The sequence below is a fragment of the Nothobranchius furzeri genome, chromosome 1 (assembly GCF_043380555.1).
Source record: "Nothobranchius furzeri strain GRZ-AD chromosome 1, NfurGRZ-RIMD1, whole genome shotgun sequence".
Classification (NCBI taxonomy): domain Eukaryota; kingdom Metazoa; phylum Chordata; class Actinopteri; order Cyprinodontiformes; family Nothobranchiidae; genus Nothobranchius; species Nothobranchius furzeri.
Genome location: NC_091741.1, coordinates 98123550 through 98267728, shown reverse-complemented (window position 1 = coordinate 98267728; position 144179 = coordinate 98123550). Strand labels below are relative to the sequence as shown.

Below are 144179 nucleotides of genomic sequence, written 5' to 3'. Positions count from 1 at the left end.
TTGTGAAAAGTTAAATTAGTTTAAATTACTTTGTGACATTAACAATCAGCACGGAAAGGCTAAATTAAAACCTGAATAATGATTTCAGTCATAAAAACGCCCAATAAGCCTGACATCTGTACGATGGGGGCGAGTTAGCTGTAGATGGCAAAAGGATCAAAGAAACACAAAAACCATCTTCAGCTCAATTAAAGTAGTAAAAATGAGACGTGTAAGCATCAGACTTTATTCCTCAGTCTAAAAGGAAACTTTTCTCTGAAAGACGACGTGCAGCCGAGGCCCGGAGTTTAGAGAACCACACAAGCACCGGTTTTCACAAAGTTTCAGTGTTTTTACATGTTTTTGTCACATTATTCTTTTCAGAACAAATTAAAGCGGTTCAGAGGTTTTCAAGGCTTTGTTTTAGATGTGCGGTGTTGGCCCTCATGCCGAGTAAACATCTGTTAAAACAGCATTAATGACATGCTGTGAAAAGTCATAGATGTCCGAGCTGTGAGATGGCAGTAGTCCACTCTGGACATCTCTGTTAGCTTCACTTCCCACTCCAAACTCAAGAGTTACCTGTAAAGTGTCAGAAACCAACCTTTAGGGGAGTGAAGCCCCGCCCCATAACTGGAGGGTTGCTGGTTTGGGTCCCGTCTGTAGCAGTCGTTGTGTCCTTGGGCAAGACACTTCACCCTCCGTGCCTGCTGTTGGTGGTGCCCGTCTTATAGCTCATCACCACCAGCGTGTGAATGTGTGACTGGCTGACTGTAAGGTGCTTTGGGGGGCTGTTGGACACCAGAAGGTGCTATATAAAATACCATAATCCCAGCCATCTCTTTAGTGTTAGTCTGGATTACTATGTGGCTCCTGCATTATACTAACTCTACCTCTGGAGTTTATGAAAATTACCAACTAAAGCCAACAGAGACAAAAAACATTTTAACATTTAAAATTTGAGTCATTCTCAAAACTTTTATCCAGAAGGAAGGAGGGCGTAACAAATCCACCTCCAACATGGCTGAATGTAAGTAAGTAAGTAAGTAAAAGTGTATTTATAGAGCGCCTTTCACAGATATAAATCACAAAGCGCTGTACAACATGATAAAGATCAGGGCAAATACCTCTAACCAATAAAAACATCAGAAAAACAATAGCAGTGATAAAGTAGAAAATAAAATCATGAGTATAAACAAAGTGAAGGTGTGAACCCGAACAAAGCCATCTTTTTGAACATTTAGGGAGGGAACGCCTGGATGAAAAGGTGAGTTTTTAGATGATTTTTAAAGACCTCTACAGTGTTAGAGAGACGGAGATTTGAAGGTAGACTGTTCCAAAGTCTGGGGGCAATAGTCTGAAAGGCCCTGTCCCCTTTGGTTTTCAGTCTGGTTCGAGGAACAGCCAGGAGGTTTTCAGATGTGGATCGGAGGTTCCGAGAGGTGGTGTGTGGGGATAAAAGCTCAGATAGGTAGCTTGGAGCCTGGTTGTTAAGAGCTCTATAGGTCAGGACTAAAACTTTAAACTGTATTCTATATTCTACCGGGAGCCAGTGGAGGGACTGTAAAACTGGAGTGATGTGAGCTCGTCTGCTGGATTTGGTTAGGAGTCTGGCTGCTGCATTTTGGATGGCTGTAAGGTGTGAGAGGGAGGTTTTGCTGAGACCAGTAAAAAGAGCGTTACAGTAGTCTAAGCGTGATGACACAAAGATATGGATGATTAGCTCCTGTGTGTGTGTGTTGTAGGTGTGTTTTCAGCCATTACAATGAGACAGAGTTCATTTTCTGATGTGATTGTGATGAAAAAAAGAGTACAAATAACTCATTCATCATAACGTTTGTGTAACATGAGGGTAAGACCCCTCAGAGAGAAAACAAAACGGACACAGACGTGTGAAGTGGTGAACACATGAAACATCGTAGAACTGCTCATCCTCCCAGAGGTCTCGCCAGTCAGTGCTGGTTATTTCTGTTACTTCATAACCAAACAAATAACTCAAGAACCGACAGCTGGGAGACGTAATAAAACAAAATCACCATTTCTGTTTCTGCATCACTCAGGCAGGACGCCATCTAGATCTCCAAACAGGGAAGACACGTTACTGAGCACTACGGCTTCATTCTAGCTGCTCTGTGGCTGTGTGACTCCAACAAACCAAAACAATTACAACTCTGGGGTTATTTTGTATTTCATGACTAACTTTGCACACATAAAATGTTAAAACACATTCAGTTCAGATACGTGGAGCACGTGCTGTTGTGTCAATTACACAATGACATTTGAATAGAAGCCAGCTCCAGGTGCTTCCAGCAGCGGTTTAAAAGGCTGTAAAATAATAATAAAACCACAGTGTTATCAGCAAATATCTCCTCAGCTTTGTTTACCAGCTTCTAAACAACGAGAGTGATTATTGTCAGGCTTAAGCAGTGATGTTGTCTGTTGAACGAGACCACGATGTTTTCTCTTTAATATTTTAGCCAGAGATGCTTTGGAGACTTCTCATTTCCACATTATTTTTGACGAGCCTTGAATTCAGCTGTCAGCGTTTTACAAACACAAACAATGCTCCATCAGTTGAATTAAAGCGTTGAACAAAGCCGGCTCAGGCTTAGTGATCAGCCTCCGTTGTTATTATCCATTTAATGAAAAGTACATTTGTTTTTATTTTACATTCATGCCATTAATACACCAAAAACAGATCTTTTCATCATGTCTGAGCCTAAAAACCAACAAATGCATCATCACAAAGGTTCGTTTTGACATCATTATTCCAGAAACAGACGATATCTTTCATAAAAAGACAAGGCTTGTGTTCAGAAACACGTATGAAAAATAATAATTGAGTCATTTTGATGAAGCTCCTTCTCTGACGAGTCGTCATGATGCAGAGTGCAGCTGTCCACAACAGCTGGATGTGTTCCTGGTTCAAATCCCCCCTTTTTCCACAGATGTGGAGAGAATTCATTATACTCTTTATCTTTCTTCTCTTTAATTCTCCGATGTGAGGAGATGACTCACACCGGGAGCTCTTCCCTTTCTTAGAATTGTAATTTAAGATTTCTCGTTTCATACCATCAGAGTAAATGCATTCAATATATTCTCCGTATGTTACAATCAGCTGTGTATTCATCTCACTGTGGTTGATGTGAATGAAGTTTATTTATTCATTTTATTCCACAAGAAACCACCGAGATGCACCTGAAGGGTTTAGAAAGTTAGTTTTCTGAAATATCTATAGTTATAGAACAAACTTCGTCTGTTCCGTTATTTTTGAATATAGACGGATTTCACTTTACAAACATTCTAATGAGGTTGGGTTTTCTAACAACCTTTTACAAATGAAACAAAACAACCTGCAGCTTCTGGGTTTTAATAAATCCACAGAACCCAGGAGAAAGGGCCGTGAGAGCCGAATGTTAAATGCTGAAAATTTTGGCTTTGACACTCACCGGGTCTGACAGTCGGTGTGAACTTCCAATAAGATTATGGCAGTTTTAACCTGCACGAGGCCCTCCGTGCATTAACCTCTCTCCACCCGACAGAATAGGCCGTCTGGTCAAACGTATCGGTGCTGACTCCAGAACACTCAGTTTATTCCAAACAGCAGACACGTGAAATAGTGGCTGAAAACAAAATCACAGAAGGATTATTGTAAAAGTATTTAAAAGACGTTTGAATGAGGCAGCACGTGATGCAGGCGTTTAATGACGATTTACAGATTTATTCATTATTTCCTACTCATGCTTTAAAGAATGTCTCTAAAAATAATAGATTTAAGGGTAAAGTAACTTGGTTTGTATAAAATAGTGCACCGTGTTTTTGTAGTATTGTAGACACTTTACATGTATGCTGTTTTTTTCTTTAACGTTGTCTGGTAAGGTGAACTGGTAGCAGCAGATCGGTAACATTTCTGGGGGAGGAGGGTCATCTGCCAAACAACAAATGATCCAGTGGTGAAGAGTGTCAGGCTTCTCCTCTCTGCGCCCACACCTGCTTCTCGTCATCTCATCAACTCCAGAAGCTCTCTCCAGGTCTCTCCACTCACCAATCAGGCCATGAGCATAACATCGAGAGAAGCGATGGGGAAGGAACATTTGGGCTAGATCCAGCTCCTGGTGGTTGGTGTGGTGGCTGATCGGGCTGGGTCGGGTTTGGGGTGCGTTCGGGTGGTCGGCCGATGGCCTGTGCCGGCCCGGTAAGACGGCAGCCCGGCTTTGCTTTAAGTCAGCCTTGTTTGCGTCGTGGCATGTCGGATGGTGATTGGGATGTGTAGGTGAAGCAGCAGAGGCTTGAGGACGGCAGCTACAGTATGTGGTGCGTGTTGGGGTGGTGGATGGTGCACATTTTGCTACCTCTAACCCGTTCGCTGTGTCCAGGGTGCTGAGAGCAGTGATAGGGGATGTGCTTGATGCTGCTGTTGATGGCGGTGTGTCTGAGAAAGGCCCAGTGCCTCAAGGCACTGAGGCAAGAGGAGGTTATGGGGGTGGGTTTTTTTTTCAGTCGCATTCTAGTTGTTGGGCTAAGGGGGTGGATCCACTCCACTGTTGATTATTTTTCACGCGGTGGAGCTCCCCGCTCGTGTCATGTTGGGTTATTTTAGTTTAGTCAGGGCATATGAGAAGTCCCCTTTGAGCGGGGTTAGGTGTCAGGGCTTTGGTCGTGTAGCTGGTGCCAGTGTGGTGGGTGTGAGGTGTCGGCGGTGCGGGGGTGACCATGAGGGCAAACATGTGTAACTGGTGGGAACCATCAAGCAGCTTATAGGGGTTGTGTGGTGTACAGGACGCCGTGGAGGTTGAGAAGTTTTAAATGGAGCATAAGATGTTTTATGCTGAGGAGGTGCATCGTGCGGGGGTTATGGGTGGTGGTACGTCGGGGTCGGGGCCTTGTATTGTGCCATGTCAGCTGGAGGTGCAGATGAGGAGGCAGGTGTGGTGGTTGTGAGGGATATGAGAATATTTTTAGCTTTTCTGGTTGAGGCTTTGTGTAGGGTGAAGCATACAGCATCCAACAAGTCTGATGTGGCTCGCAAGGTGACTCATGCTGCGGAGGCCTTTTGGGGGTTTTTGTGACCTGTCCCTTGAGTGTATTTGGGGGGCTGCGGGTTTGCGGGGGGTCGAGGGATCTGGGTTTGCTGTAGGTCGCGGGACGCCCTTGGTGGTGGATGTTGGTAGTGGGGGAAGGGGAGGGGGGGATTTTTAACCTGGGTCTTTGTCTTTATTCCTCTGGAGCCAAGTTGAGCAATAACCATCCTATCCATCTCATTACCAAAGACATTACTTCAGTTTTGTCTTTGTTTAACTGGAAGAAGTTTGATTGCGTCCAGCCATTATCTACGTTTCCATGGGCGCAAGTGTAACCCACATATAAATGTACCTTAAATATTAGAGGTCAATCTCTATGAAAATAAATAAATAATAATAATAATCAATGGCACGGTCAACTCCTAGATGTCCCATGTTATTGTGGAGATGTTGGAAAACCATTGGCCTTAACCCCTCTGGTAACACGAGTTGAAAGGAGATGTCTGGACCGGTTTGTCTCTTACGATAAAGAACTCCATTTTGAAGTTCAAATCGATTGAGTTCACGTAGTAACAGCGGAAGCTCTGGTAGTTCTGCTCTAAGTCTGGGGGATGGAGTCTGACCAGTCTCTAACTGAGTAATGACAGTATTAAGAGCAGGATCTAATCTCTGTTTCTGTCTCAGCTCGTCCTCTGTTATAGGTGGAACAAGAGGAAAACCACTTAACTGTTCTTCCTCGAAGCTGTCGGGAACAGCCCGAACCTACTGGTCCAAAACTTCGACTATATTTACTTTGACTGTTAAGCGAGGTAAATCTGATAGTTGAGCCACAAGTAACCCTAAAGAGGCTGTTATACAAGTAATCAAAATGAATGCCCTATCAGAGCAGAAATTCTTCATGTAAACATGTCAGTCGGGACATTCTGATCCAATACGGTCCGATCGGAATGAAATTCAATTCCGATTGAGAGAGCTGTTTTTTTTCCAATTGTCATTTCGATTGACATCCATGTGCATGCCCATTCAGATCGTTGCAGTAAAATAATGCCCACTGTGCATGTGTACAACTTCAGTGGACTGAATTAGAACCTTTTTTGTGCTTCTCTTGCATTGGTGAGGAGACACGCAACGCCATTATCCGTTGTTGTGAGGGCTTTCCAACAGGCTTGCAGGGACGGACAGAGTTGAGCCCACTTTTCTAAACATCCATCGAATGAAATGGAGAGCGCAAGCTTGTGAATGGCCAAGATGCCACTTACCCAAGGCCAACCGCACCAGCATTTGGTCTCACAAGGGATCTAAGGATCTCTTCTTGGTGCCATCAGGCCACCTCTGGTGAGCACATGGAGGGCTTTGCAGCCCCCAATGAAGTGCCACCCCACACCATTACTGATCCACTGTCAAACCGGTCATTCTGGTCAGGCAGCAGAATGTTCTTCATAGTATTTCCAGACTGTGTCTGTCACACGTGTTCAGTGTGTACCTGCTTTTATATGTGACTAGCACAGGCTGCCAGTGGTGAATTTGACAATCTTGGTGTTCTCTGGCAAATGCCAAATGTCCTGCACGGTGTTGGGCTGTAAGCACAACCCCCACATGTGGACATCAGACCCTCAAACCACCCTAATGGAGTCTGTTTCTGACCCTTTGAGCAAACATGTGCCCATTTGTGGCCCAAGGTCATGTTGGAGGACTCTGGCCGTGCTTCTCCTGTTCCTCCTCGCACAAAGGTGGAGGTAGCAGTCCTGCTGCTGGGTTGTTGCCCTCCTATGGCCTCCATGTCTACTATGTAGGGCAGCAGTAGCTCAACAGGTTGAGCGGGTTGTCCAGTAATCGGAAGGTTGCAAGTTCGGTCCCGGCTCCAGACACAGAATTCTGCTGTTGTGTCCTTGGGCAAGACACTTAACCCACCTTGCCTGCTGATGGTGGTCTGAGGGACCGGTGGTGCCTGTGCTCGGCAGCAGTACTCTGTCAGTGCGCCCCAGGGCAGCTGTGGCTACATTGTAGCTCATCACCATCAGTGTGTGAATGGATGAGTGATACACTGTAGTGGAGGGGTGCCCAATCCTGGTCCTGGAGGGCCGGTATCCGGCAGGTTTTGTGGTTTTTCTGCTCCAACAGACTTGATTCAGTGGTTGAAACGCCTGTGCAGCAGCTTATCAGGCTCTGCAGAAGCCTGTTAATTAGCTGCTGATTGAAATCAGGTGCGTTGAAACAGAGTTCAAACTAAAACATGCAGGATACCGGCCCTCCAGGACCAGGATTGGGCACCCCTGCTGTAGTGTAAAGCACTTTGGAGTCCTTACTCTGAAAGGCGCTATACAAGTGTGGGTCATTTATCATTTATCATTTATCATGATGTTCTGGCCTGTCTCCTGGTAGTCCCACCATGCTCTGGAAACCGCACTGTCTGTCAGACACAGTGTGGTGCCACAGCTTGTATTGATGTGCCATCCTGGATGAGCTGCACTACCTGAGCCACTTGTGTGGGTTGTAGACCAACTACCACTAGAGTGAAAGCACCGCCAGCATTCAACAGTGACCAAAACATCAACCAGAAAGCACAGGAACTGAGAAGTGGTCTGTGGTCACCACCTGCAGAACCACTCCTTTAATAGGGAAGTGTTGCTAAAACCTATCATTTCCACCTGTTGTTTATTCTATTTGCACATCAGCAGGTGGAATTAATTGTCAATCAGTTTCCTAGGTGGACAGTTTGATTTCACAGAAGTGGGAGTGGCTTGGAATTACATTGTGTTGGAAATTGTTCCCTTTATTTTTGAACAGTGTAGATAGTTTCATGAACAGCCTCAGTTTGGAGCAATAGAGATCACGCCCAACAGAACTGAAAAGCTGACGGCTGGTGCTTTCCCAGCACTTTACACTGATGCCCATTTCTAATTACAGGGTTATTTACATGGACTCCTGTGGTTATTTCATTCAGGTTAATCTATTTTGATGATGCCAGTTCCCAAAAAAATATATATAAAAATCAATTCTCAAGGCATTTTGGAAAAAGCAGTTCATATTAAGTCCAGATTCAAGCCAACTGAATTAATTTGTAATGAAGCTACTTTCAAATTAATTCAATTCAAGTTTATTTATATGGCGCCAAATCACAACAAGAGTCATCTCAAGGCACTTCACACAGTAAACATTTCAATACAGGTCAGGTCATTAAGCCAATCAGAAAAAGTTTCTTATATAAGGAACCCAGCAAATTGCATCAAGTCACTGACTAGTGTCAGAGTCTTTACAGCAGTCCTCATACTAAGCAAGCATTTAGCGACAGTGGAGAGGAAAACTCCCTTTTAACAGGAAGAAACCTCTTGAGGATCCTGGCTCAGTATAAGCAGCCATCCTCCACGACTCACTGGGGGTCGAGATAACAGAGCAGACACACACACACACACACACACACGCACGCGCACACACACACACACACACACACACACACACACACACACACACACACGCACACACACACACACAGACACGCACACACACACACACACACACACACAGCATATATACCAAGTAATGTTTCTATGGTTACATTGTGATTTCTTAGTAAATATTCTATTTAGTGATAGATAAACTTTATTGTATTTATCCTAGTGAATCTATAATTAAATGGGTAAACTAGTAGTAGCACATTCAATGTCAAGGAAAGTAAAGTGTTATTGTCAGGAGAGGGAGAATGTTTAAATGGTTAGCAACAGTGTGCTAGCCGATGGCCCCCTCTATGAGGCTACCACAGCTCAGCAGAACATTGTTGTAGCTTCTTCTGGGGAGAAAAACACTTAAGAGAAAAAATAAAGTTAACAACTGAAATAGCAGGAAATAATGCAGTTAAAGAGCAAATTGTAGAAGAAAGTAGTAGAGTGTGGAAAGTGGTCAGTGTGTCCTCTAGCAGTCTAAGCCTATAGCAGCATAACTACAGAGATAACTCTGGATAACCTAGCCTTTTAGATGGAGGCATATTGGAGGCAGGGCAAGGGAGAGTTGTCTTTACCGACTGTACACTCCACCTCCCTCTACTTATAAAATTATAAAGTTCCCAGGGGTAAAAGTTGTCCTATAATGAACCAGCAGTGGGAGGGAAAATCCCTTTGAAATAAGAAGAAACCTCCAGCTGAACCAGAACCAAGCTCAGAATGAGCGGCCTCCTCCCTTGGCCGTCTGTTGCTGAGAGGACAGGAAAGAGACCGACAGAGCCTGCAGGACTTCCACTGGTCACCTCGAAAAGACAAATCTAGAAGATAAACAGAGAAGTTGAAGATGATGACAGCAATAACTTTAAAAACAAATATAGAAAGTAGAGAGTAAAGACAGCAGAGTGAGGAAAGGTCAGTTTGTCCTCCAGCAGTCTGACCCTGTAACCGCATAACCAAAGGGGTGAGCCAGGAAAACCCAAGCTAACCATGTATAACTAATACTTGCCCCAACTCCTGGCTCACACAGCAGCATTAGGTATGTCTATTTATGACCCAATGCTCCCCTTCCGACAATCTTTAGGATGCCTCAGATTACCATAATGACTCTAAAGATGATCCTATCAGACATTCTTGCGGTGTGTGGTGTGTTAAAAGCATTCTGGTCTGCTTGAAAGGATGACAGGACTGCTTCGATAATAAATCTGGGATATTTAACATTTTGATTGTCTCGGCCTAAAAACACAACGTGTCTTGATGAAAGAAGAGCATACAGCCTGTTGATTGTGACATGTTGCCCATCAGAAGTAGTCCACAGACTATCGCCAATGCCTTCTCCTTCTCTGTCAGGTTTGTTTGCTACAACGTCACATTTGACCTTGAGGGCTTTGGTGAGATTTTTCCTCTGACCTGGGAATGTTCGTGAGTTAAACTGCTCCGTGTGTAGTGTGTAGTTTTTGCAGTTTTGCTGCACGCCAAGCACTGGAGGACTAAAACTTTTTTCCACCTCATGTGGGGTCTCCTGTGTTATGAAAATCATTTGTTGAGGTCTAGCCATGTGAACGGGGCCTGACAGTGCGTCTGAGTCATGGATTGAAACTATAAGCTGGTTCCACCTGCCTCCTGTTCTACTTTTAACAACTTTACTAACCAAACCTGCAGCCTGAGAACCAAGTACTCAGATGGAAACAGCTGGATCATAGGATCTCAAATGTGGGAACAAGCTTGATCTTTGAGAGCTTTTTACATTAGAAGTAACATAACAGGAGAATGCACTCGGACAACTGTTAATTCATCAGGGATGCAGGATGTGAAAGCTGTTTCTCCTAACAGAGGATGTCCCAGAAGCTCTATAAATCTGGTAAGACTGTAATTATTACAGATTTGACACAGAAACACACTTTTAAGTGTCTGAGAAGTCCCCTGAGCTATAAGGGAAACCAAGCTCTTTTAAGGACTTCCATCTGAACAAACAGGGTAAAATACTCAGTCATTTTAACTGTTCAAAAATGTTTTTAAAAAGCCAAAAGACCTTTTCTGGCCTGTGAGGATAAAACACATTCACATTTACATCCAGCCTGTTCCATGCTGCAAATGTTTGACCTGGATCATCTTGGCTCTTCTCAGGGGTTGCATCATCTGCAGCATCCAGAAGACAGAGACTCATGTACCACGCACTCTGTGTTTATTGACTTTAACAAAGCACCCAGCTGTGCATGTGTGTGTGTGTGTGTGTGTGTGTGTGTGTGTGTGTGTGTGTGTGTGTGTGTGTGTGTGTGTGTGTGTGTGTGTGTGTGTGTGTGTGTGTGTGTGTGAATATTCATTCTGGTTTTTGACCAGGAGCGTTGATATAAACTACACAGGGATTAAACACATAAATTTACACTCCCACACAAAACGGTAGAAATAACTACATCTTCTCCGAGGTGGCGATGCATATTTATCAGGGCGTCGACGCCCTTGGCCACATGCTACTTCTATTGTAGTGGGATGGGAGTGAGCTGGCTGTCTGGTGCAGAGGGATCACGAGAGTTATCACGATGAGGGTGAGAGGAAAGGAGAGTGAGGGTGACTTCAGCAAACGCTGAAGTGGGGTCAGCGGGGATTCCACGTGTGTGCCTGAAACCTCCTTATCACCTGTGTGCTCTTTAGCAGCCGTCACGGGAGCAGAGACGCAGCTCTTTGGGCGTGTTGGAGGGATGTGCATAATAAAGCCATCACTGAATCACCATGCAGGAGAATAACACAGACGGAGTGAGATATTACTCTTATTAGTGTATCTGAGGTAGTTTCTTTGAAAACTTCCTCCTTCGGCCAAAGGTTGTGATGCTGCTGCTGTCCCTTAAAATACGTTATTATTATTATCATTATTATTATTATTATTATTATATCATTATTATTATTATTATTATTATTATTATCATTATTATTATTATTATTATTATTATTATTATTATTATCAAAAGCTCTTGTGTGTCTTTCCTTGGGTCTGCAGACTCCTGCATGGTAAACAGCATCTCCTGGAAAACATGCAGACAGCTCACCCTAATCACAAACACAGGAAGGTTACGTGCCGTTGAGCAGTAGATTCTCTGACTCAGTTTTTAAACACAAATAGCCCAGAGAGCAAACACTCTCCCCCGGTGTAAGTCAGGCTCAGATTACTTAGTATCTTGAACACCCGTGTGTAATGTCCTTCACATGCACAAAGAGAAGAGAGGGGTAAAAAAAGGTGCTTTGTGTAACGTCCAAGGCTCTTTCAGAACCACAGCACATCATAGTGAGCCATGTTCTCCGAATAATTAGTGAATAACCTGTTAGGGGCAGCAGCTGAACGTTGCTGCGAGTCACTAATGAATAGTCTCATAATCACTTCCTAATCTGTCTGGACATCTGACGCATGAAAGGAGGCCCATCCAACCATAATCATCCAGTTAGTTTCTTTTTAAGCAGGGTTTTTTATCAAAGTCTACTTTCGTCTATAATGTGTGGCTGACTTCCTCGGGAGGTGGCGGAGGCAGCACAATGCAGCGCAGCGGGGCTTGGGTCTGCCACGGCGTGTCAATGTTTTCGTTATTGTCCGTTTCAATTATAATCCGGCCGAAAGGCCTGGCGCAATGCGTTGTGTGATGTCTGCGGTCCCAGAGGTGGATCCGTGGAGCTGCGGGGGGTTCTCTGGGAAGATCTAATGTTGTTCTGTCCATCAGACAATAAACACAAGGGGAGTGTGTCAGTTTTGTGCTGATGGTTTGATCATTTCAGCCTGGGTGACATATCTAATTCAGTTTAGAGGATACAACTGGAAATTTGAAAGAATGTCCCCTTAATATTGTGTGATGATGACATTATTTTAGTCTTTTTTTACGTGATTTTACTGTAGTTTTCATCTAATGTTGATGTTTCCTTATTCCAACAAGAGAGAGTATTTAAATGACACATAGAGTGCCTGAAATATAGCTACTCTACATGCAATAAATAGGTGAACAGATTTGGATAACTATTTAGCAAGAACAAGACCAGTTTAGTCTCGTTCTTGACCCTAATTAATGCATAGTAAACACTTATTAATGATTTATAAAGTCTTACAGATTAATGAATCATATCTATAAATGATTTATTAGCCACTCACAAGGAGAGACTTATTTTAAAGTGGTACTGATGCTAGGAATGAAATGACCTGATATTATTTCCTTGCATTATAATGTTACCCATTTATTAGCTATATTGGCCTAAATGAGTGTTTCTCAATACACTCCAGACATTCTCCGTCAGCGAATCTCCAGGAAGGGTGTGTATGTGTGTGTGTGTGTGTGTGTGGAGGGGATTGGCTGGCTTAAAATGGGTCCACCGAACACATTAGATCAACCCCAGGTGATCCATAAAAAATGCCTCTTCCTGTCCCAATATGTTTGTTCGTTGGACCACCACTTCATGGCTCATGGACTCTTGGGGGTCCAGGGACCCCAGTTTGAGTGGTGCTGCATTAAAGGGTTCGAGTTATTATTGGATGTTTGTCTGATAAACTTTTGGAGTCAACTCCATTCAAGATTGCCATGACAGCTACACAGCTGAGCCAGGATCCTCTGAAGGTTTTCTTCCTGCTAAAAGGAAGTTTTCCTCTCCACTCTCGCTGCATGCTTGCTTAGTATTAGGATTGCTATAAAGACTCTGACACAAGTCAGTGACTCGATGCAACCAGCTGGGTTCCTCATACAGGAAACTTTTTACTGACTGGCTTAATGAACTGACCTGTTTTAGAAGATTTACTGTGTGAAGTGCCTTTACTCTTGTCGTGATTTGGTGCTACATAAATAAACTGAATTGAACTGAACTGTAGCAAACAAATTAAGTCAGTTTCAACATGTGCTCTGTGAGCTAACAGATTGTGTGACATAATTAATTACTATGTTTTCATATTAAATGACTGCAAATCCATCATTTCTCAACATAAAGTTTCAACTACTCCAGTGTCAGATCTTAAAAAATATGGTTCACTCCTTTAATCAATACAGGTGCTGGCCAGTAAATTAGAATATCATCAAAAGGTTGAAAATATTTCAGTAATTCCATTCAAAACGTGAAACTTGTACATTATATTCATGCAATGCACACAGACCAATGTATTTCCGATGTTTATTACGTTTAATTTTGATATTTATAGGTGACAACCAATGAAAACATCAAATCTGGTATCTCAGAAAATTAGAATATTCTAAAGGCCAATGAAAAAATGTTTGTTTCTCTAATGTTGGCCAACTGAAAAGAATGAACATGAAAAGAATGTGCATGTATAGCACTCAATACTTAGTCGGGGCTCCTTTTGCCTCAATAACTGCAGTAATGCGGCGTGGCATGGACTCGATCAGTCTGTGGCACTGCTCAGGTGTTATGAGAGCCCAGGTTGCTCTGATAGTCGTCTTCAGCTCCTCTGCATTGTTGGGTCTAGCGTATTGCATCCTCCGCTTCACAATACCCCATAGATTTTCTATGGGGTTAAGGTCAGGCGAGTTTGCTGGCCAATCAAGGACAGGGATACCATGGTCCTTGAACCAGGTGCTGGTGGTTTTGGCACTGTGTGCAGGTGCCAAGTCCTGTTGAAAGGTGAAGTCTGCATCCCCCTAAAGTTGGTCAGCAGCAGGAAGCATGAAGTGCTCTAAAACTTCCTGGTAGACGGCTGCATTGACCCTGGACCTCAGGAAACAACACCGGCAGATGACATGGCACCCCACACCATCACTGACGGTGGAAACTTTACACTGGACCTCATGCAACGTGGATTCTGTGCTTCTCCGCTCTTCCTCCAGACTCTGGGTCCTTGATTTCCAAAGGAAATGCAGAACTTGCTTTCATCAGAAAACATAACTTTGGACCACTCAGCATCAGTCCAGTCCTTTTTGTCCTTGGCCCAGGCGAGACGCTTCTTGCGCTGTTTCTTGTTCAAGAGTGGCTTGACACACGGAATGCGACACCTGAATCCCATGTCTTTCATGAGTCTCCTCGTGGTGGTTCTTGAAGCGCTGACTCCAGCTGCAGTCCACTCTTTGTGGATCTCCCCCACATTTTTGAATGGGTTTGTTGTCACAATTCTCTGCAGGGTGCGGTTATCCCTAGAGCTTGTACACTTTTTTCTACCACATTTTTTCCGTCCCTTCGCCTGTCTGTTAATGTGCTTGGACACAGAGCTCTGCGAACAGCCAGCTTCTTTAGCAATCACCTTTTGTGTCTTGCCCTCCTTGTGCAAGGTGTCAATGATTGTCTTTTGGACAGCTGTTAAGTCAGAAGTCTTCCCCATGATTGTGGTGCCTTCAAAACAAGACTGAGGGACCTTTTAAAGGCCTTTGCAGGTGTTTTGAGTAAATCAGCTGATTAGAGTGGCAGCAGGTGTCTTCTATATTCAGCCTTTTCAGAATATTCTAATTTTTTGAGATACCAAATTTGGAGTTTTCATTAGTTGTCACTTATGAATATCAAATTTAAATGTAATGAACATTGGAAATACATTGGTCTGTGTGCATTGCATGAATATAATGTACAAGTTTCACGTTTTGAATGGAATTACTGAAATATTTTCAACCTTTTGATGATATTCTAATTTACTGGCCAGCACCTGTATATTTGCAGTGGTCTCTATAGTAACGAATGCTTTGTGAGTCATACTCTTGGGGGAAAAAGCACCGGTACGCCTATTTCAGGAAGTAGAAGTGAGCCACGTCAGAGGAGAACTTCACACTACAGGATTTGGAGTCTTATTTCTGTCATGGTCTGTGTCTGCCCCTTTCTTCATTTGCCTCCTGGTGTCCTCCATCCCTCTCTAGATTCCCTTTTGTGTCTCTTAGCGCCCTCATGTGTCCTTTGTCTGTGTTTCAGTTAGGTGTCTTATCTTGTAAAGTCAATTCCTCCCAGGTCCTGTGCCATTCCCCTGCTCAGTGTTTGTGTATATGTGTTTCTGTGAGTCCTTCCCTCAGTTTTAGGTTCAGTTTTGGGCTTAAGGTTATCTGCCCTCCATTGGTTCTGTTTCCCCCATTTAGATAATTGGTGTCACTTGCATTCCCTCCAGCCCTCACTCCACACACCTGTTTCCTGTTTCCTTAATTGTTCTCCCTGTGTATTTAAGCCCTGTCTTGTCTCTGTTTGGTGTCGGTCCATTGTTTGTATTTGTCAACGTTGTTACTCATGTGAGCCTTTGGTCTCCAGGTTTTTGGTGCTCTAGGAGAGTTTTCGTTTGTCCTGTGGTCAGGACTTTTGGATTTTTGGCTCGCTGTCTTTGGGATTTACTTTTGTTTTTCATCCTGCAAATAAATTATTTATTTAAATTATTTATTTACTTCATTTTCTGCTTCGTGTCATCCTGGTTACTGCATTTTGGGTTCAAACATCCCCAAATCGTGACAATTTCCTGATATTTGGACATCTCACCTCAAATTGGATAACAGCAACGCAACTCTGACTCTGTTTGATCTGCAACGTTGATGTTTTATCTTCACAAACACAAGCCTGAAGGAGTTCTGCCATGTGGTGGAGCTGCTAATGCTAACAGTTAGCTTCTACTAGCCAAGACATTCTCTGCTGTTTCCTGGACGCTAAACCAACAACAGCCCCTCCCGTCACAAGTCAAGATGGGTGAGTCCATGAGTGTGATGTAGATCTATCAGAATTTTCAAATCCAAATGTTTCACCATCTGTTTTCTTTTTAATATACTTTTTCACAATATATATTTGAAGACAACAAACAACACAGAACACTCCGCACCCCACCCCCTCCCATGCAGCCCGCTATATTGGATCAAAAGAATAAAGAAAACAAACACAAAACAGGTTTCAGTGAAACACTCAACCAAAACACAAAAACAGTCCCTGAAAAGAAATAAAAGAAACAGAGACACCATTAAAAGATGACACAAATGATAAAAACACAGAATTAAACTGTGCAAATGGTCCCCTCAGAGTGTTCTTGATCTTCTCCTGGTGTACATGAGACATTGCCTCCGCGACCCAGTGGCCATATGATGGCGGGAAGGAAAATTTCCACTTGGAACTACTGAGTCTTTAAGCCAGTAAGCAAGAAAAGGCAACCATACATAATTGATAAGTGTCGAAAGAAACGACTACAGCAAACACAGCTGTCAACAGGTCAGGGTACACAGTGGTCCCACAAATCTTGGCGAGGGCATCAGAAATAGACCTCCAGTACCTCTCTAGCTTTGGGCATGTCCAGAAAATGTAGAGAAGTATATCTGGTGAAAATGTTCACACACATTGGGTCCAAGTCTGGCTTAATTTTAGAAAGTCTGCCTTTGCAAACGATGCACCACTTTGAACTGTGTCTCACGGAGATCAAGGATTTATGAATATGCTGTTGAATCGTGTGCCAAACCTCCTCTAACAGTCCAACGCCCAGGTCCAGCTCCCATTTCTGTTTCAAAACAACCAGACCGGTCCAAAGGTGTGAGCTGAGCTGGGTGTAAGTTTACCCAAAACTCTCCTAGTAGATGTCCAACAGTCTAAAATGTCATCTAGAAGAGTCTGAGATGGACACAGCGGAAAGCATTCAGAGGTGGATGTCACAAAGTATCTCAGCTGAAAATACCTAAAGAATTGTTATTTGTGGATACATAATTTGGTCACCAGTTGTTCAAAGGAGGCAAATGTACCATCAACATACAGGTAATGGAAAGTATGCCTTTAGTAGCCCATCCATTAAAGGTTTCATCAGACACAGATGGAAGAAATGTGCACAGGGGCGGCGAACCAACTACAGGAATCTTCCCTGATTTAATGAAAATTGCTAAGGTGGCTCATTAATTTAAGAGTGGTGATGAACACAGTTTCACTAATTATAGGCCAGTGTCACTGCTTCCACAGTTTTTCAAGATATTAGAAAAAGTGTTTGCATCAAGGTTGGATAAAATCATCGAAAAATATAAAAATGTCAACCATGAACAGTATGGATTTAGGACCAAACATTCAACAGCAATGGCAGTAATGGATTTAGCAGATACAATATCATCAGCAATAGACAATAAAAAACTATTTCATTTGTATTTTTACTGATTTAAAGAAAGCATTTGATGTCATTCATCATTCAAGGTTACTTCAGAAATTACATCGGTATGGAATAAGAGGTGTGGCTCATCGATGGGTTAATAGTTGTTTAGACGATAGGAAACAGTTTGTTCAAATAAATGATGCCAGATCTGAATCGAGTGATATTCATTATGGAGTGCCACAAGGGTCGGTCCTCTGACCTGAACTGTTAATATTGTTTATTGATGACCTTATACATGTATGCAATCTACTTGATACAGTTTTATTTGCAGATGATACCACAGTATCTTATTCAGGATTAAATATACATGAAGTAACTCAAGTGATTGACAGTGAACTGATAACAGTTACAAAATGGTTTGATACAAATAGACTGTCCCTGAACCTGAACAAACCTAACTTTATACTGTTTAATAACAAAAAAGCTGGAATGTATCTTTAAGAATAGATGGAATGGAAATTCTGAGTAAAATAAACCAAATTTCTAGCAGTTATGTTCGATGAGGATCTCACTTAGAAATCATATATCAGTTATACATGAAGGGGAAAGTTGCCAAAGCCATAACATAAAGTCAAGTTTCTTCTAAATTGTTCAGGATACACTGCTATGTTTACTGTGTAGAAATTTGGGGAGCAACATGTAAAACCTCTACACAACTTTTGATAATTCTACAAAAAAGAGCATTGAGGATCATTAATAACAGTAACTATAGAGATCACTCTAATCCATTATTCATTAGATATAAAATACTGACATTCCCTGACCTGGTAAGAGTGGAAAATATTGCAAATAGTGTACAGAGCAAATACAAGTACTTTACCAACTAATATTCAGAAAATGTTTCACCAGAGAGTGAGTACCGGTAGATACATGAACTGATGTCTTTAAAAAAACCTAATTTCTGAACCAAAAGGAAGGAATGTAATATTTCTGTAAACGGTGTAAGATTATGGAATGTCCTTAACAGCAAAATTAAAGAATCAAGTTCACTTGCTAAATTAAAAAAAAAGTATAAAATCTAACGTATTAAGTAATTATGAAAAGGTTAATAAAATGTCAACGATTATATATAAAAATTTGAACGTGATAGAGGTTATAATATTGTGTATGTTTGACATGTAGCGATAAACATTGATTTACGTCTATATTTCAAATGTGGTGTAGATTTAGCTTGTTAGTTGTTTATAATCTTATATTAATTAATTGGGGCACCACCAGTTTAGTGGAACAGGACCATTGGATTTAATATCTATATCGGCTTAAATTAATCAGTCTCATAGTTAACACCACAAATTAATCTGAAAGTGGAATTCTTGTGAGAATGTGTCGCCTATTCTCGAGATCGCTAGACAATGATCAGGCATAATTTGAAGTTTTGTGGATTTATTACAAACATCAGTTGAGACATGACAAAAAGTACCAAACACAGCTTATCGTTTCATGCATGGAAATAAGACAACTGTTAACCCGAAGCTTTATGGCAGTGATATGGAATAACTGGTTCGTAATAAAGGTGGAAATTTGGTGAAACACTAGATTATAATAAATTGGAAGTGATTTCTACAGGGTAAACAAGTGAATTTTCATGGTGTGTGTGTGTGTGTGTGTGTGTGTGTGTGTGTGTGTGTGTGTGTGTGTGTGTGTGTGTGTGTGTGTGTGTGTGTGTGTGTGTGTGTGTGTGTGTGTGTGTGTGTGTGTGTGTGTGTGGACTAGGAGTCGTTGCGGCAGAAAGGAGAAAGGGAATTCTTGAGGCTAAACGTGAATTTGGATCGAAATAAAATTCTCCATAAAAGAATTGGACTAATCTGAATTCACGAATTGTGGTTTAGCAGAAAAATCAGCCAGAGGGAATGTTCACAGACCTGTTTCCATTGCCAGAGGGTCGCCAGCGGTTAGTAGTCTTTGGTCCTGGCTGAGCCAAGATCCCTGGTACTGGATGGTTCTGGCTCCCTGAATCGGTCAACGTCATTTGTGACACAAGGATGCTGTTCCTCTATTCGCTGCTCGATTCTAGGTTCTGCCAGCTGCACAAAACGTGGAATTCAGATCACAGGTCCGGGTTACCCAAACGGAGTCGACTCCAACACATTCTCACACCCAAAGCATCAAAATATGACGCATGTGACCAAACCTCAATATATGACAATTCAGGATGCCCCAGCGCGTCAGGAGACGATGATCAGGGACAAGTGGCTCTGCTGGCGTCAGTGTTTGACGCCCACGGCCACACGGACATTATTCGACTATTTAACCTTCCCCTCACCCCAATCCTAACCTTAAGGTCAGTAACTGTTATCTTAAGGTTAGGATTGGGGTGAGGGGAAGGTTAAGTAGTTTACAAGTCATTCTAATATCCGTCTCACCACCGGCGTCGAAAACCGACGCTCTGGGACGCTGCGCCATCAGTGTGTCCCTGATCGTTGTCTCCTGACATGCTGGGGCATCCCAAATCGTCATATATTGAGGTTTGGTCACGCGCGTCATATTTTGACGCTTTGGGTGTGAGAATGTGTTGTTGAATCAGGAAACTGTTCCAAACTGGTTTAACTCTTAATATGAAAACGACCGCCATGCAGACTTCCGGTTTCACGCAGAAACTCAAAACAAACAAACGGGGTTGCTTCTGATTTTTACTGTAACTTTGAGAGCTAATGGCTTCACAAATTTATGAGTGTCGGGTTATCTGTTGCTGGGCCCAGATGGAAAAGCCCAGCAGAGGTTCACTTAAGGCATCTTTCTTTTTTTGTTCTGTCACACGAGGTCTGAACTTCTGGTTTTATAAATGACCTTCACAAGAATTTTAGAATCTACATTCAAAAGACTGTAAGAGCCGCAGCACAAAGGGTTTTAGCACAGAAATAACAGCTAGATGAATATTTGGCTAAAACAAAGACTGGCAGCAGCAATGGTAAGAATAGTCCAAATTTTTCTTAAAAACTCGGCTGAAAAGCCATCCATTCTGGGAAATTTGTTGCTCTACATGTTGCTGATTGCAGCTGCAATCTCGGCCATTCAAATATCCTTTTCCAGATCCTCAGCCAGATCTACAGAGGGAGCATGCATAAGTCAGAATATTCGTGCATTGTTGATAATGTTAACTTCATGTGGTCATGAAGTCATTTGAGCACCTGGTTCTCCCTCACCTCAGTCCCCCTCCTGGACCCCCTGCAGTTTGCCTACAGAGCCAACAGGTCTGTAGATGACGCCACCAACATAGCTCTACATTTCATCCTGCAGCATCTGGACTCCCTAGGTACCTCCGCCAGGATCTTGTTTGTGGACTTCAGCTCTGCCTTCTAGTGATGTGTAGGTCACGAACGAACCGGCTCTAAGAGCCGGCTCTTTGAAGTGAACGGCGGGAGCCGGCTTGTCATTGGGAGCCGTCCCCTCCCCTCCCCCCTCCCCCCTGCCTTGGTGAAAGCTACAGGCGATTGGTCAACATGTGTAACTGCGTGTCCAGACTGTCCACACACAGAGCAGTAAGGGCGGGGAAGAGGGAGGATCATACTCAGACAGACACAGCAGAGCACATGCGGGTGGAGGTAGACGAGAGGGAATGAGGAGGAAGAAAAAGGCGAGCGAGGGGGAGGAGAGTGCGACGAAGACGGTGAGAAAATGAGCGCCAGTAGTCGGAAAGTGGAGATTTCTTGAAGTGTTCAGTTATTAAATCCATAGAAATGATAAATATTTGATATATTGCTTGTTTTTTACATTAGTAAATTATTTTACATATAGTTTAGCATTATTTTGGTTATAAATGTACTCTACGCAACAGAAAATCTGAGGAGCCACTTGGGAGCCAAAAGAGCCGGCTCTTCTTGGTGAGCTGAGCCTAAAGAACAGGCTCTCTAAAAAGAGCCAGAATTCCCATCACTACTGCCTTCAACACAATCCTCCCAGACCTCCTACAAGCAAACTGTCCCAGATGAACATGCCTGACCCCATCTGCAGGTGGATCACTGACCTTCTGACAGACAGGAATCAACAAGTGAGGCTGAGGAAGAATGTCTAGGACCTGCAGACTACCAGCACCGGTTCCCCTCAGGGTTGTGTTCTCTCCCCTCTGCTCTTCTTCCTGAACACCGGCTGCACCTCCAACCACAAGTCTGTCAAGCTTATCAAGTTTGTCTTGGACTCCCATCATGATGCTGGACTTGTGTTGCTTCCTGGACACCATCATCACCCCTCAAGTGGGAGTCCACCATCACCTCCCTCATAAAAAAGGTCAAACAGAGGAGTTTAAGATATTCAACCAGCCAGCACAGTTGATGAGACAGTTCTACACCGCAGTCATTAAGTCCATCCGCACCTCTTCAATCACTGTGTGGTATGCTGGAGCTACAACCAGAGTCAAGAAGAAGCTGCAATGTGTCATGGGCTCTGCTGAGAAGGTCACTGGTGGCAAAATTCCCTCCATACAGGACCTGTACGCTTCCAGGACATTGAGGCGTGCAGGTTGGATCACAGCAGACCCGTCTCACCCTGAACGCAGTCTTTTTGACTCACTCCCATCTTGCAGGAGGTTGCAATTCATTCAGACCAGAACCTATTCATTCAGACCAGAACCTATTGCCACAAGAGCAGTTTCTTCCCCTCTACAGTTGGTCTCATGAAGGACAATCCTAGGGCTGCCGGCTTCAGCCACTTGGTTTCAGTTGCATGTGTTGTGTTTGTACCTGAACTGATCAGTACCTACTCTGTCTTGTATATAGTATATCCATTTCCCTAATTGTTACCACTTTATATTATTATTTTATCATGAGTAAATTCTTACTTTCTATATTTGCTTATCTTTTATTTTAATCTTTTTTTGCACCAAGTACCGCAGCAATTTCCTAATGTTGTGATTTCTTGCATATATGGCTATATGATTAGCAACAATGGCTCGAGGTTTGTTATATTCAAATAAAAACAGTACATAGTCTAAAATGATGACATTTCCTCTAAGTTTCTCGTCTCAACCAAAGAAAGGTAAATAAAGCAGATTATAAACAAGAGAAACATTTGAAGTTTATGTCATCTTAAAGTTATTCATGATTTCACTGTTATTTTATAGTGATTATTTACAGTTTTTTTTAATGTTATAAACTCCAAGAATGACACTTTCTTAGTTCTTATCTTTGTCTAAACATTAACTTCTTAGACTATGTATTTGTTTTCCATCTGGAATCTTTTTGGGACAGAAAACGATGTTTTCTAACCATAAATATTATTTGGGGATCCTGATGATTATTATGTGAAGGAATTTTACCAATGAGTAAATGATCAGTAGGGGGACTAGTGCTTCCGTTTCAATGTAGGCATTTCTCCTCTGACCAGTATGACCTGTTTGACCAGTATGATCAGACCAGTCTGTCAGATTCTTTCTGCTACTGTTTATCATGAGTAAATTCTTACTTTCTATATTTGCTTATCTTTTATTTTAATCTTTTTTTGCACCAAGTACCGCAGCAATTTCCTAATGTTGTGATTTCTTGCATATATGGCTATATGATTAGCAACAATGGCTCGAGGTTTGTTATTCGCCTGTTGGATCGGTTCACTTTTGGCTTTGACTCCCATTGCGGCATTTATTTCAGCATCCTAGCCACATTTGTTGTCGAGCTAGACTCTAGGCCCTCAGGAATTCCAAGAATCCTAATTTTACATGTTCTCGGCAGACCTTCAAAAACCTCTTATTTAGCTTGAACCTCTGTAACGTCCTTCTTCAGCTCCTCTACTGCCACTGATTTCCATGTACTCCATCTCTTGTATTGCATCATTATTTTCTTTTTAGTAACAATGCTTGCAGTTCTGAGAGATGATGTTGTTGCTTTCCAAGTGAAAATCTTTGCTGGTAATTTAGAGTCTGTGTCTTTATTTTTGGCTGTCGAGCCCGTATTGTATTCTCCATCTACCGAACAAACGACGTGACAGACAACGCTCATGGGCTTTCCCTCAGCATTTTGTATGTGTACGTACTAATCAGTCCAGTCGTCATTACATTTTCTATTTTTGCTGTTAATCGTGCCTCTCTTCTCTTTTGGATGCAACTTGTTTACCCAAGAAACTGCTGTTGTAAACTATGTTAGCATTGACTGCCATTCTATTAACTTAGTCAGGAACCACAACGAATGTCAAAGCTAAAATTAAGCGTTAGGCGTCAAACGTTTCCCAAATTTCTGGCTAGAAACCACTTTTAAAATGACATCTGGTCAAGAGCTCCGCCACCCGTGTTGAGCGCAGGCTGCCATCGTGGAAACTCTCAGGAACCTCACCGTCTATTTTCTGTCAGAGGCTAATTACTTTAGTCAATCTAAAGCTTATTTATTTAGTAATTTATGTCATTAATTTTCACTCTATTTAAAGTTAGGAAGCATAATTTTTTTAGATTATCAACCAATACACAATTATCCAGTAATAACCAATAATAAACTTAATATTTAACCAATAATAAACTTAATTGGTCCTGAGGCCCAGAGAGAGAAGCTTATACTGAAATTACAATCTCTGTCTTTTAATCCATCTGAACAAGTGAAGAACCTGGGTGTGATTTTTGACTCTGAGCTGACTTTTATCCCACACATTAAAAATATCACAAAAATAGGTTTTTATCATCTAAAGAACATCGCCAGAGTCCGCCCCATTCTCTCTCGGGCCAATACGGAGACGTTGATGCATGCTTTTATCACCAGTAGGATAGATTACTGCAATGCCCTGCTTTCTGGTCTTCCTAAAAAGAGGATTTCAGGCTTAAAACTTCTACAATATTCGGCAGCACGTGCCCTGATGAAGACCAGGAGGCGGGAGCACATGACACCAGTTTTAGAATCATTGAATTGGCTCCCTGTATGTTTCAGGATCAATTTTAAGGTTCTTCTAATGATTTTTAAGTGTCTTAACGGTCTTGGGCCTTCTTATCTCTCAGAACTGCTTTTACAATATGAACCCTCGCGGCCTCTGTGTTCCTCTGGCAGGCGTCTCCTGGTCATCCCTAAAGTCAGGACACAAACTCACGGCGAGGCGTCCTTCCAGTGTTATGGCCCTTGCCTCTGGAACGAGCTGCCAGAGGACCTCAGGGCCGCAGAGAACGTTCATGTGTTTAAGTCCAGGCTCAAGACCCATCTTTTTAGGTTAGCTTTTATCTAAATATTTACTACAGTTTTATGTCTCGTTTTAAATGATTATATTTTATTACTTGCTTTGCATGTTCTATATGATTATATTTTAGCACAGTTTTATTATTTAAATTATTATTTTACTGTCTATATGATTTTATTTATTACTTATTTTCTAACTTTTGTCCCTTATATTAGATATTTGATTATATTTTTACTCATTTTAATCCAGTGTTTCCTCTGTGGGGGCCCTCTGCCCTGGGAGCGGTGGTTGACTGTAGCTTCCTGGGCGCTCTATAGGTGGGGGTCTATGCTCCCCCTCCACTGAGCGCCCTGACTTAGTGTGGAAGACTTGATGCTGCCGGGGTAGACGGCTCCTCTGATGGCGTTTCCTGCGTTAACCTTACTTGGCTCATCTGGACTCAGCCAAATATAATTTTTACCTGTGTGTGTGTGTGTGTGTGTGTGTGTGTGTGTGTGTGTGTGTGTGTGTGTGTGTGTGTGTGTGTGTGTGTCTGTTAATGTTTTTAACCTGTTATGGGAATCTGGGGTCATTTTGTAAAGCACTTTGAGTAACACTTTGTTTGAAAAGTGCTTTATAAATAAATCTGATTGATTGAATAAACTTAATATCTTACATGTGCATAAACAGCATTTTTTGGATCCCTAAAATGTTGCATTATATTCAAATAAAAACAGTACATAGTCTAAAATGATGACATTTCCTCTAAGTTTCTCGTCTCAACCAAAGAAAGGTAAATAAAGCAGATTATAAACAAGAGAAACATTTGAAGTTTATGTCATCTTAAAGTTATTCATGATTTCACTGTTATTTTATAGTGATTATTTACAGTTTTTTTTTAATGTTATAAACTCCAAGAATGACACTTTCTTAGTTCTTATCTTTGTCTAAACATTAACTTCTTAGACTATGTATTTGTTTTCCATCTGGAATCTTTTTGGGACAGAAAACGATGTTTTCTAACCATAAATATTATTTGGGGATCCTGATGATTATTATGTGAAGGAATTTTACCAATGAGTAAATGATCAGTAGGGGGACTAGTGCTTCCGTTTCAATGTAGGCATTTCTCCTCTGACCAGTATGACCTGTTTGACCAGTATGATCAGACCAGTCTGTCAGATTCTTTCTGCTACTGTTGTTTCATTTGTCTAAACAGTTGCTGTTCTGTTGTCGACATAAAAAGTTCTCTTCTCTCTAATGTCCAAACTGACTCAGGCTGAGGGGTTTAATCTTTATACCGTTACTTCTTATTAGCCTTGCAGCCGCTCATAGACAATGTTACACTTTTGTAAGACTAATTTATTGTCTGGAATAGCTGGTCGTCTATTAATCATTTCCTGTCCTGATGAATGTGGCCGTGCCGTTCCTATAACACTCACTTTCAGCTCACTTTAATCTCAGCAAAATTGCAGCACATTAGTTTTATGTTACACGTTGTTCTCCGGGAGGGAATCTCCACTTCGTCTATTATGAAGCCAACACTAATTTTCTCACCAGTGGTGCATGATGGCAGTTATTTTCCTCTTCCTGAGCAGCCTTAGTGCAGAAAAATAGCTTTTATGGACTGACCACTAACGTAAATGGATAGTCTTAAAACTGCTTTAATCTCTAGGATTTCAGTGATTCACAATATTTTATAACTTTTTTTTTTACATTTTAATTATTATGTACATTAACCATTAGTTTTTTTGATGAAACAATTTTTTAATAAAACTCCATTAACCACTATTAAATTCTGTAGATTGGAGCCAAAAATACAAAAATGTTTTGCTTATTTTACAGAACCTGCAGTGAAATGTGACCCCCAGCGGCCCATAGACTACAACGTTCAATACAATTTAGTCTTTACTGCATTCAAACTAGCAGTTAGCTTATCAGTCTTGAGTAACTCATGCTGTTCCTCCAGAGAGTAATTATTTAGTCCCTAAACACAGAAGCAGAAATGTCCTTTACTCTTTAACTAATAACCATAATAACTTTTTGTGGTTTTGTTGTTCTTTAACTGCGTAAAAGCCACTGAATGAAAGTGTCCACCTGTCTAAGCAAAATCTCCTTTAACGAACCAAGTCATCCAAACACACCCAGATCACCCCGCTTCTCCTCCATCTTCACTGGCTACCAGTCAACTTCAGGGTTCGTTTCACGATCCTGGTTCTGGTCTATAGGGCCTTACATGGATAAGCCCCATCTTACATGGGTGATCTCCTTAGTCCCTACACCCCCAGCAGGTCACTGAGGTCCAGTGATCAATCAATCAATCAGATTTATTTATAAAGCGCTTTTCAAACAAAGTGCTACTCAAAGTGCTTTACAAAATGACCCCAGATTCCCATAACAGGTTAAAAACATTAACAGACACACGCACGCACGCACGCACGCACGCACGCACACACACACACACACACACACACACACACAAGTAAATATTATATTTGGCTGAGTCCAGATGAGCCAAGTAAGGTTAACGCAGGAAACGCCATCAGAGGAGCCGTCTACCCCGGCAGCATCAGGTCTTCCACACTAAGTCAGGGCGCTCAGTGGAGGGGGAGCATAGACCCCCACCTATAGAGCGCCCAGGAAGGTACAGTCAACCACCGCTCCCGGGGCAGAGGGCCCCTACAGAGGAAACAATGGATTAAAATGAGTAAAAATATAATAAAAGAGCTAATATAAATGACAAAAGTTAGAAAATAAGTAATAAATAAAATCATATAGACAGTAAAATAATAATATTAAATAATGAAAACAATGCTAAAATATAATCATATAGAACATGCAAAGCAAGCAATAAAATATAATCATGTAAAACAAGAAATAAAACTGTAGTAAATATTTAGATAAAAGCTAACCTAAAAAGATGGGTCTTGAGCCTGGACTTAAAAACATGAACGTTCTCTACGGCCCTGAGGTCCTCTGGCAGCTCGTTCCAGAGGCAAGGGCCATAACACTGGAAGGACGCCTCGCCGTGAGTTTGTGTCCTGACTTTAGGGATGACCAGGAGACGCCTGCCAGAGGAGCTAAGACACTTAAAAACCATTAGAAGAACCTTAAAATTGATCTTGAAACATACAGGGGGCCAATGCAATGATTCTAAAACCGGTGTAATGTGCTCCCGCCTCCTGGTCTTCATCAGGACACGTACCGCCGAATATTGTAGAAGTTGTAAGCCTGAGATGCTCTTTTTGGGAAGACCAAAAAGCAGGGTATTACAGTAGTCTAGTCTACTAGTGATAAAAGCATCAACGTCTCCGTATTGGCCCGAGAGAGAATGGGGCGGACTCTGGCGATGTTCTTTAGATGATAAAAACCTATTTTTGTGATATTTTTAATGTGTGGGATAAAAGTCAGCTCCGAGTCAAAGATGACACCCAGGTTCTTCACTTGTTCAGAAGGATTAAAAGACAGAGATTGTAATTTCGGTAAAAGCTTCTCTCTCTGGGCCTCAGGACCAATGACTAAAACTTCAGTTTTGTCCTGGTTGAGCTGGAGAAAGTTCTCTGCCATCCAGGATTTAATGTCTAAAATACAGTTAAAAAGTGCATCCACTGACCGAGAGTCATCAGGAGACATGGAGATGTACAACTGTGTATCATCAGCATAACTGTGGAAGTTAACCCCGTGTCTCCTAATGACTCCGCCAAGAGGGACCATATAAAGATTAAAAAGCACTGATCAAAGCCTACTGGTTGAGCAGCACACCAGACTAAAGACCAAAGGTGACAGATCATTTGCTACTGTGGACCCCAGACTCTGGAACTTTCTCCCCCTGAGCCTGAGGTCAGTGGACTCAGTGGTCTCCTTTAAAAAAAAAAGCCGAAAAGTCACTTGTTCAGGCTGGTTTTGGTGTGATCTTCATCATCTCCCATCTCCTTATTCTGCTCTTTCTACCAAGTCTGCATTTCCCAGGATCCACTGATTTCCCTCTATAATTAATTTCTTCTCATTTTAACCATATTTCCTAATCATTTTTTAAGGTAACTTTTTGTATTTTTAATTGTTAGTTTTTGTGAAGCACCTTGTGATTTTAATCTTGAGAGGCACTACTGTATATGTTTCTTCTTTACTGAATGTTACAATCTGTTTATTTCTCCTCACAAAATTGTCAAGTGATTTAAATATATGTAGAAAAATATTTGAAGAAAAAATTCCATCCATCACTCCAAGCATTTTTATCCACTTATCCGGAGTCGGGTCGCAGGGGCAGTAGCCTAAGGTGAGAGGCCCAGACTTCCCTCTCCCCAGCCACTTGGGCCAGCTCCTCTGGGGAATTCCAAGGCGTTCCCTGGCCAGGTGAGAGACATAGTCCCTCCACCATGTCCTGGGTCTACCTTTAGGTCTCCTCCCGGTTGGATGTGCCCGGAAAACCTCACCAGGGAGGCATCCTGACCAGATGCCCGAGCCACCTCAACTGGCTCCTCTCGATGTGGAGGAGCAGCGGGTCTACTCCGAGCCCCTCCTGGATGATCGAGCTTCTCACCCTATCTCTAAGGGAGAGCCCAGCCACTCTTCGGAGAAAACTCATTTCGGCCGCTTGTGTCCGCAATCTTTTTCTTTCAGTCACCACCCAAAGCTCATGACCATAGGTGAGGGTAGGAACGTAGATCGACTGGTAAATCAAGAGCTTCGCCTTCTGACTCAGCTCTCTCTTCATCACGACAGACCGGTACAACGCCCACATCACTGCAGATGCAGCACTAATCCGCCTATCGACCTCACGCTCCAGTTTTCCCTCACACATGAACAAGACCCCAAAATACTTAAACTCCTCCACTTGGGGCAGGACCTCATCCCTGACCCGGAGAAGGCATTCTACCCTTTTCTGAATCAAGACCATGGTCTCAGATTTAAAGGAGCTGATTCTCATCCCAGCTGCTTCATACTCGGCTGCGAACCGCTCCAACGAAAGCTGAAGATCACGTTCTGATGAAGCCAACAGGACCACATCATCTGCAAAAAGCAGAGGTCTGATCCTCAGGCCACCAAAGCAGTTGCCCTCCACACCTTGGCTGCATCTAGAAATCCTGTCTATAAAGGTTATGAACAGAATCGGTGACAAAGGGCAGCCTTGGTGGAGTCCAACTCTCACTGGGAACGAGCCCGACTTACTGCCGGCAATGCGGACCAAGCTCTGACACCGGTCATGCAGGGACCTAACAGCCCGTATCAGAGGGCCTGGTACCCCATACCCCCGGACTACCCCCCACCGGGGCCCCCCCGAGAGACGCAGTCAAACGCCGTCTCCAAATCCACAAAACACATGTAGACTGGTTGGGCAAATTCCCACGCACCCTTCAGGACCCCCCTAAGGGTATAGAGCTGGTCCAGTGTTGAAGAAAAAAATTTATTTTTTAAATCAAAATCCAAACAGAAGATCAGAAAACCATCACAAACCAGCAGATTTACACTATTATAAGTGCTGAACTAGGTTAGAAATATGTTTAACATGTAAAATAGAAGAAAATAGTTAATCTACAAATAATAAAGTATGAATTTAGAAGATAAGGAAATCCCTGTTGTGTGTTTGTGCTATTAAACAAGTCCTTGAATCAAAAACAACAGCAGCAATAATAATGTTAGGGAATCATTGCTCTACTACAGACAGTGAACGATTAAAAAAAATAGACACAGCATAATTAATAATGAGCTCAAATGAGCTTTGAAAAACTTTATTTAGTAAATGAACAATATATTTATTCTTGTAAATGAAAGTAACTCACACATGAGCACAGAGCAGAATATCTAACTTGTCAAAAGGCCTCAGCATGTTTTACACAACTCCCAATTAGCACTTCTCCCTTGATAAAGATTCCTATGAAAATGCACATCTTACATCCCTGCAAAAAATCAGGACATACATGTTTTTATTTTACACTTTTACACAAAACCTTCTAGAGGAAGACTCACACTTTGGTCTTTCAATCTAAAAAACCTTCAACTTAAATGGACTTTTATCAGAATATAATCAGATTTTATTTCAGATTTTTTAAAAACAACGGGAAGGAGAGTAGCTCAGAGATAAAACGGATCTACGGAACATGTTTGTTTCTCCAAAACTGCAAACCCAATCAGTGCAACTCATCTCAGCTGATTATCCGTCAAACCAAAAAGTTAAATAAAAGATGACTTCCCAGGGCAGTTGCTGTTCTTTATAAAAAGATAGAGTTGAAGCAGATTTATGGTCACTGCGATCCACTGCAGAACAAACTGTAATACGTACACAACCTCCACACACAAACTGTAAACTCAGTTTCGTATTTGAATAATTTAAAACATTTAATTGATACAAAACGATGTGTCAACGGGAAGGCATATGTGATCATTACATGTTTCCAGTGCGGTGAGAGATGTCAACCAACCAGATGTCAAAAACGAAGAGAAGAGAGCGGCCATGTTGACTAACAGATGTCTGAAACACGCGTGCGTGACACACCGGGTCTCCTCTGCTTTGCTTCGGCTCGGACGACTGGCTGATGCATGAGCTCCGTCCCTGGCCACCAGCCAGAGCTAAAAACACTTGCTCCTTGTTCTGCTCCTCCTTCATAGTTGCCTTGATTCACATGAAGAGGAGAAGAGATAGTCACACTGATGGGGGGTCTAACCCCCCCCTGTCTTGTTCTCTCCTAACTGCACAGACTGAAGGATTCCAGCGTAGGCCATCTGTGAGGGATGAGAAAACATGGCGGTCTCAGCAGGAGCAGTTCCCACAGCCCTTCACACTGTTCAGGATCTCCTCCTGGAGCTTTTTCCTCTCCTCCTCCTTCTGGGACAGTCGCTCGGCCGGCGGCTCGGCCGAGCTCTTGGCGCTGTTCAGGATTTTGCTGTTCTGGGCGTTCCAGAGTTCTGCGTATAAGCTGCCCGGGGTGCTGAGGAGGGTGCGGTGGCTGCCACGCTCCGCCACTTTGCCCTGGCACAACAAAGAAGGAACCATCAGCAGCACAAAACTAAAAAAACCTTTCAGATCAAATCAAAAGGGTGAACACAGAGTCCTAGCATCTCTTCGTGACCACAGAACACTGACCACACGGCAGAGTCCGCCCCCTCCCTCCTCATGACGCCTCCCCAACAACTGTTGCTTTCCTCTCACAGAAACAGACACAACGACAAACGCTTCCCTCCCACACAGTCAAAGCACAAATGAGGGCATCCCCTTCCCCCCACCTCCACCGAGCATGCAGAGGTGTTGGCGTCGTCTTTAGTGCGCCCAGGATGAACATGTGACTGTATCCGCTCGTTATTTTAATGAGCACCCCAGGCAGTCCTCTGCTGGTGACACTAGCAAACGCTTTGGCGACATCACACGCAAACGTGCCTCCTCATCCCCAACCCTCTGATCCCTGCCATCTGACTCTGGAAACATGGAACACAACGCACTCGGCTCGCCGCCACGCAGAGAAATCTCTCCTCGTTTTAGCCTCTCGCCTGAGCGATGGAGGAAAATGTCACCTCACCTGCGTTACACTCCACATTAACTCTCACTTTCTAGATAATAACCGACTTCGCTCCCGTCTCTTTTGTGTCTTACAGCGTCTCAAAGTCCACCCCCCAACGCCCCGCCCTGCACCCTGCTGCTTTTTCTACCCACAAGGACATTCTCTGTGATGATAAAGCAGAGAAAAACAGTCACTTCTGCCACGGTTTAATGCAATCCTGACCGTGCCTTAGTAACACAGAACCAAACCGCACAGAACACCAATCTCAGTCTATTCAAAGAGTGCACGCGCACTGCCGTGCACGCACACACACAAACTCTGAGATACGGCCTCATCAGTGTCTGGGAAGCTGGCCCATACATTATTAGACACAGAGACAAACAAGACGAGCCATCTGACCAAACCAGCCAGTGGAGTCTGACTGCTTTAATGAGCCCTTATGGAGAAAATAATACGTTCTCTTCTACCAACACCGTGTCCTGTTGTTGTTTAAGTTAATGAGAAAAGCTAAACAAAGCGTGTTTTTATCACACATGTTGAGGCAAAGGTAACGGGGAAATAAATGAGTGCCAACTTGCTGTATCCTAGTTGCTGGCAGATCCAGTGAGCTGAAGGTTAAGCAGCGAGCGGCCGATTGTCCTTCTCATCAATGCAAATTCATCTAATTGGACCGGCAATTAACACTGTGCATGTTTATGCTCACGAACCCCGCCGTGATCTAATGTGTGAAACTTACAAATGAAATTGTTAATAAGCAAAGGGCGTGTGATTCAGCCAGAACCAAGCAGGTGAGCCGTTTACCTGACTGAGCACTATGATCTCATCTGCATCTACGATGGTGGAGAGTCTGTGAGCGATGAAGAGGGACGTCCTGTCCTTTACCATCTCCCTCATGGAGCTCAGGATGTTCTGGAAGCACACACACACACAGGAGCATAATGTCATCGCCTATACCGCCTAGAGCTACAATAGCATCCCTTAATACAAAAGAAAACAGTTCTTCGTTTGCAGTAACGACTAAAATAAGTGCATGAATGACAGAATATATATGAAACATATTCCCAAACTTTGATTTGACAATAAAACTAAGTCAACAGAATGTTGCCCGGCAACATCCACCCTTCGTATGCTTTTCTTTCCAATGTTTACACAAGATAATTTAAAAACATCCTTGTGATGAAAAGCAATAGAAAAATCTCAATTAACATTCTCGTCGACTGCCCCACTCTTCTCCCTGAAGTTCAGAAAGAGCGCGCTGAACTTTCTCATTAGATGTAACATTTACAAAGACTGTGTGGTTTAAGCTGAGCTGGGGATTAAGTGGGAGAAAACAGTGGCAGGTGGCAAGGGAGAGCATGGGGGTGGTGTGTGTGCATGTGTGTGTGTGTCGCAGCAGGTATGTGACGCAGGAGTGAGCTGAATTATTGTGTACCTACAGCAGGTGACTGAGTGGGTGATTGTTCTGCTAAATGTGTATGCAGACAGGATGAGGTGTCAGTCTGCATATGTGTGTGTGTGCGTGCGTGTGTGTGAAGATGCAGACAGGCCGACCTCTTCGGTGATGGAGTCCAGGGACGACGTCGCCTCGTCGTACAGAAGGATGGGTGGATTTTTGAGAATGCTGCGGGCGATGGCGACGCGCTGCTTCTCCCCGCCTGAAAACAAAAACCAGAAGAGAACGCGTGTTATTCGAGTGTCAGGCTTTGATTTAAGTGACGTTCCAGCAGGTCTCTGTCTGGCTCTTCTCATCATAATTACCACAAACCGAGAGCTATTACTCAGACAATACAAATGCTACAGGGTTCACTCTGGTAAACCAGACTTTCATTTAATTGTGAAGGAAAAAGTCAGCGGGGCTCAAAGATCTCTCCCACTGAGTCCAACTCAGCCTTTATTACATACGAGCGGCGTGTGGCCCCTTGAAAGCAGGCGGCTTTCAGTGAGTGTAAACATCTCCGGCGGTGGAAGCAAGCTAGGAGTGTTGGAGCTGCAAACTGCCCCCCTCCCCCCCTCACCCCACCCAGCACTCACTGGCAGCTGTCACATAAAGCAGCGGTGAAATTAATGAGAAGTTAGTCATGTCTTTATTTTGTCCGTTCTGCCACTTGCTCAGTCACTCCACATCAAAAATCTGTGCAGTCGGTAATTGCGTCTTGAGCGTTGAGTGAAACGGCTCACACTCTGTTTACAGGGGCTAAATGAGCTGCAGCAATGTTAGGAGCCCAATCCTACACGGCCCTGTGACGATCAAATTAGGAGAACTTCGACAGAAACGAACCATTAAGCAAATATATGATGGCAAACCGAAGACACGATGAAACACTGATAAAAATCTCTGAAAATATGTTGTTGAGGCTATTTATATGAAATAATGGTAAATAAAAAAGATAGAAAAAGGCTTCTTGCCTTAAAAGGAGTTAATACTGTTGAGGGTCTGCCCTCAGGAGAAAATTACTATGCAGTAATTTCTCCAAAAGACTGTGGCAAAAACGCCCTGGAGCGTAAATAAATAAGGCATATTAAAAATCAGCCCCATCACAACTTCATTTCCCATGATTCCCTGCAGCCGGAAGCAACGTGATGACGTCACCGAATTGACGCCGAACCCCGGAAGCTACACAGGTTCCGCCCGCCCGCTGGAGAGAAAAGCGAGGCGCAGAGCGGAAAACTTTCTCTTTTGTCCCAGTTTCAACTGGCGTGAAGAGGAACTCGTTTTGCTACCGCACAGGAGCGTGCGGAGGCCTGACGGCTGAAAAGCAATGGAAAACCATCAAATCTGCTCAACGAGAACACAAAGGGTTAGGACGCCTTCGGGTTCGCTCATGCAAGATTTTCTTTTTTTTAACTTTCTTTCTCTCCTGTTTCTCGAATATAGTTCAGAACAAGCGATCAACCGCGTGATCGTTTCAAATTAAAATACGGTCTCTCCTTCGTACCAAAATACGCCATCAGACCATCTTGAAGTAAGCTACGTTTCTTTATTGTTAATATCTAAGTTTGTTCACGCTGTGGCCAGGCTGGCAGACTGTTGAGATATTTAATCTGTCTTTATGATTGATCTTTTGTTTTTCCTTGAGCTTTATGAAGCGGTTTAAGGTTTGAAGTTTTTGTTTAAGTTACTGTGCATGAAAACTTGCCACATCACTGTTGAAAGTTAAGCCACTGACTGTCTGTGTTTGAGGAAACTTACACACACACACAAACACACACACACGCACACACACACGCACGCACACATTCCACAAGTGGTTTGATCCTTTCCAGCCAGACAAAGGAATCAGCCATTTTGGGGTTTCAAACTACCTCCAGTTTGATATCCCACCTATCAGATTGTCACGTTACATTATTATTTCATAATTACATGTTATTTGTTTGATAAAATAAGTTGGTTGATGTTGATTGGCTAAACACTTTGGGAGAAGCTGAAGTGAATATATTAGTTAATAAATGATTGCCAGTGAAGTTTTGCCTCAAGTGAATTTGTTTGTGTTGATATAAAATACAACTGCAGCTCGTTAAGGACTTTACGGACTTTAGACAGATTGATTAGAGGTTGTGGATTCATTTTCCCCTGTAAAAAGGGGATGGTGCCCCGAGGATACACAAGGATTTCCTAATTACGTAATAAATCAGTAAATATTTCCATATTTACGAATTTATTGATGAATCCAAAAAGTAAGTAAAGCTTACAAATTATTCGTTGACTAATAATCACAACAATACTGACGGGTTTTCACTAGATAATCTCAGATTTCAAGAAAGGGTGTTGAGGTTTTTAAAGGTCAGAGAATTATACTGGAGCTAGACCCTAGCTCTAGCTCTGACCATGTCTAAATTAACTCTAAAATGTACTTGTGAGCAGGATAATGAAAATCAAAATGGATGTAATTATCTGCCTCTTTCTCTTCTATTCATTCAATCATTAACAACATTTTACATTAGTTAGATTCTGACACTACATTACATATATGGGAATGTTTTGGGGTTCTTAGTTCTCGAGAGTGATCCAGACAGAGTAGTCAAAAATAAAACCAAAATTTTGGGTTAGGACAGATAGCCACTGAAGGGTTTCAGCATTCAGGGGCAATAATAAACCATTGTTGTCACTGACCAAGCCTTCGACAAAACAGGTGGACTTGTTATATTCAGTGGCCATGCAAAAACATTGGAGCTGAACCTCATCAGCATTGAATTTGTTTTAAATCAACATATTATAAAACTACCTGTTGTGTGGGGAGCATAAAGGAAACTACATGGTTCCTAAGACTAAACCCTGAAGAACGCCACCAGGCAGGATTTATCAACAGGGCAACATCTCAGCCTGTTTCTGTCACTTTCACAAATTATTTAAACTAAATCTAGTTCAGTTATTTAAACTACTTCAATGACAGACAGACACCTAAGCTACACTAAAATGTAAACATCTAACTGTGTTATAAAGAAAAATGTCAAAGCTGCTGGGGCAGCAGTAGCTCAGGAGGTAGAGCGGGTTGCCTCATGATCGGAGGGTCATGGGTTCAATTCCAGCTCCTGCCAGGGGTATTCTACTGCTGTGTCCTTGGGCAAGACATTTCACCCAACTTGCCTGTGTTGGTGGTGGGCAGGGGGGCTGACGGTGCCAAATGGCAGCCTCGCCCCTGTCAGACCGCCCCAGGGTGGCTGTGGCTACATAGTAGCTTACATCAATAGCAGTGTGTGAATATGCGAGTGCATGGAAGCATCTTTGAGTGTCAAATCAAATCAACTTTATTTATATAGCACTTTTCATACAAAAAATGCAACTCAAAGTGCTTTACAGATTAAAATGGCCCCATAGATCCCACATTCCCATCCCAGCCCCCCTCCCCAAGTAAAAAAACAATTAAAAATTACAGTTCCCCTCCCGCACCCAACTTCCAAAGTGGACATACAATCACCCGCACACTCGTCCATGCACACACACGCACACACACACACACACTTGTGAACACCAGAGGAAACAATAGGCTGAGTTCAGATGGGTCAGGTAATGAACGACACATCATCAGCGGAGCCATCTGCCCTGGCAGCAACAGATCCACGGCAGCAGCCAAGACACCGGCCCATGACGCCCAGTGGCGTAGGGCAGAAACCCCCCACCAGTGCCCGGGCACTACCCGGGGAGCGCCCCCGGCCGCCGCCGCCCCTGACCACCGGCCCCAAGGCAGAGGGTGTCCTAAAAAGGCCAATTAAATGTTATGTTATTATTATTATTTTTATATTTAATTTTCATGGAATATTATCTTGTTTGAAGTCAATGTTTTAGTAAAAATATTTTATAATGATTACACACAGGTACAGTCTTCATACATTTCAAGAAGTTGGACCAATTAGGGTACTCTGATTGTGCTAAAGTAACCCATTTACTCAGCAGAGAAGTTCTGTAACCAAATTAGTTGAAGATAAAAAGGCAGTTTTTCTCTCTTTTTATTTATTAATGTTCTTTTATAGAGCTGGGAAACGATTCAAATTCCAAGAATCAATTTGATTCAGATTCTCATGAGTTACAATCAATTATCACAATCTGATCTAATCCGATATGTTCCAGTTGGATACAGATATTGGCATTTTATTTGATAGGGCCTATGTTTAAAATCTGATGTTAGCCCAGATCTGAACAAGTGGGGGAGTAGAGGGAGGTGGAGTGTACAGTCTGTAAAGACGGCTCTCCCTTGCCCTGCCTTCAGCATGCCTCCATCTAAAAGGCTAGGTTATCCAGAGTTATCTCTGTAGTTATGCTGCTATAGGCTTAGACTGCTGGAGGACACACTGACCACTTTCCACACTCTACTACTTTCTTCTACAATTTGCTCTTTAACTGTATTATTTCCTGCTTTTTCAACAGTTAACTTTATTTTTTCTCAAAGTGTTTTTTGTCCCCCCAGAAGAAGCTACAACGATATTCTGCTGTGCTGTGGTGGCCTCATGGAGGGGGCCATCAGCTTGAACACTGCTGCCAACCACTTAAACATTCTCCCTCTCCTGATAACTTTTTACTTTCTTTGACGTTGGATGTGCTACTACTAGTTTACCCGTTTAATTATAGATCCACTAGTATAAATACAATAAAGTTTATCTCTCACTAAATAGAATATTTACTAAGAAATCACAATGTAACCATAGAAACACTACTTGTTAAATATATTCTGCAGATGTGTAAGTGTGTGTGTGTGTGTGTGTGTGTGTGTGTGTGTGTGTGTGTGTGTGTGTGTGTGTGTGTGTGTGTGTGTGTGTGTGTGTGTGTGTGTGTGTGTGTGTGTGTGCTCTGTCTTCTCGATCCCCAGTGAGTCGTGGTGGATGGCTGCTTATATTAAGCCAGGATCCTCTGGAGGTTTCTTCCTGTTAAAAGGGAGTTTTCCTTTCCACTGTCGCTGCATGCTTGCTTAGTATGAGGATTGCTGTTGTAATGTCCAGAAATGGTCAGTTTTTCATGTACAGTTTGACCCCTTCAGTATCTGGTCATATGGAGACAGGAGTCTACATTTGTGGCCTTTAATCTGCCGGATCCTGCCATTCCATCAGCTGGAGTCCAGGCCTCTCTGCAGCTCGGAACACATGATAACATAGTGTCAACAAACTGTTCCCTTCTCAAGGTCCTTCTGTGCCAAGACTGCCTGGTTATCGAGGCCGGACTGGACTGTCATAAGAGTGACTATTTTCAGCTCATATGTGTTAATCAATCGTGAAATGGAAAGAACAAATGTTATATGAAATGGTCAGTAATGTTTTGATTAGTCTGTGCTTGAACTACTGAAAGTTTGAAATGAAATGAATTATTACATTCTGGGACGTAATTTTTGGGGACGGGTGTGTGTGTGTGGGGGAATGGACATGTCCTCCCCACTTTTTCAAAAGGCAGTTCCTGCACTGTTTTCCGTCCAAAAACAATATTAAGCTCCATTAAATGGATTTGGTTGAGCATTAGGACCGAACTGGAAACCGGTTTCCTATAAGACCCGCCCAAAAGCTAATCTACTGGCTCTGCTGATACTTGCTAACGTATCATTGGCTGTTGCTGCTGTCACTCCAAGTTGTAAACGGTCAGAACGTGCTCACGTTGTTTTGCTAGTTTGCAGCCACTAGGGAACACCGGTACTGAGTCACATCGTCAACTAGACGCTGTATCAGAGCTCAGCTCAGCTTCCACTATATAACATTTGAATAAGTGTTCATTTGTGAGTCTTCGGTAATTAGGCACAGCCAGGCGGCAGCATGTCAAGAAAACGAAAAGTGGATATAAGAGACTTCTTTCCTGAAGGTAGAACTGGTGAACTGGTAGGTGGTTTGTCCACTAGAACTCTGACTTTGGTGATTTTATCAGCTGGAAACCTGTAAAATGTTCCATTACAGTCCTTCTTTCATTTATCTGTGCAGCCTACAGAGCAGCGTGTGTCAAGCATGCTGATAGATTTCATTTAGTCGCTACAGCTCAATTTATTAACAACTGACAGACAGATAATAACAGTGGTGCTCAGCGGGGCTGTACAGTCTTCTTGCCCCCAAGCCAGAAGCGGGGGGGGGGGGGGGGGGGGGGGGGGGACGTGTCAAAGGGTCTTTACCCCCCACCCCAGATGCGCACAAGCCTGCTGTGTCGTCTCCCCCCCCCCCCCCCCCCCCCACACACACACTTCTGAAATCAAAATTTCATCCCTGATCACATTGAATGTTTTGTGTATATGGTAATCAGTAATGCTTGATTTGACAAGGCAATCATCACCTACACTCAGACACAAGGTCCATTAAAGTTAGGTTAAACTCATGACACAGAGATATTTCTTTACCCCTAATCAGAGCATCCGGGATCCGGAAGAAGGCATAATGTTCAGAGATTCTTGGTAATATCCCTTAACATGGCACGTTCTAATTGGATAAAAATTCATGATATGAGAATATTAAAACAGAGCTCATGAGACTGTGACTCGGTTCTAGAGAAAGCTACGGAACGGCCATCCGGAGCGAAACCTCTTTAACCCAGAGCATTTTTGACAAGCTGTCAAAACCCTGCTAAAAGCTGCCAACCGCTGACACAGCAAACGGTTCCTGCAGAACAAAGCTGATACTGTTCCGACTCCCTAAGAGTCCCTCTAGATGCAAACTAGTTCCAACCTGTCGTGACCTGGAGACGACTCTGGACTGACCTGGTCGTACTGCAGTTTTCCTACGGACTTTGGTACCTTGGGGTCACCCGACCCACCGACATCTCGGATCCAAAAGAGAGTCTCCACTTGGGGTACGTAGACATGACAGATTGCGTCTGATGCCTTTTTGATAAGACCCAACTTCATAGTTTAATGCAAACCAATTCTTTAGACACCCAGAACTCAGTTCTTCTAGAGACGAAAGTTCTGATAACCTCACATTAACATATAGTCAACATACATCACATTCCACCCTCTTAGATCCATCCATCACAGTAATATTAGTTAACTTGTCATGTTTTTAATTGTTTGGAAAATAAATTCTTACTTTTTATAAACCTGACTCTCTTCTTGAATGAATACGAAGTGTTCTACAATCCCTGACTAAACAAAGAATTCTAAATCTTCTGGTTAAACATTAAAGACCAATCAGACTTGATTTCCATATTTATATGGAAATTCACATCACATTGGTCAAAGTGTAGAGTAGTATATTAAGCTTTAAAAGCACCCAAATACATACAATATTTACTTCTACGCTGTAACGACTCTGACACTAGTCAGTGACTCGATGCAAATCTGCTGGGGTCCTTATATAGCAAACTTTTTTCCTGATTGGCTTAATGAACTGAACTGTATTGGAGTGCTTACTTTGTGAAGTGCCTTGAGACGATTTGTCGTGATTTGGCGCTATATAAATAAATTAGAATTGAATATTGATCATATGTGCTTTGATCAACAATGCAATGCAAATGCACTCCTTGTAGGTACTCATGTTTTGGCCCTGAACTTGCTGCAGGTCGTCCAGAACGCTGATGTTAGGTTAACAAACACAAACCGACGCAGCCATATCACCCCGGTCCTGGCACATCACCACTGGCTCCCTATTACTTTCTGCATACGGAAAAGTTATTGACTTTTGTGTTTAAAGCCTTACATGACTTGGCACCTCCTTATAGGAAACTCATGATTTTTATTTTGAGAGGCGCTATAGAAATGATACTTTCTTCTTCTTCTTCTTATCTGTTTGACCTGCTCACCTCTTAGCTGATCTCCTGCTAGATTGCACTCCCCGGATGTCCTACAAATCACAGGGTGAAGAAGATATGCTCTCTCCATACTCTGGAATTCACTTTCCACTACAGTTCGGCAAGCATCCTCTCTGGCTGTTATTAAATCTCGCTTAAAGACCTACTTTTATGGTTTGGCCTTTAGCAAGTGTATTGTTTTTATTGACTTTTTTTTGTTCTTATTTTTTTGCTGCTTTTGTTTGCTTTTACTGCATCAATGGTTTTATTTTTATTGTTTTTTATTTTGTCTTTTTTATGTACTTGCCTGTGCAGCACTTTGGTCAGCTCTCACGCTGTATTTTAATGTGCTATGTAAATAAAGTGGTATGGTATAACAAAATGTCTCAATTACAGGTTCCTGGAAAACTGAGTTATAGTTATTAACCACCTCCAGTAGATGAGAAACAGACACAAAACCAAAAACATCACAAACTAAACTAAAACAGACAAACCCAGTATAGCACCACCCTTTTAACCTAACAGAATCTGGAGATAACCAGCCCTCCAAAAATATATCCACACCTAGAGCCTGGTTTATACTTCTCTGTCAGTAACTTTGCTCTCACATGCTTTGACGGAGACATTTTCCTTTTATACGTCTCAGTTGGTGTTATTGTTGTGAAGCAATTCTTCGTCAGGACAGCAGAGGGCGCAGAGCTCTTCTGGGGTACATCCTACCATTATTGCAATCAGGTCTCTAGTGAGTCTCCATTGTGTATTGTGATTATTTCAGACACTTTTTACATGGACAAATGTGTCCTCCACTTCTTCATGAAGTCACCACATCTAAACTCCCATTTTCTGCAATTTCTGATCACGAGTAAAAAGTTTGCTGTGTATCTTTGCACTTCATTCTGTTTCATATAGTAAAACTTCAACCTTCTCTATTTCTGTCGCTAGATATTTTCAGCTCTTGTTTTTTTTTTTGAGGGGGGGCAGGGGGTGGTGGTGCTGTTGACAAAGTTAAAGGAAGAAGCATCCTGACCAAACACAGGCAAGCGGTCTCCATTGCTTTCAAATATTGGGCTCATTGGAAACACCCAAAGAACTCCAAATTTACAACAGTATGTAATGATACAACCTGCTCATCATGAGCAATGTGGCAACATTCGATACAAAGTTCTCAATTGTTTGTCTTGGTGACAATTTTTTTCTTCACATAAGCGATAGCTGCTTCCGTGAATATTTTATCCTGTCATGTATAACAAGTAGTGGTGCAACAGATCAAAAAATTCACGGTTCAGATCAGATCACGGTTTTCAGTTATGGTCAGCAGAAAGAAATAGCTTTAATCACTATTTTGTAGAAGACTTAGTGCAACATTTTTCTGCTCAATTTGCAATTTGGTATAAAATTAAATATTACAGAGAGGTCAGACTGCTGACTAAATTTTATTTCAAATTGCCATAAATAGCTCACTTCCTGTGTGCCCTGCTTTCACTCATGTCCTCGCCTTTATGTCCATAAGCATATGTTCTTCTTTCCTCCACTTTCACAAATTTTTCCCCAACAATATTTCAGGTTCCACCACATCAATGTAATAATTGTTCCAGGAAATTTGCTTGCGTCCCCTCCCTCCCTCCTTTTACAGTGATCGGAGGTACATGTGAGCGGCACTGCGCCACCAGGCTGGAGGCACGAACGTGTATGATTTGCTTTTTGCAGTTTGCATCATCATTGTATTTTACAGGGAAGCCAAAATGCTCCAATACACACAACTTAAATGATGCAGCTGGTTTTTCAAGCTCTTTTCCTCCTCTGCCATAACCACTGCTGTGCTTTACTCATTTAGATTGAACAGGTGACGCCTCAGCCTTTCATGTGACCAATCCACAGACCATGTGCATGCCAAACCGTAGAGGGAGATCCATGTGGATCACAGATCAATGATGATCTGTTGCACCCCTAGTGACAAGTAGCCAAGCCAGAAAAAGCATGCTGTTCCATACGCTCTGCCAGTTTCAAAGGAGCTTCCTCACATCTGTAAATGCAGCGCTGGTCCTGGCCACCATCGCTTGGCCACTAGTTTGAAGCTACAAAGCTTGGAGATCCAGCAGCAAAATGATTGGCATCAAGTTATGAAAAAAGCAACAATCAAAAAGCACTTTAATAAAAACACTAAAGCCCCAACAAACCCGCCCTACTGCATCGTGGCCATATTTTTCCCCTTAAAATTTTGAGAACGTTTTACAAGAATTTAACAAGAATCGATTTCTTGATTTCTTTTGACAGAGCAATATCTTTTTGCTCGACTTATTTATGTTCTCCTTAGGCTGCTACTACCTTACCGTGGTGGAGGGTAGGGGTTTGAGTGTCCAAATAATCCTAGTAGCCAAGTTATTTGGTGCCTCAGGCAAAAAGGTCCAATGAGGGATCAGATATTGTGCAACCCAAAGACCCCTTATAATGAATAATAGTAATGAAAAGTGTGTTCCCTCACCCAGGCACGAGTCAAGGGGACCCCTTTGAACCCAGGCCTGGAGGTGGGGCATCTTGGTGAGCACCTGGTGGTCGGGCTTCACCCATGGAACCCAGCTGGGTACAGCCTCAAGAGGACATGTGGGTAGGGCTGAAATGATTCCTCGAGTACCTCGAATAATTCGAGTACAAAAAATCCCCGAGTCAAATTCTCTGCCTCGAGGATTCGTTTAATTCATATTTAATTAATTCATGGCTTTGCAATCGCCCGGGGTCATGTTTCACCCGGACCGAAATAAGTGACGCACATGCCCACTGGGCTGAATCAATGCACACGCGAGTAGCGAATGTAACTTAACTTTCTCTTAAGCCATGGCGGACAACTTGAACCCCGGTGGAGTGCGAAAAAGACAGAAAATGTCAAAGTTGTGGAACCATTTTTCACGTCGTAAGGCGGGAAACGTAGTCCAGTATAAATACTGTAAAATGGATTTAGCCTACCACAACACCACATCCTGCAGCACCTGTAAATGTCTCTTCTGCAAGCGGACTCGGAGCCTCTACAAGATAATGCGTTTTAGCCTGTATTTCTATATATTCTGCAGATGCTGTGCGACTTTTTCGTTTGTAGCACTCAATTTTCAGCTCACACCGTACGTCTGGTAGCAACACTTCGGACTTAAAATGTGCTAAAAAAATAGCAGTTTTTACACAATATGTCGGACTTTTTATTGTGTTGTTATTGATATTTGTTTTCCCTCGGGATTGCTGCAGGAGGACACAGGTATTTATGAGAGTGGCGGAGGAAAACGAAAGAAAGTAAATAAATGTTTTGTGATCAGTATAATTTGACAAAACCACAGCAAACATGCTTTCGACAATCCTTGTTAGTGTGAGACAAAAAGTGTAGAAATTAAAACGGACGTGTGTTAATAGGGAAACAGCCGGCGAGCTGTTTGTGCCATGAGCGGTTCTGGTTCTGTTTGGGCCGCAGCCGCTCGCAGCGCTACTTCAGCAGTTATCCTACTAGTTTTTGTCTGGCTTGCAGGCTAGCAGATTCTCGCATGAGGGGAAAATCGGCTCAGGTTGTATACTTATTTTTTGCACAGGCATTTGTTTACTGTGAAATAAAGTTGAAGTGCTGAAGTTTTGAAAACTAATTTTGAATAAAACTTGAAGAATAACTGGCAATTGCTTGCTCATTTTAAGAGGTCTTTCATAATTATAACATGCTATTTGATATAATGGTTTACAAACACAAAAGGGTAATTTATTAGAGTACTCGATTAATCGAAAAAAGATTCGATAGAGTACTCGATTACAAAAATATTCGATAGCCGCAGCCCTACATGCGGGTACCAATTCATATGGGCTAACCACTTGTGGAAGGGGCCAAAAGAGGCAGGTGCATTGTGAGATGGAAGGCAACCGATAGCAAGGACAAGTTCTTGGAAAGTGCTTCTTTCAGTGACTCCCTCATTCTCCTGGGGGACTTCAATGCTCATGTGGGCAATGCTAGTTAGCCCTGGAGAGATACGGTAGGGAGGAATGTTCCCCATGATCTGGATGTGAGCAGTGTTTTGTTGTTGGACTTCTGTGCTCATCATGGCTTGTCCTTAATGCACACCTTGTTCAGGCATAAAGGTGTCCATATGTGCTCTTTGCACCAGGATACAGCTCGATGATCAATTTTATTGTTGTCTCATCTGATCTGCGGCCACATGTCTTAGGACACTCAGGTGAAGATAGGGACAGAGCTGTCAACTGACCACTACCTGATGGTGAGTTGGCTTTAATAGTGGAGAAGGATGCAGGTCAGAATTGGCAAGCCCAAATGTATTGTGCGGGTCTGCTGGGTCAGGGATGCGGTCAAGTTAAAGAAAGATCCCTATTGGGGCAGCCGATAGGTACCAGCAGTCCAACTAGAATGCAGCTTGAGTGGTCATGGAGGAAAAAACCCCACCAGGATGTCTTCCGAGGAAGTGGAATTTGGGAACTTTGGGTCAAGCTCTACAATCTTTCGTGCGGAGGTCACTGAGGTTGAATCGGATGTTGCCAGGGCCCCACGGGTGGATGAGATCCACTCAGAGTTTGTTAAGGCTCTGGATGTTGTGGGGCTGTGTTGGTTGATGCATCTATGCAATATTGCATAGATATCAGGGCAGTTCCACTGGATTGGCAGACCAGGGTGGTGATCCCTCTATTTAAAAAGGAGAACTGCAAGGTGTGTTCTAACTACAAGAGGATCTCCGCCTGAGCCTTCCCGGTAAGGGAACATGTCCCTCAGGAAGGATCAATAGGCAGAATGGTGTTGCTTCTACAGTGATGCAGGCTTTGCATTGGGTCTGTTGTGGTGAAGAGAGAGCTGAGCCGGTGTTCTATCTGTGCGTCCTCATCGAATATTCCTACCGCAGTGTATTACGACAGTTTCGCTCTTGTTTACAGCATAATAACACTCTTATTAGTCACATTTTATTTTAAATAGGTGATATTACTCAAAAATACATAACAGTAGTATAATTATTAGCAAAACTATACTGTGTTTGTCATAGGCTGTCATGATTCCATGAATGACGGAAAACAATGGGAGAAATGTCTTGTTTACAGTATAATAACGTCATTTTACAAGCTAACGGTCAGGTAAACATACGACAAGCAGTAATATAACAACTTCCAGAGGTGGCGCATCTCTTCAGGTAAACAGCCTGTGTGCATTTCCCTAAGGTAGCACATATCGACGAGTAGCACGGATAGTTGGAACACCGGAAAGCCAAGCTCTCCATTTACTGGTCGATCTACGTTACAACCTTCATCTACGATCACAAGCTTGGGTAGTGTCAGAAAATATGAGTTTTATCTGCATGTTGTCTAGGCCCCCTCATTAAAGATATGGTGAGAATTTTGGTCATCCAGAAGGGGCTCGGCGTAAATTTGCTGCTTTTCCACATCAAGAGGATCTAGTTTTCCCCTGGACATTTAAACCTGATTAGCAAATGGTTCTATTCCACATGTATAAGCAGTTGTGCGAGTAAAACTATAAAGTCATTTTTCATTTCAGCAGAAGTGTTACAACTACTTAGAGAGATCCAAATGAGAGAAATATGGTGTAAAAATATCCAACTTTGTCATTCATTTACTGGAAAATACAAGACATCTGTGAGAGCCATGAATGTGTAAACCTTGGCTTTCAGTAACGAGAAAAAGGACTCATCTGCTTCAGGTTGATGTCTTGCTGGATGACCCTGTTTCTCTTGAGATTCAGCCCACAGACAGATGTCCTAACGCTCTTGATCAGAATTTGTTAATATAATAAGTAGCTGATGTGTTATTTTTCAACAGAATAAATGGCCCTTTGGGAGCACAGTCCTGCTCCCACACTCCCAACCAATAAACACAAGGACACAGATACAATGAGTAAACTTGGTGGATATTTTGGCTATTCTGCTAACAGGGATAGAATAGAATAGAAAATAATAGAATAGAAATTATTGATCCCACAGTGAGGAAATTCACTTCTTACAGCAGCACCAACACTTAAGAGAATAATTTGAAATAAATAAATAAATAAATAAATAATAATAATAATGGTACATGTATATACACACATAAGCAGTAAGTTATTATTGTAACCTTCGAGCACCAAAAACCACTAATAAAAATGAAAAATGTGAGTTCTAGAACTATGCAGCATACTGTAAGGGACACGATCTTACTACGTAAACCCAATATTATACAGGTATTGAACACATAGAGTATTGCATTGATGTTACTGTGTACCAGGACAATGCCAGTACCAGTTAAACTGAGGAGTTATACACTCTTACTGCAGAGGGGATCATGCCTTGAATGTTTAAGGGTAAACTAGACAGTGAGTCCACCATATTTCCATAACATGTCATAAATTAAGTGATACGTTTCTGTGCCAAAATAATCTGCATATCTGGGTGTCACTGAACAAACCGCAAACATCTCTACAATTTCCTTAATAAATGCCACACAATTTATATTTGCAGCTGACTATTAATTTTTTAAGGATTTTAACTGTTAAAAAAATCTCATACAAAAGCATATCATTTTTTATTTTTGTGTGTGTGTATACTTGAATGGAATAAAGGTTGTGATATCATTTGTTTACGTAATTTGGTTATTTCCGAGACTAAAAAAACCAACCAGATGATGATTTGATCCAACCAGTTAAAAGCTTGAATGGTTTTACTAGTGACCGGCCAGCGTGACACTCTAAAACGTTTTTTTTTTTTTTTTGTCCCGTAATCACATTTAACTAGTGACACATTCAAATCCATCTTTGCATGTGGGACCGGTAATTGCTACAGTTAAAAATAAAACGAGTAAAGTAACAATTAAGTTGCTCTAATGATATAAATATATATTAGTTTAATTCATGCTAATGCTAATATCTGTGTCCAACGTCGAGAGTAAATCTTTCTATTGTTTGTAGATTTCTAGTGAAACAAATGAGAAAATGTGAAATTTGTCAGTTATAGTTCTTAAAGAGAAATCGTAAAACTCTAAAATCCCAACTAAGAAGCTAGAAGTGTACAAAAATCAGTCATCTGAAAGAACCTACAGGGTCTGATTGGTGCTTCTATTGGTTCTTTGGTTGGGATTTCCTCAGCTAACATTAATATTCAGTCATAAAAATAATCTAATTAAATGCCTAGCATCTCCCTCTGCTATTCATGCCAGATGTTGTGATGCAGGGCTGCACGGGGGTGCAATTGGTGGCACTGTTGCCTCGCAGCGAGGCTACATGTTAGACACACGGCTTGGCGTCTTTGCACTGAGTTTTCATGTTCATGTTAATCGGGTGAGTTAAAATTGTCACTAGATGTGAGTGAGTATCAATTTTTGTCTGTCTGGTTCTGGTGACCTGTCCAGGTAAGAGGGTGTCCCATACTGCGGGAGCCAGACAGCTGACTCTGACCCTTTACAAGAGCAAGTGGTCTCAAAAGTTGAATCATTTTCTTCTAACTAGAGAAATCGAGTTACAGCCATTTGGGTTAAATCCTGAAAATGAGACTGCACAATGTTGATTAATACTGGATGATCTTGTGTGCAGTCTGTCAGCCTTCAAAGTCTGTGTTGTAGTCATAACCACATGAAATTATAGCTCTACATCTATAGAAGGTGACTGAGCTGTAGTCACGTTTATGTGATGATGAGCTATAGCAGCCAACTTGAACTGAGGTGACTCTATAAGGTTGCCAGTGCAACAGATTTTCACTGAGTTTCATTAAAATCTGTCCAATAGACCGTGAGAGTTTACTGACACAGAGGCAGGCAAAAACATCATGGCCTGTTGTTGACAAAAAAAAAAAAAACAGGCAGGTGGAGATTTTTTGCCAGCATAACTAACATTCCGAGTCAATAGACAATATCAACACCAAACTGGTTAAATGTTTAAAAATAAATTATATTTTACTGCAAAACCTATATTTTAAGAAAACTGAGGGCTGCTCTAAAATTGTTAATCATTCACCTATCGTTCATTTGTTTATTTATAAGTAAAAGCTTTATTTAGGACTGCATTTAAGAATGCATTAAAACATAAACAGTTCAACATACCCCGTTAAAACAGCAATGAGAAGATTTTTTTACAAGAAGCTTCCAATTGAGCAAACTGAAGAAAAATACTAAACAAAAGAAAACACATGCCTTTCCTAAATGTTCATATAGGATCTAGCTATGAGTGGAGTTTTCAATTTGTCCGTTTAGTATAACATTCATGGAGAAGCTCGGACTTGTAGGGCTGGTAGACCATATCCAGCAGACATAAATGTGCAGCAAACCTGACAGCTTGAGGCCGCGCTCTCCAACCTGAGTGTCATAGCCATGGGGCATCCTGAGGATAGCATCATGGAGACCCGCTAAACGTGCCACTTGGTACACCTCCTCTGGCGTAGCGTGGATGTTGCCGTATTGCAGGTTATAGAAGATGGTGTTGTGAAACAGAACGGCATCCTGACAACAACACAATTAGAGAACAAAATGAGGCTTCAGAGAATATTTTTACTGCAGCAGAGAGAGAACGAGGACTGCAGATACAAACGCAGGAACAGGAGGGGAAAGAGGAGGAGAGCAAACGACAAAAACATGTTCATGAACCATCTGTTCTGATAAGCCTCCCAGCTCTTTAAAATGAAAATAATTGCATTCACCTTATTCTTAACAGTTATTGTTAACAATTACTCTCACAGTGTTCTGCGCTGCTAATTATTGCACAAAATCACCAGTTAAAAGGCAAAGGCATTCTAATTATTACGTACAACAAATATATTTTATTTGTGGTAGAGAAAGGCCAGATGCAGAGGAGTTTTCTACGTGGTATAAGTACTTATTTTTAATGTTTGTTTTATTGTTCTAGTGCAGACCTGAGGTACGACCCCCAAAGCCTTCCTCAGGCTGTCCAGGCTCACGTCTCGGATATTCTGCCCTGCGATGTAAATATTACCCCGCTGGGGCTCATAGAAACGAAACAGCAGCCGCACCACCGTGCTCTTCCTGCAGACAGATACAGAACCAACAGTATGTACTGGGAATGGGTCGGTATGAAGGTGTGGTTACACAATATTAAACAGAATGTATTAAATATACATCACATGATTTCTTTACTCACAATATTATTTATATTAGTGAAAATGATTTTGTTTCAGGTATTACGTACTTTATAAGTTTATTTGTAGTTATTTTACTTGTGACTCACAGATAAGGGGAAAGAAAATGCAAGTTTGTGTTAACAGTTTGTTAAAAGGTAGCAACAGATTATTGTGATGCTAGAATATTACAACAACAATAATAACAATCCAACAACGCAGGTTTTAACCAGTTACACTAACTGTTGATGTTTTAATTTTTATTATAATTAAAAATCCAGGTTGACATTTCCAGGTTCCAGGTTCTCATAGGTTAGATGCCCACCCCAGATGCTGACTGCACTTCATTTTGATGGTTAGCAAATACCTGAGTTAGCTTTGTTCTGCTCTTTCTGCTGATTCTGCTTTTCCTGGGATCCACTGACTGCCTTTTCTTGTTCATCTTCTTTTCCCTTTCCTCACATCGTTTGCTTTTCTCATTTTTATGATTTTTTGGGTCATTGTTTATTTCTTTGTTTTTGATCATTTTTGTTCCTGAGTTAAGTTTCTATTTATCGCAAGTAATATCGTCATTGCAATATTAATCACTGTTATCGCATATAGCAGGTTTTCCTAATACCGCGCAGCCCTACTGTCCACCAACATTCACCATCCAACCTGACAGAACATGAGAGGATCTGCAAAGAGGAATGGCAGAAGATCTCCAAATCCAGGTGTGAAAAACGTGTTCTTTACCAAGAAGACTCATGACTGTATCAGCTCAAAAGGGAGCTTCTACTAAATACTGATGGGACCATGTAATATTTCAGGTTTTTTTTATTAGCTCTGCAGACATTTCTACAATTATGTTCTGTCGATATGGAGTGCTGTATGCACATTAATGAGGAATAAAATGAATTTAGCTGCAATATAACAAAGAGTGTATACAGTATGTTGTGGGTGCTTTTAACGTTGATTTTTCTGACAATAGTAGGGCTGAAACGATTCCTCGAGTACCTCGAATAATTCGAGTACAAAAAATCCTCGAGTCAAATTCTCTGCCTCGAGGATTCGTTTAATTCATATTTAATTAATTCATGGCTTTGCAGTCGCCCGTGGTCATGTTTCACCCGGACTGAAATAAGTGACGCACATGCCCACTGGACTGAATCGCACACGCGAGTAGGGAATGTAACTTAACTTTATCTTAAGCTATGGCGGACAACGTGGATCCCGGTGGAGTGCGAAAAAGACAGAAAATGTCAAGATGTGGGACCATTTTTCACGTCGTAAGGTGGAAAACGTAGTCCAGTGAAAATACTGTAAAATGGATTTAGCCTACCACAACACCTCATCCTCCGTGCTGCAGCACCTGTAAATGTCACTTCTGCAAGCGGACTCGGAGCCTCTACAAGATAATGCTTTTTAGCCTGTATTTCTATATATTCTGCGGACACTGCGACTTTTTCGTTTGTAGCACTCAGTTTCAGCTCACACCGTACGTCTGGTAGCAACACGTCGGACTTAAAATGTGCTAAAAAATAGCATTTTTACACAAAACGTCGGACTTTTTATTGTGTTGTTATTGATATTTGTTGTCCCTCGGGATTGCTGCAGGATTACAGGAATTTATGAGAGGAAAACGAAAGAAAGTAAATAAATGTTTTGTGATCAGTATAATTTGACAAAACCACGGCAAACATGCTTTCTCGACAATCCTTGTTATTGTGTGAGAAAAAAAGTGTTGAAATTAAAACGGACGTGTGTTAATAGGGAAACAGCCGGCGAGCTGTTTGCGCATGCGCCGTGAGCGGTTCTGGTTCTGTTTGGGCCGCAGCCGCCCGCAGCGCTACTTCAACAGTTATCCTCTGGCTTGCAGGCTAGCAGATTCTCGCACGAGGGGAAAATCGGCTCAGGTTGTTTACTTATTTTTTGCACAGGCATTTGTTTACTGTGAAGTAAAGTTGAAGTGCTGAAGTTTTGCAAACTAATTTTGAATAAAACTTGAAGAATAACTGGCAACTGCTTGCTCATTTTAAGAGGTCTTTCATAATTATAACATGCTATTTGATATAATGGTTTACAAACACAAAGGGGTAATTTATTAGAGTACTCGATTAATCGAAAAAAATATTCGATAGAGTACTCGATTACAAAAATATTCGATAGCTGCAGCCCTAGACAATAGTACTCGGTTTGTGAAACATTTAACCCAACCCTGTAATGAGAATAAACTTGTATTGTCAAGCAAAGTGCCAAAGCCAAGTGACAGCTTCACATTTATAAGTGATGCTTGGAACAGTACGTCATGGCTGGATCATTGCATTAGTACAGCTGATGGGCATGCAGCTCTAGAAAACATGATGATTAAAGCTTCTATAGACCCCTTGATACGTGATGTCACTAGCCCCCCCTCCCCCTCCCCCCATAATAAAGAGTGAAAAAGTGACGGGGGTCTGAATACTTTCCGTACACACTGTATAAATATAAAGATGGAACCCCTAAAACTATTAAACACTGAATAAATGTATATAGTCTTTAAGTGTATCTGCTCATTTTGTGCTGATCTGCTGATTTGTAAAGTAAATTTTAAAAGCTTGACAAGCCAACATTAGCTAATTCAAGCCTGCAGAAGACATGCTAGCTTTTTTGGTTTATTACAAACTTTGTTTCTAAAACAGAAACTTCTTTGGTAGAAAACCCACAGCAGACTGTTAAGTTGCACCAATAACAATGTCTTGATTGTTATTGTATTTCTTTTACAGAATAAAAACTCATGTTCAGACAGTTGTACAAACAACCGACAGGGAGATCGGTGTGCCACTCCACTACACACAACCAGAAAAACAAGATCAGCCCTTTTCATTAAAAGACATCTAAACTGCAAGGGACATTAAACAAGATAATTTGACTGGTTTTGACTAAATAACTTTAAAATTGATGTAAACTCTGAAAACAGAGAAAACAACCACATCTATTATAATAATGTCTCTCGTAGCAAATAGGTGGTACACCTGGCTGAAGATCCAACATTCAGAGTATTTTAGGAATGCATGACCTACCCTGATCCGCTGCCACCGACTATAGCCACCTTCTTCCCAGCAGGCACCTCAAAGGACACTCCGTTTAAAACCTTTTGGCCTTCCAGGTATTCAAAGTAGACGTCCTCAAAGCGGATGGTGGCGTCCTGAGGGGTGACTCTCAATGGTGGAGCAAGATTCCTTTCCTAAAGTAAACATCAGAGGTTTAAGAGATGAAAAGGAAGAAAAAGAATAAAGTAACAGAGGTACAGACCAAACCTGGCCTGATGCAACTCATAAGGAGACATAACCCTGCTGCATGACCGCTAAATCAGCTGCATGATGCTGGGACATTCACTGAATATTTCAGCGATCATTACAAAAGGTCACCTGAGTCTGTGTTTCGCCCTTCATGGTGAATACTAAGGGATCAATAGGTATGAAACTCCTTCCTTTATATGGAGCTGAGATGTAGTGTTGAGACAGACGAGTCCTGCAGTGAATAAAACCCTGTTCTTCACCAGAGAGAGACAAAGCGCCTACGGGTGACACGATCACCCAGTCAATTCATACAAATAACTCACAGACCATTAGTATAAACAGAAGATAATTCCACGCCCTTCAGCGGGGGGGGGGAGGGGTCGCACAACATTATTTCTTTTTTATTTAGTGGCACATTTTCAAGTGAGAGGAGTTTTAAATAATTTCACATCTACATAATAGAACAATGTTTTCCCACATTTTTAAAAAGTATTCAGATGGTAATGGCTTTCCAGGCTGCACCATTCCACCAGGAATCACAATGGAGAGGAATATTACTGATGAGAGGAAAAATAAGCGGACAGCCTCATCTCCACCAGTGTAATTATAGGCTGGAGATGGGAACAGCCTTCTTATTGTTGGCCAGCAGACACACATTTGCACTCAAGTGCACTTTTATGGCACGCGATGGGCTGTCATGTTGAGTTCACAAAAGATAAATGGAATTTATTTTAAAACTGCCCTAAAAAACAAGCTTGGCAGCTATTTCAGGAAACATATATGAGACCCATTAGTCTAAAATGACTGAAAGTGTTAAAAAAAAACATTTAAGGTATATGTATTTTTATATTAAAAATAAGAACTGAGCTATGCTTTTTTCAATGAACTCATACGTAAACACACACAATTAATACAATATTGTACAGATTTTCAAGTAATCCTAAGAAAATGGAGAAGCTCAAACCCTGTAAACAATAAGCGCAACAATGAGGAAGCGTATCCAAATGACAAGCATCAGTACACTATGAACGAGACTTTGAAAGAAAACAACAAAACAGAGGCAAAAACAAAAATTGCCACCTGCTTTCTGACAACAAATGACAGTCATCTCATACCATCACTCTCACTAGGAAGTAGGACTGGGTAGTGATTCTTGAATATTTAAAAAAAAATTCTAATGGTAAATATAACTGTTGTTTTAATAAGCCTCAATCTTTTACACTGACACGTGTTTTCTATAAACTAAGTGATTCTGCATCTGTAGATTTCATAGGACAGCATTAAAAAGGTGAAACTACAGCCGCAGGTGAGTCACATCCTCACCACCCACTGCATGGATCTGAATTTTTACAAAACTCTTGTTGTGCTAACACCTTTGAGCTATATTAATTAGCACCATGTGAGTAAAGTAAAGTTTGAAAAGCGTGAATGGCTGGAACTCCATCTTATTCTATGAGTGTTCGAGTCGTTGGTTTGTGGCCGATGAGATCTGAATCTGCATGTCGACATGCTGCTGTCAGATTCTTTAAAGACGTTGAAGAATGTTGGGGCGACGGTGGCACAGGACTTAAGTGCTCGCCCTGTAATCGGAAGGTTGCAGGTTCGAGCCCCACTCAGTCTGCCGCTGCCGTTGTGTCCTTGGGCAAGACACTGAACCCACATTGCCTGCTGGTGGTGGTCAGAGGGACCGGTGGCGCCTGTGCTCGGCAGTCTCGTCTCCATCAGTGTGCCCCAGGGGCAGCTGTCCCCACCAGTGTGTGAATGTGTGTGTGAATGGGTGAATTACTGGTTGTGTTGTAAAGCGCCTTGGGGGGTCCCAGGACTCTAGAAGACGCCATGTCAAATACAGGCCATTTACAAAGATGCATGAGCTACCAGTGTTGGGAACGTTACTTTGAAAAAGTAATTGGTTATGGCTACTATTTACTTCATCAAAAAAATAACTGAGTTACAAGATTATAAAAGTAACTAATTACCAGGAAAAATAACTGTTTCATGACTTTATTTTATAAAAACATGCAAGAAAACTGGCGTCCCCTCTTAATGGAACTACTTCTTTAACTATAAATTACTACAATACCAAAACATAAGTGACTGTCAGTGCGCCCCAGGGCAGCTGTGGCTACATCGTAGCTCATCACCATCAGTGTGTGAATGTGTGTGTGAATGGATGAATGATGCACTGTAGTGTAAAGCGCTTTGGAGTCCTTACTCTGAGAGGCGCTATACAAGTGTGGGTCATTTATCATAATCATTTAAATAGGTTTGAACTAGGGATGGACAATATATCAGCAGCAATATCGGTATCGGTCGATGTTAGCCATTTTTTAACATATCGGTATCGGTTCAATAATAAAACCGGGCCGATATTAACAACCAATATTTTTTCCATCTCGTCTCCATTTGTTTGCCTGTTTTAAAGGGTGAGGGGGGTGGTGTGTAATTGCTTAGTCATGTGAACAGTGAATGAAATCTCAGAACCGTAAATATGTGTGTGTACATAGTAATGTAAATTCAGCTTTAATAATTTTCATTCTATACAAAATCTGCTGATTTTAGAAGCATTAATGTCAGTATATCGGTATCTGCAAATATCGGTCATCGGCCATAACTGTGATCTTAATATCGGATATCGGTATCGGCCCAAAAATTTCATATCGGTGCATCACTAGTTTGAACTAAAATCTGTGTTTATTATAAAACTGAATAATTGAAATAGATGGGAACCTAACAGGAGGAACTACAAGCAAGCATTACACTAATCTAAACTATTTAAACGCCACTGTGATATTAAACAACATCCTAATCTAATAGGATTTATAATTCCAAACCGAAAACACCTGCAAAGAGTTCCTGAATCTTTAAATGGTTTCTCAGTCTAAGCTGAATTACTGAAGGAATTGGCTGTTTGCACCATATTCTATTTGTCAGAGAACGATTTAAAGCCAAAACCTCATCTGGACACAGCAGCTCTACCACCCCACTGAAAACACACTTCTGTGAATCGAGTCAGTTAATCTTCACATCTCTCATCCCTGCAACTTCTCTTCCATCTGAGTAAGGTTTCAGTGGGAGAGCTTCAGGGAAACTTCCTGAAACACATCACTGTTGTGTGTGTCGAAGAAGAGTTTGAGGAAGAAGTTATCTTTCATGTGGCCATGTGAAAGTTAGGAGGGAGGATATATTTTTTAAATAATCCATTCATTACAGGAAAATGACGTTTGCTGGAAATGCCCGTGCCTGTTAGAAAGCATAGAAGGGTTTTATTAAAACGCGTTTAAATAGAAGGACTTAGTTTAACGGAAAGCCACTCAGTCACACTCTGACCCGAGCTCCATATCTCTGACAATACAGTTAAACAAGCGTTGTATTTCTGAGAAGAAACGGTGAATGTTGAGAAACCAGTCCAATAACAGGAAATGCAATCGCACCCACGCCACAAACTTATAAACGCACTCATTAAAACGATGACTAGTTTCAACAGCTTGATAATTAAATAACCCAAACTAATCAGGAGCGTGCAGCCAGTCGCTGTTCTGCAGGAATCTGTGGTTTTATTAACACACAGATGAGACAAATGCAGCCAGTAACGTCAGGCTCCGCAGGGGGAAACAGACGAGGAAGCACCTCAGTCACATCAAGCATGTAATTACCCAGCTTGACTAGTGCCCATCATCTCTTCACACCACATGTTGACAGATTACTCAAGTTCTGCAGTTATGAGAACAGGTTCGTTTAGTGGTGAAACCTTTTACCTCTTAAAAAAAAGGTCTTTTCTGTTTATTCTGTCGGTTCATGATCCATTCTGCAAAAATGCATCTCTTCTATTCTCTGTTGTTAAAAAGATTTAAAAGTAAAAAAAAAAAATAAACACAAGATGATTTTTTGTTTTACAGACACGATGTGGAGAAGTTTGTGTCGGGCTGACAAGTTACCTTGATCTTTGTGTCGACGCTGAGGAGAGTGAACAGCGTGTTCATGTCTATGAGAGCCTGCCGGGTCTCTCGGTACACCGTTCCCAGGAAGTTGAGAGGAAGGGAGAGCTGGAAGAGCAGGCCATTCACCATCACCAGGTCGCCCACCGTCATGGTGCCTACGACACAACCGGCTCCATTACAGCACGTATGTGGATTTAAATGAAGATCTAGTTTTTTCAAATCCACATAAAGCCTTCTGTAGCTGTTGCATCTCTACCCCCCGGATTTCATTTTCTGCATCAAGGCTATTTTACTTCCCATTCAAGCCTCTTATTCATGCTCACTGTGCTTTGTTCTCATTTAGTTTCCATTATCAAGTTCAGTCAGGGCTTTCCTTGGCTGTTTCATCTCTCTGTCTGATTTGGTTCTGAGAGTTTCTTTTGCAGGCGTTCTAATTGCCATACACTGTTTGTTTTTTCCACCGCTGTGCTGTTACTAAAAATCATGGGCAAGAACAGGTCAAATTCAGCTCAGCTGATGGATTTTTCTTCAGCGTTACACCATTTTGCATCTTGGAAGAATTATTAGCCAGGATCGCCACCCTGAAAACCTATGCTACATTTACAAATCCTCACAAAGAGTCGCCTAAAGTGCTCACCTGCTGTGATGCTCTTACTGGCCAGCAGCATGATTGCCGTGAGGCCGACGCTGAAGATGGCATTCTGGCCAAAGTTGAGCATGGCGAGCGTCGACGTGGTCTTTAAAGAGGATGACTCGTAGATCTTCAGGAATTCATCGTACCTTTCAGCTTCGTACCTCTCATTATTGAAGTACTGCAGCCGAGGCGAGGGAGAAAAACGAGGAGAGAATTAGCACAGGCCAGGGAGGCGATGAGGGGATTCATAAAAAGGAAGTTTGGAGAGAAAGAGGGAGAGACACAAATATGGTTGAGGTTAAAGGTTAAGGAAGAGCGGAGAGCGGCGTCGGGCGGATACACACCGGCTCAGCCTGCCTGAAGGCTGCACTTGTTCTCAGTGGCCGCTCCGAGCAGCGACTGTGTCTCAGTTGGCCTACAAAGCACTTTTTCATGTCTGTATCTTCATCTGCTCCCAACAGGTTTTAAAAAGACATGAAGGCAATGGAAGTGAATCCAAAGGCTGCACTGCTGAACTGGCAGCAGATATGAAGCTTTGACGGAGCTCAGTGATGCAGCAAAACAACAGTTTCAAATACTAGGCAGGAAGTAAAGCCCAATCATCACACGTAGGGAAACAAGAGCAGCTAGAGGATTTGTGACTGGACTCATCACCTCTGCCTCTGCGTTCACATTTGTAGCAGCTGACAGACGCCTGCACTACCAACAATGTGCTGCACCACACAAGCACAACCGATTCTGATTAAGACATCCATCATTAAAAGAAAGCACAGCGCACGAATCGGCCGCAGGCACACCTCATAAATGCCGAAAATAAAACAAAAGCATAATCACAACAATCCCCAAATCTGCTGCCAATTACTTAATATTGTTGCAGCGCTGTTGTTTGTGTAGTTTCTGCTATTGTTTCCCTGCTCTGGTGAAGTGGGCGATTTGCCCCTCTAGCTGTGGAGCTGCTCAGCTACAGACTTCGCCGCTGATTTACATACAAGAAAATGCAGCAAAATCCGAGAGGGAAAGGGAAAAGTGGCAGATTGAAGATGAGCCGAAGAAGCAGTGCAAGGCACCAGCACCACGTTCAGGTTTCTCATCCAGCCCTTTGTGAAAGTGGAACGGATTTCTGAGTGGGTGGAGATCTAATTACATATGCACACTCACAGCTCAGAGTGATGCTAAATCTGGCTGCATTGACATAGATGACACAAAATAGCACGGAACAAGATGTTAAGAAAAACAGGACGCTAAATAATGCAGCAAAGGAAATAACATGGTAACTAAAATATATCTGAAAAGGCCACCGCGGTGTCCCAAACCTGATGTCGAGTACAGCACCGTCTCACTGCTTCCTGGTTTCTTTGCATTTTCAACAAAGGGTTAAGGAGAGGGTGCAGTGATTTACTGAATCACACACAAGAGTACAAACACATCCTTTTAACCAAGTCAGGACGTCAGTGTTTAGTGTATCATGTCCTTGAAAAACACGTTTTAATGTCCTGTCTCCTTTCAGAACGTTTCAAAGCTTTTCTTTTGACTTTAGTTGCTTTTGATTTTATTTTCTGTCGAGTCGATTTAGCAGGATATTAATTTGTGGTGGTTTGGGCTTGAGAAACGACCACCAGCAGAGTTCTAGGGTTTTTCTATTAGGTTTAGCTAGAAATGAAGCGCTCCCTCCCATACCATGACAGTTCCTCTACTGTGTTTTACTGCTCTACCACTGACACTTCTCTCTCTTTGACCTTTTTATCTCCATTCTTTCCTCCCTGTTTTGAAGGTTTTTCACATCATTGATGAGCAGCCACTGATCCACTGAGATTATTTCTGTTGAATCTTTAGAAAACAGTCTGTTACGGGACGTCCATCCTTTAGGTTTTATCAAGATACCAAGAAACTCCCAGTTTTCTTTTAGAATCTATATCGTTCATCTGCTCGGGGTGAATTCTTGTCCTTTCACCTGTTTTCCTTTAAACACTGCCCTTAATATGTTAATTGTGCCAAGTCATAGCATATTATTTAAAAACCACATGAAATAATACTATTTTATTCACGACAAACTTTGATTTTTGCCGTTTCCGTTAGATTCAGATAGTGCCTTTGTCATGCTGTCTGTTAATTGTTGACAGCACTGTGTCATTGGTTAAGTTTGGGGCCTTTTCTAAAAGAGACAAATGTCCATAAAGGGGATTTAAATTATTTTTCCAGTAACTCCACCCATTTTTTAAACTACCTGGTGCACGGCGGGCATCTGAAAAACAGTTGAAAGAAAGGCAAGTGTGGTTTAACTCACCTTGACAGTCTCATAGTTGAGCAGGGAGTCAATGGCTGCATTGCCTGCTGCATTGTCAGCTTTGTTCATCTCGATACGGAACTGAGTCCTGCGTGCAGAGACACATGCACGATGACACGAGTGCTTTTATTAGTACGCTTCAACCAGTGTGTGACTGTTTTCACAGGAGGCAAGAGGAGCCACTGAGGTATTTAGAGACCCTGACAAGAAATAACAATCCTGACCTATACACAGAGGTAGAAAAGAAGCACAGAAATCTCCCTACCTCCACTGAGTAACGAGAATCGTGAAGAGAGTGTACGCTGATAAGGTGCCCAAGGCCACTGCTGCAAACTGTCCGCCACACTTGTGATACTGCAGGAGAGAAGAGCAAGGTAGAGCATCTTTCATGTGCAGTAGGTAGAAATGTTGTAATAAAAATGATAGAAAAGACATTGGGTCGCCCCAGACTTAATATAATCCTCACACAATTCTTCAAGAGGGTGTTGTTTTGGAGCATTGTACTGCAAAAGCAGGAATTACAAGTGCAAAGAAATCTATGATAAGAAATGATGATAAATCTTTGAGTTTGGCCTCGCTACAGACAATCAGGCAATGATTTTCAGTTTGGAGCAAAAGCACAAAGCCACAGAAGAGCTATTCTTTCTTTGGTGACCAGAAAGGAGACACATCTGTTAGGGGGGCACTCTGGAGGAGGACATTAAGCTGCAACAAAGCTTTGGGATTCATCACTGACATTAATGGACTGTGTTTCCACCAAAAGTTCAGAGGGATTCAGATTCCATTTACAATGTAAATGAGACAATATCTCCAAAATTAATTTCTGGACAATCTGCGGAGAAGAATGTCAAGGTGATGGAAGGTCCTGAGGTGCTACTGAAGGAACAGGCAACAAGACGTAAAAGCTATCTGTGTTTCTAGGAATTCACTAGAACCCATGGAAAATTATTATCATTTCAGAGTGAAAATAATTACGCACACAACACCAAAACAGTTAAACATAAATCAATCAAACCGATGGAAAAATAGATGAATCATTCAAAGATGGATTCACAACACTTTCAAAGGATATTTCAGCCGTTTTTAAGTGCTTCAGAAACAGCCTCTGTTCAGAGAAGTAGCCTTTTCATGTCCCATAGGACCGATGAGCCAAAAGCTGGTCTGTGACGCTCGTGTCTCCTAGATGTTGTGACGATTTTTCAACCACCATTATTTTAACATTACACTCGTCTAGCTGGCAGTGGTGAAACAACCTGCAATAATTCAGGCATATAGAATCTCAACCCACGATCAGAGCGAAAGAGACCAATTGGATGTTTGTAAAATAAAGCGTCCAGTTACGCCCTGAATGAACGTCCATTAGTAGTGGTGATTCATATCCCTAAACTCCCACATGCACAGACTACCTGATGTCAGGTCTTCCTTCTGCTCATCAGTCTGTGCTCTTACAATGCCTTCATTCGCTCCTCTTTCTTGGATTGAAGGTTTATGTTTTACCTCCACAAATAAAACAAGCTTGAACATGTTCTGGCATGTTGTGGTGTTGCTAATGCTAACTGTTAGCTTCTACTAGCTGAGACACACTCTATACTCCAAGCCACTAAATCAAACCAGCCTTCCGCAGTTGCTTGCCAAGGCGGGCAAGCCCATAAATACAAGCTTTCTCAGTGGACATCTCATAGTGGACATTTGTAGCCCTTTTTGCCCTTCTTTAACTCAGAGACCCACCAAAATAGCACTGACGAGGCCCATCTCAAACACTGTAGGTCCCAGATTGAAGACAAGAGCACTGAGGACAAAAGATATGCCCCGCGTGCCGCGGTCAATTGCTTTGGACAGCGCCCCCGTCTGACGACTGAGGTGGAACCCCAGATCCAGATTATGCAAGTGTAGAAAGACGTTCTTGGCGATGCGTCGAATGGAGCTCTGGGCCACTTTGCCGAACACGGTGTTCCTCAGCTCATTGAAGAGGGCGGAACAGGTCCGCGACACACCATCTGGAGCAGCAGAGGAAAGAAAAAGTTTCAGAACACCTGCTGTGGAAAGCAGGAGGGTTTGAACAGAGGGGCTCCCGCATGGAGCTCTACTGTCATCCTGACAACACAGAAGAGTTTAAATATATTCTGAGGCAGCAGCTTGTAGGCTCTTTGACTGAAAGGCTATGCAGTGTTGGGACATATCTTTCATATCATCTGTGGCCTGAATGTGCTGCAGTGTTACAGCAGCAGTCTCCCACCAGTAATTACATACTATGATGCTCCCTGCAGCCTCGCTATACAACAGACTGAAGGAAAAAACAGAACCTGAATGTTCAGCAAAGTGTTGTTTGTGTGACAGTGGAGTGTGTGTGTGTGTGTGTGTGTGTGTGTGTGTGTGTGTGTGTGTGTGTGTGTTCTGAATTTTCAATTATCAGCTTTAATTTCACTCTGTTCTGACTCTACGCGTTCTCTGATGGATTAAGCCAAATGAAAGAACAGCATCTTTCTTTAATGCATTTCAAATATTGAACACGTTGGATGTTTTTTTTCTCTTAAGAAATGATAATTAATATGCAGCTTAAGCAAAGTGATTTAGTTAAATAAAATCAACAACTTCATTTGATCTCTCATGGCTCACACTTTGTTACCCAATCACATGGCTGGCTCGACTGTCACAAATTAACAAGTGTCTGGGTTTCAAAGAAACATGGTCTTGCCATGGCAAATTCGCTAAAGTCGTGCAAACACGTGACTCGTCTGCCGAGACCAAAGTCGGGGCGGTAATCTCTCTGTCTGCCGGCCTTCAAGGGGCTGTAATGTGGCGTTAAATAGGAATGCTCATCTAATGAACAATGTGTTCGCATCTGACAAGGTAGGATGAGCACTGTGCAACCTTGACAGCCAAATTACACCAGTCAGTGCAGGCTTCAAATACAGGAGCCTGGGTGTCCAAAAGAACGAACACAAATAATACAATTTCACTCTTAAAGATCACTCTACACACACCTCTTAAATGTGCAACACCTAAGTGGACTCATCAAAATAAGAGGCTGGAGTACATACTGCGTCTATAATTGTGTCAACTAGGGCCACGGTTGCTAGCAGAGAGTCAGGTTTGAAATTATTATATATTTTTATTGCTTCCATCAGTGGTTCTGCGAAAAATCTACTTTGATCAGGGAATTTCAAAAGTAAACTTACAGGTCAGTTTTAACAAAGAAGAGGCAAAAAAAAAAATTAGATCTTCACAGATAATAAATTAACAAACCTCCCTGGGTCTACATTTGTTTATTTAACATAGCAAAGTCAACGGTGCTTCCATTAGAAAGTAAACAAGTTAAATGTTTTCATGACGTAAATAATGTAGAGAGGCACTGATGTGAGTGTGGTGGGAGAAGTTAGCCAGCAGGCAGAGGAGAGTCCCACAGACGCCCTCTGATGATGAGCACAGCACCTGCCAGAGTAATACAAGTCTCCGACTTACAGCCAATCAGCATGGCCGTTGCCATGGTAGCCACGGTGCTTGGCGCATCATTCAGGTTCAGCATGTGCCCCGACATCTGGTTAAGCTCGTCCACTGCATACTTAAACATGAAGGGCACTACCACATTGGTGAGCTGGGGGGGGGAGCAAGAGCAAACGTTAGAGGAGAAGGAGGGAAACCAGTGGAAACAGATTCAAACAGCTTGTTTCGTGGATGCGTGCTCACTCATGGGTCAAACGTGACAAACATCTTTATTTTTATTTAGATTTGAGGTCAGCGTAATCACACACATGACAACATGTACCGCAGAAGCTCCACTAAAAATAAACATCTAGTTTTGCAGCCGCCACATTGGCCAGCACAGAGCAGCTGGGATGGACGGGAAGTCAGACGTGTGAATGAAATCCAGACAGCAGACTCAAACCTGTAAAATTATACAACACCAACAGGATGTAGCTACAGCACAGAGGCCCACTGGTCCGGAGAGTTTCGACCATAGAGGAGGAGAAATGATTATAGGGCAACGGTGGCAGAGGAGTTGAGAGCCCGCCCCAAAACCGGAGGGTTGCAGGCTCGAGTCCCACTCATTCTGTCACAGTCGTTGCGTCCTTAGGTAAACATCCGGTTCAGCAGCCTCACTTATGTCAGGGTCTTCTAAGGTCAAACACTGGTTCTGATTTGAGTGGATCTCCCACGTGTCACACCTTATCAAGTGTCCAGCCCTAAACTGGACTTCTACTGTTATCCATCGTCCACCTTCATAGGTACAGTCCTCTTTAGCAGCATCACGTAAAAAGCAGCAACAAATGTTTGGTCTTCTTGGTAAAGTGTCTTTTTGGTTTTCAGGAGCCTATTAAAAGGAGTTTTGAAATTTTATTAACTGGTCTTTCTTAATGATGACAGAGCACACGCCACTGCTGTAAACGTGTCCTGGGACCGCCAAACATGAAAAGTAGGGCTGGGCGACATGGCATAATATAAATATCACAGTATATTGAGGATTTCACCTCGATAAAGATAACTGGACGATAACTACGTGTATGCGTAGAAACAAAAGTTGTCCACTAGATGAGGCTGTCATGTGTATTACGTAGAGTCATGTTGTACGTTGTCACAAATGTTCCTTTTTTTTAATTATCAAATTTTTTGACTTGGGAAAAACAATATTGGTTAAAGTCAGAAATTTCTATAACAATACATTTTTAATTTATTGTCCAGCCCTAATGGAAAGTCTCATATTAAAAACCAAAACAGTACATTAATCTCCTTTATAGACCTTTAAAGTGACGGTGTGTGGTTTCCTGCCACTAGGGGGCAGTACATACATACATTTCAGGGTAGTTTTACACCATATCTTTCTGACTGGCTAGTTTAAAAAAACATTACTGTAAATGTTACCTGAGGAGCAGAAAGCACGCAACCTCAGCGTGACATCTCAGACATTGATGGTCCTTCAGGTAATTTCATCGAGAGAATGCAATGCCGATTGCAGTTTTCTGGTGCTGTAGTTTCCAGATCTGCTCGGGGTCTTGTGTCTGCCGATACTACAGCAATACAGCTTGGCCAAAGTATATTGCATCTCTTTTCAATTCGGTTCCGTCACATTTGGAAAGAGTTTAGAAGTTTTGTTATTAAATTCATGTTTTCATTTTTATGTTGACGACTGTCAAATCTACCTCCCCCTTCAGCGGGGGTCAATGGGTCAATATCAAATCTTGTAGATGCCTTAGAGGATGTGCGCTCCTGGATGGCTACAAACTTTTTACATCTGAATGACGCTAAGACTGAAGTAATTGTACTTAGCCCTGTCATGTCTACACGCCCATGCAATGCTGTGAATCTGGGCCCTTTAGCGTCCAACAAGAAGACCACCATCCAAAATTTAGGATTGCAACTGGACTCAGCCCTAAAATTCGACACGCAAATCAACCAGGTTGTGCGATGGTGTTTTTTTAACTTACACCGACTAGCCTGAATTAAGCCCCTGCTGTCCAGAGTACATTTAGAGACCGTCACCTTTCAAGGCTCGACTACTGCAATGTGCTGTATGCCGGCCTTAGTCAGGGTGCGGTAGCACGCTTGCAGTTAGTACAAAACTCAGCCGCTAGACTCGTGGCAGGCACTAGGCGCAGGGAACACATATCACCCCTGTGTTGGCATCACTTCATTGGCTGCCTGTGCAATACAGGGCAAAATTAAAGGTCTTGGTACTGGCCAAGCCCCCACAATGCGGGTGAAAAATTGAAGCAAACGCGGAAGTGAAATAAATTGCAGTTCCACCCTCGTCCACTGGGGGCTGGTGTCAGAAGCGAGCAAATCCTCATTGACTCCCATGTTAAAAATACCAATTTCACAGCAGAAATAAACATGTTTACAGCCTGGTACCAAAACATGTTTTAGGTTTAAATGATCTAGTTTACACTCATGACAACTCTGAGAGGGGTGAATTTTTTCTCTCACTCTTCTGTTTAAGTGTATTAAAAGCCTAAAATTCTGTATAATTAATGAACATCAGACCCACGTGACCGCAGAGCTAGCTCTGGGGAAAGGCCTCAGTCTGATCCTCGGCCTCACCTGAAAACTGTTCGGTCATTTTCTGTCTCTCAACTTAGACCATTAGTTGTAGCATTTGTGTGTTCTTGTTTGGATATTATTTGTGCAATTGTTGGACAAAATGACTTGCTGTGGCATTAATTGCACTAATAGAGCGTCCAAGGAGTCTCCACTTCATTTTTTTCGGTAAGCAAAATTATATTTATGTATTTTAGGTCACTGCCGAGCTGAGCTTAGATGTTAACATGTACTGTTTAACCATGAAATTTAAATGTAATAGGGTAAAACCCAGTGCATTTAACATAATGCTGCACTTAAGAAAATGGGTTGATATATAACATGTTGGTGGAGCTGGGTTCCGACTATCGGCTTGTGGAGCTCTCGGGAGACCTCTGTTTTCCACCCGGTTCTCCCCTCCCTACAGCTCGGCGCATCTCTGTCTGATCGCGGCTTCTGTCTGCTGCGCGGGCTGCTGGCTTGTGGAGCTCTGGGATGGAAACCTTTCCACCCGGTTCTCCCCAGCGGCAGCTCTGCGCATCTCAGATCGCAGTGGCGCTTTTCTGCTGTGCGGCTGCCGGCTTGTGGAGCTCTCGGGAGACCTCTGTGTTCCACCCGGTTTTACCCAGCGGTCAGCCCGGCGTATCTCTGACTCAGAAGCTCTGGTGTTGTGCACAGTTAACTCCCGATGTAGCTAGGTTGCTACCTCCGTTAGCTTAGCTCCCACCTCTGCATTAGCTTCAGGTTAGCTTGCAGCTAGTTCGACCGGGTGTCGTCAGTTGATCCCAGCCTTACAGCCCCACCCTCAGCTCCACCTCTCTTCCCTTTTGTGGAATTGTCTGGGCTTGACGGAACCTGTGACACGGTCAAAATGGAGGTGGTGGCCACCTCCCATTTGACCTCAAAAACGTGTTATTGGAGCCTATGGAAACCCATTGTCCAATATTTATGTCGATGGTACTGGCATACAAGGCCTTAGAAGGAACTGCTCCAGCATATCTTGGCAACCTTTGGCATAGGCATGCCCCCTCGTGGGCCCCTCGCTCAGCCGGCAGGCAGCTGTTGATCGTTCCACGCACTAAGGCCTAGTCCACACGTAGCCGGGGTTTTTTTTTTAAAACGAATATCCGCCCCTCCAAAAACTTGCATCCACACCACCTCATTTAAAAAAAAAACTTTGTCCACACGTACCCGGATAAATACGTTGTTAAGGACATGCCAGACCTGTAGGCGGCAGTACTTCCCCCGTTCTTAACCTCGTCCTTCGTCTGTGGTCTTCCGCAAGGAGCAGTAATTCCACTTGCAAAAACAAACAAGCAGAAAGCGCTTGGACAATTGATAAAGCGAGCGCAGCTCTGAGGGCATCCATGCTGTCGGCTAGTGTAAACACAGGTCGCACACGTGATGTCAGCATTTTTTTGTCGCGGAAAGTGACGTTGCGGACCTTAAAACTCCGGTTTTGTCTGTCCACACGCAGACACCCAAAACGGAGAAAACGCAGATCTTCACTTTGGCCGGAGTTTTTAAAAAGATCCGTTTTCGTGTGAAAAAACTCCGTTTTCGTGTGGATGACAGGCCAAAACGTAGAAAAATATCTACGTTTTGGCAGATCCCCGGCTACGTGTGGACAGGGCCTAAGTGCAGGTCACGGGGGGACCGTGCATTCTCTGTATTGGCACCTGCACTTTGGAACCAGTTGCCTTTGGTGGTGCGTCAGTCACCCTCATTGGGGATTTTAAAGACTCGCCTTAAGACCCATTTTTTTGTCAAGGCATTCCAGGATTAGCAAATTTTACCCGGTTTCAATGCCCCCGGCTTCTTAATCTTTTTCAGGATTTTATTTTTTGCTTTTACTCTCCTCTTTTGATTGATTTTATGTTGGTTTTACGATTATTATAGTTTATGCTGATGGTTTTATGTTTTTATTGTGTTGTGTTCAGCACCTTGGGCATCTGCATTGGTCGCAGAAGGGGCTTTATAAATAAATGAAATGACAATGTTTTGATGGATATTTCCAGAAATTAATGGTAAAAACTACACATCATCTCTTTTAGGAATGTAAACTGTATAACTTTCAAACATTAACTCCTTCATGGTCAGGTCACTCTTTTAAAAAAATACTTATCTAGTTCAATTAATTATTTAATTAAAAAAATGAGACATTTCATATTCACTTATTTTCTTGGAATAATCCAACATTTTCCCTTATTTCTTGGTGTATTTCTAGGCATTAATGCTCTCAAAAGATGAATTTCCACTCTAAAAAATTAAACCCAGTCCATTCAGGTGACTTGTGTTATGAGTTAGATGTGATGTGTAATTGCTGATGTATTCTGTTGGACTGGCACTACTGGTGCTTGGAGAGGGCTGGTGCTTCCTGCTAATGGAATTGAAATGGTTATTAGGGCTAATTAAAAGCACAGGGACAGCTGTGCGACTCAGTCTGGGTGGTCTGCTGCACATTAGGACACACGAAGAAAGAACACTGCGTCACACAGCAAAGCGCTTTTAAACCCACTTCATTTGAACCCGTGAAAGCCTTACATGAGGGCAGATTTTTGGGTCCTTTGCTGTCAAATTCTGCATGACACATTCTTGATAAATTAAGAAAAAAAGGGAAGAGAAGAAAATAAATCCTCATGTGGACTTGTAAACGTAAAAGCACACCTATGAAGCTCTATTTATCCTGCCAAAAGCCACCTCCCCAGGGTTCGTGCTTCATACACTTGGGTATTACTCTCAGACAATAGAAGTCCTCTTGAGTCCCTAAAGGAAAAAACAATATCTGCCACTTTGCTACCAAGACAACAGAACATGACACAAAAATAGCCAAAGCCTATTATCACAGAGCCAAAACATATCCTCAAGTTTACCTCTAATACATGATGAGGTTGGATGCACTCTTTTAATCCATTAAAGACAACCACTGGAGATTAAACTGACACTGTGTCAATCTGTACCTGGCGAAATGACATCCCATAATAGAGATCCAGTGTCAAATAGCGGGGAAAAGGCTTCAGGCTATGGGGAATTAGCTTTACCTTATACCACAGAGCACTGACAGGCAGAGAGACAAAGAGGGCTCCATTTGAGGCCAACTTGTATATAATCACTTATTTGAAATGAAAATGTCACTGATAATGTTGCTTGCAGAGGTGAGAAGCCCTGTAACCACGTAATTATTCCGCTGATTTAAAAATTGCATCCACACAGCTGGTGGTTTCAGTTCAAACAGACAAATTGGTAAAATGGGAGGTTAACTCCAACCACACAGGAAAACACAAGGAGCCAATTGGATAGTGCGTGCGTGTTCTCGGCTCCTTCGTGCACACTAGAGGGAGCCGTGCTGAGCAGCAGCAGGACACGTTAACTCGGGAGCTTTGAATTTTTGATTATTTGCCAAGGTGTAAATTAGAGACTATCAACAAATGAAGAGAAAATGTATCACACACTGATTGATGCATGCAATTAATAATATAAAAATCAGGTTTTAAATGCAACATTGTTTTTAGTTTACTGTGGGTTCCTTGCCGAATGCAACCACTTATGAAGAGTGGTCATGGTGTTAGAGCACACGGTAGGTGATGCAGAGATAATATTTGATTAAAGAAGAAGGAAATAAATAATGTCATAAAGAACGAGACCAGTGGTTACGGGGATCTGTTACAGCATATAACACTGAAATGTACAGGATGATTTGGGATATTTATATCCTAAATATCTCATTTACTCATTTTTTAACAAATTATGCTTTGTTAATATGAATGAATGCGTTGAGTCTTTTACTGTGTAAAAAAGCTCTGGTGCTCCTAATTTGGGTGGTAAAAGTTTGGTGGAGAAGGAGGAGGTGGAAAACAGCAGAATTAAGAGTTTTGCTCATTAACATTCATGATATGAGAAAGTGTCTCGTCTCTCATTGGCCAACAGCAACACGACTCTTCCACTGCCTTCAGTAACAAAACTCAGAATACCGTAAAATATATTTTTTGGGTGAAAAATGAGATATCCAAAAATAACACATGTCTGAATGTGTTCCGCCATGTTGTAGACTTGCTATTGCTAACAGTTAGCTTCTACTTGTCGAGACACGCTTTACTTTCTCCTGGCTGCTAAATCAACAACAGCCGTCCATGGTCACAAGCCAACGTGGGCTAGTCCATAACGTGGAGGAGACTGGCCCTTTATGACCGGATTATTTTCCCATCTATTTCGCCACACAGACCAACTCACAAAGCACTAATTTACACTACTGCATATGTGTTGAATTAACTGTGAACTTAGTCTGTAAAAGAAATAGTTAAGATTTTAGTTTTATTTAAACTCTGATATAAAAATTACACATAAAGTTTATCCGTTTTTCTACCTCAGAAGTGTCACATTTTGATGTTTTTTAATCAGGGAAAACGGTACTACGGTTTACAAATGTTTCGCTTTTTTTCACCCCCTGGACCTCAGAGCTTTTTACTGCAGCGCAAGCTCGTCACACGCTTTTCTGACTGAATCTGTTTATCAAGAAGCAATGCCATTCAACATCAATGTCCTAGTAACAAATAATAAAAGGTGACGTGATTTCTACCTGAAACTGTGGTGCACTATCTTAACCAGACCAATAATTCCGCTACATTCCTTTAGATGCTATGTGTTTTCAAAGTCCACGGTAGAATACGTCTTTGATTCCTGACACTTGCCTGAAGGACAGAATGAAATGAAAAGCCTGATCTCTGACATGAAATAATATGTTGTGTCAAACTGACACTGTCTGTAGCCTTGGATGGGAACGTCTCTTCACGTTACTGTAACCACTAGGATAAAAAATGCTTAGATGAATAATTATTGCTACTAGGAATTCAAAAACGGATAATCTATTACTTTTCTGATGTCTATTCAATCAGGTCTATAGAATATACCCGAGGAAAGTTAATCACCATCATTTTCTATTACCAATTCTCTTTATTTAACCACTCTAAAAATTGTGAATGTGTGTGTGGTTGAATAAATGTTTGTGTTGTAAAGCGCCTTGGGGGGTTGTAGAACCCTGGAAGGCGTCATTTACCAAAGTAATCACAGTGCAGTTCCCGCTCTGAAACAGTGGAGTTGTAGGGAAAAAAAACGAGAAGAAATTGTTCTACGAGTTACCGTAAAACTATAGATGGACAACTGCACATCAGCCAGACAACTGACAGCACTGTCCAACAGGAAATTAGATTTTTAGAGATGGTATGATTGAAGAAAGGCTGATGTGTTGTCAGACATGTGGACAGGCACATGTCCGCGCCATAGGGCCTGGATCACCAGAACGTTTATGTTAGCACAGTGGCAGCTCATCGTCCGAGCTTAAATCTGATTGGCCCAGACAACAAAAAGGTTAGGAGTGTGTCCAAATAGAAAAGTAGTTATCTAAAAAGAAAGCACTGTAGCAGCTTTACTTTCATTCATTAAAAAATAAACCAAAATCTGCTTCATTACTTTTACTCCCGAGGCTGAACAATCATCCTTTTCTGATTACAATCGTGATCTCAGACACTGTGATCACCAAAGTTGTGTTTTTGCTTCTTTTTTTTTTAATTTGACTAACCCAGGGTCTGCTGTGTCAACAATTTTACAGATTCTGGGTTTTCCCCAGGTTTTAAAGCGTAACAGCAGAAGCAGTGAATGCAGGGCGTGGGCTGGGTTGCAGGAGCAGAAGGGTTAAGCTGACACAGAGGTGCATTTGCTCGGGGGTTTTGTCTTATTGTGGCCCTGCTATCAACTTTATTTATAGCTGTGGTCGTCTTTTAGACACAAATGGCTGCTCTCTGCTCTGTTTCTCATCTATAGTCACATCTTTTAATGTTTCCATGGAATGATGTAATTTTCTGTCATGTTTCTAAATGTTACTTGACATTGTGAATATTGTCCTGAAGCTTGATTTTAAAAAACAAAATCTGCCAATAGAAGACAACACATTTTAAATTAGTCGTGTCTACATTTAAAGGTGCAGTATGCAAGAATATATTGAGAATTTTACAGTGAGTTAATTCCAAGAGTCATTTTGGAAGGAAGGTTATGTTTCATATCAAGCTAGCTGCAGGGATCGCCAGTTTTTCTCCTTTCAAAACAAAGGAAGAAGGATGTAACTACTGTTTACCATCAGTGAGTGTGGGGTTGCCATGTCTCCTGTGAGCTAATACTGCAGTTCCCACAATTGTAATTTGACAGCAGCCGGCAAAAAGCTCCAGATTTATTTAAGTGGCTGCAGTAACCAAATTTTACCACAGGATGTCATTTTTACTTATTGTCTATATAATGCACCTTTAAATTATTTTCTACACAAGCACAAACCTGAATTTCTATTCGTTTAGCAAAAAATGTACTTGCATCTAAAAAATCTGGATTACAAGCACAAAATTAGAATAACTCTAAATTTAGCCTTTGTTAAGCCAGCTCCCTCCATGTCACAGGAAAGGCTAATGTCACTTGGTGGTTTAAAAAATGAAAAACTGTGAAATTAACTGTAAATTATTCTCATTTTCACTCTTTTATTGTAGCCTGAAATGAAGAAGAAGCCGTTTGAATTCAGTTTTCTTGAACAGCCACTTAGTAGACATGTATGAAATAAAGTCCATGAAGCAGAGGTCACTAAATTCATTACCAACACCGTGTGTGTGAACTTACCTTGGCTCCAGCAAGCAGGCCTAATGAGATGGCAACGCGTGCCCGCAGGTCTGGTCGATCCTTTGGCCAAACGTAAGACAGCATCGCAGACAGAATCTTGGCTGAATTCACCTCCTTCAGCTTTCATAACAAAAAACAGCAACATTTAATCAGATATTTCACTTGGTTCTCAGTCTACCTTGTACAATGTTATTTAGTAAAACCACACCTTTCTAATGCATTTTGTCTGTAATCATTAGTGTCTAATACTCTTTTTGCATTCGACGTGCCAGTAACAGAAAGCTTAAGATGGCCCCGTGGGCAGACACATGGAACATCAAATGTCAACGGGAGTCCCCCGAGAGATCTGACAACAACAACACTAGACTCTCCAGGTGGACTTGTGGATCCAGTCTGACACTACAAGTCCCAGGAGACACCTGGGCTGTCATCCCAGCTGAGGCTGAGAGCCCACTGGTGCCAGCGTGGCTGTTTACCCACACTCCATCGCACATCTGCCACAGGAACCCTCGGCAGGCCAGAAAACGTGCCGTAATTCCTCTAATCCACCCAATATGGTGGCACAGTGTTAAGCACTGCTGCATGTCAGCACCTTCAGGAAAATTACAGTGAAAGTGTCTCACACTGCCTTTAGTCAACCATAGTAAGAAATGTAATCGATAAAAGATCCACCAGTTTATCGAAATAAAATATTTATTATTAATAATAATAATAATAATAATAATAATAATAATAGAATCTCTGAAACTGGTGGCCGGGCTTTCACCCGTGGGGCCCGGCCGGGCCCAGCCTGAACCGGATACATGGGCTCATCCAACTGTGGACCCACCATCCGCAGGAGGAACATGAAGGGTCCGGTGCAATGTGGATCGGGTGGCAGACCAAGGCGGAAGCCTTGGTGGTCCGATCCCCGGACAAGAAAACTGGTTTTTGGGACATGGAACGTCACCTTGCTGGCGGGGAAGGAGCAGGAGCTTGTGGCAGAGGTTGAGCGGTACCGGCTAGATATAGTTGGACTCACCTCGACACATAGCATTGGCTCTGGAACCCAAGTCCTTGCGAGGGGTTGGACACTCTCCTTTGCTGGAGTTGCTCCGGGTGAGAGGTGGAGGGCTGGGGTTGGCTTTTTGCTAGCCCCAAGACTCTCTGCCTGTGTGTTGGGGTTTACCCCGGGGGACGAGAGGGTAGCTTCCTTGCGCCTTCGGGTCGGGGAACGGGTCCTGACTGTTGTTTGTGCTTATGGGCCAAATATCAGTTCAGAGTACCCACCCTTTTTGGAGTCCCTGGGATGAGTGCTAGATAGTGCTCCATCAGGGGACTCCATTGACCTGCTGGGGGACTTCAATGCTCACGTGGGCAATGACAGCATGACCTGGAGGGGTGTGATTGGGAGGAACGGCCCGCCTGATCTGAACTCAAGTGGTGTTTTGTTATTGGACTTCTGTGCAAGCCGCAGTTTGGCCATAACGAACACCATGTTCGAACATAAGGGTGCCCACCGGTACACTTGGTACCAGGGCAGCCTAGGTCGCAGGTCGATGATAGACTTTGTAGTCGTATCATCTGACCTGCGGCCGTATGTTTTGGACACCAGAGTGAAGAAAGGAGCGGAGCTGTCAACTGATCACCACCTGGTGGTGAGTTGGATCAGATGGCAGGGGAAGATGCCGCGTAGACCTGGCAGACCCAAACGCATAGTGAGGGTCTGCTGGGAACGCCTGGCAGAAGAACCTGTTAAGACGGTCTTCAACTCCCACCTTCGGCAGAGCTTTGACCGCGTCCCGAGAGCAGTGGGGGACATTAACTCTGAGTGGGCCTTGTTCCACTCTGCGATTGATGAGGCAGCTGTTGCTAGCTGTGGTCACAAGGTGGCCGGTGCCAGTCGTGGTGGCAACCCCCATACCCGCTGGTGGACACCAGAGGTTCGGGGAGCCGTCAGGCTGAAGAAGGAGGCCTACAGGGCATGGCTGGTCTGTGGGTCTCCAGAGGCAGCAGACAGGTACCGGATAGCCAAGCGGGGTGCAGCAGTGGCAGTTGCCGAGGCAAAATCTCGGGCGTGGGAGGAGTTTGGTGAGGCCATGGAGAAAGACTATCGATCGGCTCCAAAGAGGTTCTGGCAAACTGTCCGGCGCCTCAGGAGAGGAAGGCAGCAACTCGCTCACACTGTTTACAGTGGGGATGGGGAGCTGCTGACGTCAACTGGGGCAATAGTCGGACGGTGGAAGGAATACTTTGAGGAGCTCCTCAATCCCACCTATGCGCATTTCGAGGAGGAACCAGAGCCGGGAGACCTGGGGATGGACTGTCCAATCTCAGGGGCAGAAGTTGCTGAGGTAGTCAAACAACTACACAGCGGCAGAAAGTTTTAATGTTTAAAATCTGTTAGATTGTTACCGACAGCAGCTACATTTAAGTTTCACTTTCTGTTCTGACTGAATGCTGCTGCAGCATGGAGGTGTAGTTCTCTGTCATCCTGGACATGATCATCCTGAGAGTTTTAGCTGAAAACAGCTGGACATTTCTGAATATGTTGGAAACATTTAGCCTCTCATCCCAGAGGCTTCTTCCAGACTTTGGTTGTGGTCAGAAACAAACACACTGGTTGTGCTGCAAGCCTTTTTCTTTTTTTCTCCAAAACATGTTTTTGTCTAAATGAAGGTGATGTTATTGTTCATAGAATTAAAATTCACGTTGAAGTTAAGATTATTTCATCAAGTAGGACCTGTGGTTAGCTGGCTCATTTAAAACATATCATGTCTTGAAAGAATTGGAATCGTGGATCGATAGGAACCGGAATCAAAACAAGGAATTGGAATTGTTCAAAATCAAACTATGTCCAATCCTATCATTTAGCCTTTCTTACTTCACTTGAAGAACAGACTGTTGCTCCGCACAGCTGCATCACTCTTTCTGACTAAATGAGTGAATATATTCATCAGAGAGGGTAGACCTATCAGGATCTGCTCTGGAGTGGTTCTCCTCTTATCTGTCTGAGCATCTTTCCCATTGGCCGTCTCCAAGTTTCGGTCCTCCACCACCTACCTCTCTCATGGTGTCCCACAAGGTTCTGAGCTGGGGAATCTATTCTTCCTCCTCCTTCTACTTCCTCTTCAGCACATCCTGAGCTCCTTCAAAGGAATCTCATACCATCTTTATGCAGATGACATCCAAATGTACAACTCCTTTAAGCCCCATGAGATGCCTAACCTTCATCACCTTCATCCTCACCATCTCCTTATTCTGTTCTTATTCCATCTTTCCCAGGATCCACTGATTTCCCTCTTTCCTATTCATTTTCTCTCTCCCTTTCCTTACATTTTTTTCCTTTTCTCCTTTTAAACATTTTTTTATCATTTTAAAAATATTTTTATACTTTTATTGTTTTTTTGTTTTTGTGAATCGCTATATAAAAGAAAATTTTCTTTCTTTCCTTCTAATCTTCTAAATCGGAGTCAGACATTACCAGACAAAGGGAGCCAACAATGACCAGACCTGTCACCAATTGTAAGTTTTTCCCTTTAATATTCACCCCACGTGTGCTGAGTTCGTCTCCTCCTCACGTCCTCCAGGAGCCTCCCTGCGGGAGGCGGTTTTCAAACTCTTAGACACTCAGAAACATTCAATATAAATCCACCCATAGTGTTGCTCAGGCTACTGAAGATAGACATCTCCAATATCTTCTGGTGTAAAGTAGTAACCTCATGAGGGATCATGCTTGTGTCAGCACATGGCGGTGAATGAAGCGGATGCAAGGATTCATATGCGGGTCAGGGAAGCAGGTAAGCAGGTACACAGGAACGATTAAAGGTTTTAATGGAGAACACGCTAACATAGAAACAATGATCCAACACGAGACACAGAACTGAAGGGGTTTAAATACAAGAGGGCTGGGAGCTTGGGTGATTGGAAAACGAGAGGCAGGTGAGCGCAATTAACAGAGACACATGGCTGAACCAAATGGGGAGACAGGACAGGGTGTGACAGCTTGCAGCTGTAGCTCTTTAAGTCAGCAATGACACTTGCTTTCTTGAGAGTACAGTACACAACTTTGCCACTTTGGTGCTTAAAGGGTTAAAAAGATCTTTTGGTAAATGGCCTGTATTTGATATAGCGCCTTCTAGAGTCCTGGAATCCCCCAAGGTGCTTTACAACACAACCAGTCATTCACCCATTCACACACTGGTGGGGATGAGCTACGATGTAGCTACAGCTGCCCCCGGGGTGCACTGACAGAGGTGAGGCTGCCGAGCGCTGGCGCCCTGTGTTCAGTGGTACAACAGAAATAACATGTTGCTGTTGGTAAACTATAGAATCTTAAAGTGACTCACATAAACCACTGAATCCGAAATTCCTTCACATTTTTTATTTGACATCTGCTGCTAACTACTGTCATGTATTTGCTGTATGAAGTATAACCATCCGTCCATTTTCTGCAACCTATCTGGAGTCGAGTCGGGGGGTAGTAGCTTAAGCAGGGAGGCCCAGACTTTCCTCTCCTCAGGCACTTGAGCCAGCTCCTCAGGGGGAATTCTAAGGTGTTCCCTGACCAGCCGGGAGACATAGTCCCTCAAACGTGTTACGAATCAAAAGGGTCAAATTTTCACCATCTAATTGACCCTTTTGATTCATAACATGACAAGATATGAATAATGAGATGCGATGTAGTGAATATGCGGAGATGGAATGTGATGTGTGAGGTGGTGTGGTGTAAGCTAGATGTTTATCAGAACCTTCTTTGTATCTGAAAGAAATTGTGAAATCTGAGTGTAAAATAATTTGTTGTCTGCTATAAACTAGAGCAGGTGTGCCCAATCCTGGTCCTGGAGGGCCAGTATCCAGCAGGTTTTGTGGTTTTTCTGCTACAACACACTCGATTAACTGGTTGAATCACCAGTGCAGCATCTCATCAGGCTCTGCAGAAGCCTGTTAATCACCTGCTGATTGAAATCAGGTGTGTTGAAGCTGAATTAAAACTAAAACATGCTGGATACCGGCCCTCAAGGAGCAGGATTGGGCACCCCTGAACTAGAGACTTGATTAAAACGCATAAAACAACCTGACGCAATCTGTTGTGCCTACAAACCCTGGTGGCGACGCCCAGCAGATCCAGACCGTACAAAGTCGGGTGGACCTCGACCTCACGGTACATGGAGCCCGTAGATTACATCCGGTACGACCCATACAGTCTTGGGAAGTCTCCGGGTCACAACAGCAGCTGGAACGCTTGTTCGCGTCCAAAGTGGATGTGGCTCTTAGGGAGCCGTCTGGCTGTGCCAGCTTGCAAACAGGCTTTTGACTGTATGTCAAAGGAGATGTCTCAAGGATGCTTGTCCCGAATTGGCCGGTTCGGGAATCAGCTAGAAACTGAATTAGTCGGGAAGTTACTTCTGTTTTAATAAACTCATTATTTATCATTTCTGGCGTATTGTGGCAAATCAGAATGTGCCATGTCTTGAAGTTTTACCAACATCCCTCAGAAAGACACGCCTTCTCTAGGTACAAAAGGTTTTAACACTTTGTGAATGAGAGTGTCTTAAAACACTTATGTGAGGTTAATATTAACCTTAATATGTATCTTATTGTAATGTGTATGAGTGTAGATAATGATTAACTTGTTAAATCAAACACATACTGATCATAAGATCCGAAATGGATCATTGTAAGAGCGATATTCATTTCAAATTCATTGATTTAAGCACAGATTATTTAAACATTTCATTTAAACATCTTTTTCATTAATCACATATGATGATTTAACTTATAACTACAAAATCCTGTAGGAGCTTCCAGTAGATAGTGAGGAATTCAGCAGTCTGGCTTTTACGCATACCTTGGGACAGATTGTTTACGTCTACGTTGAGGAACAATAAGTGAGCAAAGGGTTGATTTGTGCGTCTGGATCCTCCAGCTGGTGCAGCCTTGACTTTGCGGTTTCTGGCGTGTATGAAAGGTTATGCTGTGTCAATTAGATGGTGAAAAATTTACCCTTTTGATTCAAAACAAACGTGTCCTATGTCTTCCTTTAAGTCTTCTCCCGGTTAGACGTGCCCGGAAAACCTCACCAGGGAAGTGTCTAGGAGGCATCCTAACTAGATGCCTGAACCACCTAAACTGGCTCCTTTAAATGTGGGGGAGCAGCAAGTCTACTCCGAGCCCCTCCTGGATAATCGAGCTTCTCACCCTATCTCTAAGGGAGAGCCCAAACACCCTGCGGAGAAAACTCAGCTTTTGTCACTACCAAAAGCTCCTGACCATAGATGAGGGTAGGAGCACGGATCGGCCAGTAAATCCAGAGTTTTCTCTTCACCACCACAGACCAGACCAGCACATGGTCCACATCACTGTAGATGCAGCACCAACCAGCCTGTCGATCATTTTAAAGTTTACCTTGATCCTAAAACAAAGCAGCATAGATCTTTCACCCATCACACACCAAAACGAGGTTAATACTCACCACATTTTGTGGATCTGCACTCAGACCTCCGCCTGCATTTCCATGCCAACATGTTCGCTTTTCAGTCACCTGTAAGTGCTGCAAAACATCAACAGAAGAGCATTGTGATCCCATGTTTTTATTGAGATAATAGTGTTGTGTTAAAACACACTTACTTTTGCAGCCTCTAAAATTTGCCGACAGTTTTGTGTTTTGTTTGTGCTCCATGCTGCTGTCCGTAGGTGTGGGAGGGAGCTTGGCTGAAACACAGAGGATACCCCTTACTTTTCTTTTCACTTTAACAGAATGAAATCAAAAAGAACACGAGGGAAAAAATAACAGATTACATGTTATTCTCTTATAAACAACAATACAACTCATGCAACGCTTTTGTAAACTCCACACGTGACATCCAATTGGTATTTTGTGAAAACGTAAATACACATGTATGGAAAATGTTAGTAGCAAAAATAGGATGTTTTTCTTCTTACTTGATGACATATCTGCATAAAATATACAAAAGAATACCAAATATTTTGGGTGTTGGCATCATTCCTTTGCAAACTGGCAGCTATCGATATATATATAACATATATTTTGCGTCTAAACCCTCTTAAAAGATCACTTTTGACAGCAAAATGCAAATTGCATCTAAATTTTTTTTAAATCACTTGAACAGACGGGCTCAGGCGAACAGGGCTTTTTGGTTTGACTCCTATAAGAAACATGACTAAAACGCTGTGACTAAACTAAGACTGAACTGTTGAAACATCAGTTCCAGACTTTGTGACACAAACAAAATAATTTAAAATAAAAAACAAGGGAAAGTTGGTTGGAGTTGACTAAACACAGATCAGGACAAAGCTCAATAATTTCCTTAGTGAAGACCTTTCCCTAGAACACCTAGAGTGCATGTTCTTTCAGGACAATGACTCAGCACACTGAGTCAACAGAGAACAGGACAGAAGTTCACTATGGGTGTCACTGAGGCCAAGTTATGATTAGGGGTGGGACATTATAGTTTTTTTTTAATCAATATTAATGCCATTGTCAATTCTATCGATCCAATTCTCTTATCAATTCCTAAGTTGTTTAATAGGCGGCAACAAATTAACTACACACTGTCTCCTGCATTATAACTGTCAGTTTATTGTATCTGGTAACTTTGGAAAGATCTCTGCAAATGTTCTCTTTTATGGTCCTTGTGAAGGAAGAGTCATCTTCTTTAGCAAAACTGGCAAAGTCTCACCACAGGTTGGATTTTAGACGCTGGAGTCTGCTAGTGTGAAGGTGCGTTTTTAAGGCAAATGATGCCAACATGATGGGCAATGTTAGCAGATTAGTTACCTGCAGTATTAACAGGAGAGGACGTGCAAACATCACCACTGCTATGTTGAAATTCTCTAGTCCAGAGCGGGTCAAAAACACAACATTCACTTAAAGTTAGTATGTACTTTGTGCGCAAATACTTTTTCATATTCATAGTGTTTCCTCCATTTGATGAAATATCTACTTTGAAGTATTGCAAGTTGCCCTTTTGTCATAAATTCTCATAAAGTATAACCAAACTTTTGAGCGTTTGTGCTGCTTAAGCGCCTTGTTTCCTGCTGAGTAAACGCATAAGGTACGCAACGTGTATGTTGACATCATTCGTGCCGACTGGAATTGATAGGGGAATTTTTTGCAAAAAATGTGAAACGATTCCTAGAAATTGAAACAGTGGGAAATGGTTCTCATTCCCCACCCCTAGTTATGATCTTGACCTAAAACAGGTGTCAGATCTCTCTGGAGAGATCTGCTACTGGCTGACCAACCAACAGCCAGCATTGTTTCTTACAAAAGTGAAAATGATCTGCAAAAGCAAATGGGGAAACAAAAGAGTACAAAAAAATAAAAAAACAAACTCCAATCCAGATGTGCAAATTGTTAAATGAATGAAATGTTTTATTTGTCCCTTTAGGAAAAAATCATTGTCACAGCAGCTAAGAGCTAGGTGTTCGGAGTAAGTTCAAGTGTGTTTGAAAGATTTTCAAGTAATGAAAACGTTCCAGTGCTGTCCATAGTTTATTTGTAATAGTTATCATTTTGTTTATAATTCTACTAAACATGATAGGTTGGTTACGTTATGTGGTCACGTGGTTTTTGCTTTTACCCCAGCCTGAGCGCTTCGTGAATGAAATGTTCTAATTAAACTGAAGGCCGAGTTTAGTGAATAAAGCAATCCTCGTGTTGTCAAGAGAAGGCGGTTTAATCAGAAACAACAACAGTTGGCCCGGGTGGGACAGATGGTCTTATCAGACCCGTCAGCTCTGACAACACATGACTGAGTGTGACCACTGTTGCAAGGTTACGCGTCCGAAAACAACCGGTGTGATGCGTCCTCTTGACAATTAGCTACACATTTTTAATAAAACACGATGCTTAATGACGCACGCAAACAAGTGGCACGACTTATACATGTATGACACTAACCCAAGCTTAGCAAACAGCATTTCCACGTTCCACATACCACATTTTCAATCAGCCCATGAACTCTAAACCAAAATTAGCAAATGTTTTGGTCCTCCTCTTTTTAAAGTTAGTGAAATGCACTTTTATTCTCTGTCCTTGTCCGAAAACATAGTGTCCTCTTGGGCTAACCGCCTTATAACTCACCACATATGTATTCTGACGAGTACAGTGTGTCCCGTCTTCAATGCGACTTTTACTCCAAACGTGAAATGAACTTGTCTGGCGGATAAGAAGCGCTAATTTTCGTCTTTGGAGATAGTAGCCGCATTTTAGCGGCGCCAACATCGGCGCCATGTTGACGAAGGAGGAAGACTACTTACCGGGTACGTACGTCACGTCACATCCGGCCTTCGTTTAGCGGAGTGTCATTGCTAGCGGGCGAACGGTGGAACTTGCCACCACACGTTTTATGGATGTTTAACAGTTGTTAAACGTGTATGTTTATTTTTTGTACATAAATGTTTTTCAATTCGTTTTTTATAGTTTTGTCGGTGCGGTAGTGACGTAAGAGCGTAAACACCACAGCTGAAGCTAAAGGAAGAGCACGTTGTCTCCGACCGTTGACAGACAACTGGGTCAGAAAGTCGTGCTTGGATAACATAAGCTAACTGGCTTTAGCGGAAAAAAACATCTGATTCTGTACTCTCAAGATGCCATGCCACAATCAGCAAATGAACAGTGTCAGCAGTGGACAGGAGCACCCGATGAAGCAAGTCCGTTTTGCGAACAGCACCGGCAGCAGTGCCCCTGCGGCTCTGAGCAGCTCGGAACCAACCGGTGACACCTTCACGCAGCAGCCCGACAACAGCCAAGACAACCTGGGACCTCAACTTAAACTGCTTCCTCTGAACGACCAGATCAGGGAATTGCAGACCATCATCAGAGACAAGTGAGTTCCTGCTCATACTGGAGAAATGCTACTCAAATGTAAAAATAAATACCATCAGAAAAAGAAAACATCAGTAAATAAAAGTGCATTTTATTTTTATATATGTAGGACTCGTTAAAAACACACATTTGCATGCTTAAATCACTGCGAACGTATCTTAATTTTAGCTAAAAAAAGAGAATATTTTTGTGATTCTATCAATATTGGAAGTAAATTTGCTATAGTCAGAACATCAAATGCTTTTGGTTCCATAAATGTGATTAATCCTTATTTATAACATATCATGAAGCGTCGAGAATTGCATGTTAGTAAGACTTCATAGTGTTTTGTCACCCTTTAAAATGTTGGTCTACACATTAATATACTTCATGGATCCGCAGAGGGAAATTCTTTTGTCACCGTCACAGACACGAGATAATGTAAAGGGCAGAAGTCAAAGTTCTATATATGAATAAAAAATAAGTGGAACCCAAAATACAAGAAAAGATGCAGATTATTATAAAACGAGCAGAAGCCTAGAATGGTGTCTAGTTGGTTTCTGCAAAGAGTGATACAGTGTGGAATTGCTAGAGGCAAGTCCACATAGATTATATGGTTTTAGCTGTTTGTTCAGGAAGTGGAACAATCACCTGTCAAGAGTAATGTCCTGAAATGCTCTACAACAGCGGAGCTAAATGAATTTGGTAAAAATAAAAAATAAAACGAGCTCCAGCGTGTCAGTAGGTAGTCCTGAATCCTGAACGAAGTGGAATGGATTATCCATGATGGAGAGCATTTTGTTCTGTTTAGGATAAGTGATAACTGACCTGTACTTGTATAGCACCTTTCAGAATCAGAGGACTCTGAAAGTACTTTACACTTCATCATTCATTCATTCATTCACACACTGGTGACATTGTAGCCACAGCTGCTCTGGGGCACACTGACAGGTGATGCTGCTGAGCACAGGCGTCAAATAAGACCACCACCAGCAGGCTAGGAGGGTGAAGTGTGCCCAAGGACATGACAGAGCCGCATGGAGCATGCGTTCGTACTTGCAACCCACCAGTTTTACAGTGAATTTCTAACCCCTGAGCCATTGATTCCCCTAAAAGATACCCATTGTCTTATTGCACTCATTAAAGGTGTAGTTCACTCTAGGACTGAGCCATCTATCGTTTTTGGACCGAAATTGCGATTTCAAACAGCACGATCTCAAGACCGTCAAAGCTGCAGTTTTAGTGGTTTCGACTGATCCAGGATCAGTTGTGTAACCTTTTTTTTACATCCGGAGTTTTCCCCCTGTGTTATGGCGGCGGCAAAGGCCAGCGTGGGGGAGGGGGGTGGGGTGTACCATCCAAAGCCAAGCCCAGCTCTACAGCTGACAGAGCTGCGTGTTCAGGTTATTTTCCCTGTTTTATGTTTCCACACACAGCGCTGCTAGAGCCCATAATAATGGCACCGTAGGTGAGCCCGGGACAGAGAGAGAGAGAGAACGTAGTTGAGTAAGGGAGAGAGAGACTCCTCCCACATCAGCAGGTTCAGGCTGACTTCTAAAGCTTGGTTTATGCTTCATTCAATTCAATAATACTTTATTAATCCCAGAGGGAAATTAGAGTTTCAGTACACACAATTCTGAGATCAGACATGTATACATACATACATACACACACATGACAAGAATTGGTGACTGTGGTCATTCGTAACCCGAGTCGAGTTACCGTAATAGATCAAGAGGGTTTATATGAGGATAGAGTCAGGGGGAGGGGGAAAAAAGGCACTTCAGAGTTACCCTTACCAGAGAGGGTAGCTTTGCTATGCAAAAAAAACCACCTCAGACAGAAATGCTCACAAACGTCAGACATTACACAACATAAGTGTCCACTAGGTGAGGAGGTAGGGTTGGGACTCTCCTCACTTCGGTGCGTGCAGCCGCAGAGCAGCGCGTTTGGACAGGGGAGGGAGATAATGGGTTAGAGGGCACAGTGACTCCTAGATACCGTTCCACGGCCTTCACCGGTCACAGTCCGGCCCGGGCTGGGATAGGGAGAAGTTACCATAGCGACAGCCGCATTCCACGTTTCTTCTGAGGGGGGAGTTTTCACTTCAGCCTCATCAGCGCGAGCGTGGAGTCGCGCACTGTAGTTGACTTGAAAGTTCAACTTCTCTTTTAAAAATGGTTTAAATGTTTCTGACGGCACACGTTAGTTCAAACAAGCTAAGGTTCAGAATGCGTGCGTCTCTCACGGAACAAACGTTTTGGTGAGGAAAAACTATAGACAGCTTCGAAAAACATGCAGCCAGCCTGCCTCGGTAATGCAGGGAAAACTGTGTGCATTTTTTGTTATTTAATACATTTAAAAGCTATTTCTACCTACAGATTTCCTCCATGCATTTTTGGAGTAGAACATGTTTTTGTAAAGCTCCTCTCTAGATAAAAATCACAAACACAAGTTGCTTCACAAACACATTAAAAATTAAAAAATAGATAATAATGGGAGAAAATATTAATAGCTTAATCTGTTTTTATTGTATGATTAAATAGTAAATATTAATGAGAATGATTTGTACGAGATTAGAATCTAGACCATCTTTTCACATAATCTACAGGATGGCCTGGCAGGCTAATGTTGGACCTTTGTTTGCAGAAAATCGTGAATTGAACCAAAATCACAATTTGTGCTAGAAAAATTGCAATTCATTCTTTTCCTAAAATCGTTTAGCCCTAGTTCACTCTTTTAATCAATACATCTGCAGTGGTCTCTGGTAGGAATGAATGCCTTGCAAGCTGTACTCGGGGCAAAAAAGCCCAGAAACCCTTGGTCAGCATCGACAAGTTTGCTGCCTGAGAGAGTGGCAGACCACAGCAGGATATGGAGTCTTATTTCCTGATATTTGGACATCCGCCTGGATAACAGCAGTGCAACTCTAACACTGACTTATGATGATGAGGATATTTTATCTCTACAAATGACACAAGCCTGAAAGCGTTTTTTCTGTGTGTTGGTGTTGCTAATGCTAACAGTTAGCTCCTCCTCACGAGCCAAGATGGGCGAGTCTATGAATGTGTGACATAGATCTGTCAGGCTCTTCAAATCCTAGAGTTGCATGAAAAAGTCAGTGGCCGATTATATTCAGAAATATTCATTAAAATGGTTTATCAGTGTTCCGCACCTTTTATCAATCTGCATTTTCTGAAATAAAAATGTCGCCCTTCTTATGGACACCATCAGTGTTGAACTGCTAGTCCTGTTCAACCTCTAGATTAATAAAACACGATTAAGAATAATACGTTTTAATTTAGAGCATCAGAGCAGTGCTGAGAATCAAACAACAACCCAATCCTACCTGATCAAATTTATGTTTGTATTTACAGAACAACCAGCAGAGGTGATTTTGTTTTTTGTGCGGACCGACTGGTAAGTTCATAGAAGTGCTGCTAGATGGTGGAACTCTGTGTCTATAAAAGTATGAACTACATAATCATTCCCTGTGTTTAATAACAGATCAGACTGGTCGTTGAAGAGGGTTTGAATCAGCTCCCCTTCTCAGAGTGCACTGTGACCACTCCAACGGGTAAGTATCTCCTTAATAATGAAGTCAGGTTTGATGAGTTGGGTTTAAAAGTTTTACATGCAGAAACAAGTTCACAGCACTCTTCCTGTAGCCTTTTACCTCCACAATAATATATTCCTGAGTGGGCTTTGTCATGTTCATTTGGGACTGTTCTTGCTTCATTTTAACCCTCAGGGTACAAGTATGAAGGTGTCAAGTTTGAAAGAGGTAACTGTGGAGTCAGCATTATGAGGAGTGGTGAGTTGAACCTGCTGCAGCACACACTCTTTCTTTTATGAAGGGCAGGTTTCACTCATTTAGCGGATCTGCCACAGTATTTGTCTGTAGAGCTACACACATTGTAAATGTATGGAATGTCCCAGAAAAAGCCCAGTTGAGACTAACGTAAAAAAATAAATAAATAAACTATCTGTACCATACAGGTGAGGCCATGGAGCAAGGTCTCAGGGACTGCTGCCGCTCCATCCGCATCGGGAAAATCCTCATCCAGAGTGACGAGGAGACTCAAAAAGCAAAAGTCTACTACGCTAAGTTCCCCCCAGACGTGTACCGAAGGAAAGTACTGCTCATGTACCCCATTCTCAGTAAGTAAAAGCAGGCCGAGTGGGTGCACTTTGCTTTTCAAGTTAACCACCTTCAGTTGCACGTAAATGTCGAGACATGTCTAATTTTGTGCAAATGCAAAAAACATTTTATGTATTTATTCATTCTGAGAAGTCTCCCTTGAGCTGACCTTCACCGCCAAGTCTGCATTTCCACATCGTATTGGCCCATTCACACTGCTCTGATAATTATAGCTCTCATGGGGGAAATTATACACTGCCGAGGAGTTAGCCACCAGGCTGCTGAATAGCATAATGAGGGCCAGCAAAAATAGTATCTTAATAGTCCCGGTTTCCTGATGTGATAAAGCGACATTTTTCTGTTCTCACTTTTAAAAAGGATGGTGGTGAAAAGGCTTGGCTGAAGGTACATTTTATTATGTCAGAGCAGTGGAACATGGGCTTTAATTGATGCGTGAGGCTGAGCCGCTGAAGCCGACTGAGACTTCAAAGCCCACTCCTTTAGACAGTGGCAGATGGAAGTGAACAATATTTATTAGCTTGTGCATCACATTAACTATTATAAATGATTCTGAATCGATTAAAAATCAAACAAAGGTCTTGTTCACTGAAAAACCGTGTAAAACGTTTTAGTTTATTTTTTTAAACCTGATCAGTTACTCAGAGTTGCTTTTACGTGCTTAAGGTGAAAATCTTGTTCAGCCCCCATCGCCTTCATTAGCTGCAGAACAGAGATAGACAGGAAACACTCAGGTCAGAAAAGGCCAGACTCTTCTACATCCCAAAGAAAATGAGTATTTATGGCCTCCTTGAATGCACCTTGGCTTGTACCACAGAAGGCTGTGTTGATTTTTGTCGCCAGGAGAGAGCAGAGTGTGTCTTGGCTATTTGAAGCTAACCGTTAGCATTAGCAACTCTACCACACAGCAGATCTACTTCAGGCTTGTTATTTTTGGAGATAAAACATCAACATTGTGAACAACAGACTGAACGGAGGCAGCGGAAGAGTCATGTTGCTGTTAGCCAATGGGAGGCGAGATGTTGTCATGTCAGTTATAATGACTCGTAATACTGTCGCTTTCACTCCTCACGCCCCTAACTGACTTCCACTTCTGGAACAGGAGCGCCAGAGCGTTTTTCCACAGAAAAAGACTCACAAGGCACTCATTTTCACCAGAGCAGACTTACTGAAAACGGCGAGTGAATGAGACCTTTAATAAATCAGTGTCGAGGTACGTGAAGGGTGGAACTCTAAAATGCAGCGTCAGTTTGGACTTTTACCATAAACAGTTTTTAATCCTGTATGGGAGAATAGAATAGTGTAGAATAGAATAGAAAATCACTTTATTGGCCTGCAGTTGTGAAATTTGGGCTGCCACAGAAGCAATTACATTCACACCAGAAGCAAAGAAGAGCAAAAATAAACATCCTAAATAACAATAATAAAAACCTAAAGGAGGTTCTGTCTGTCTGTAGAAACTAGCTTTGTTCATATTTGGACCCAAAGTATAATGAATGTAATCCACTAAACGGTTATTAAATTAAATCCAAATGAGTGATTTAAGCTCCTTCATCGAGACTTAATTTTCTGCCTTTAAATAAATGAAGCTACAGAACACTACATAAGATGGAGTCCATGGTTATAACTGAAGGAATTCTGGGATTTCAGTCAAGTTTTTTTTTTTTTTACCTAGAAAGGTATTTTTTTAAACAATAATTAGACTTGTAGATAATTGAAACAGTTTTAAAACACAGAGGGGAGACAGATGCATCGACGGTTGTTTATGATTGCATCACAACATCCTGAATCAGAGCACGAGGAGCCTAAAGACTCCCAGATCTGTTGTAAACATGACTCTGCAAGTTTTAAATCAGCACAAAGATACAGTGATGTTGTAAGCAGAGGGATGAAGTCTAACCTCACGTGCTCCGTCTCCGCAGGTACAGGGAACACCGTGATTGAGGCGGTGAGGGTGCTGATAGAGCATGGAGTCCAGCCCAAACATATTATCCTCCTCAGCCTCTTCTCAACTCCTCATGGTGAATTCACTTCTTAAACTTTTTTTTTTTCCTCTTTCAATGAATGCTCAAAACCTGATCTACCTACCCACCTCATGTCCACTTGGGTGTCTGCTTTGTAGTCTTCATGTCTGATGCTGTATTAGTCTTACCAATGTAACTAATACATGTTTAACCCAGGATGTTTTAGGGTGTGTCTGAGAAGGATTTCTAGGTTGCTTTAACTTCATGACCCTTCCTCTTGTGAAGCGATCAGGTTTAGATTTACTCCTGAAACTAAACTAGATCTAAGGCCTTAAACTGCACTCAGTCTGTAATGTTTGGAGTACATGAGGAAGTGTGGGATAATGATCAGCTGGAGGTTATAATATGAATTGGCTTTATGCTGAATGACTACAGTTGGCTTTTATTTTAAATAGTTGTAACATTTTATTATGGAGATGTGGTGATAAATGTATAAACAACTTATACAAAGTTATAAATTGTTTCCAGATGGTTTCTGTAGCTCCGGTGAGTTTCTAACATTTCCTGATGGAACTGTTTTTTCATCCTTTAGGAGCCAGGTCCATCATCCAGGAGTTCCCAGAGATCACCATCCTGACCACAGAGGTTCATCCCGTCGCTCCAACACATTTTGGACAGAGATACTTTGGCACTGACTGAAACCTGACTGGGATCATGATCAGTAAATTGCTCTGGGTCTATTTGGGTTTACTTTCTACTATCTCATCTTCTCCTTGTAGTGCCATAAACTGCTCCTCACTGTTCCTAAGCCGAGTCTGAGTGATCAGTCAAATTCTTTGTATTTATTGCTTTTTGCTGTGATTTCACGCTGTAGAGAAACCAGATTAAAAGTTGGAACATTTTATTTTGCATGTTAACTGATGGATCAATAAAGGATTTATATTTGTTTACAGACAGAACAGAAAATATGAGTATTGAGGTTTTTGTTTCATCTTTAGTGGTAAAAATGGGGAAGCACCACGATCACCGCTAAACAGGAAGTGCCATCACGTTTTGTCATCTGCCAACCGTCCTATGTTTTTTTTAATATTCCTACTATTTAATAAAAGTACTTTATACATCTAAAGTGTCACAAAAACAACCAAAATATACAGAGACTGCCTGCAGCAGGTAAGACTCAATACACATAAATCAACCCGACATATCAATAAATAGACAAGACCATAGGAATCATTCATCACTGACAGAAGTCATCAGGACTTTATAGACAAAGAACATTTTAGATCAAAGTTAAATTTACCATAAAATATGTTCAGTTTTAAAACTGAAGCTTTTCTTAAACCGTTCAAACTGCTCATGCCCAAATGTATAAAAGTGTGTTAGGCACGGAAACTACAGAAATAAATACTCTGAACAGAATCTCTTTACATGGTATTAAGCTTTAACCTGTGCATAAACAAATCTAAAACATCATACTGCAGAAGAGGACTGCCCTCCACCAGCCAGTGGACGAGGACCAGATTCATGATTATGTAGTTAAGGGACTGAGACCGCCAGCTATGATTAGGAATAATCAACCCTGTCAGTCTGACAGCTCTTATACAGAAAATAAGGATTAATAAACCGCAAAGCAACCAAGTTTAAGTGCCCTCAGATGTAAAAGTTACTGATATGAATGTCTAATTAGACATGTTAACGGCTTTCCAACTACAACAGGATGTCAAAACAGGAACACGATGGTGGACATGTGCTCTTGATGAGCTCGATACGTTCTCTGGAGGCATTTAGTCCCGACATGGAGGAACACTCAAGTAAGGCGCTGGTCCAGTCACACTTATGAATGTGCTCATGCTAAATGCAAAAACTCAGAAGGTAAATCTTAATATAATAAAATACTTCAGTTTAAATACCATGCTGCAAAGACTGAGCCCTAAGGAGCAACGCTGCATTCGAGTCTAAAACAGAAGCATCGTGATGTTTCCTCAGCTAGCAAATTATTACACATCTGCTTCTGACTAATTCTGTTGGTTCCTTTCTGAATAAAACTGATTTTCTAGCAGTGAAAGGAGAGATTAAGCTGCCGTTCGTTATCCAGTGAGTTCCTTTGTTGATCTTTTCAATAAACGTCAGAGAAAAGTTGGCAAATCTGTTGATCCAAATGCAGGATGTGATCTGCTCTTTTTTTGGAATGCACCGACTTCACGTTCCTCATCAAGTGTGATGTAAAAATAACGTTTCCGTCCTCCGTACAAGTGTAATTATTCCTCCAACTCTATGGTAACAGAGAGGTCGTGGTCCTCCACTGAAATGAGAAAATGAGTGAAAGTCAGAAAAGAAACATCATTTTTCTTCTAGTGGTGATCAGAGCTGAAGACGTTTGATGTGAACACCAGGGGGCAGCGCAGCATCAGCTGTAAATTCAGCTCATCTCCAGAGAAACCTGAAGGCAGCATGTAGAAATTATTTTATAAAAAAAAGTTTTACAGACTGACAGAAAAATGCACGAGGCCTCAGCTGCATGTTTATGTGATTTATAATCCAATTCATCCAGCCCCTGTAACCATAGAAACAACCAGGTGAAATCATTCACTAATCCATTACAGCATGTGGATAAGAGTCAGAGTTAAGGACCCACTGATAAAGGAAGAACAAGGGAAAAAAAAGAACAGCCAAAACTCCTAATTGCTGTGCATTTGTTGTGTTTTATGAGTTTATTACTGTAGTCTGGGAAAACTCCACACAAGGATTAAGCCCTGCTAACAGGAAATGTTGACCCCGTTTAGAAGGTCAGCTCTGTCCCGGATGGTTTAATACCGTAAATCCTCTAATACAGGCCCGGGCCTGTATTTGACCCAAGCTCATCAAGCTCCAGGCCTTTATTGGAAGGAGGACCAGAATTAGAGGCAGGCCTCTATTTCTATTTGAGCAAAATGAAATAATGGTTCGCTGGCGTTTTTGACAATTAAAATTGCGCCCACATTTTCAAAGTTAAACACATTTCTTTTAACAACGGTAGTTCCTGCTTCAGCCCTCTCCCCCCTCCCCCTGCGCAGCGGCCGCAAACTCACTGATTCGCCTGCAGCCTCTCGGAGTTCCTGCTGCTCTAAACATTAAAATAATTATTTCATTTTCTGTTCCTCACTTCTGATTACCTTCAATGGTGTCTGTTTGTTGCAACCAGCAGGTACAAAAACTAACTTGTTTTTATTTGACTATTTTTCTGTCCTGCCTGTTTATTATCTTCCTGCATCTCCTCTCAATCCTAAAGAAAAACTGCTACCTGGGTTCATAAATATTCACCTTATGAGTTACCTTTGAACTGCAGTTCTAAAAGATCTACCGACCGCAAAAACAGCGGAGTCCTCGCCGGCCACATCAGTTAGATGCGTCACCGAGGACAAAACAGGTGATGCGCCCCGATCCACAGCAGCGAAATGCATCAGGCACAAATAAATGAATAAAAGACAGAAAACAAAAGGAAATGAGCCGACATGAACGATCGTGTGTTAAATTAGTTTTTGAGGTGGCGACACCTGATTTGATAATGTTACTGTGGCCGTGCTCAGGACGCAGATGTCTGGAGCGCGTCAACAATCGGAGCTTTGCATGCGCAAGCTGGTTAAGGTTAGGATGGGGGTGAGGGGAAGGTTAAACAAGAGGGTTAAGGTCACAATTTGGTTAAAAGTCCGTTTTACGGCGGGTGTCAGTACCGACGCTCTGGCACAGCGTGTTGCCTCCCGACGCGCAGGAGCTTGTCACCTGCTGACAGCAGGCTGCTGTCTTTTCCGTGGACTGCATCTTGCCGGTCATTATCACGTGACAGCGACTAGTCGATGACAGGCATAAAAAGTCACTATAGAGCGGTGAAGTCGACTAGTGACTAGTTCATACAACCCCTGCTACTGCTCCCCAGAGTGTTCTGCAGCATAATCAGCACGTTCTCTTTGAACTTGATATGAAATTTTCGCCTCCTCTTCATCTCCGCACGGATAAAGTTACCCTCGCGGTCTATCAGTGCTAACAAGACAGAGACCCTGATCGCTGCACCCCCGGAACTTCAGCCAAAAATCGAGCAAGAAATTGCCTCTTTTTGCCCATCAGCCAAGGCCAACATTAGAAACCTAGGAGTTATTTTTGATCCAGCTTTAAGTTTAGACTCACACGTCAAAACCATCCCCCGCTCTTGTTTCTTTCAACTGAGAAACATTTCAAAAGTCCGTAAACTGGTTTCTACTGCAGATCTGGAAAAAATCATCCATATCTTTGTGTCATCACGCTTAGACTACTGTAACGCTCTTTTTACTGGTCTCAGCAAAACCTCCCTCTCACGCCTTCAAGCCATCCAAAATGCAGCAGCCAGACTCCTAACCAAATCCAGCAGACGAGCTCACATCACTCCAGTTTTACAGTCCCTCCACTGGCTCCCGGTAGAATATAGAATACAGTTTAAAGTTTTAGTCCTGACCTATAGAGCTCTTAACAACCAGGCTCCAAGCTACCTATCTGAGCTTTTATCCCCACACACCACCTCACGTAACCTCAGATCCACATCTGAAAATCTCCTGGCTGTTCCTCGAACCAGACTGAAAACCAAAGGGGACAGGGCCTTTCAGACTATTGCACCCAGACTTTGGAACAGTTTACCTTCAAATCTCCGTCTCTCTAACACTGTAGAGGTCTTTAAAAATCATCTAAAAACTCACCTTTTCATCCAGGCGTTCCCTCCCTAAATGTTCAAAAAGATGGCTTTGTTCGGGTTCACACCTTCACTTTGTTTATACTCATGATTTTATTTTCTACTTTATCACTGCTATTGTTTTTCTGATGTTTTTATTGGTTAGAGGTATTTGCCCTGATCTTTATCATGTTGTACAGCGCTTTGTGATTTATATCTGTGAAAGGCGCTCTATAAATACACTTTTACTTACTTACTTACTTACTTACTATCACTGGCAAATCAAAAGTGAGACGGATGACACAACCGCCCCCCGTACTTGCTTGTTACCACATTCCACCCGGCCACAATAAAAAAAACGGCCATTATTCACCTCTGCCGACTCCGACACCGGCCAAAATATGACACCCGGCAGTTAATTAAATACAGGCTAATATTAGAGGATTTACGGTAGTTATTTCATTCTAGAGATTCTTCTGTCTGTGTGGTGACGTCTAAGTGGACTCACCCAAACTTCCTTCTTCAGACCCGTCATCTGACTCTTCTTCCCACAAGTCCTCATTAGCCAGTAAGGGGTTGTGAGATTCAGAGTTCTGACTCCTCAGAGGGAAGTAGTGGCCGTTCCCTTGGCTGGCATTAAATAGGAAGCATAAAAGAAAATGGAGGTTAGGGAAATTCACAATGACACGTTCGCATGAGGTACCACATACAATTCTTCAACATTTGCTGAAAATAGCTACAACTACATCTCAACACAAGATGATTCTTTTCATGTTAAAGGTGTTGAACACTTAATTAATCAATACATTTGCAGAGGTCTCTGGTAGGAATGAGTGCCTTGTAAGTCGTACTCTGGAGAAAAAAAGCCCAGAAGCACCTCTATCAGCACGGAGGTTTCAGCTGGAGGAGGAAGTAGCTTCAGAAGACCGGATTTGGAATCTTATTTCCCGATATGTGGACATCTCTCCTTGGATTGGCTAACAGCAACACGACTCTACCACTGGCTCTGTTTCCTCTGCAACGCTGATGTTGTGTCTCCACAAATAACACAAGCCTGGAGGAGTTCTGCTGTGTGACGTTGCTAATGCTAACATCTCCTGCTAGTTGAGACGTTCTCTGCGGTTTCTTAGACGCTAAACCAACAACAGCCTTCCCCGTCGCGAGTCAAGATGGGTGAGTCCATGAACGTTAAGTGAGCATGTGATGTAGATCAGTCAGGCTTTTTTAATCCTAGTTTCACCATCTAGTTTGTATCAGAAGCTAATTCAGCAGATGGGTGTCGGGGACTATTTTCATGTTCAGCCTGCATGAAAAACTCGAGTGACCGATGAAAATCAGAAATAATCATTAAAAAGTGTTTTTGTCAGTGTTCCACACCTTTAATAAAAGGTTTCTGTAACGAACATATTGACTCTACAGACCACATATTCTATGAATGCATGTGCAAGAATGCCTTTTGGGATGATCTGCAACACTGGTTATCTAAATATGAACCAATTCCAGACTTAAAAATAGAAAATGTTATGTATGGTTGTATTGTAATCAACTCCATTGTTATTTTAGGGATATTTTTTATACATAAAAACAGATTCTTAAGGCCTAGACCAAACTTTGTTACTCATCACTGAAACATATGAGGAAAAAAACTGCTGTCAAACTCTTAACATGGTACGAGATCTCAAACTGATGGAAAACCTCTAGCTATTTGCTAAATGTTAAATTGTATAAAAATGACAAATATATATTTATATATATATATTTATTTTTGATGGTCTATCCCTTATTTACTATATTCCTTTTATTCATTTATTTTTCATGTTGTTTGTAATTATGCATGTCTGTGGTTATATTTTGTCATCTTATCTGGCTATAATGAAGTTGACTTTAATAAAAAAAAATGTAAAAGTTCTGTTCTAACTCTATAAATCTCTACTTGAGGTTTTACTTGTGTTTAGTTCCTGGACTGAAACCCCACCCTGTGAACACCGGGACCATCCACATCCTCTTATTGTCTCCGAACACTTGCTGCAGGTTTCTGCGTACGCCAACATTGAAGCCATTTCTGTCTGGTCCATTCACAAACACTGGAGCTGAGAAAGCCTCTATACCAGGAAAAGAAAAGGAGATTTAAATGAAACTGGACTTTTTTTTTATTTGCACAGAAACTGAAGAATCTCCATCATGCTAACAGTAAAGCTCACCTAAAGTGGATCTGTTTTTCGCCACCAACCAGCAGTGGTAGCCAAAAAGAAACATGAGACTGACAAAGAACATGAGTGCCACAAACATGAGGAAGAGGATGTGGAACTTTGCAGGTCCATCTGACAGGTACCCCTGTGAGAGATCAACAGGAGAGCTTGAATTCCGGAAGTATCCGGGGTTTCCCTACAAGAGAACTTTAACCTTTGAACTTTGGTACCAATTAGTGAGTGCTAATGTGAAGCAACAGCAGCAATGGGGATGAGCAGGTGAATGGCAACACTTACCACCCAGAACTTGAGGAAATACTGAAAAACTGTAGAAGCGATGTATACACAGTACAGCATGGAGTAGGCGAGGAACAGGAGGAAAAACTTGTAGTTGGAAAAACCAACACAGTTGTTCACCCTGAGAGGGGAAAACGCAATGTTTGGGTCCGATCATGAGAAAAAAGAGCAAAGAAATTTCTAAATCAATTATAAGTTCCATCTTACCAGGGACAGTGATGGTCCATCTTTAAGACACATCTAAACAAAAATAAATAAATAAATAAGCATAGTTTTACTACATTATTTTGACATTTTAGCATTAAAAACACATTACAGTGGAGGTATTTATTACATTATAAACTCAGAAATATTGAGCGTATGCTTTTGCTGAACTGTTTTAATCAGAACCAAGTATCCTACAACCACCTTTTCCTGAAACCTTTTTACCCATACTCTGACAGCTAACCTCTGTCTCCTTTTTGCTGAGGGACTACAGTGATTGATCTTGGGGATCTTGTTTCCAAACCTGCCTTTAAAGCAACAATTTCTCACTTTTACAACAGCTCCAGAGCACGTAATATCTCCTCACCCGGGGCAATCTCAATCAGCTGAATGTATTGGGGTGAAAAGAGAAGCTTACGTTTCACAAACGGAGCAGTGGTGACAGCGGTCAGGCTTCAGCACCTGGCAGCGGTCGCAGAACCTGATAGCTGGAGACAAGAAGACGGCTATTGGAATGGACGACATTCGAGATGAGCATCCCCTTCACACAGTTCCTGCGACCTAGAACTTACTGTTAGCAATTAGCACTAATGAAAAGAAAGGCTGCCTGATGACTTAAGATGCAGATGCTCCAGAGAGCACACGACTAATTAATCTGTATTACTTGATTTTACCAAACACAGATTAAGTTGGGGACAATGGATGGACTATGTTTGGACCTACGGCTGTGGTGTTTGGATCATCTGGCGGGGTGCCTTACCTCCAGATTGAGCTCGGGTGAAAATAGGAAGCTTCTTTGCGATTTCAACAAGAATTTGTTTCTGAGCATCTGGCCTCTCTTCCATCTCATACCTCTGCTTGTCTGAGTATGACAACTGAAACTGAAACAAAATCACACACACATCAGTCCAAGTGAATAACAATTATTTACATTTCATCAGATTTCTATTGTCTAGGCTACCTTTTTGCATGGTGTTGCAGGTGGAGTGAATATGGACTTCCAGTAAGTCCAGCAGAACATCACAAAGCAGACATGGAACACTAGTAAATAAACCACTGCGGGCAGACAAAGGTAGGTGGGGGGGATGAGTGACATTTTCAGTTTTTATTGTTCACGCTGATTAGAATAAAACACAAGCAGTAGCTTACCTTTTTCAAAAGTATTACTGATTGTAACTGCAAAAAGGAAAGAACAATGAATGCACTATAAAACACGTTTGACTGCTCAAAAATCCTGAGCTAATACGAACTAGCCACACTATTTTATTGTGCGTATGAAACCAGGATTATCTCGGTCCACTTTAATTACCCGAATTAACTTCATTTTTTTAAACGAACATTTTTAAGCAACTTCCGCCTTGTAGCTCCAACCTAGTCAATAACGTTATTGTTGCCACCGCTGTGCGCTAATCTACGATGTTTGTGAAGAAACAAAAGAGAAACAAAATCCGTCATACTCACAAAGGCATAGCTCAAAAACGTAGGCATAATACGACCACAAAACGACGGCGGTTATAATCAAAACGGGAATCCAGGAGAAAACCGTCTGACAGCATCTCAAACCTCTGGAGAGAGCCATATTCCATCATACTGCCACTTTAATCTGCTCTCCATTACTATTCCTGGCATTTATCCATCAGCGGCATCGATGATCGATTTACTGCACTGAGTGTCAGAGAGCAGAAAAAGAAGGTAACGCCACATGAACGACACGGGTTTTCCACATTTTTCCACTGCATTTTTACATTTGTAGCATGACATTATGTATCTGAATGTTATAATTAAACGTGTAACATCTATATAAATAATTCAAGGATAAAGAGGCATCGCAATATCCAAGTTTCACATAAATATGGCTACAAAATATCAAATAAAATAAAAGCGCTTGAATCTTCTTACCTTAATTTCAGATTTTTTAAATGTCATATTACTTTCAAAAGTAGGGATCTGATATGATAGAAAGCAACTGAATAAAGCAACTTTTTTAAAAATCTAAGTCATGTTTTAAGTTACTTCAAAGTAAGGCTAAAATAGACAAATTAATAAAAATCAATGTTCTCCTAACTGAAAAATATAAAACTACAAAGCTTTGAATTCCTCCTAGATTAATGTAAAGTCAAGATTTCCCAATACAAATGTGTTTGTATGGCTATCTGATCTCATTCTGCTCTTTTACTGAGAGAAAACATGTTTTAATAGTTTGCTGTTATCATGTTTGTCATTTTTATGAGTTTCATTGTGGACCTTTTAATACCTTTATGTCACTTTTCTACTTAAGAATACATTCTTCTTGATTTAGAGTTCTCCAGTTGAAATAAATTTCACTGATGAGGGACACAAAGGTTTCATTCATTCAATCTAGATCGGCATCAATATCGGTATCGACCGATGTCATTTTTTAGTATATTGGTATCAGTTCGATAAATAAAACTGGGCCGACATTAACAACCAATATCTTTTCCATCTCATCTCTATTTGTTTGCCTGTTTCAGAGGGTGAGGGGTGTGATGTGTAATTGTTTAGTCATGTGAACAGTGAATGAAATCACCTCAGAACCATAAATGTGGGTGTTGTGTGTACACAACAACGTATAATTGATTCAGCTTTAATAATTTTCATTCTATACAAAATCTGCTCATTTTAGAAGCATTAATGTCAGTATATCGGTATCGGCAAATTTTGGTTATCGGCCATAACAGTGATCTTAATATCGGATATCGGCCCTAAAAATTTCATATCGGTGCATCACTAATTCATTCATTCATTCATTCAACCCAGAGATTCAGTAAGAAAAGAAATAACTAGCTGAGTAACACTTTGTTATAATTAGGCGGTGAATAAGCACAGTCTCCATTTTGCTGACAGCTTTGTCTTTTTTTTTTTACTTAATTTTTATTATGTTTCACATAGATCACATATAGAGCTGTCATCATTACACATAATGTATCATGCACTGAGTAGCTCTGTGGCGTACCCGAGGGAAGGGTGTCAGTTTGTTTTCAGAATTGCTGGGGACAATAACCATACACTTGAGTGGGGTTTAAAAATTGCTGGGGACAATAAAGGCAGGCTTTTTTGAAACAGCTGCCAATCACAAATTTTGCCGGGGACATGTCCCCGGCGTCCCCGGTTAAAATGACGCCTATGCGAGGGACAAAAACAAAATAAAAGTACCACAATTAGAGACAGGAGAAACAATACGTACTTATTGACCAGTAAGTACACAAAAAAGGGGGGAAAAAAAGAACATAGTATCTGTATACCAGTTTGTTTATAGCAGGTCTCTACCTTTTATTGAATATGTGTTTTTGAAGTCTCAGGGAATATGTTATTGTTCCATTTGATATATTTCCTTAGCTTTGTCTTTTTACTTCACAAAGTGGAATTTTCAAACCCACCTTTGAAATCACCCAAATACCGAGGAGATGGTGGAGTTTACTGTTTCTGTTTAATGGTTTGCTAATTTTATTTTGTCTCATGCCATTTGAAGAAAATTCAAGATACTGGTTTTATTAGAGGATGTAGTTTGTGGGGCCCGCCAGCAGGGGGCGGTGTGAGACCTTTCTATGACCAACGATTTGCAGCTTGGTCACCACAGTTGAGGCATCTTTCAGCACACCTTTTTCCTCACTGAGTTTGGACTCAAACAGTTTTGAACCTGCTCTCCAAGTTTTGATCCACCAACAAAGGAGACGACATGTAATGAATAAGTGAGAGTGAACATCAAGGTATCTAATTATTAGAGTAATTAGACTTGTTTGAACACAGATTAGCGTTTTCCTGGCCCACAGTCATCTTTGTGAGATCAAACGGATATGCTGCAGAACATTGGTTGTAGGTGTGCAGCGCTCCGCTTTAATAGACCTGACCCTCAGTTTTTAAAAAAAATGTCATATATTGTTTTTGTTTTTCATATTTATGATCTGCCATCATCCTCTGATGTTTTTTGTCCAACACAGTGCGTAAAGACAAGTGTAATTGTCTTCCCGTTACTGAGTGCTGTGAAACTCCTCATCACGTCATGGGACCACTTAGACAGCCTGCAGAGCCTCTGTGTTCTGCACGGGACCACCTGCCTTTCCTGATTTACGTCATGCAGACCCCTCTCTGCAGTGCCTTCTGGGAGACGGGTGTGAGGTGAGCTGCACCCAGAACTGACCTCTCCTCCATCACACACACACGCTCCCTCCCCCCTTTCTGTCTGAGTCCAGGCCCAGTCTTCTCCCTCATATCTTCTCCCACTTCAACACGTTGTCTTTCGCTGGCTCTCCATCCAGCTGGTTGCTCCTTCAGCCTTCCCGGTCCCACCGCCACCCCGCCTTCTCCTTGCTGCGAGCCACGGTGTCGGCAGCCAGGCGATGACAGCTCCTCTCTCATTCAAGCGTTCACTGGAGGCAGGGAGCGGCAATCCATCCATCAGCACGACTGCAAAACCCCTCTGCTACAAACTCATTGTGACTAGCAAAATAGTAACGGCCTTTTAATCAAAACATTTACCCATGTGTGGAAGCACAACACAAACAGCTCGTATCAGCAGGTTGAGGCAAACTCCCCGTCAGAGATGTGTGTGCAAGCAGGAGTGCATTCCTTGCCGCCCCAGTGGTAGTCTACATAAACAGACAGTAGGGGCAGGAGAAGAGCCCGTTTGTGGGGCAAATCATGTGTGGTGGTAGGAAAGTGCCAAAGGATTGTGGGCTTTATAATCAACCACCATGCAGGCGAGAGGCGTGCAGTGTTCTGGTGTTGCACCGGTTTGCTCTTTAGCTGCTGCCTTGAGGCTGAAGTGGCACTTAGAGTGTGCATTTCATTTGACCCCTGAGACTCTTCTGCCATGAAGTTTGGTCTGCAGTCATGGCTGGTTCACAGAATGCCGATGATGCTAAGCACTCGGGATGGTGATTCATTTTAGTGCCTCTAAAGAATGGAGAGAGTGGTATTGTTTGTTTTTGCGTGTTTGCAGAATTGACGTCTGTTTCTGCTTTCCTGCAACACCGTGAGATGATGCACTATCGGGTATGATAGGATTTCCATTTCATTCTCCGCATGCTTCAGCGTCTGGACCTGGGAATTCATCGTGCGTGCATCCATTCAAAGCTAATACCGAGCTCATATTGGAAAGTCTGCGCTCATCGTAACATATTGTCATTGGTGTGCATCCAGGTGATCAAAGAGCTTCTGTTTTTTGAGTTTCCCACATTCAGACAAAATGTGTGTGTGTGTGTGTGTGCGTGCGGGAAAAGCGGTGTTTATTCATGAGGTTGAGTGTGTGTGAATTTAAGACATAAGCACGCGAGTAATTAGAGAAGCAGACCAGTACAAGAAAACACAACTATGACTTCAGAGATTACGGTCACGCGTGTCATTAGTAATTTACCTTAACACAGCGCAGAGAAAGGCTTAATGCATTCTAAATTTAACCTGTTAACATCAATGAATTTCACAGAGGAATGTCTTGTTTTGATGCATTAAACATTCATGAATGTGTCAGACTGGAATCAGGGAGAATAATGCACGCCGTTTCTGGATTTCTGCGTCATACGGCCACATGTTCTGACTCCTGAAGACAACTCCAGAGCCTCGGGGTCTGGTTCTCAAGCCCTCAGATGGACACGGCAGGCTTCAGATGTCTGGAAAACCGGTGGAATGGCTGTGACATCAGCAAGTGGACCTTGGCGAAGCTAGGAGAAGCCCTCAAATTAAAAAAATAATAAGAGTTTCTGCCGAGCCTCTGCTCACATTCACACTCAGCAGCAGAACAAACGATGACAGGGCAGAGGGAGGAATCGCAGACACCTCACCCAGCATGTGTGAAAATAAATCTGCTCAAGGGTGGAGACCTGTTTGTGTCTTCCACAATTATGGAAACTTCAATGGCCACGCCACATAGGAGGACGACGACGTGCGTTTTAATAAAGGGATTTCATTACCCTGCACGCATGTCAGCCACCTCTCCGTGTCCTTGAAGGCCTCCGCGGGGCTCTTTTCACAGCTTTGATGCAGACGGGACTTAAACAGAAAATTACATTTCATCAGTGTTATTGTTCATGCTCTCAGTGCTTGTCTTTAAACGGCTGAGCGGCACTTAGCTAAGTGACAGAGTGACACACTGTGTTTAACCACATGATAATATTTAGAGGAGGTCATTAAAAGTGGGGGACGCAGCAGCTTTGTCGTGTTTGAGAGCCCGTTTGAAAGCTCTAACACCGCCGGCGTCTGTCTAAACTTAACCAGCTCATCGCCACCGGGATCAACTTCTGGAAAATTGTATCAGGAGATAACGCCTCTCCCCAAACAGAGTGAGAACAAAAGGCAATCCTCTTATTTAGGCCCACTTTCATCACCTTCCATTGACTTTCCATGAATAGAATTAATGGTAACCATATAAGTTGTTTGGCTGCGTGAATGGGAAGTGGTTGTTAAGTGTCATCAGTGGGAGAGAAGCAGAAAGGAAACAGTGCTGTAATGGACATAGAGGGCAGCTGGGAAATCTGTCATCTCTCAGCTTTAGACGCTGTTTGTTTTGGTTTGATAGCGTATGCCTGCGGTCTACCTCAAAGACACAGACCGTATCTTTGCTAGAGGACTCTTTCCACTTGACACAGACACAACGAACAGCCTTGGTTTCCAAAAAGCTTCAGGGTCGTGTGCAAAGTTTTAAAACACCACTTGTTTCTTTGTAATTGGCCTTCCAAAGAGCCAGACATCGTTGTGATCATTTAAGTTGATTATGATTAGGAATGCTCCGATCAGGGTTTTCGCTGCTGATCATCGATACCGACACTGATCACCGTTTCGAATGAAGGCTTCAGCCTTCCTCAGAGCATCATCTGACTTTCTGCTGTTGTCTCATTTATCAGCTGAAACTCCCCTCCGCCGGTTCTGAAGTATGGAGTTCTAGGTGTGTGACAGGGCGTATGCCCCCTCATCCCGGTTGACGGTGTCTCGATGGACTCCCTGATGTGATGATTCTTCCCTTGTCCCAGTCCATGATGTGGTTCATCCTCCTGCAGTGGTCTGTGATGGCTGATTTCTAGGTCTCCTGTTCAGCGGTGTCCTTTTGTGTTCTGGTGAAACGTGCCCTTGTTTCCTTTTCACACTCTGATGTTCTTTCTTTCCTCTGCTGTCGGCCCTTCCTGTTTGCCCTATGTATGTTTGTTTCACATGAAATGTGTGGTACTTCACATGTGATGTTGCATTTGTTATCTGGTTCTATCGTGTATTTTGGATGGCGACGACGGAGCTTTTGACGTGGTTTTACTGCTACATTGATTTGGTGCTTCCTCATTAGATGTTGCATTGGTTCTGTTATTCCCCGGGTGTATGGAATGGTTATGGTGCTTTTTGATTTTCCTCCTCTAGTTCTGTTTTGGTTTCTGTTTCTTTTTTCTGTCTGACTCGTTCTTTACCTTTTTTATGGCCCACCTCAGATACTGACATAAGCTGAGTGCTTGTTTTATGTGACACAAAAAAATACAACATCACATGAAATACCGTGCAAATAATGTGGAAAATACATACTAAAATCCTAAATGTCATAAGAAAACTTCATCTGTTCAGGCCTAAAAGTCTGGGTTCATGTTGGATGTCTAGCTAGTTATTTATACCGTCAACAGGCCACACTGCTCACCCACCCAGTTCACAGTACAGCCTGTTGTTTGACTCGAGTGGTGCGGAGATACCAGATTCACATGAAAACAAGTAGAGGTTGATCCTCTAGATAATTTGCGTCTGCTTGCATGACACACAGAGCATGCAACGGGTGCACATTACAGCAACAACCAGAATTTATTTTTCCTATCATACCTCTTCAGCAAACAGATTACTCACTGATGGTCCAGCAGGGAATAGACTGAGGTGGACGGAGGAAAGGCTCATTAGGTTCTGATGATCCAGTCCTGTTGACGCAAATACACGTCAGGTCCACTAGGGACCAGTCAGCCTGCTTCCACCACTGGTGCCTGTCACTCAACCTCATGAATCCACTTTTCCTACACACACACACACACACACACACACACACACACACACACACACACACACACACACACACACACACACACACACACACACACACACACACACAAGCACACACACACACACACACACACACACACACACACACACACACACAAGCACACACACACACACACACACACACACACACACACACACACACACACACACACACGCACACACACACACACACACACACACACACACACACACACACACACACACACACACACACACACGCACACACACACACACACACACACACACACACACAGGACCTCCACCAGGATTAATGATATGGAACCACTGGAATGAAGGCCAGCAAATGTAATTTTTCATGTCTTCTACAAAATGACAATTACTTGCCAGGTTGTGGAGCTCATAGTAGTTTGAGGTTTTAGCTGCAAAAATACAAGAAGTTCACCAGAAGTTTCATTCCAGATGTGCACGATGCTGTTGAAGCCAGGTCATGCGAAGAACGAAGCTCTGACAGAGCAGTGATGTGCTATAAAGAAAATCTGGGTGACAACAGCTCATCTGTCTCCTTCAACCAGCCTGAACAATAATTCACAAGGAACCCATTAGAACCACATAAAAATGAATGCTATCCAAGCTTGTGTGCTGATAATTTGAGTGATGCTTTGAGCAACAAGGTGAGCCGCAATCACTAAATTTATACATAATTGCTCATTTATTCTTAAAAGGTTTTTTTTTTTGTCTTTTTCTTAATTTTTGTAAGTTTAATTTTTTCAAGCTCAGCACGAGAAGGGTCTGGAGTTATCAATGTGCACAAGATTACAGAGCAGGTACATCCAGGACTCTGTGTCCATGCTCTGATTGACTCAATAAAGCAGAAAGTCAGGAAATCGAAGGGGAGTAAACAGAACAGAAAGATGAGCGTCGGAGCGAGAAAGGGATGGGGAACCTTTAGAAGAGGAGAAAAGAGTGAGGAGCAGACAGGAGCACACAGGTATAGATTCAGATGCATGAGAGTTGGGTTGTTGACAAAAAACTAAGATTCAGGTACAAGGAGCAAATCTAAAACATACGGGATGAAAGGGGATTTATTGGTGTGGTAATGCAGTGACTGATCCCAGCGCAATGAGAGAAGGCAGCCAAAGGTGGCACATTTACTGAGTTGTAAACGACATTAAGTAATCCCAACCTTCTCGTTTGAAGCCCTGTGATGTAGGCACTTAATGTGGTTCATGATCCAGGTTACCAAAACAAACCCAGTGACCGTGTTTTCTCTGTTTTGTGAGGAATGTAACAGATGTGGTCTGGAGCTGCAGGGGTTTACATGGCTGGTAGTCACAGAAAGTAATGCTGACCCTGTCTGCACCCTTAAGAAACCTGGAGCAGCTTACTCTATCTGATGTGGGCCTTTGAAGCGCAGAAAGACAGATAGACGGATGGGCAAGTGCATGCCCCGGGCACATGTGCCATTTCATATCACTGCCTCTGCCAGCAGCAACACTTCATTAGCTGACATTGCTTGTAAAAATGGAAGTGATGCATAAACTGCATGTCTTACAAGTTGATACTCATTGGAGAAAAATTCACTGTCAGTTTCAGTAATGTATCTCATGCCAGTCAGTGATTCATGCTGTTAATATTTTTTATATTAAAAATCATGTTATCTATCCTATAATGTATAAAACTATGTGTTACTGCATTTTTTCTGTATTTTTTAAATGAATGTTTTTATTTGGGATTAATGTGATAGAATTGTGTTTTATTTATCACATACATTTGTGACACCTAAAGAAATACATCAAAGAAGACTTTAAAGTTTATTTTAATATGTTGAATTATGCCTAATCCATCATGTCATTTTATATTGTTTCTGATGATGCTGCATCAACAGTGTATTGTAATTTTCATTACAGAGCACTGTATCACATTTTGTTGCACTCTTCACACACAGCATCACATAATTTCATCCTGCATAGTACATAATTGTGTATAGTATTACATTATGTAATACTATGGGAATGCATATTACATTGCCTTGTGGCTTGCTGTATAAGATCAGGTTTTATTGTATCATGTTGTATCACTTTGTGTTAAATGTATTGTATCAGAATGTAGTGAGCATCTAATCATAATGATTCGACTATAAAACAGCCAAATGTACAATTTCACATTGCATCGTATCATATTGTGCTGAACTGTTCTGTAAAGTTTTAAAATGTATTGTTTTGTATCTCATTGCACTGTGTTGCATTAAAAATTTCAATGCATAAAAATACTTATTGTTGCATGTCATTGCATTTAGGGATGGGTACCTTTCACATATGAATTTTTTGGGTACAAATTCCTAGAACCTAGGCATCAATAATGGTACTTAATGGTATCAATTGCAGAAAAATTGGAGTGTTTAATAATTACTTATCTTTTTAAATAAAATTTATATATTTTTTCTCAATATATATAACCATATTTAATAAATATCATAACATACAAAGTGTTTGTATTTTATCATCGTAGTGTTGTACAAAATTCTTATATAACATTTAGTAACACAACTTTTACTAAATGATACAAACATTAAAACCCAGATCCATGTACTCCTAATCCTCTTCTATGTCCTCTGGACTAACTATGACGAGGAGGTCATGAATTATAAACTACAAATTAAACTAAAACAAACTTCGATACCGTGCTGTGAACTAAATTTACTGTGTATTTTCATTCATTTTGCTGTTCATTTTCAAACTGTTTATTTTTCCTAGTCGGAAGTCAGAATTTTTGAGTTCCAAGGAGGAAGCGAGTGCACCATTAGCTGCTACCAACGGAAGCTAAAATATCAAGCTAACGTTATCTTAAACAGTTTATTTACCTGCTGGAGCAGATTAAGATGATAACAACTCACTTAGATCGTTGTCAATGTTATCATCATCACCCAGTCACCCATCACGTTTAGTGAAGTGGACCCAAACTTTAGAACACTTTCTGCTTACTTGGAAGTCGGAATTTTCGACTAGCCAGGGAAGAACAAACACACCATTAGCTGATAGCAACAGAAGCTCAAAAATCAAGCTAACATAATCTTAAACTGTTGCTTTACCTGCTGGAGCAGATTAAGATGATAACAACTCACTTAGATCGTTGTCAATGTTATCATCACCCAGTCACCCATCACGTTTAGTGAAGTGGACCCAAACTTTAGAACACTTTCTGCTTACTTGGAAGTCGGAATTTTCGACTAGCCAGGGAAGAACGAACACACCATTAGCTGATAGCAACAGAAGCTCAAAAATCAAGCTAACATAATCTTAAACTGTTGCTTTACCTGCTGGAGCAGATTAAGATGATAATAACTCACCTAGTACATTGTCAATGTTGTCATCATCACCCAGTCTCCCATCACGTTTAGTGAAGTGGACCCAAACTTTAGAACGCATTCTTTCTATGCTGTTTTCTCTGTTTACAGCTGACCTGCAGCGACAGAAGACATAACGCTCTTGCGCATGCATTGCTGTCTATCTTGAAAAATTGCTGTTTTACAAGTTCTCATTAATGAAGGACAGGTACTAAACTCTATGGTACAAGGCACCATTTCATATCACGTGAATCAGTCATATCACGTGAATCAGTCCTTGGATGGTACCACGGAATTCGGTCGGTGTCTTAAAAAGTACCAAATAGGGTACCTATCCTTGATTGCATTGTATCATGATAACATCGATTGTGAAGGTGTAGCTGTAGCTTTTTGTCATTAAAGAAAATATTTAAAACAGGCATGCACAATTTCCTTCTTTCTTCTTCTTCAGCCCAGATGATGCTTCGCTGCCCCCTAGTTAATTTTTTTAAAACTCTTAAAATGTGATTGAATTGAGGAAAATTTACGAAACAGGCTTAGTTCAGGTTTGCACTTGTAAAATTTTATTTTTGTTCAACCAATCTGATAAATAACAGTTGTTATTTTATACATGTGGGATACATCTTTTACAAAGTTTTAGCTTGGGATTACTATGACCAAGAATCAGTTTTTGAGTGTATTTTTTAAATTAAAATTTGAAGTATTTTGTCTTCATTTAGGACTACACAGGAGGATTTAGTGGATTCTCAGGTACAAATACTATGATATTTCTGTGAGGCATTTGCTTGTTTCTATTGTACATGGATTCAATTATTTATTAGGGTCAGCAGCCGCTGTCATCAGCCTGGAGGAAAGTTGATTTGACTGAAGATCTTCCCACTGATGAATTTTAACACTTAGGCCCCATTTTTCCATTGGCAGTGACATGTACACCCTGGCAGCTGTTTGTCTCCGCCTGCAGTGATACAGTCTCTCTGCTGTCAGGAGCCACCAGCCAGACCAACAGCTGCCTGGAAGCAAGATTCTCGTGAGTCCATCTTGTTTGGGGTACTTCGGTTCTCAGCATGGCCAAAAATCCTTGTTGAATTTGTGATGTCCAAAATATTCTTCTTACAAATAGATGCATTCAGTCCCACAGGCTGCAGACTATACCCACAGTAACTTCAACGCCAGCTATGGCATGCCATTCCAAATACTATTATAAATTTGACAACATAAGTAATTACTGTCAAAGGAGTGCAAACACAAATTCCTCGTAATGTGTGTGTGTGTGATTCATTGATGGGAAACAGCAACTGAATGGGTAGAAACATGTTTCTCTTGGATGGTCATGTAAGCTCAATATTATGAACAAATGTTGTACATCTGGCTTGGATTGACTTGTGGCTACTAACAATGGCACTGCTGCTGCTATGATTTAGTTTCAGTTGAACTTTGTGTAGAAGGTCTTGTTGTGTAAAACCAAAGCTGCAGAACTTTTGTAAGAACCCAAACTCAAACTTCCAGTGGAAACTTGAGTTCTGCATTCACAGACATGCATTGTGTCCATGTTGCAGTGTTTCTATTATCATGGCAACAACTTCAACTTGTCCGCATATCATCAGGTGGCTGATAATGGACATGTATTGTGGTGATGATGTCACCGCCTCCATACAAAGGAGAGCTCTGACATCAAACAGACTGTGGAAGAGACTTCTCATTGGCAAAAGGGCTCTGTGTTGAGTTAGGGATTAGGGGAGGAATTAAAGTGCTAGTGTCACCTCTAAATAGGTCCTCCATCTTTTAAAGTCACATAAAAAGTTAAATCTACGCGCCTGGGCAGCAACCAGAACTTTGTTACACTGTATTTTCCATTTGGGTTTGAATGCCAAGAATAATATGGCATAACCAGCAGTGCTACATCAAAGTCAGGGATTGCAAAGAGCGTAGAAGGAAAGAGGCTGCGACTACAAAGGAGGAGGGTACACTTTCTGCTGGTTTGGTGTGATCCTCAGCCCTGTGGCAAGTTAACAAGCATGTACTGCCTCATTGCACCAAGTGTTATGGGAATAAGGTAGGTGATCAGCTGTACTACTGACATTTATACTTCTCTGTGCAGGTTCTCAAGGCCTTATCATAGCAAAGTATCCACATGAAGGAGTTCTGGTGTTGTTGTCAACCAATCCTGGTTCTCAAGTGCTCTGTCCAACATGTTTTAGGTGAATGGTGAATGGCCTGTATTTTATATAGCGCCTTCTAGAGTCCTGGAACCCCCAAAGCCCTTTACAACATAATCAGTCATTCACCCATTCACACGCTGGTGGGGATGAGCTACGATGTAGCCACAGCTGGCCACTGAGGCAAAGCTGCCAAGCACTGGTGCCACTGGTCCTTCTGATCACCACCAGCAGGCAAGGACACAGTAGCCACGTTAACATGGACACAATTCATCAGATTGAACGCCCAGTCAGATAAAAAATTCTGCATGTAAACACGTCAATAGGAATACTTTGATCCAATTCGGCCCGATTGGAATGAAATTTCAATCCGATTGAGAGAGGTGGTTTTTTCAATCATCATTACGATTGACGTGCATGTACACAGCCGTTCAGGTTGTTGGAGTAAAATAATGCCCACTGCGCATGGGTCTAACAGCCAGCGAGCCTGCCCGCTGTCATTTGGTCTCCATCCATCCATCCATTTTCATCCGCTTATCCGGAGTCGGGTTGCGGAGGCAGTAGCCTAAGGCGAGAGGCCCAGACTTCCCTCTCCCAGCCACGTGGGCCAGCTCCTCTGGGTGAATCCCAAGGCCTTCCCTGGCCAGGTGAGAGACATAGTCCCTCTACCGTGTCCTGGGTCTACCTTTAGGTCTCTTCCCGGTTGGACGTGCCCAGAAAACCTCACCAGGGAGGCATCCAGGAGGCATCCTGACCAGATGCCCGAGCCACATCAACTGGCTCCTCTCGATGTGGAGGAGCAGCGGGTCTACTCCGAGCCCCTCCCGAATGACCGAGCTTCTCACCTTATCTCTAAGGGAGAGCCCAGCCACTCTTCTGAGAAAATTCATTTTGGCCTCTTGTATCCGCAATCTCGTTCTTTCGGTCACTACCCAAAGCTCATGACCATAGGTGAGGGTAGGAACGTAGATTGACCAGTAAATCAAGAGCTTCGCCTTCTGACTCAGCTCTCTCTTCACCACGACAGACCGGTACAACGCCCGTATCACTGCAGATGCAGCACCAATCCGCCTATCGATCTCACGCTCCAGTTTTCCCTCACTCGTGAACAAGACCCCAAGATATTTAAATTCCTCCACTTGGGGCAGGACCTCATCCCTGACACGGAGAAGGCATTCTACCCTTTTCCGAATCAAGACCATGGTCTCAGATTTAGAGGAGCTGATTCTCATCCTTGCTGCTTCACACTCGGCTGCGAACCGCTCCAGTGAAAGCTGAAGATCACGTTCTGATGAAGCCAACAGGACCACATCATCTGCATAAAGCAGAGACCTGATCCTCAGGCCACCAAAACATATGCCCTCCACACCTTGGCTGTGCCTAGAAATCCTGTCCATAAAGGTTATGAACAGAATCTGTGACAAAGGGCAGCCTTGGCGGAGTCCAACTCTCACTGGGAACGAGCCCGACTTACTGCCAGCAATGCGGACCAAGCTCTGACACTGGTCATACAGGAATCCAACAGCCTGTATCAGAGGTACCCCATGCTCCCGGAGTACCCCCCACAGGGCCCCCGAGGGACGCGGTCAAACGCCGTCTCCAAATCCACAAAACACATGTAGACTGGTTGGGCAAACTCCCACGCACCCTCAAGGATCCCCCTAAGGGTATAGAGCTGGCCCAGTGTTCCACGGCCAGGATGAAAACCACATTGCTCCTCCTGAATCTGAGGTTCAACTATCCGACGGACCCTCCCCTCCAGAACCCCTGAATAAACCTTACCAGGAAGGCTCAGGAGTGTGATCCCCCTGTAGTTGGAACACACCCTGCGGTCCTCCTTTTTAAATAAGGGGACCACCACCCCGGTTTGCCAGTCCAGTGGGACTGCCCCCGATGTCCACACGATATTGCAGAGCTGTGTCAGCCAACACAGCCCCACAACATCCAGAGCCTTAAGGAACTCCGGGCGGATCTCATCCACCCCTGGAGCCTTGCCACAGAGGAGCTTTTTAACCACCTCAGTGACTTCAGCACCAGAGATTTGAGAGACCAACCCAAAGTCCTTTGTCATTTGGACTGCCTGACTTAAATAAATGACGGTCTAATTAATGAGCACCGGCTTTTACATTTTAAATTTGATGGCAAGCCGTCCCAGTTTCTGTAATATCTAATCCAAAACTTGCATTTTGTGAAAGTAAAATAAAATCTGAGAACTGCACAAATCATTCGACAAACGTGTTCAAGTCTGTACTGGAAATACGCAGATTCATTCAGGCCACTCAAGACAAGTCGAACACATTGTGGGAGGTAAACAGAAGTGATCCATAATGGGGGAAAAAATGTAAGTAAACAGACAAAGCTAAAGAATAAGAAAATAAAATGCCAGGGAAAAGACGTGCAGATGAGATGGCATTTGTTTACAATATTTTTTCCAGGAAAGACAACTCTGCGCTCGCTCAACCTATATAGTCTGATTCAATACTTGGTGCATGTATACTCACGGCATGATTGGATCATTTCAGTTTGTGTCCAAGTAAACAGAGATTTGGGATTTCCGATAAACCAAGATTTGAATCAAATAGGGAGCCTAAGTCTCCTCCCCTTCCGGCCGGGTCATGGGTCCCCGGAAGGACGAAAAAACCAATGCAAGTCAACGGGGCTAAAAGAGCTATTTTCTAATCCGCTTTGCCTTACGCCCTGGATCGCATATATGTTGTATTTCTATTTAAATGACAAGTAATGGTGTGTGTTACACTCCAGTTACTTTGAGATTTATCAGCTTGTAAAAGTTCGTAATTAGCATGACTACAAATCAGACATCGGCACATCGTATTTATGACATCAAGGCATATTCTCCTCTCCCCTAGCTGCTACTTACCACATGATCAGATTTATGGTGGTTCTTTCCTCCTGAAGGAAGGATTTGAAGTTCGCTGAACTTACAACCATTTTCTCTCTGTTTTCTCTGTGTCTGGTTCGATGATGGTTAAAGGTTAATGTGTCAATGGCATACTGTTGAATATGAACTAAAGTGAACTAAAGTATTTAATTCCTGACAAAGAACTCTTACCATCAGGAACACAAAAAAAAAACTAAAGTAGTTCACATTTTTACTGTATCCAGGTTGTACATAGTAGTTTTACAATCGATTTTCTTTCGACCATAAATTTCTAGACTTTATGCAAAGTACTTTTTTGTTCATCATACACTCATAAGCACAATGGGGGCAATTGGGGGTTTATTATCGTACCCAAGGACTCACTGGACAGCTGGGAATTTAACTCCTGATGTGCCAACTGGAAGACAATCATTTAAAAAGTGGCCCCTAAACAGCACTGCTTCAAAATTTCCTCCATTTGGAGACAAACTTAGAAGACTACTGAAGGTGGAACTCGTTAGAAGTTGTTTTGCAACTCTTCAAGCCTGTTGAGTATCAACAACTTTACTACAAAATCATTGGAAATCTTCTTTATTCGCACAATGATACACTTACACAAATATGTGAAAACCAAGCCTTAATATCTGTTCTTTAAATTAAATGGGTCACTCCCCGTTTAGTGAAAACAATTGCCACTAATACACCTCCAACCATACTAATAAAGATGGACAGAACTTTTCTGTCTGCTTTCATCATGGAAAACTGTAGCAAATACTTCCAACAAGGATTGCTGCCATGTTGTATTTTTGGGGCTGTGGTATGTGGTTCTGAAATTCCACTCTATTCACCTAAACACCGTCATGGAACAGGATATGAACCAAGTGAATACACCTGAAAAATTTCCATGAGGTGTAATTTCATTTGATTTATTTATTTTTATTTATTTTTTGTTATTTAAAGCTGCTTTAGCAAATTTGGAAAACAAGTTAATTTTAAAAAAATGTCATGCCGCTTGACAATCTTCTAACATAGAATAGCTAAAAATGTATTGTGGAGATTATAAAAATAAAAATAATAATAAAGGGGTTCTCTCCCATTTGTCTAAAATACTCCATTAATAACAAGACTCAGACCTAAAGCAACCGTTGAACCATCTGGTTGTCAGTCTCACTTCCTTGGGTCCTCCACTCATTACCAGTGCTGAGAATAAAAGCATTTAAAACAACAGTGTTACAAACAGAAGTTAGTTTTTTCAGTAAAATCTAATGAATTACAAATATTTAGTTATAACGGCGTTTCCATTACTGATTAAAAAAATGCGTGCATTACTATAATTTTGCAGAGCGGCGTGTTGAAGCTGCCACCAGCTGATTGGGAGCTAAAGGGGCGGATGTTTTCATCCAAGGGTGTCACAGCCAATGAGGAACGAGGGAGACATGATGAATAGTCTACAGCTGCAGACCCGGAGGCCCGCAGATTTGCTGCTGCAGGCGGGAATCTGCAGCTGTACCTTTCTTGGCGTGACAGCGGGACTTCCCGAAGGTTTGCTCACATGTTCACTGCTCACACGTCAGTTAATTAATTCAGTGTCACGATCTTCTATCTTCCATGATCATCTAACTGGAACCTGTTCCAACACTGCTGTAACACTGATTGTATCAGTCTCAGACGTCATGGGCGCTCAGGTGTTATTAGAGCTAACTGTGCCTTTACCACCCAGCTTTCTGTGCTCTTCTGTGTTTGGGTCTCACCCAAGTTATTACATTTAAGTTCTTGATCAGATTTGTGCCTGTTCTAGTATCATTTTTGAGGATATTTATTAGTTTTACTATTACTAGATTACTAGTAATATAAATGCTACTAAAAACACACAATTACAGTATGTGAAACAGGAAAAAATTGAATACTATGAAAATACAGTTTTTACAATAATTTCAGTAACTGAACTTCAATAGAAGACAGTTTAAAGGCCCAGGAACCCTTTACAGGTGTTTATATTTGCATATTTTTTTTCCTTGCATTATTTTATGAAAAATAAATAAAAATAGTTACTGTTGTTGGTAATTAGTCACTTTTATAATCTTACAACTCAGTAAGTAACTAAGTTACTTTTTTGACAAAGTAATCAGTAACTATAACTAATTACTTTTGAAAAGTAACATTCCCAACATTGCTCATTACACGCTCGCGTATTTAGCAACAGAACACCACTGATGTGGGAGGTTCTTTGCTCAGTAATATCAGAGAAGGGGAAACAGCCGGCTGCTACCACTTCAACTTTACAACAATCAGTCCCAAAGAGAAAAACACCATTTGAAGTTACGGACAACAAAACAAGTTTGGACCAGAGAACAATGACTAGTGTTTAGCGCTAGCTTGTTTCCTCTGGCAATTTCCGGTTTCCAGTTGTGGCAGTCACAGAACCAGTAAAGATACCCAAGGGGAGGGCGAGTGTTCCATGACCGTTTTTACATTCAAAACCTATGGCTGATTTGAAGATTTTCAATAGCAGCTTTAACATGGTAGGGTGGTGTTTCATCATTTGCTTTCTTTAGACTTTAACTTCAAAGTTTTGTTTGGAAGTCTTGGTTTATGTTGAGGCCTTCCACCACTTATCATACTTTTCTAACTTAAGAATAGGCAAGGCAGCTTTATTTATGTAGCACATTTCAAACACAGGCATTTCAATGTCCTTTACGATAAGCATTAAATGGCACAATAGGAAATATTGGATTATGTAGATGTCTTTGTAAGAGATTAATATGAACCTTCATGAACTCTTTGCCAATACTGTATTTCACCAAAACAATATAAGTAAGTAAGTAAGTAAGTACCTTTTGTTTATATAGCACTTATCAGACATAGATTCACAAAGGGCTTCTCATCGATCAAAACAAAATAAAACATAACGATCTCAAAACAGAAATAGATTAACATAAAAAAATGAAGTAAAACAAATGAAAGATGATTACAAATTTGAGTTACAAAGAAGAAAAAGAAAGGTTTAGGTAAAAGCAGCTTTAAATAAAAGGGTCTTTAGCTGTTTTTTAGAAGTGTCCAGCCTGTCACTGCTATGTAAGGATAAAGGAAGATCATTCCACAGTCGGGGTGCAACAGTCCGATCACCTCGACTTTTATATCTGGTCTTTGGAACTTCTAGAAGGTTCTGGTGTGTGGACCTGAGGGCTCGGGTTGGAGCATAAGCATATGACAGTTCAGTAATATAGGCAGAAGCTTGACCATGTAGAGCATTGAAAGTTATAGTCAGGATTCTAAAACGGATTCTAAAGTTAACGGGTAACCAGTGCAGAGACATCAGAATAGGAGTGATGTGTGCTCTTCTGTTTGCTCCGGTTAGGAGCCTCGCTGCAGAGTTCTGGACCAATTGAAGGCAGTCAAGGGCTTTTTTGTTAAAACATGTGAAGAGTGTTACAGTAATCTAGACAGGAGGGGATAAAGGCATGGATAACTATTTCAAGTTCATGTTTTGACACCAACCTTCGCAGTTTGCAAATATTTCTTAAGTGAAAAAACCTGTTTCGGACCAATGTTTTTGAGTGGCCTTTAAGAGACATTGATTGGTCAAAAACACCCAAATTCTTCTAGTTCGTCTTGACAGCTCTCAGGGGCAATTATCAGACAGTCAGTCTTTACAGACTGATGTGATACATCTTAAACATAAGTTCATGTTTCTTCACCCAGAGTGAATATACAATATACTAAAATACATTGTTGTAAAGTACAATTTGTTGTGACTAAATTTCAGGGCTTGTTTTGTCCTTTGAGCCATTAAATAACAATAAATTGCCACGTCCACAGATTTTAGGACAGCCTTGTTCAGAGGACAGATTGTTATTCTTGCATGATACTCATATCACCCGTCTTTCACTCACCCTCTACTGCACCTGCAGGAATGTGTTGTCACATCCACGGTGGCGTTGACAGACAGTGATGAGGCTGGTTTAGTGTGACCTTTGTGGAGATGACAATTACTCTGCTGCACTGATGAGAGTTAGCATGTTTTAGTCATGTTGAGGACAGCTGGGGTTGTAGCAACGGTCAGATAATCCCCATCCCTGACGTCTGTATTTAATAGAAAACACATTGCATTAATAGCAGATTCCTGTCTGTGATTAATGATATTGATTTAGTTTCCCAAGCCTGTGTTTTCTCTTTCTTTTGCTCTGAAATATTTCATCAGTGTTGCCATGGCTAATTAGCCTGATTGCTCTGCACTGGCATCAAAGCCGGCTGAAGGAATCAACCTGATGGGTGTTTAGCATGCTCAGGTCCTCAAGAACAAGCCTGATGACGCTCATCAGAATTCCTCTCTCATAATCAACCAGGACTTGGTGAAAATGTCAGCTATTTCAGCTCCGTCTTTACATCTGCTAACATAAATGATTGCATGGGCCATAATCTTCTCAGAATAGCCTCTGAGGGTGGAGTGGGGGTGAGGGATAAAGATAGTTAAAGGCTCCTGAAGCAGAAACAAAGTGTTGCAGAGGTAGAAGAACCAACAGGTGCTCACATAATTCACCTTATATGATGCAAATCTAAATGCTTTCTGGGTGACTGGTTGTTGCTACAGAGATTAAAGAAAAAAATGGAAATCTTTTTTATAAAGCAATCGCTCACAAGGAAATGCCATTTAAAAAGATAATGTCATTCACCAGGGGATTTACAGCTGCAGCACGCAGTGAACAAAGAGACAGTCAGGACTTAACCAGGAAACTATCACCAAATGAACCCTGAACACCCACAATGCACCACTTCTGCTCTCAGCTTCCACCTGAGCCACTGGACCATCCACCCTCCTACACCTGGTACAGATCCAAATGGTTCAGGGTGCGTGCTGTAGAACCATAATCCTCCACATGTTGGAGGATTGCCTTTCTGCGTGGAGTTGCGTGTTCTCCCCATGCATGCGTGGGTTTTCTCCGGGTACTCTGGTTTCCCCCACAGATCACAACATGCCCTATAGGTAAAAAAAAAAAAATTGTAAGTCGCTTTGGGTAAAAGCGTCTGCTAAGCACATAAACAACATAAACAACAACATGTTGGAGAAGCTCTTTGCTTTGCCATTCGATACAAACATATGCCTTAACCCTTTGATGCATAATGGTCACTACAGTGGACAGGTACTCAAAATTGTTATTTATTTATTTATTTATGCTGTTAAGCACAGCTGTTGAAGACTTTATTGCATTTGATCCCCTCCATTTGGACTTCAGTGACTCAAGCCAACACATTTCATGTTCAGAATGCACGCTTTCCACTGAGGTGGACATGTAATAAATTATTTGTAAATTAACAAAATGTTACAAAAAATATTTGTTGAAATTTGTTTCAGTCACACCTAAAGATGAATAAAAAAATTGTTTAAAAATCATGGTTGAAGATTCCATAATTCATGCATCAAAGGGTTAATAAAAGTTTTGCTGTTTCTATCTGCTGCATTGAAACTACAAAGTTTTTCTCCTTGGGTACACTCGAAAAAGCTTCCAACACAAATGGTGAACTCTGATAAAAACTTTTTCACGACATGTTCGTAATTAGCTTAGGCTTCACAAATTATTAATTTTAGTCATTTGTGTTTATGTGTAACATCTAAAAAAAATCTACTTTCTGTGTCTCCTGTTTCTGTTCCATGTTTCTTCCCTCTGTGTTCCTGGTCCTTCAGCAGTAATTAATGTGTAGCCCAGCTTCCATGTGTTCTTCATATCTGCCCTCTTCTCATTTCCCAGTCATCCTCAGCTCCTCACTCGACCCAGATTCATCCCCTGGTTTATTCCTTTCTGTTTTAAGTTTTTAGCTTTAGTTCCCCTTCAGCCCCTTTATTTTTGGGTTCATTTTTTCCACAGTATGTTGCTTAGTTGTGTTTTCATATCCTTTGACTGAATACGTTAGTTAAGAAAGCTGGCTCGGTTCTAGCCTGCCCACTGGATTCTGGTGAGGAGACGTGTCAAAGGAAGATGCTGGCGAAGCTGAACTCCATCTTGGAAAACCCCTCCCACTGTATTCCACTGTGGAGGACATGAACAGCTCTTTCAGTGGCAGACTGAGACATCCAAGATGCAAAACTACCTACCATAGGTCATTCATCCCTCTGCAGTAAGAGTATATAACTCCTCAGTTTAACTGGTACTGGCATTATCCCTTTTCATGCAAAAATCATTACTATATTTAATACATGTGCAATACCCGGATGCACATTTATATCCTTTTTTTTATTATTATAATTGATGAAGGTAATAACATAATGCCGTTGTGTATGTAGCTGTAGTATTTTTTCCTATTCTCTAAGTCTATGTGCTGCCTTATGCTGCCTTAATGAGTGAATTTCCCCACTGTGGAATCAATTATTTCTATTCTATTCTATTCTATTATTTGACCCCTGTATGTTCCAGTTTGGTTCCACACTCCCTGTGTTAGGCTCTGTGCTCCTGTGACTTTATTTATCTCTACTTTAGTTTTACCCGTGTCTCTGCCCCCGTGTAAGTTAGTTTCCATTACCTTTCCAAGTGCATTTATAATAGATTCATATGTTTATTTCTTTAGTTTATGCTCAAACTTTCCCTGGATGTTTGTTTACTCTGTTAGTTTTTTTCCTCCCAGCCTTGTTTGTTCCCAGTTCGTTTTCATGTTCTGTTACATAGTGGTTTTGTTCAGTTCTGTCTCCTCCAGTGTCTGTGAGTTTTGCCTTCCTAACTCCTCAGTGAATCCTTAATTAGCATTAGCGGTCATCACATCTGCTTTTCTTATCTCTGTCATCACCTCCCAGTGTTATTGCAACCGGCTCATTTCTCCAGTCCTTGTCGAGAAAAAGAGACTTTCAGTGGGCAGTTTTGTGGACTGTGCCTTGGGCTTGGTGGTGGCACATAAACTGGAGTGTCACTGGACTGGGAGGACGACACACAGGGGCGTAGCACCAAATTCTGGGCCCTAGGTACAAGTCTTCTAGGTGGGCCCCCATGCTCAATTACTTAATATCTCTCTTACACATTTTTTGTCATGCTATAAGACAAGATAATAAATATGATCTTAGTTTAACCTCTATATTGAGCAAATACAAATGCCAGCATAATAAAAGTGAAATGCCCAGACTTCACACATAATTATTTTTATTTGCCAACAATGTGTTCAAACAAAAATCCTGGAATTTATTTTCCAGTAAATGCCCACTGACGGGTCTTCATGTTAGCAAAATCACTTATGAGATCTTTAAAGTCCAATCCTTTGGCTAATTGGCTTTCAATAGACAGAAGAGCTAGGCTGTTCAGTCTATCCTGGGACATTGTTGATCTCAAATAATTTTTCACCAGTTTCAGTTTGCTAAAAGCCCGTTCACCCCCAGCAACAGTCACAGGTAGTGTGCAAAAAGTCCTCAGTCCAATACAAACTTCTCCAAAAATGCTCTGTAATTGCATCCTGTATGGCATTAAGCAGCTCAAGAGGAGACCGAATGTGTGGAAATGTGGCACCATATATTGTTCTCAGGTGTAGCATCTCATTCTCAAATTCAGCTGTGAGATCTTGTAATATTTTCTCATCAGTGCCTGGCATGATATCTTCATCTGCTCTTCAGTCATGTCTGTCATGGTTCATGATGTTAAGCTTTGCTGATATGTATTGATATATTAAATATGACATGAAATAAACCAGGTTCTCTCTGTGAATGTAATGTACTCTAAATTTTATAATCCCTGCATTATCAGCCAAATTATATGATTGTCCGTTTTCAAGATCAAATATAAAGACATTTAAAATAGGCTTAAAATATCTAACCAAGTCAATAACAATCCTCTAACACCAGTGTCATCGTGCTATACGAAAAGCAGTGGCAGCTTCTCATTCCTGAGATTACCACGAATCCATCGATACCAAGTTTGGCCTGGTCCATGACTGGGAAGGAGCTGAAATATCCACACAGAGTGAACCTGTTTTTACTGCGAGGTCCGCCAATTAATTGGCGGCGGCCGCCCGCGATAATAATTCTGATTAATATATATATTAATTAATTAGTGTTATCACTGATAACACTAATTAATTTATATTTGATCTTGATGGTGAAACTAAAGGCGTTTAACACTGAACACCTAACATGAATGCAGCTTCTGAGAGCTAGCTAATATCAGCTAAAACTGTGTTCTGCTGCTGCTCACCGTCCTTCTACTTGCTTCTGTTCAATTAACTTTTCTTCCTTCTCCTTCTTTTGTTTTCTGGAAGCCAGATTTCCCTTTCTTGGGAAAATACATGACTGACTCTCCTGCCTCCAGCTCTGGCTGTCGGCATCTGCGATGTCTCATAGCTGTACATGCGGCCGTGCAGCCCCTGGCCGCTGGTGTGGACTAAACCACTTTGCACATTTTTAAGGGGTGATAGATGCCTCAGAGATTATTCAGTTATTATTTTTAAGGCGAAATTCTGTTTCTTAACCTCTTTATCCAGGTAAAGGGATGTTTATTAAGACATTAAGTAAGTTGGGGGGAAAAAACAACAACAATAAAACATTTTTATTCAAAGCTGTCTCAGGGCCCCTCCCTGCAGTGGGCCCTGGGTAAACGGTACCCTTTCCCCCCCCAGTCCGACGCCCCTGACGACACAGGTAGATGAGGGTGAGGATATGGACTTTGATTGAACTCCGGTGGGTAGAGGGAGAGACAGAGGTAAGATTCACCTGGTTGTGGAGGGGTTTTGACAGGGAGCCAGGCATTCATTAGTAAGAGAAGCTTGGAAGAGTGTAGTTGGGATGAGGGACAGGGGCGGATTTAGGACTGAAGAAGATCCGGGGCTTAACACACACACACACGCACGCACGCACACACACGTGACACGCACTAGTCAGCATCATATATATTTGTCTTGTGCCACATAATTTTTAATCTGAAGCTACATATTAAGCATATTCAGGGCAGAGTATTGTTCCTGTTAGTGTTTAGTGTGAGATGATAGTAAATATTCCCTTTCTTTCTCCAACAACTTTACCTGATAGTAAGCTAACTTTAGGCAAACCAGCAGCACAACAAATATTTTCAAATAAGACTCACAAACCTGAGTCAACACCAGTATCATCAAAGCTGGGGTTCTGTCGCGGTACTTTTGGTCTAAAAAAACGTCCTTATGTCCATCTTCACTCATGCGTTTCAGGCAGTGAGTGTAGAAGAAGCCGGCTGCTGAAGGGCTTCTTCTTCAGTGGTGGAGGCTCAGGCAGGCTGTATACAAACTACTGCCAGCTGCTCCCTCTCTGTTGGACTTTGGTACTGCATGTTACTTCCACGATTTAGATCCAGGGCATTTCATAAAACATCCGGGGCTTCAGCCCAAGTAGCCGGGCCTAACGCCGCCCCTGATGAGGGAGATCACGTGGTATTGAGGAAGTTATTGGACGAAGATCAGGAAAGAGGATGAAAACCCGGTGATAAGAAATCTGAAAAATAATTTCGGGGAGGTGGAGTTTCCTCAGACTCTGTGAGATGGGAATATTTTGGGTACTTTTGAACTCACTGACATGAACAATGGACCGACAGGGTTTTATACACAAAGGGAAACAGTCAGGGAGACAGGTGACAGGTGTGTGGGGAGCAATCAGAAGAGATCAGGTGAGACCAATTAACTGAGTGAAGAAAACTGACTAGGTAAAATAAATCTACAGATGAGTGAACTCCTAGAACCTGAAAACAAGACACCAGAAGAAAAACACCAACAGGGAAACACTACGGGGAAACCTGGAGAGAGCTGGAGGCCTAAAGGGGCACGTCTGTCTGTGTGTGTGTGTGTGTGTGTGTGTGTGTGTGTGTGTGTGTGTGTGTGTGTGCGTGCGTGCGTGCGTGCGTGCATGTGCGCGCGTGCATGCATGCTAGGTCACCACTGGAGGAAATGTGGACACGCTCACCTGCTCACTCCTCCTATTTAGGCAGTGCTGCTGAATGATCTCACCTGCAGCTCATCACCTCGTTAAGCAGGAGGATAAAAAGCGGTCTGAATAAACCATTCTCTGCCACAACGTTAACCTTTGTGGTAGCCCACAGCCTCGTTCCGCCCTGTCCACACGTAGCCGGGGATCTGCCAAAACGTATATATTTTTCTACGTTTTGGCCTGTCATCCACACGAAAACGGAGTTTTTTTCACACGAAAACGGATCTTTTTAAAAACTCCGGCCAAAGTGAAGATCTGCGTTTTCTCCGTTTTGGGTGTCTGCGTGTGGACAGACAAAACCGGAGTTTTAAGGTCCGCAACGTCACTTTCCGCGACAAAAAAATGCTGACATCACGTGTGCGACCTGTGTTTCCACTAGCCGACAGCATGGATGCCCTCAGAGCTGCGCTCGCTTTATCAATTGTCCAAGCGCTTTTTGCTTGTTTGTTTTTGCAAGTGGAATTACTGCTCCTTGCGGAAGACCACAGACGAAGGACGAGGTTAAGAACGGGGGAAGTACTGCCGCCTACAGGTCTGGCATGTCCTTAACAACGTATTTATCCGGGTACGTGTGGACAGAGTTTTTTTTAAAAACGAGGTGGTGTGGATGCAAGTTTTTGGAGGGGTGGATATTCGTTTTTTTAAAAACCCGGCTACGTGTGGACTAGGCCTTAGTTACTGCTCTAGTATCTCTGCTCATTGGTCTTCATTCCCAGTTCCTCATCAATCATCCCAAAGCTGAGTTCTCCTTCACTTTTGAAGCATATGAAACTAACTGCTGGTGTATGAAAGAGAAATTCTCATTTTGTTTACCTACAAACTAATTAAATAGGCCAAAAATAGTAAATAGATTCCTATCAGTTGTAATCAATAAGGAGTAAAAAGAAGTTAGTGATTGATGTGGGTGTAACTGAACCATAGCACTTGTGAATTGTGATTGCAGAGGCTTGCTCACTAAAGTTAGAACAGATTCTGCTGCACAACGTACAACAACTGTTGTTTGCTGTTTAAAAAATGACCTCATAGAAACTCATCACAGATTTTGCTTGAGAGATGTGCTGCAATTATTGAGGATTACCGCCAAACACAATGTGCAGCTCGGTCCTTGTGAGCTGGGTTAACTGAGATGTTAGACTGAAGCTTTGTTGTGCTGATTTATGTCCGTGTGCTCTTTACAATAATATGAGTATTGATGATATTAGGTGGGGGAATAAAACTAAAAACAATGATATGAAGGGCTGTGAACTTGTGATTTACAGCACAAACATAATGCAAAATGCACGTAAAGGAAAAAGATATCACTGACGAGATATGGCACCTGGGAAGAAATAAACATTTTACAGTGGCTTCGTCTACACAAGGTGGATCAGTCTTCCCGAGTTGAGTTTTTGTTAAACATGGCCATGCTTATGAAGCTTTATCTGTTCAGTAATGACACTCTTCATCCACTCTATCTCCACAGGGTGCCCCACCCTAACTCGATCCAGATGAGCTCCATCATGTCATACTTGGAGGTGAACCAATCTTACATGACAGAAGTGGGTGGGTGTTTCTATACTTCTGATAAAAATGAGTATAGAAGGAAAAAAACCCATTTCTTAAGGGACAGTCTATTAAAGAAAAAGGCAAGAGGCCTTTTCCACAGCTGTTTTGCACATTGGCCCGAGTCAAACGGCACGACTGGTAATGGAGTGATAGGCTGTGGAGGCTCGCTCCATTGAGGGTCGTTTTATGGCTTTCAGGGTGTTTAAGTGTACACGAGCAGGACCGCACACTATCACAGCCTTTTCTGTTTGTTCCTCTCACAAACACAGATGGAATTTATTCATCATCAAATAAATGAACAAGACATTGTGAAACAAATGATCATATGGACAAACAGCTGAATGAACATGTGTTACCACCACCACCACCACCTGCTGCTGCTGCAAAATGTAAACCTGACATTTAGAAATACAGAAGCTGTGAGCTTTTTCAGCTGAGAGCCAGACCACTAAGACCAGTTTATCCCAGGCGCCATGAGGAGTCAGTGTCTTACCTGTTGCTGATAGCTCTTGTCAAACTAAAATCTCTGCTTCTCCAAACTGAGGCTGTTTGAAGACCCATCTGCAACAGCTAAGGTGTTAAAGGCCCAAAGTGTGAAATCCATTTAAATTGTGATTAAAAAATGCCACTCTTTAGCGCCATGCAGTTCGGCGTATGTATTACAGCTACGGTGGCCCAATCAAAAGGCAACAATCTCAAGTTTAGCACAAGTCTCTAATTTCCCTCTGGGATCAATAAAGTATATTTGATTGATTGATTGATTGATTGATTGAAGTTTGAAAGTTTAATTAGTTTCCAATCTCTGTCTAGCCTAGCCCACACAACGCTTATAACTGCTCAACCAGTTTAAAGCATTAATTATGACTGTTTTATGACGTATCTCCTAGGCAACCGGGGCGGGGCCAAGACATCAAGGCAAGGTTCCTTGGCATTGAGAAACACCCAAAGTCACCTTAATAATGAAAAATTTAATGCAAGTCAATGGGACTAAAAACACAATTTTCTAATTCCACTTGTTATGTTCTGTGGATTTCACATATGATGTCCGTGAATTTTAAATACACATGTTGATACTAAGAAAGTGCTTATTTCCGAACGGGGGGAAAAGTTATTTTAGGTTTTGTGTCAAAATAAGTCCAGGACTACAAATGCGTGTCACGAAAGTGACGTCATCGAACCAGACACAAAGAAATACTGAGGGAAAATGGCTGTTTGTTCAGTAAACTTCAAATCCTTCCTTCAGGAGGAAAGAACCACCATAAATCTTGCTTGGTAAGTAGCAGCTACGCTAGAGAACATATTCTGTGGTGATGTCATTAACGCAACGTGTCGAGGTCTAAGTTGTAGCCATGCTAATCACAAACTTTTACAAGCTGATAGATCTCAAAGTATGTGACTGGTGTGGTCGAAACACCCATCATTAGTTTTCATTCAAATTGCAGGACAACATATGTGTGATCCAGGGTCTAAGGCAAATCGAATTAGAACATGCGTCTTAGGTACTGGAGAGGAGGGTCCGATCGATAGTTGAATCTCAGATTGAGGAGGAGCAATGTGGTTTTCGTCCTGGCCGTGGAACTGTGGACCAGCTCTATACCCTTGCAAGGGTGATGGAAGGGGCATGTGAATTTGCCCAACCAATCCACATGTGTTTTGTGGATTTGGAGAAGGCTTATGACCGTGTCCCCAGGGGTACCCTGTGGGGGATGCTCCAGGAGTATGGGGTGGGTGGCTTTCTGTTAAGGGCCATTCAGTCCCTTTACCAGAGGAGTGTGAGTTTGGTCCGCATAGCCGGTTGTAAGTCGGACCTGTTCCCGGTGAGGGTTGGACTCCGCCAGGGCTGCCCTTTGTCACCGGTTCTGTTCATTACCTTTATGGACAGAATTTCTAGGCGCAGCCGTGGTGTGGAGTGTGTCGAGTTTGATGGCAGGAGAATCTTGTCTCTGCTTTTTGCAGATGATGTGGTCCTCCTAGCTTCATCCAGCTCTGACCTTCAGCTCATGCTGGGTAGGTTCGCGGCCGAATGTGAAGCGGCTGGGATGAGGATCAGCACCTCCAAATCTGAGACCATGGTTCTCGACCGGAAAAGGGTGGCTTGCCACCTCCGGGTCGGGGGAGAGGTCCTACCTCAAGTGGAGGAGTTTAAGTATCTCGGGGTCTTGTTCACGAGTGAGGGTAGGAGGGATCGGGAGATCGACAGGCGGATTGGTTCGGCGTCTGCAGTGATGCGGACGCAGAGCCGATCTGTTGTGAGGAAGAGGGAGCTGAGCCAGAAAGCCAGGCTCTCGATTTACCGGTCGATCTACGTCCCAATCCTCACCTATGGTCATGAGCTTTGGGTAATGACCGAAAGAACGAGATCACGGATGCAAGCGGCCGAAATGAGTTTCCTCCGTAGGGTGGCCGGGCTCAGCCTTAGAGATGGGGTGAGGAGCTTGAACATACGGGAGGGACTCGGAGTAGAACCGCTGCTCCTCCGGATCGAAAGGAGTCAGTTGAGGTGGTTTGGGCATCTGGTCTGGATGCCTCCTGGACGCCTCCCCGGGGAGGTGTTTCGGGCATGTCCTGCCGGCAGGAGGCCCCCGGGTCGACCCAGGACATGTTGGAGAGGTTACATCTCCAATCTGGTCCGGGAACGCCTTGGAGTCCTGCCGGAGGAGCTGGTGGAGGTGGCCGGGGAGATGACAGTCTGGAGCTCCCTAGTTGGGATGCTGCCCCGCGACCCGGACACCTGAGTGAAGTTGGCCCCCCCCACCTTCTTCAAATCCAACAAAAGTGGTATCAAACCATTGTGCTACGTTTGTGCTGGTTTGTGCTGCAAAAATTTTCGTTTGTGCTTCTATCATTTTAAAGATATTAATAAAAATTTCTGGAGGTCATCAGAGGTCAACCAGCCCCCCCACACATTAATGGAATCAAACAAAACTGGTGTCAATCAACTATTCTACGTTTGTGCTGGTTTGTGCTGCTAAAATTGTCATTTGTGCTGCTTCTGTCTTGAAGATATTAATGAAAATGTAAAGGTCAAAAGGTCAACCAGCCCCCCACCTTCTTCAAATCCAACAAAAGTGGTATCAAACCATTGTGCTACGTTTGTGCTGGTTTGTGCTGCAAAAATTTTTGTTTGTGCCACTTTCATTTGAAAACCAAAAGTTTCTAAAGCTCAACCAGCCCCTTTCTTTAATGTTTAATTTTAAAGATATTAATAAAATTCCATCCATCCATCTATTCCCTTCCACTTATACTTCTAAGGGTCGCGTGTGGGCGCTGGAACCTATCCGAGCTGTCATAGGGCAAGAGGCAGGGTACATCCTGGACAGGTTGCCAGTCTGTCACAGGGCCAACACAAGGGACAGACATCCATTTACACTCGCAGCTATGGGCAATTTGGATTAACCAATTAACCTATCCCCACAAGCTGCATGTCTTTGGAGAGAACCCACGCAAACACGGGGAGAACATGAAAACTCCACACAGAAAGACCCTGTAACAGTGCTAACCACCGTGCTGCCGTAATAATAACATTAATTAACATTCATGAAGAAATGTAAAGGGGCATGCCAGTAGGTGCGTATCAGTTTATAACTAGATAAGGTATTTTGAGCCAATAAGCTGGTTGCGGATCACTGACTACCATGTTTCTTAACATTACCTTATTACATCTAGTGTGCTACCAGCAGGGTATATGGTAAAATGCTAACTGTTGTTAAAACATTAACCTAATAATTTGTGAACTGTAGCTTTTAAGTAAAATGCTAATATTAACAAAAGTGCTGTCATTTGCATGTGGGCTGTCATGAGCAAGTTGTATAAAATTAACATACACAGGAGTGCACTTCAGTGACTACGTTTACATGCAGCCAATATCCGGGTTATGATCGCGTTCAGGTCGGTATTCGGGTTTCTGAGTTGATGAGAATAACCCGTTTACAAGCCTGTTTACAATAAATAGAAAGAGTTACACCTAACTTGCATAACCCGATTTAAATGCGGACGTTGGGGTGGCGTCAGGACGTATGGACTACGTCCAGACGCAATATACCTCATTTCCTGTTCTTCTTGTTCCAGTATCCGTGAAAACAACAACATGTTTCCCAGTTCGGAAGAGATAGCGACCGCGTTTGTTTGTGCTTTAGTTTCTTCGTCACTCCAAAAGTATGGTGCTGTGCCGCGACTCGCCATGTTGCTCCCAACTTGTTGTTTACTTCCGGAGTTCTGGCGCATACAAGACGTCTCGCTACTCAAAAGACCAAGATTCCTTGCAAACAGAGCATGTGCAGAACACACGCTTTGATGGGGATATCCCGGTATGCGTTTACACGACCAAACATTTGAGTTAGAAAAGGGTTACCCCAGGTGTAGTAACCGGGTTTTTAAAAACCGGGTTATGAGCATATCCGGGTTTTGGCGGTGTTTACAAGGACCTGCGGAACCGGGTTATTGTGAATATTCTGGTTTTAAAAGGGTTACTGGCTGCATGTAAACGCACTTAGTGATTCAGCAAATCTGAACTCAAAGGCTCCAAACAGCCTGCAGAACTGTGAATCTTATGTAACTGTCAATGTTACCTGAAAGGGCCAAACTATATTTTTTTGCAAGAGTCAAACTTCTGTAGCCATGGTCACAAAGGGCTATTAAATGAGTGGACTATTAAACACGTGTGGGATTGACACAGACAGATTTATCTCAACAGAGCCTGGATTTATCTACAAGTATTTTGATGATGAGCTATGAACATTGACTAAATTCATTTTTATACTGATCAAATGAATTTTGAACTAGATCTTGTTAAGGATAAACTGGTACAACTCTGCCAAAAAAACAACATAGTGACCTGTGTTTGGTTTGTGATCACAAGGGGGTGCTATCATACACATTCTACTTCTGAGAGAAAAAAACAAGAGTTGAAGAAAACATGTGCTAGCTATCTTATCTGCATTTTTAAGCTAGATTCAATGAGCAACTAGCCTGGCAAGCCAGACTAAATAAATGTATTGTTTAGTCTGGCCATGCTCCACTGACGGTTCTCGGTTGTGGGGCGGGTTCTAACGTTGTCTTTCAAATGATCTCCACATTCCACTGGACAATGAATGGGACATACTCTTGTTTCACTCTGTTGCATCATCCCACCCACCAGGCATATAGAGTGCCCTGATTAGCCCACAAAGCGGATAAAGCTCTGTGATTTGTTCACTAAGCAGATAGAGCACTATGATTGGCCCACCATTATGGACCAATCACAGCTCTTTTTGTGTTTGAAACCCCTCTAGAGAGCTGTGATTTGCTAGCCAGAGTCCTGGTAGGAGCTGCTGAGGTTCCAGTGGAGCATGCCTAGACCATGCAAAGCAAGTACTTGCAAAGCAAGAATTTGGTCTAGTTCACTCAGTGTTGCCAGATGTACGATAATTATCGTATTTGTACCATAATTTTGGGCTCTGTACGATGTACGATCAATAGTTTCAAAAATCCTCAAATGTACGATAATTTCACATTGCATCTAGTAACACCATCTTTTGCTGTGGCTTTCCCAAGTCAATTACATAATTTTAAACTGTTCTGAAGTCAGATTTCACCTCAGTGCTTACAGGTTTATAAATGTCTCCTACAAACTAATGAAAAAGAGAAGTTTGAAAATGATGTGAAAAATGCTGAAATCAAGCTATGTGGCTTTTTAGCCCAGCACAACATTGCAATGAGAAGCACAGACCACTTAGTACAGGTGATTAAAGGCATTCTGCTGTGACAGACAGTGAATCAGATGAGAACGAGATCAGCAACTAGGTGAGTAGCTGCTGTGTCATTTATTGGGTCGGTTTTTCCACTGGTGTGATGTTTTGTCGCGTGCTTTTAACCTATGTAGAAATGAAATAAATAGGACTGCGCAAATGTGCATATTGTGTCAATGCGTGGAGGTCGGAGTGGTGCCGACACACGGCACGTTTATAAGCATTATATTACTGGTTTTAAAGATGTTTATTTAAACAGGGCAATTTAAAACACCTTCTTTGTTATATTATATTGGAGTGAGAAGTCGTTTATAGAACGTTATCAAATTTATAATGTACGATAATTTGTACTGAAAAACGATAATTTAAGCCTCTCTGTACGATATTGTGGGATTTTGGATCTGACAACACTGAGTTCACTAGGCTAATGAGCAACAGCAGCACAAACGATAATTTTAGCAGCACAAACCAGCACAAATGTAGAATAGTTGATTGACACCAGTTTTGTTTGATTCCATTAATGTGGGGGGGCTGGTTGACCTCTGATGACCTCTAGAAATTTTTATTACTATCTTTAAAATGATAGTAGCACAAATGAAAATTTTTGCAGCACAAACCAGCACAAATGTAGCACAATGGTTTGATACCACTTTTGTTGAATTTGAAGAAGGTGGTGGTGGTGGGGGGGGCTGTTTGACCTTTTGAACTTTACATTTTCATTAATATCTTCAAGACAGAAGCAGTACAAACGACAATTTTAGCAGCACAAACCAGCACAAACGTAGAACAGTTGATTGACACCAGTTTTGTTTGATTCCATTAATGTGGGGGGGCTGGTTGACCTCTGATGACCTCCAGAAATTTTTATTAATATCTTGAAAACGATAGTAGCACAAACGACAATTTTAGCAGCACAAACCAGCACAAACGTAGCACAATGGTTTGATACCACTTTTGTTGGATTTGAAGAAGGTGGGGGGGCTGGATGACCTTTTGACCTTTACATTTTCATTAATATCTTCAAGACAGAAGCAGCACAAACGACAATTTTAGCAGCACAAACGTAGAATAGTTGATTGACACCAGTTTTGTTTGATTCCATTAAGGGGGGGGGGGGGGGGGGGGGCTGGTTGACCTCTGATGACCTCCAGAAATTTTTATTAATATCTTTAAAATGATAGTAGCACAAACGAAAATGTTTGCAGCACAAACCAGCACAAACGTAGCAAAATGGTTTGATACCACTTTTGTTGGATTTGAAGAAGGTGGGGGGCCAACTTCACTCAGGTGACCCGGACCCGGATAAGCGGAGGAAGACGACGACGACGACAACGTCTTTTAGCTCCATTGACTTGCATTCATTTTTTTGTTCTTCCGGGGACCCATGAGCTGACCGAAAAGGGAAGAGACTTAGGCTCCCTATGGTGCAAACGTGTAATGTGGAGCTCATAAGTCCCTAAACAGCTACTGTATTTCAGATGGTTGATGACCATGGAGCGTCGACCACAGTTTATATATTTACAAATGTAAATTTTCAGGCAGAGAGGAATATTTAGAGTTGATGTTGGTGAGAAATATTAATTAAAAAGGACAAGTTTGTGAACTGGAAACAGGATTTATAGTAAACAGTTTAAAAATATTACACACTGGGGCTTTAAAGTCTTCATGACTTTTCAACAGAACGCCACTTCAAAAGTTTCAGTCTTGTCTGTTTTTAATTATCAAATGTGTTTTTTGGGATTTTACATCCAACAGTTGTGAGCAGCGACGCTTCTGTCATGGCTGTTCAGAGATCAGAGACAGTTTTCCACACACGCAGCAGAAGTCAGGTCTGAGCGGCCACAGGCCTTACAAACCTCCACCTCACTCTGTCCACCCTAAAGTAACAGCCTGGCACGTACATAGACCAATCCCACCACTGCACACGCCAGTGTTCATTAGGATGAGTGGGCTGCACACGCACCAGTTGCCACACTCTCAGAGTCAAGAGCAATACCAAAACAAGCTAGGCTAATTGCTGTGCACCTCCATGCTTAATGTCTCCTTTCCACACAGTACAGCCTTGTATCAGAGCTAGTTGAAGTAATTATGCTGAAATTAAACTCAGCCATTCCTTACAGCTGCCTGTTGGGAGCAGGTATGGAAAACTTGGAGATAAGAGCTGAGAACTGCATGAAAAGTCCAGACAAAAGATGCAGAAAGTTAATGTCTCAAAATTCTCCAGGCACGAGCATCGCACCACACCTGGGCTCCAGCCTGGCCTGACTCTCAGACCATGTTAGGATGGAGGAACATAAAACATTATGCTAGTCTGGTGCTGGTGGGCCTAGCGTTGTGCCTGTAGCCCCCCACCAACCCCCCAGACATGATGGCAAACCACCACGGCCTTGTTATTGAGATGCTCAGGAGGACTTCATGGATTTGGTTATGATTCCATTTCTGCTTGCTTTGTTTCTTGAATAAAAACACATACAGGATCCCAGAGATCAGTTTGATCAACAGAACTACACTTTTAATCATAAATGTTCATTCAGACACCAGTTCTAACATGTTACAATAACTAACAGTGGCCTTCTTGTGTTGTTTTTACGGAAAAAATGATATACTTGAGAAGATGTTCCAGAGCGGCACAGTGAAAAGGCTACTTTTGGAAACAGCTTTATCATAATTACTATTTAATTCCTCTTTTCTCCTTCTTCTCCCCTCTAAGGAAACATGAATAAAAAGAGCAGCTGAGGTATAATATTTACCTTCTGGGGGATGATTCATAAAATTGCAGTTACTTAAAAGGACTCTAAAGTGGCTGTGGAAGTATTTAAAGTCAATTTGCTTTAAAGACTGACCATTTTCTTTGTCTTCTTAGCACCCAAACATCTAAAGGAAAGGTCTCAAAAACATAAAATTACAGCTATCTGCTGAGGTTACGGTCCAAGGATCCATCCCAGATTTATTCCTGCCGCCAAGCTTTAAGACTCTATTAATTCACACCTTGAAGTATAACATGCTTGTGCTAGTTTTACAGGTTTTGGCTGGCGCTGCTATGCATCCACACTGACCAGTAAAAAGCTCAGAGTGCACAGTGGAAAGTCAAGGTAGTTGGCCCCTGTGTGCAATCAGACGCAGACAGTCAGGATGGGAGAGATATGGGGCCTCGAAGCCCACACAATAATGTCACAGAGTGGAACAATGAATCCATGGAAAATACACATTATCCTCATTACAAAAGGTTTGGCATCTCTCTTTATGACACATGTGACTGGCGAGCAACTATGTGTTCTCTAATGCCATCAGCCAGCCAGCAGCCGGCCTTCTGGAGGTTTGCAGTTGTGACGGAGCTTCCCGATCAAAACAACGGATCAGGTTCGTCTTTCCTGCTCCGACTTATTTACGGTTTACTGACCTCATTATGTTACACGATAATTGTCCAAATCAAATGGACCAGGAGGTTCCGAATGCATTTAAACTGATTAAACATTTGTCGAGCGCCTTGTATGTCTTTGTTCTACAGCTGCTTTTATTACGTTAATGTTTCCGTGGTTACAGATTATTTTAAATGTTTTGTTTCAGAGGGACGTTTTCCTTTATTTAGGGTGGAGATACGACAGTAAATGATAACAAATGATAACCCTGTGAAGTGGGTGTGTGGGGGTGGGCTCATACGCTGACTCTGCTTAGGGCTCCTCCAGCAGCTGACGGTGTCGGCTGCTCCCTCTCTGGGACCACGGGCTCTCTTGTCCAAACTACAGTCAAGCATCAAAAACAAAGAGCCCCTGAGACCCATTCGCCCGAGCAGGCAAACCCTGCACCGACAATGCGTCACACACTCCACACTGACACTTTCACTGCCGATTTTTTTTTCTTTGTTCGTTTTTTTTCTTACAAATTCACACAAGTGCTTTGACCCTTAGAGAATTTTAAAAATTGTTTGCTTCCTCCCTCCCTGTTTTTCTTCTTCTGAATTTCGTCCATTAAAATTTTTTCATGTCTCCTCCCTGTCTGTTGTGCTGTTTTTCTGTTTTTCGTTCTTGATCACTATGGTGACAGTGCACTTCCCAGGGATAATGGAGACTGGGGGATTAGGAGGTGTGAAGGCGGATGGATGGCTTTTTCATACATAGGTAGGAAACTCCAGGAGCTGGGCGGATGGGATCAGCAGATGTGTGACGTGAGCTCAGGATCTAATTGAAGGGTTTTCTGTCACATTCAGATACCAGGAGAACAACATAGGGGATAAACCTTCTTCATATTATCTCATCTAAACAGAGGGGCCACTCAGAATCACGACTTAATTCCCTTCAAGGAATCACAGGCACAAATGTGAGAGTACACCGGTCCCTCCTTCAGGTAATGACATTATCAAATGCCAATCACAGGCTTCATCTTGATGAGGCTTCATGCTCGGAAAAACCCCATTTCGTGCAGCTCTGAATGGTCTCACACACACACACACACACACACACACACACACACACACACACACACACACACACACACACACACACACACACACACACACACACACACACACACACACACACACACACACCACAAGAACCCCAAGTTCCAACACACATACACTCTCAAACACGCATGGTCCTAACAGAACTGGAGGCTGAACAGAACCAAGCTCAGCATGTTTACAGTTTGATGTAGCTTGTTTGGAACGTGAGCGTGGGCTGATGGTGAATCCACGGCACTGCGCCGTCATTCTAACAGAGTAGTGAGGGAGTTGAATTTCGACAAATGTTTATGTCAAAGGAAATGCCGTGTGGTGCAGCGTTCCTGGCCTTCAGAGAGAGAAACAGACAGACTGTAGCCTCTGGCTATGAGTGCATGCATGTGCGCGTGTGTGCATACATGTGTGTGTGTGTGTGTGTGTGTGTGTGTGTGTGTGTGTGCACGTGTGTACGTTGAAACGTGTGTGTGTGTGTGTGTGTGTGTGTGTGTGTGTGTGTGTGTGTGTGTGTGTGTGTGTGTGTGTGTGTGTGTCTGTGTTTGGGAGCTTAAAACATCAGTGGCTGCTGCACTCCAAACTTGCCTGACCGCTGAAACCACTGGCGAGCCGCAGCTAAGCATCCAAAGCCAATTAAAATGTTACGAAGTGGGGTTAGTTTTTTTATTTATTTATCCCTTCTGGCTGGGAACAGCCACAACGTTTTTTTAACCACACAGAACTGTCTGCAGGGATCAAATAATTTCCTCCTCCTGGAAGTGGGAAACCTAAAAGTGGTGGTCCCTCAGAGACCTGGCAGGGCAGACTGAATTTACACTTTTTTTGACTGGAGAGGCTGGGTGCAAGCTTGGTTGCATGAAACAGACATCAGACAGCAAAGAACTGGCCCTCTCTTATTTATTTATTGTACTACTGTCTTTTTTCCTGTTGTTTGTACTCCTTCATGAATTTTACTCATCTGTTTTAATAGTTCTTGTACAGAAATTTAGGCTTCACACACTCACACACACACCTTCCACGAAGGAGTAATCAAGTTGGCATTGCATAACTATAAACACTTATAGTAACCAAGAACCTACAATGCATGTTCAAAAAGGGGATGGAACCCTAGTAGTACTAGTCATAGTAACCAAGTGGACAGAGCCTAATTTAAAGAGCAAGTCACCCCCAAATCTACTTTTTTTGCTGATAAACTATATAAATGAGTGTCTAATTGTGCTGTAGACACGTGTCATAAATAATTTGGCACTTTAGTGCATTTTAGTTAAAATTTAAATATGCTGCCTAAAACTGCCAGTGTTGCGCCGTCGTCAGGTAAAAACTGCACTTCATTTGAATTTAAATCTGCCATCCCTATTGGCTAAGAGGTACACTATGAAGTTGATAAGAATAAAACCAGAAAGATAAGAGTAGAACCACTCCAGAGCAGTTCCTGATGGGCCTACCCGGTCTCAGCCTCTCCAGTAGCAAGCGTAGCGATAAATATAGATTTATGTCTATATTTCAAATGTGGCATAGATTTAGCTTGTTTATAATCTTATATTAATTAATCGGGGCACCACCAGTTTTTGGAACTGGACCGTTGGATTTAATATCTATACCTCCGCAATGTAATCAGTCTCAGAGTTAACACCACAAATTAATCCAAAGGATGAATTCTTGACAGAATGCACCGATTATTGCCGGAAATTGCTAGACAATGATCAGCCGTTATTTACGTTTTGTGAATTTATTACAACATCAGTTAATACATTGACAAAATGACCAAACACAGCTTATAGTTTCATGCATGGAATTAAGAAAATTGTTAACCCAAAGCTTTATGGCATTGATAGGAAATAACTGGTCCGTAATAAAAGTGGAAACTCGGTGACACCAGGATTATAGAAAAATGGGGAATAATTTCTAAAGGGGGACAAAGTGAAATGTTCATGTGGGTTTATGGGAAATGGGTGTGTGTGTGTGTGTGTGTGTGTGTGCGTGCATGCGTGCGTGCGTGCGTGCGGCACAGCTCCATGAGCTGCTCCAGTCACTGCGTCTCGTTATTGGCGCTATTTAAACCAATGTTGTAAAATGACTTCTGCCCAGCCCAGATGTGCTCACATGTGCACCTGTGAGCCGTAGTTCCGCTGGAACGCGTCTGACCTCTGACAGACGCACTCTGCTGTCCCACAGTCAGTGTGCTAATATAATAATATAATAATGCTAAAATGCTCAGATGGGAATCATTTCTTGATTTATTTTGTTACATCCACAATGTTCTGTGTGTGAGGTTTACAATGTCAGAACACCTGCATGAGACAGGTGTTAATTACAATCTGCCAGAATGACTCACCACCTTCAGATTTCTCCAATATCGTTACAAATGATCAAATACGGAACATATCGGCATACGCAGGCCAGAGCGCTGAAGCTCGGCGCATTGTTATTATGAAGCTAGGGCACATGCGGAGGACACACACACACACACACACACACACACAGACACACACGCGTGCAAAATATACTTGTTTTCAATTACATTTATTGGGCCCACTTACTTTTTCTTAGGCCCACCCACAAATGAGTTTCTGGCTTCACAGACTTCTCTGAGCTCCGCAGCCATTACACTTTTCACCTCGTGCACCCCCTAGCGGCAGCTCGCGCACCCCTGGGGGTGCACCACACTTAGGGAATCCCTGATCTAGAATGAACGTTGCCGATATCTAAAAAGGTAATTCAGTAAGAATGTTCTCATGGATATCTGGAATGTACATTTCTACTAGGAATAATAGAGTTATCGATATCTGGAATACATATCCAGTCTGCCTGATAAATGTTAAAATGCCATCTTAAGGGATCTGAGATTTCTCAAACTTAATTCCTTCCAGTTGTTATTAGGCACATCCTTAACTAGAAAACCCTGAAGACATTTTAAAAAGGGACCTGCTGGTGCAAGATAGTGGCCACGTGCTATAGAGGCCAATTAATGACTTTTGGGTGAAAAACTCAAAATAATAATATTTTGGTGAGTTTGGGGTGAGCAACCCAACCTTATGATATTGATCAATTGTGATCAATATCATAATTGATCTGTTTTCATTTCTATAGTAACAACATAGCTGATGATGTCTTCATCTGCAATTTTGACTAACAGGGATACAATTATTACTGAGATAAATTTAATTATTGCTATATAAAATAGGAAATTACTGAGAGGTCTGATTGTTTGTTAAATGTACAAACGGCATGCCACAGCCTTGATATTGTCTTGCCTGTACTGCTTTCACTCATCTGCTCACCTTTCTCAACGGCTTTTCTTTCCTCCTCTTTTACAGATTAGTCCCCAGCAATAGTTGCAGATCCCATCATGTCATTAATTGTCCCAGGCATTGAGCGACCAGCCTCCTCCCTGCTTTATATCAATTGGAGAGATGAGCACTGGAGCACTAAGATGACGTGAGGAAAAGTGTTTTAATAACTTTAAATGATAAAAACTAAATCATATATCACATGAAAATATGATAATAGTGTCATTTTGGTTTTATTTTGTGGTGCAACACATTTTTCACATGTTTCTAATTTTTAAATAAATGAAAATTAAACCTACCTTTTCAAATGTAAATTCAGTATTTGTCTGCTGTTTCTTTCAGTTTGTTGAATTAATATACCACACCGTAGCATTGACTACATATGTATTAAATGATCAATAATATGTGATATTCCATGTGTAACGTCCAGCAATGGTCAGTTTTCACCTACAGATTGACCTGCATGCCACCGGTCATCTACAGACATGAATCTGCCTCTGCGTCTCTTAATCTTCCAAGCTACAGGACAAGATTCAACACTGCGTGTTTACACTCAGATTATCAACATCATTTTCCTTTCTCAAGGTTCTTCTCTGCCAAGCCTGTCTGCTTATCTAGGCTGTCCTGCACAGAATAAAGGACTGAACTGTTATAATAGCAAACAATAATGGTTGATGAATAATAATAATGTTTTGATTAATCTGTGCTTAAATTAATAAGGTTGATTAATCTGTGCTTGAATTACTGAAGTTGAAATGAATATTATTATTACATTGAAAGATTTATATACGATGATCAGTAATGTTTGATCTGACAAGGTAATCACGATCTACACTCAGACACGGTGTTCATTAGAAATAAATTAAAGTTAAGTTAAGTTAAACGTCATGACACACATAGATATTTTCTTGCCCACAAATCAGAGCATCCTGTATCTGAAAGAAGGCGTGATGTTCTGAGGTTTGGTTGTTAACACCCCTTAACATGGCACGTCCCGACTGGCCAAGTTAATCATAATATGAGAATATTAAAACAGAGTCGCTTACGGAGTGATTCATCATTCCAGCATTCCAGCATGCAGTGAGATTCAGGTTCTGTTAGATGAGCTAACTCTGACTGGCCATCGGAGAAAAATTCTATAACCATCGCATCTCTTGGCAAGCTTTCGACAAACTAAGAGCTGCCTACAGCTGACAGCAAAACGGTTCCTTAAGCTATTCAGAAACAGCTGCTCTAGATGCAAACTGGTTCCAACCTGTGTGCCTGCTGACATCTCTGGACTGGAGCATCAGTGCTGTGGTTAATCTATTGAACCTCGGTGCCCAGAGGTCATCCGACCTCCCTGACCTCCGGATCCGCGAAGAGGGTCTCCAAAGAAAGGGTGAGGTAGACACACATGATTGCGTCTGATGCCGTTTTGATAAGAACCAACTTCATAGTTTATTGCAAACCAAATTCTTTTTCACACCCAGAACTCAGTTCTTCTAGATACAAGGTTCTGATAAACACACACCGTTCAATCACCATACATCACATCCCATCCACTTAGATTTATCCATCACAGTCATCTTGGTTAACTTGTCATGTTTTTAATTGTTTAGAAAATAAATTCTTACCTTTTATAAACCTGACTCTGTATGAATTGAGACGAAGTGTGTTTGATCCCTGAAAAAGCAAAGAATTCTAGAATCTTCTGATTAAACATCCAAAGACCAAGCAGGTTGATATTCTATATTTATATAGAGTATCACAGCTTATTGGTCATAAGTAATGGTAATATATTAAGCTTAAAAGCAACAAAATTTACCCCCTACACATATAAATATGAAATATCAATCTGATTGGTCTTTGAATGTTTAATCAGAAGACTTAAGTTTCTTTGACTTATTCAAAGATACTTTATTTTTCCCAGAGGGAAATTAGAGTTTCAGTGCACAAAATTCTGAGATCAGACATACATACATAGGCAGAGACACATGACAAGAATTGGTGACTGTGGTCATTTGCAACCCGAGTCGCGCTACCTTAATAGAGATCAGAGGGTTTACACGAGGATTGGGTCAGGAGGAGGAAAAACAGCTTCTTCAGAGTTACCCTCCAAAGGGAGGGTAGCTTTGCTATGCAAAAAACACCTCAGACAGAAATGCAACAGACTTCAGACATTACACAACATAAGTGTCCACTAGGTGGGGAGGTAGGGTTGGGGACTCTCCACACATCAGTGCATACAGCCACAATAAGCAGCGCTCGTCAGCTCCAGGGCCGGCTCTGGGTAATTTGGTGCCCAATGCGAGAGTGCCCATTTGCGCCACCCCCCCCCCCCCCCCGCCTCTTACCCAAACCCAAGTCGACACATTGGAAAAAGCAACTCCACAGTTATTCCTTAGTTACAAATTTTTTATTTTAAATATTCACACAGCAACTCTTTAAAGTCAACAGCCTGAAGAATAAATGTAAGCTTGAAAGATAAGTAACCTGAGAATATTACAATAACCAACAACTCAAAATGTTGTACAAATGTCATTGGGGGGGGGCAAAATCAAAAGCAACATTAAACTGTGCAATCAAAAGCAAAACTCAAATATCAAAGTTTCATCATAAAGAAAGTTCTACTTTCCATTTTGTTCAACTGCTGTGGCCAATCAGCAGGATCCATGGGGCCAGCAGCTCATATATGTTCACAGACATCTGTTGAAGCTGATGATGATGTCTCTTCAGGCTGTTGGATTGGAGCACTGAGTCTGCTGGTCTGGTGTTGGGTTCTTCTTCTGTGAGAAAATAAACACACACACACACACACACACACACACACACACACACACACACACACACACACACACACACACACACACACACACACACACACACACACAAAGCAACTTAGCCCTCTGATGCATGAATTAAGAACAGTGCCACTTTCACATTCAATATTCCTCGGTCATGTGCAGTGATGCTTTTCACTATTTTTAATGTTACTGGACTTTTTATTTTATTGATCTTTTTTAATCTGTTCTATGAAAACATGAATAAAATTATCAAAAACAGGTGGAAGTGGGGAATATTTGAAAAAACGTATGTCTCACTCTCAGGTGCTCTTCAGCATCCAATAAATTGTAGAATATGAGGAAGAAGATCCGGTGATCTGAGGCACTCTGAGGTTTTCATTTATTAAACAAGGAAACGCCGACACGTTTCTGTACGACCTTCTTCAGGGCATAAACCTTTATACCTTGAAGATGACTCACTATGTCACAAAAACTAACGTCCATCCTTTTTTACAAATTTACAGCCTAATTGACAATAACATCTTAAGGAGACAATTTCAGATGTGTATGTTGAGATTATTTAATATTTTCAAAGCTAAATCAATGCTGCACTGACTGTGCCAAAAACAAGTGTCTGGTGTGGATTTAAATAAATTAATTTTGCATATCGATATATGTGATAAGCCGTTTAATTTGAAAAAGCCCGTTTCTACTGCTGATTACAAATAGCCTAACAAGTGACTTACTCACCTGGTTCTAGACGCTGAGATTGTAGCTCAGTAAATGTGCTGCTGCTGCTGCTGCTGCTGCTGCTGCGTGATGCCTGGATGAAGACGCTGCAGCGTAAACAAGAGAGAGACGGCATAAGATGTCATGCTGTGTTTAGGCAGTTCTCACTCCCCGCTGGGCCCGGCGGCAGCGGGGGAGTCACAGCCACGGCCGTGGCAGTGACGCCCGCCCGATGTGTCGGACAAAGTTGAAAATTTGCTACACCCACACCTAACGTTCTTCTGATATACAAATATTAAATTCATATTGTATGCATACTTAAAACTTGAAACAACGTTCATAAAAGGCTGCAATCAAGCTCCAAAAACCAGTAAAAAATCTTACATTCTTCATCATCACAGTGAGACTCAACATTGTCTCACTGCATCTGGACACGACGATTCAAAAGTAAAATGAATGGGTTAAAGTTACAGATACTGCATTGTGTGTGTAAACAGCTAGCGAGGGTCTGTCTGTGGACCGTGTGTGGCAGGAGAGGCAGTTAGCTACAACGCTAATGCACAAAGTTCCTTTGCAAAACTTATAAAGTCTACATACCTCTGCTTTGGGCCCGTTTTTATTCTTCTTCCTTCCTTCGCTTTCGGAATGCTGATCCCGATGGCTTAGGTGTTCTTTTCCTCGTAAAATATCAAACGTTTAAACGCAATGACAACAGGATGTCCTTCTACAGTGCCACCCACACACGTAACTATGGCAACCTTAACGGTCAAATGCATCGGAGCGGTGGCTCAAGCGGGAGCTCGAAATGCAGCCAGATCATTTGAATTTAAATATTGATGTTTTAATTTCATGTCATTTCAAAGGGGAATTTTGAGTATGCAGAGAGTGCATTTCATATTACAAACATGAATTTAATAAACTTTTTTTCATTTCTTTTTTTTTCTTTTTTTTTTTTTTTTTGAAATTTTGCGCCCTATCCATCAGACGGCGCCCCAGGCGGCCGCCTGTGTCGCCTGTCGACAAAGCCGGCCTGGTCAGCTCCGTTTGGACAGGGGAGGGAGGTAGTTGGGTTTAGAAAGCACAGTGACTCCTGGAAACGATTCAACGGCCTCCACCGGTCGTAGTCCCGCCAAGGCTGGGAGACAGAGGACAGAGGAGACAGAGTTGCCATGGCGACAGAAGCATTCCACATTTCTTCTGAGGGGGAGTATTCACTACAGTCTCACAGGCTCAAGGGCACCAGATTCTGATAAGAACTTGTTTTGGGGCCAGACAGAGATAATTTCCTCTTCCCTCAACCCCTCTAAATCCAATAATGGCGTAAATTAGTCTATCCCAATCCATGCTGACCCGTCAACTTTCTCCTTGATCGAATCCACCTTCTGTGCCAGAGTCTGAATCTCAGCCAGAGTTCCAAGCTTACGACTCATCTTGGCTATGAGTCTGTGCATTCACAGCGCGGTGTAATCCATCCCTGAGCACCGGGATTGAGCCAATATTCCTCGACAGCTCATTAATTTTCCGGTAAGCCAGGTAACCACTCAGGCCAAAAAGCAAGAAACCTGACACCATCACCACAAATATCTAGACGTCTTCAGAATCCTCTACAGACAGTTGAGAGAGGCAGATCAGGCTCCACTGTTTCCAGGAGTCCATGATATACCCAGCTGCCTCTGTCCCAGAGGGGCATCCAGGAGCCCCTTCTCCCGTTCTCATTGTTGAAAAAATTTTGTCAATCGCGTTGAGAGACCAACTGACCAGGTCCATTTTTAATCATTTCCAGTTAACAGAAAAAATGCAGAAGCGCCGTACACCCAAAGACAGACCAAGAGCCTTGGGATAAGGTAGGGAGGAGAGGAGGAAAAAAGTGTCTGTACTCTCCAAGAGCCGGAAGAAGGGAACACACACTTCATGTTAATTCAGAAAGAGTCAAGAATATAGTTAAAACCTTATTTTAATTCTCTTTTCTAAACTAAATGATTGTACTTGACAGAGTACTGTATGAATGAAATGGTGGTTATGCAGATAACAGATGATGAATGGGACGATGGAATGGAAGCTAGATGTTTTAGCAAAACCTCTCTTAAGTATCTGAGAGAAGTTGTGAAGTCTGGGTTGTAAAATCAGTTTGGCTGTGTGGTTTGATAAGCTAAATTTTATTTAGTGTAAAACCATTCGATGCCAGTGTGCAGAGTCTACGATACCCTTGTGTGTCTGTTGCTCCCGGCGGTCCGGAGGAAAGGCAGCCCGAGTGGTGAGTTCACCGGACGTCGAGACTACGAGAACCCAAAGAGTCGTAGCTCCCTTTGAATTTAGCTTTCACCGGCCATGAGATGCAACCAGGGTCTGCAGGTTAGATGTCTGTCTGAGGTGTTGGGTGGCCCTTAAAAGAGCTGTTGTGTCTGCTATCACTCGCAAGTGTTGCAGAGAGGCTTTGACCTTGGGGTCAAAAGAATGGATGGCATCAAAATGCTTGTTCACCCAATTGGCCTTATCAAGTGAACGTCAAAGACTAACTAGATCAGGACGTGATTCCTGTTTTTATCAACTTCATTGTTTATAAACTTAAAATCAGAATTTGACACGTTTAACAGGCATCACCAAAATACCTCAGAAAGTCACGCCTTCCCTCAGATCCTCAGAGAGGTTAACTCAGAATGTTTTTACTCATTTATGTGAAGTGAATGTTAAACCCTTAATATCTCATGATGTGTGAGTATACTGATAGATGAACTTGTTAAATCAACAAACACTGATCTGGCGTAGTTTAAGATCTGAAATGAATCATTGCAGAAAAAACATTCATTTATCACATCATTGATTAATGCACACATTGTTCAAACACTTTGGGATTTAACAAGAGATGATTATATGACACTTTTGCAATTATCAAGTTTTAAAAAGTCATGTGTGATTCAAGGAAGATGAATTTCATTCAGAGTGAAAGTAGAAAGTCTCGTCTCCCGCATGACTTTTGTTCCAGCCACGATAATGTAGCTGGGAATTATT

The 144179-nt window shown here is 42.1% G+C and overlaps 3 protein-coding genes and 1 long non-coding RNA gene across 5 annotated transcripts; 1 reads left to right on the top strand and 3 right to left on the bottom strand.

Annotated features, from left to right (window-relative positions):
* Positions 1-31055: 31055 nt before the first annotated feature.
* abcb7 (ATP-binding cassette, sub-family B (MDR/TAP), member 7) lies at positions 31056-82347 on the bottom strand. The gene is made up of 16 exons (XM_015943240.3): positions 82161-82347; positions 79682-79765; positions 79527-79604; positions 73073-73192; positions 63869-64001; positions 62135-62403; positions 60672-60760; positions 60407-60494; positions 58126-58300; positions 57486-57643; positions 53332-53495; positions 50069-50198; positions 49487-49658; positions 33584-33687; positions 32834-32941; positions 31056-31506 (listed from the first exon to the last, which is right to left on the bottom strand). Exons 1-16 carry the CDS (start codon positions 82308-82310, stop codon positions 31288-31290), a joined length of 2241 nt encoding a protein of 746 aa, XP_015798726.1. The 5' UTR covers positions 82311-82347; the 3' UTR covers positions 31056-31287.
* A 106-nt stretch (positions 82348-82453) lies between these two features.
* On the top strand, positions 82454-89972 carry uprt (uracil phosphoribosyltransferase (FUR1) homolog (S. cerevisiae)). The gene is made up of 7 exons (XM_015943272.3): positions 82454-82905; positions 86261-86303; positions 86391-86460; positions 86635-86697; positions 86883-87044; positions 88965-89063; positions 89599-89972. The coding sequence occupies exons 1-7, from the start codon at positions 82667-82669 to the stop codon at positions 89703-89705; spliced, it is 783 nt and encodes a 260-aa protein (XP_015798758.1). The 5' UTR covers positions 82454-82666; the 3' UTR covers positions 89706-89972.
* Positions 89973-91076: 1104 nt separating this feature from the next.
* On the bottom strand, positions 91077-98008 carry zdhhc15b (zinc finger DHHC-type palmitoyltransferase 15b). Of its 2 annotated transcripts, none has more exons than XM_015943253.3 (11): positions 97833-98008; positions 97521-97547; positions 97333-97427; positions 97132-97252; positions 96790-96859; positions 96375-96407; positions 96168-96288; positions 95883-96015; positions 95627-95783; positions 94190-94311; positions 91077-91308 (listed from the first exon to the last, which is right to left on the bottom strand). In XM_015943253.3, the coding sequence occupies exons 1-11, from the start codon at positions 97948-97950 to the stop codon at positions 91265-91267; spliced, it is 1041 nt and encodes a 346-aa protein (XP_015798739.3). In that variant the 5' UTR covers positions 97951-98008; the 3' UTR covers positions 91077-91264. The 2 variants fall into 2 exon arrangements, with proteins under 2 accessions (XP_015798739.3, XP_015798746.1); XM_015943260.3 differs by having other exon boundaries at positions 95657-95783; positions 97833-98006.
* Positions 98009-140064: 42056 nt separating this feature from the next.
* On the bottom strand, positions 140065-141898 carry LOC139071259 (uncharacterized). Its single transcript, XR_011521291.1, has 3 exons — positions 141768-141898; positions 141192-141277; positions 140065-140444 (listed from the first exon to the last, which is right to left on the bottom strand). It is a non-coding gene; the product is annotated as an uncharacterized lncRNA (long non-coding RNA).
* Positions 141899-144179: the final 2281 nt, after the last annotated feature.

What these genes read in the sequence shown, in the direction of transcription:
- zdhhc15b (XM_015943253.3), bottom strand. Translation starts at nt 97,950, where the DNA reads ATGGCTCTCTCCAGAGGTTTGAGATGCTGTCAGACGGTTTTCTCCTGG. An exon ending in GAAAAACAGATCCACTTTAG is followed by an intron (nt 95,784 to 95,882) that starts GTGAGCTTTACT and finishes TTCCTGGTATAG; the next exon opens with AGGCTTTCTCAGCTCCAGTG. An exon ending in GTCTGAAGAAGGAAGTTTGG is followed by an intron (nt 91,309 to 94,189) that starts GTGAGTCCACTT and finishes TTCTCATTTCAG; the next exon opens with TGGAGGACCACGACCTCTCT.
- abcb7 (XM_015943240.3), bottom strand. Translation starts at nt 82,310, where the DNA reads ATGGCGCCGATGTTGGCGCCGCTAAAATGCGGCTACTATCTCCAAAGA. An exon ending in AACGGCCATGCTGATTGGCT is followed by an intron (nt 62,404 to 63,868) that starts GTAAGTCGGAGA and finishes CTGCTGCTCCAG; the next exon opens with ATGGTGTGTCGCGGACCTGT. An exon ending in CAGTAAGAGCATCACAGCAG is followed by an intron (nt 57,644 to 58,125) that starts GTGAGCACTTTA and finishes GTTGTGTCGTAG; the next exon opens with GCACCATGACGGTGGGCGAC.
- uprt (XM_015943272.3), top strand. Translation starts at nt 82,667, where the DNA reads ATGCCATGCCACAATCAGCAAATGAACAGTGTCAGCAGTGGACAGGAG. An exon ending in TTTTTTGTGCGGACCGACTG is followed by an intron (nt 86,304 to 86,390) that starts GTAAGTTCATAG and finishes GTTTAATAACAG; the next exon opens with ATCAGACTGGTCGTTGAAGA. An exon ending in CACTGTGACCACTCCAACGG is followed by an intron (nt 86,461 to 86,634) that starts GTAAGTATCTCC and finishes TTTAACCCTCAG; the next exon opens with GGTACAAGTATGAAGGTGTC.